Source organism: Scyliorhinus torazame, chromosome 2 (genome assembly GCF_047496885.1).
Source record: "Scyliorhinus torazame isolate Kashiwa2021f chromosome 2, sScyTor2.1, whole genome shotgun sequence".
Classification (NCBI taxonomy): domain Eukaryota; kingdom Metazoa; phylum Chordata; class Chondrichthyes; order Carcharhiniformes; family Scyliorhinidae; genus Scyliorhinus; species Scyliorhinus torazame.
Window position 1 is genome coordinate 374,099,379 of NC_092708.1, and position 117,791 is coordinate 374,217,169.

Here is a 117,791-nt window from a genome sequence, read left to right on the forward strand (position 1 = left end):
GAATTAATTTTCAGTACCACATGATATATTTCATTTTTTTTTTACGGGATGTTGGTTTCACCAGCTGGGTCAGCATTTGTTGTCCATCCCTAAAATCCCTCAAGAAGGTGGTGGCGGGCTGCCTCCCGCTTCAGCCCATGTGGTGTAGGTACACCCACTGTGCTATTAGGGAGGGAGTTCCAGGGTTTTGACCCAGCGACAATGAAGGAACAACGATAAATTTCCAAGTCAGGATGATGAGCGACTTGGAGGGGAACTTGCAGGAGTTGGCGTTCCCATTTATCTGCTGCCCTTATCCTTCTAGATGGTCATGGGTTTCGAAGGTGCTGCCTAAGAGGCCTTGGTGAGTTCTTGCAGTGCATCTTGTAGATGGTACACACTGCGCGTCGGTGGTGGAGAGAGTGGATGTTTGTGGATGGGGTGCTAATCAAGCGAGTTGCTTTGTCCTGGATGGTATAGAGCTTCTCGAGAGTTGTTGGAGCTGCACTCATCCAGGCAAGTGGGGTGCATTCCATCACACTCCTAACTTGTGCCTTGTACAAAGAACAAAGAAAAGTACAGCACAGGAACAGGACCTTCGGCCCGTGCCGACTGTGCTGCCCGACTAAACTACAATCTTCTACACTTCCTGGGTCCGTATCCCTCTATTCTCATCCCATTCATGTATTTGTCAAGATGCCCCTTAAATGTCACGATTGTCCCTGCTTCCACCTCCTCCGGCAGCGAGTTCCAGGCACCCACTACCCTCTGTGTAAAAAAACGTGCCTCGTACATCTACTCTAAACCTTGCCCCGCGCACCTTAAACCTATGCCCCCTAGTAATTGACCCCTCTACCCTGGGGAAAAGCCTCTGTCTATCCACTGTCTATGCCCCTCATAATTTTGTAGACCTCTATCAGGTCGCCCCTCAAACTCCATCGTTCCAGTGAGAACAAACCGAGTTTATTCAACCGCACCTCATAGCTAATGCCCTCCATACCAGGCAGCATTCTGGTAAATCTCTTCTGCACCCTCGCTAAAGCCTCCACATCCTTCTGGTAGTGTGGCGACCAGAATTGAACACTATACTCCAAGTGTGGCCTAACTAAGGTTCTATACAGCTGCAACACGACTTGCCAATTCTTATACTCAATGCCCCGGCCAATGAAGGCAAGCATGCCGTATGCCTTCTGGACTACATTCTCCACCTGTGTTGCCCTTTTCAGTGACCTGTGGACCAGTACACCTAGATCTCTCTGACTTTCAATACTCTTGAGGGTTCTACCATTCACTGTATATTCCCGACCTGCATTAGACCTTCCAAAATGCATTACCTCACATTTGTCCGGATTAAACTCCATCTGCCATCTCTCCGCCCAAGTCTCCAGACAATCTAAATCCTGCTGTATCCTCAGACAGCCCTCATCGCTATCCGCAATTCCACCAACCTTTGTGTCGTCTGCAAACTTACGAATCAGACCAGTTACATTTTCCTCCAAATCATTTATATATATACTACAAACAGCAAAGGTCCTGACAAATCCCTAATTTCTTTACCCGTCAGTCTGGCCTCAATAAAAGTCGAGATGGATTTGCAGGTACAGCATTAGTTATTTTATTTGGCTTGCAAGCCTGACTCAGTTCACAGCGGTACAAAACACATCTTGCTTCGTACACCTCTGGAATCAAGTGAGTCTGTAGGACAAAGGGATCTCTACTACTCACACAACTGGCATCAAGTTTCACATACACGATTCCCATAGGTCATCCCATACCCCTCCTGACCTATCCATACACTCTAATTGGCTCACTTCCAATCCCTTCCTCTGTCCCCTATTACCCAGCATCCTTTTCTCCTCCTTTGGTGGACACACCTCCTCCTTGCTTTGCCATGCGGTCTGAAATCCTTTGTCTGTGAACTCACCAGAATGAGACTGGCCTATCTCTACATTACAGTAACTAATATCTCTAAAGTAACTATTTTATATCACATTCGTCATTCCCTCCTTTTATCATTCTATGATAACCGAACTATCCAATCCATAGCTACGGTCCCTCATCTAAAAAGATCCGTCACTGCATTTCCAATTCCTGGCGTAGCCCCCCTTCATCTGCTGCACCCTCATGGATTTTGACAGCTAAGATTTTAGGGGCGTTGATCTGTTCCAGTGCACCCCGCATTCTACCCATCACACATTTAAGGATGGCTGGGCCCACAAAGATGCAGCCAATAGCCACTGCTAAATACATGGCCATATTTATCAACCAGTCCTTTCAACCTCCGAATCCCCAGTTACCCCAAGAGCCAGGATCCTGCATTCCGTCCAGGTGATCCCGTATGTGATCCATAAATTTAGTGATGTTAGCGGTTAAGTCTTGAACTCCCATGATACACTTGCCCTGTACTATGGCGCATACCCCACCCTCACGGGCCAGAAGATAGTCAAGAGCATACCGGTTCTGCATTGCAAACAACCGTAGCTGAGACAATTCCTTGGTTATTGCCCCGAGGGCTCCCAAGGTTTCATTTCCCAAGATGGTAAGGCCACAAATAAAATAATTCCTATCACTGACAGCCAAGGAACCCCCACACCTCCCAGTGTCAAGACGCTCCGAATTCCCCACCGGGCTGAGGGGCCACGGTTGGGTGCGAGAACCTGAGGTTTTTTCCAGTTCTCGCAGAATTCAGCTGAGACTGCCCGGCATGCTAACTGATTATGCAGCATCCACGCCGAAGGGCAGGGGACTGTGGTAGGGGTTAGAGTCCCAATAGCAATTTGGCGGGGAAATGGGGGTGACAAAACATTGGTCGCTGTGCCATTAAATAAAAAGTAGTATCCTTGCTCTGTGTACAGGTGAGCATCACAATCAGTATATCGGTTGCGTAAGGATCCCCCAGTAGCCCAGTTTATCCAGCTTTGGAACGCCCATTCGGGCCACCTAGCAATGCGGAAAGCCCTAGTCCCAACAGTGATATGAGAAACATTCGCCCAGCCACAAAGGAGCTGGAGGCCGGCGTTCAATGGAACGCAAGTGGTGTTGTAACAAACGCATTGGCCAGACGCCTGGGTGATATGACACCTCCTGTCCATACAGGTGGGGAACAGACATGTTATATTCGTTTCCACCTCTACCAGCAAACAGCCGTATCCTTCACTGCTGAAACAATTCTCGTACGACCGGGAATCCCTATTGGGAGTGAAGTGGCTCGGTATATACGCCCTCCACCATTGCAGCCTATCATACTGTGAGTGGGAATTATCCCGAGGAAGGGGAAGGCAAATAACCGGTGGTGCTGAACCCGGATCGTAAGGAAGAGTGACTTGCTCGGGCGGTGGCTCGGAACGCTGACAATGAACCACCGTTTGGGGAGTGCCCCAAAGCGGTGAAACAGAAAATAACCTAGACACCGCTGCGGGGTTCGGGTAGCAGACAACCCGTCCGTGGCCATACAAGCGGTGGTAAATCTGGTAGAAGTGTTTCATACTACCCAGGTTTTCCTCAGTTTGGCCTTTAACTAAATTAAGTGTATCTCCTATTAACCTACGTTCCAGCTGTACTTCCCTTCTCACACACCCCGTCCTCTCTCTAGTCCCTCTCTCTCTCTCACAGCCTCTTCCTACGCTCTCCTGATGGTCTGATGTTACCTTTATCGCACCAATCTTAACACATCCAAAATCAAATTTACATGTACTCCAAAAACAAGGCAATGTCCATATAATGTTCCCTTCCCATCGCCGGGACCGGAGCAATTGCTTCATGACTCCTGCATTCTCCTTAACTTTGACGACCTTCCATGAGTCGATACCATGTCCTCGTATATGGGGGCAGCGAAGAACATGTCACCTTTGCATAACTGAAATGTCCTTGTAGCTTGGTTGGGGTTACAAATGTAGATAATATTTCCCTTTTCCATGTCCGTCGCCAATAACACTCCAAGCGAGGTGAGGCCGAATATCACACAGACGGTGCGTAGCCACCCCATCATGCTCCACACCTGTAAAATAGCACTGGGGAAGGGAGGCAGGTTAATCTGTCCAAGAAAATGAGGCCCGTTATCAGAACTCAACTGAGCTGGTATACTGTACCGGGGAATGATTTCCCGCATCAGAACTTTAACCACAGTAGCAGCTTTATTAACGGTAGTCGGATACGCCTCAACCCATCTGCTGAACCCATCCACAATGACCAAAACATATTTATAACATTGACACCTTTCCAACTCAATGTAATCCATTTGTAGCGTCTCAAAGGGACCACTGGACAACGGGGTTTGCCCCATCCCACAAGGGATATCTTTTCTGGTGTTATATTGCTGACAAATCAAACACCGATTACTGATACTCTGGGCCAACCCCTGCATTTTAGGGTGCCACCAAGTGTCCAGCAACAAATCACTAGTCCCCCGAGCCCCACAATGAATTGCAAAGTGTACACATTCAGTGACCCAGAAAGCCAGTACATCAGACATACAAGTCTGATGTGCTGGCGTGGTCCATAAAGAGGAAACAGAATCATATGTACAACCTAACCGTTTCCACATTTGTTTATCACTCTCAGGAGCGTCCTCCTGTAACCTTATGACGTCTTGGATGGTTGGCATTGACTTGTCAGAAGCAGACATATTTATAGTAGATCGTTTAGTCTGACTTAACATTTTAGGCACCATCTCTTGCTGAATTTGCACGGCTGTCCACGCTGCACAATCTGCTTGTTCATTACCAACGTCAACTGGGGTCTTACCATTTGCGTGGGCAGCGCATTTAATGACGAAAATCTGCGCGGGCATAAGGAGGGCCTGCAGTAAGTCATTAACTAAACCCCGGTGGGATATTTGACCACACATAATCATGTCAGGTTGTTCTGACTAAATATCACTCAAATCGTCCCTTATTGTGGTAGTTTCCTGAATCAAGGCTAAACAGTCGTGGCCAGGTGCGTCTTCATGGACAGGGGGACCACTAAGAAAACAGGCTGGATTGATAGTGGTACAGTTTTTAAATGTCAGACGTGGATTGTTCAAAAGGTATATCTCATACCTATTCTGACGAGCTGCGGTAAGATGCTGAGTCTGCAATTGCCTCAGTAGTGCGATGACCGAGTGGGAGCTCTACACCGTAATATCCTGTTGGAGAGTGAGAGCATGTAACGGCTATGCGATGGCATTGATTGAACGCAAATCCTGTACTAATCAGTACTGGTCTAGCTTGGCTGGTTTAGGCACAGCAAGTATGGGGGTGTTACATTCTGATTGGCAAGGGACCAAAATACCCTGTTGCAACAGCTCTCGATTAATTTGTCCATAGACAGGGCTGCAGTCGAGTGTTAATCGTTTCAGGGACCTCAAAATATTTTATGGCAGTGCCGTCTGGCGTGACTTGAAGTGCGTACTCTGTTGGATCTGAATGATCCACTGCCCTCCTTACCATAGGCCCCAAATCCCTGGCATGGTACTGGTCGTGGACCTGACGTGTAATATGAGGGCTTACCGAAGCTGACTGTGGCCATAAATGTGGTGGTATTGTAACAAAATCGGCTGTACCTTCTTTTCCCGTGACTGTGGCTGTAACTTTGACTGGCCATTCGGTCCCAATTAATGGCCGGCATTTGTCCTCCAACTCCCTGTTTTGTCCGGTTCTGTCATAGGCCAGGGTAACGTGATGCGGTGAATGTTCAATGTCTAACGTCCACCACTAGGGGTGATAGAAATATAGCACTGTTGTCTCATCCTCCATGATTGGACCGTTACCCCTTCGTCTCCGTACTCTAGCTGTAGCTGGAAGATACACAGTAAATCTCGGGCCAACAAGTTACAATCCAATCCAGTAGTCACTACAAACTGATGATCTGCAGACTTATTCTCGTAAGTGACTGTCACAGGTTCAGAAATAGGATACTCACACACCTGTCCTTGGAACCCCGACAAATGCTGGGTGTGGTCCGATAGTGGTCGGCGAAGTTCTGATTGCAGAGAAGACATGGCTGCTCCAGTGTCGATTACAAATGAGTGATGTTGATCTCCTATCTGCAGAGAGATAATAGGTTCCCTGTCCGATTGGAGAGTCCTTATGACTAAATTAGCTAGTCAATCCTGTGTTGGGAAAGGGTTTGCCTAGGAGAAGTCAGTGTATCTCGTCTGTCCTCCCCTTGGTGGGTACCCCCTCCTTCTGCTGCCTGTCTTTTAAAGGGGCATTCCTGTTGCCAGTGATCTGCACGGCCGCAGTTAAAACATGCATTGCTCCCTCTCTATCTGCCCCGTCCTCTTCTCCCAGTCAGAGGGGGCGGCGGCTGTAAAGCTGTTGGTGCATACGGTGGGCCATAAAAAGGAGCTAAGGGTCCCTTTGGGTGGGTTTGATATCCTCCCCTTCGCTGATCCACCCACCCAAAGTCACAATATTGGGGCTCCAGCTGGTAAGCTACCATTTCTGCCGCTTGTTGGGGTCGCAGATCATCCTTTTTTATTACATACTCAGTCTTAACCTTTGTAACTGAGCCTCCTTCCTGGCCTACACCCTCCTTCCAATAAAATCTGACTGCCCTTGCCATCTGGGAAGGGTCGTTCTCTGTCCAATTCATGTTATTACATTTCACAGCAGTAGCCACGGAAGGTGGTAGGCAATGCATTAACATAGCACAATATTGAGGGGAATTCTGACCATGTTGATATGGCAAGTCGCCTGACTGCCCACGGTAGATTTCATTAAAACGTTCCAGAAATTCCTCTGGCTCTTCAATCTTCTTAGGTTTTAGGTCTAAGATAACAGAAATATTTATGGGCTTTTGAAATGTGCTATTCAACACATTCAGGATTTGTGTCCCTCTATCGTAGTCTAACGCATGGGCTTGCTGAAGTGCGGCGTGGCTAGCATAATTCAGGTGATTGGTATCTTCCTAATCGGCAACTGTCTCCGAGTCTCACCAGGGGGCACTCTAGCTATTTCCTCTGGTTCTTCCAAGACTTCGACGTCCCTCCCTGTCACTAGAGGGAGTTCTTTCTCTTTCAATCCTGGCATCTCCCTTTGTTCTCGAAATTTGCGGTTTCCCCTTGGTCTGAAGGGATTTAGGTGGTATGCTTAATTGTTTCTGGTTAGGATCAAGCCCTTCTCTCGCTGTCCGAGCTCGGGTCCTAGAGCTAACTGGACTTGCGGAACAGAGCTCCTCTTCCCCTACTGATCGTGAAGATGGTAAATCGGGACCCACGCTATCAACCAAAAGGGCTGGAGTTACTGGCATGATTGGAATCTGGGTAGCAGTGACTGGATATAAATTATTATACTCTGGTGGTTCTGGAATTAGTGCAGACAATGCTACAGGTGCAGTCGGAACTTTTACTAACATTTTTAAATCATCGAATTGATCATTTCCTGTCAATTCAAGGCCAGCCATTGAACTACGTAGCCCATCTTTTGTTTGACCCGAGTCTTTCCTGTCTTTACTTGCGCTTTTTTTTGAATGCATTCCTTTTTCAAGACCTGTAATGTTTTTTGGTTACCCTGTTCACTAATTGGATTTCCCATTTTAAGGGCATTGTCCTGCCAACTGGATAACATGATCTTATCTCTTTCCTCTTGACAATATTGTCTCCATAATCCAATTAATTCTTTTGCTTTCATACTTTGGCTCTTTCTTTTTTTTATTATATATATTTTTTTTTATTTGCTTATTTATAACCAATGGCAATTTAAAAAAATTTATTTTTTTTTGCTCCTTGGCAAAACGATTGAAAAGGTTCTAACAGTGTTCTTTTAAAACTTAAAAGGTTTGAAAATTCAAATTGAATTACTGCAACTTGCAAGCTTAGCTCTGATCTCAACTCAGAACTAAATTTACGATTTGCTTAACACAAACTTGTATAACATTTACAACTTAATTAATTCTTTATCTTAACAATTTTTCTTTTAACAAGTTTTTCTTACATTCTCAAAAATGTTGGCTGCTATCAATGAGGGAGGTGACGTATACCGGAGCAAAGTCAACTGTCATCTCCAGATTTACACTTTTTAAAATGGTGTCTTCTTTAAGTTTCTATTAATTCACAAATAAAATGAGATAAACATTATTTCAAGTAAGTAAAACTTAAGATTCTGGCAATTTCAATCAATTGCTTTCGAAAATAATAACTTTTATCAAAGAGGTGGAGAAACCCACTGGTTTCCTTTAATTAATTCAAAACGTAACTTTGCTGGAGTTCACTGACTCAAAGGAAAGGTATCCGATTACACTACAGGCTGCTGCTGTTATCTCAAGGCCTGAGTGAGAAGCACTGTCTGTCGTCTTTAACTTTGGCTGCTGCTGTTAACCCTTTGAGAGACTTCTGCTTCAACCAACATGCAGCATCCAGCTCTATGGATGTTCTTGTCTTGAAATTTATCCAAGCAATTCCCCACAATCTCAACTAGTCCTCAGAACTGTGCCCATCGCCACCACAGTCCAAGGGTACAATTTTAGCTTAATCAACTATAGATTTAAAACACTCACACATGGAATTGAATCATCTGTTTTAGATGTCACATCAACTCATAACCTAACCCAAGCCGAATCAGAACTCACACATGGAGTTGAACCATCTTCAAATTTAGATGTCACATCAACCCATAACCTAACCCAAGCCGAATCAGAACTCACACATGGAATTGAACTATCTTCAGATTTAAAAACACTTATTTAACTGAACCCTCATCTGCTGAAGTCACATCAGTCATCAACAACACAATTAACCCAAAACTGAACTATCAATTATGATATCCCATCAGTTTAATTTGCATATCCCCAGACTGACCTTTGATTTCGTCGAGACGATCTTTCCGTACCAACCGCGAGTGACCAGACTAATCAGACGATAAGAAGAGGGGAAAAAGCAATGCGCGGTGATTTTCCAACTATACATTGTGGGCCCCTTCTTCCCACTCTCCCTGTTCATAATCAGTTTAATTCTGATTTCGCGGTTGGTCAGAACCGTCTTGAGAAATCCCGGGTTTTCGGCACCAAATGACAAATCCCAAATTTCTTTACCCGTCAGTCTGGCCTCAATAAAAGTCGAGATGGATTTGCAGGTACAGCATTAGTTATTTTATTTGGCTTGCAAGCCTGACTCAGTTCACAGCGGTACAAAACACATCTTGCTTCGTACACCTCTGGAATCAAGTGAGCCTGTAGGACAAAGGGATCTCTACTACTCACACAACTGGCATCAAGTTTCACATACACGATTCCCATAGGGCATCCTATACCCCTCCTGACCTATCCATACACTCTAATTGGATCACTTCCAATCCCTTCCTCTGGCCTCTATTACCCAGCATCCTTTTCTCCTCCTTTGGTGGACACACCTCCTCCTTGCTTTGCCATGCGGTCTGAAATCCTTTGTCTGTGAACTCACCAGAATGAGACTGGCCTATCTCTACATTACAGTAACTAATATCTCTAAAGTAACTATTTTATATCACATCCGTCAGTCCCAGCACTGATCCCTGCGGAACACCACTAGTCACAGCCCTCCAATTAGAAAAGCATCCTTCCATTGCTACTCTCTGCCTTCTATGACCTAGCCAGTTCTGTATCCACCTTACCAGCTCACCCCTGATGCCGTGTGACTTCACCTTTTGTACTAGTCTACCATGAGGGACCTTGTCAAAGGCCTTACTGAAGTCCATATAGACAACATCCACTGCCCTACCTGCATCAATCATCTTTGTGACCTCTTCGAAAAACTCTATCAAGTTAGTGAGACACGACCTCCCCTTCACAAAACCATGCTGCCTCTCACTAATACGTCCATTTACTTCCAAATGGGAGTAGATCCTGTCGCGAAGAATTCTCTCCAGTAATTTCCCTACCACTGACGTAAGGCTCACCGGCCTGTAGTTCCCTGGATTATCCTTGCTACCCTTCTTAAACAGAGGAACAACATTGGCTATTCTCCAGTCCTCCGGGACATCACCTGAAGATAGTGAGGATCCAAAGATTTCTGTCAAGGCCTCAGCAATTTCCTCTCTAGCCTCCTTCAGTATTCTGGGGTAGATCCAATCAGGCTCTGGGGACTGATCTACCTTAATATTTTTCAAAACTCCCAACACCTCGTCTTTTTGGATCTCAATGTGACCCTGGCTATCTACACACCCTTCTCCACACTCAACATACACCAATTCCTTCTCTTTGGTGAATACTGATGCAAAGTATTCATTTAGTACCTCGCCCATTTCCTCTGGATCCACACATAGATTCCCTTGCCTATCCTTCAGTCGGCCAACCCTTTCCCTGGCTACCCTCTTGCTTTTTATGTACGTGTAAAAAACCTTGGGATTTTCCTTAACCCTATTTGCCAATGACTTTATGTGACCCTTTCTAGCCCTCCTGACTCCTTGCTTAAATTCCTTCCTACTTTCCTTATATTCCACACAGGCTTCGTCTGTTCCCAGCCTTTTAGCCCTGACAAATGCCTCCTTTTTCTTTTTGACGAGGCCTACAATATCTCTCGTTACCCAAGGTTCCCGAAAATTGCCGTATTTATCCTTCTTCCTCACAGGAACATGCCGGTCCTGAATTCCTTTCAACTGACACTTGAATGCCTCCCACAAGTCAGATGTTGATTTACCCTCAAACATCCGCCCCCAATCTAGGTTCTTCAGTTCCCGCGTAATATTGTTATAATTAGCCTTCCCCCAATATAGCACATTCACCCTTGGACCACTCTTATCCTTGTCCACCAGCACTTTAAAACTTACTGAATTGTGGTCACTGTTCCCGAAATGCTCCCCTACTGAAACTTCTACCACCTGGCCGGGCTCATTCACCAATAGCAGGTCCAGTACAGCCCCTTCCCTAGTTGAACTGTCTACATATTGTTTTAAGAAGCTCTCCTGGATGCTCCTTACAAACTCTGCCCCGTCTAAGCCCCTGGCACTAAGTGAGTCCCAGTCAATATTGGGGAAGTTGAAGTCTCCCATCACAACAACCCTGTTGTTTTTACTCTTGTCCAAAATCTGTTTACCTATCTGCTCCTCTATCTCCCGCTGGCTGTTGGGAGGTCTGTAGTAAACCCCCAACATTGTGACTGCACCCTTCTTATTCCTGATCTCTACCCATATAGCCTCACTGCCCTCTGAGGTGTCCTTCCGTAGTACAGCTGTGATATTCTCCCTAACCAGTAGCACAATTCCGCCACCCCTTTTACATCCCCCTCTATCTCGCCTGAAACATCTAAATCCTGGAACTTTTAGCTGCCAATCTTGCCCTTCCCTCGACCAGGTCTCTGTAATGGAAACAACATCATAGTTCCAAGTACTAATCCAAGCTCTAAGTTCATCTGCCTTACCCATAATACTTCTTGCATTAAAACATATGCACTTCAGGCCACCAGACCCGCTGTGTTCAGCAACTTCTCCGTCTGCTCTGCCTCAGAGCCATACTGGCCCTATTCCCTAGTTCTCCCTCAATGCTCTCACCTTTTGACCTATTGCTCCCGTGCCCAGCCCCCTGCCATACTAGTTTAAACTCTCCCGTGACACTAGCAAACCTAGCGGCCAGGATATTTATGCCTCTCCAGTTTAGATGCAACCCGCCCTTCTTATATAGGTCACACCTGCCCCAGAAGAGCTCCCAGTGGTCCAGATAACGGAAACCCTCCCTCCTACACCAGCTGTTTAGCCACGTGTTTAGCTGCTCTATCTTCCTTTTTCTAGCCTCACTGGCATGTGGCACAGGGAGTAATCCCGAGATTACAACCCTAGAGGTCCTGTCTTTTAACTTTCTGCCTAGCTCCCTGAACTCCTGCTGCAGGACCTCATGCCCCTTCCTGCCTATGTCGTTAGTACCAATATGTACCAACAACCACTGCCTGTTTGCCCTTCCCCTTCAGGATGCCCTCTACACGTTCGGAGACATCCTGGGCCCTGGCACCAGGGAGGCAACATACCATCCTGGAGTCTCTTTCACGTCCACAGAAGCGCCTATCTGTGCCCCTGACTATAGAGTCCCCTATGACTATTGCTCTTCTGCGCTTTGACCCTCCCTTCTGAACATCAGAGGCAGCCGTGGTGCCACTGCTCTGGATGCTGCTGTTTTCCCCTGATAGGCTATACCCACGACAGTATCCAAAGGGGTATACCTGTTCGAGAGGGGGACAACCACAGGGGATTCCTGCACTGACTGCCTGCCCTTTCTGGTGGTCACCCATTTCTCTGCCTGCACCTTGGGTGTGGCCGCATTTATATAACTGCTATCTATGACGCTTTCCGCCACCTGCATGCTCCTAAGTGCATCCAACTGCTGCTCCAACCAAACCATGTGGTCTGTGAGGAGCTCCAGTTGGGTGCACTTTCTGCAGATGAAGCCATCCGGGACGCTAGAAGCCTCCCGGACCTGCCACATCTCACAGTCAGAGCACTGCACCCCTCTAATTGACATTGCATCAATTAATTAGTAAATTAAATTTAAAAGTTATATAAAAAAGTTACTGTTAACTATATGTTACCTAGCACTAGATTTCTACTATAAATGTGAAACCTAAATACAGTACTCTCCGATCTCTGGTTTAGATACCCCTCTAAATTCTAATTAAGTAATTATGTTTAATTAGTTTACCAATGCTTAATTTTTTAAATTTAGTGTAGATTCCCAACCAGCCAATCAGGTAACAGCTTTTCTGTGATATCACTTCAGTTCCTTCCCCCCCCCCCCCCCCCCCACACACACACACACACAATTTGAAATGGTAATAAAAATAAAAATCACTTACTTACCTTCCGAGGGTCTCAGATGCTCTCTGGTTCTCTCCCTGCTGATTAAAAGTTACAGGCCAGAAGAAAGAGAGAGAACAAAACAGTAGGGAAAAATCACCTTCTCCTACTCTGCACCGAATTACCTCACTGCACCAAACTACCAAGTTCCAAATTCCCACTCTGGATGTGTCTCACTCAGGCTGTGTCTTTTTGACTTGGAGGTGATGGACAGACTTTGCGAAGTCAGGAGGTGAGTTACTCACCGCAGGATTTGTAGCCACTGACCTGCTCTTGTAGCCACGGTATTTATATGGCTAGTCCAATTCAGTTTCTAATCAATGCCAACCCCCAGGATGTTGATAGTTTGGGATTCAGTGATGGCAATGCCATTGAATTTCAAGTGGCTCATGGTTTGATTCTTATTGGAGATGGTCAGTGTCGGACATTGGTGTGACACAAATGTACTGGACACTTGTCAGCCCAAGCTTACATATTGTCCAGGCCTTGCTGCATTTGCCCATGTACTGTTTCAGTGTCTGAGGGCTCTCAAATGGTGAACATTGAAATCATCAGCAAACATCCCCACATCTAACCTTATGTTAGAAGAAGGAACTTGAAAAACAGCTGAAGATGGTTGGGCTTAGGACACTACCATCTAGGACACCTGCAGTGATGTTGCAGAACGGAGATGACCGACTATCAACAACCACAACTTTGTGCAGGTATGACTCCAACCAGTGGAGAGTCCCACCCCCCGTTTCCCATTGACTAATATTTCTAGGATTCCTTGATGCCATACTCGGTCAAATGCTGTCTTGATGATAAGGGCAGTGACTCGCACCTCACCTCTGGAGTTTGCACTTTTTTTCGTGTTTGAATTAAGGCGATAATGAGGTCAGGAGCCGAGTGTCCCTGGCGGAATCCAAACTGAGCGTCAGGTAGGTGCCGTTTGATAGCACTGTGGATGGCCTCTTCCATTACTTTACTGATGACTGAGAGTAAACGGATAGGCCGGTAATTGGCCGGGTTGGATTTGTGCTGCGTTTTATGTACAGGGCATAGCAGCACAATTTCCCACAGTAGATGCCAGGGTTGCAGCTGTATTGAAACAGCTTGGCTAGGGGCACAGCAAGCTCTGGAGCACATGTTTTCAGTACTATTACGACATACTTTTAGGGCCAATAGCCTTTACTGTATACAGTGCCTTCAGTCATTTTCACACGAGGTGAATCGAATTAGCTGAAGACTGGCGTCTGTGATGCCGGGTACTTCTGGAGATCTAGATGGATTGGCATCTCTGGCTGAAGATTGTTCCAAATGCTTCAGCCTTGCCTTTTGCACTAATGTGCTGGGCTCCTCCATCATTGTGGATATTTGTGGAGCCTCCTCCTCCAGTGAGTTGTTTTAATGGTCCACCACCATTCATGGCTGGATGTGGCAGGACTTCAGAGCTTAGATTTGATGCATTGGTTGTGGGATCGTTTCACTCCGTCTATCACTTGCTGCTCATGTTGTTTGGCATGCAAGTAGTCCTGTGTTGTCGCTTCAGCAGGTTGACACCTGATTTTTTTTAGTATGGCTGGTGGTGCTCCCAGTATGCCCTCCTACACACTTCATTGAAGTAGGTTGATCCCCTGGCTTGGTGGTAATGGTAGAGTGGAGGATATGCCATGGGGTTGCAGATTGCGGTTGAGTACAATTCTGATGGCCCACAGCGCCTCATGGATGTCCAGTCTGAAGTTGCTAAATCTGTTTCTGAATCTATCCCATTGGTGGTAGCGCCACACAATACATTGGAATGTATCCTCAAGGTGATTAGGGGACTTTGGCTCTACAAGGACTATGCTGTCGTCACTCCTATTGATACTGTCATGGGCAGATGCATCTGTGGCAGGCAGGTTGGTGAGGATGAGGTCAAGTATGTTTTTCCTTCTTGTTGGTTCCCTCATCTCCTGTCGCAGACCCAGTCTAGCAGTTGTATCCGTTAGGGCTCAGTCAGTAGAGGTGCCACTGAGCCACTCTTGGTGATGGACATTGAAGTTCCCCCACCCAGAGTACATTCTGTGCCCTTGCCACCCTCAAGTGCTTCCTCCAAGTGGTGTTCACCATGGAGTCCTGATTCATCAGCTAATGGTGGACGGCCCATGGTAATCAGCAGGTTGTTTTGCCCATAAGACATAAGAACTAGGAGCAGGAGTAGGCCATCTGGCCCCTCGAGCCATCTCCACCATTCAATGAGATCATGGCTGATCTTTTGTGGACTCAGCTCCACTTTCCGGCCCGAACACCATAACCCTTAATCCCTTTATTCTTCAAAAAACTATCTATCTTTATCTTAAAAACATTTAATGAAGGAGCCTCGACTACTTCACTGGGCAAGGAATTCCATAGATACACAACCCTTTGGGTGAAGAAGTTCCTCCTAAACTCAGTCCTAAATCTACTTCCCCTTATTTTGCTTTCCCCTAGTTCTGCTTTCACCCGCCAGTGGAAACAACCTGCCCGCATCTATCCTATCTATTCCCTTCATAATCTTATATGTTTCTACAAGATCCCCCCTCATCCTTCTAAATTCCAACCCCTTTAGCTCTGGGATTAACCTAGTGAATCTCCTCTGCACACCCTCCAGTGCCAGTACATCCTTTCTCAAGTAAGGAGATCAAAACTGAACATAATACTCCAGGTGTGGCCTCACTAACACCTTATACAATTGCAGCATAACCTCCCTAGTCTTAGACTCCACCCCTCTAGCAATGAAGGACAAAATTCCATTTGCCTTCTTAATCACCTGTTGCACCTGTAAACCAACTTTTTGCGACTCATGCACTCGCACACCCAGGTCTCTCTGCCCAGCAGCATGTTTTAATATTTTATCATTTAAATAATAATCCCTTCTGCTGTTATTCCTACCAAAATGGATAACCTCACATTTGTCAACATTGTATTCCATCTTCCAGACCCTAGCCCATTCACTTAGCCGATCCAAATCCCTCTGCAGACTTCCAGTATCCTCTGCACTTTTTGCTTTACCACTTATCTTTTTAAAAAATATATATTTTATTCAAATTTTTCGGCCAAACAAAACAATACAAAGGTTTTCCTTTTTACAACAATAAAACAATATATATATATATAACAGTGACCGTTTTAACAAATAATATATAAACTAAATGGCAACTGCCATAACAAAAATAATAACTCTCCAGAGATAAAATCAAACAATCCAATATACATAACCAAGTACAAATATCTATACAAAAATACCCCCGAGGACCCGCCCGAGCCCTCCCTCCCCCCTGGGTTGCTGCTGTTGCCTTCCCATTTCCTTTATCGTTCTGCGAGGTAGTCAATGAACGGTTGCCACCGCCTGGTGAACCCTTGAGCCGAACCCCTTAGTGCGAACTTTATCCGTTCTAGTTTTATAAACCATGCCATGTCATTTATCCAGGTCTCCACGCCCGGGGGATTGGCTTCCTTCCACATAAGCAATATCCTTCGCCGGGCTACTAGGGACGCAAAGGCCAAGACATCAGCCTCTTTCGCCTCCTGCACTCCCGGCTCTTCTGCAACCCCGAATATAGCCAACCCCCAACCTGGCTCGACCCAGACCCCCACCACCTTCGAAAGCACCTTTGCCACCCCCACCCAGAACCCCTGCAGTGCCGGGCATGACCAAAACATGTGGGTGTGGTTTGCTGGGCTTCTCTAGCATCTCCCACACCTATCCTCTACCCCAAAAAATTTACTGAGCCTTGCTCCGGTCATATGCGCCCTGTGCAAAACCTTGAATTGTATCAGGCTTAGCCTGGCGCACGAGGACGACGAGTTTACCCTACGTAGGGCATCAGCCCACAGCCCCGCCTCAATCTCTTCCCCCAGCTCTTCTTCCCATTTCCCCTTCAGCTCATCCACCATGATCTCCCCCTCGTCCCTCATTTCCCTGTATATATCCGACACCCTACCATCCCCCACCCATGTCCCTGAGATCACTCTATCTTGAATCTCCTGCGTCGGGAGCTGCAGGAATTCCCTCACCTGTTGCCTCGCAAATGCCCTCAGTTGCATGTACCAAAATGCATTCCCTTGGGGCAACCCATATTTTTCCGTCAGCGCTCCCAGACTCGCAAACGTCCCGTCTACGAACAGATCTCTCAGTTGCACAATCCCAGCTCTCTGCCATGCTCCAAATCCCCCATCTATTCTCCCCGGGACAAACCTATGATTATTTCTTATCGGGGACCGCACCAAGGCTCCCGTCCTTCCCCTATGTCGTCTCCACTGCCCCCAAATTTTTAGCGTTGCCACCACCACTGGACTGGTGGTGTATTTCTTCGGGGAGAACGGCAACGGCGCCGTCACCAGTGCTTGTAGGCTGGTTCCTTTGCAGGACGCCATCTCCAATCTCTTCCACGCCGCTCCCTCCCCTTCTCCCATCCACTTACACACCATTGAGATATTGGCGGCCCAGTAGTATTCACTTAGGCTCGGTAGTGCCAGCCCCCCCCCCTATCCCTGCTACGCTGCAAGAACCCCCTCCTCACTCTCGGGGTCTTCCCGGCCCACACAAAACTCATGACACTTTTCTCAATTTTCTTGAAAAAAGCCTTCGTGACCATCACCAGAAGGCACTGAAACACAAAGAGGAATCTCGGGAGGACTACCATTTTGACCGCCTGCACCCTACCCACCAGTGACAGGGGCACCATGTCCCATCTCTTAAAATCCTCCTCCATCTGTTCCACCAATCTTGTTAAATTAAGCCTATGTAAGGTTCCCCAACTCCTGGCTATCTGAATCCCTAAGTACCGGAAATCTCTTGTTACCTTCCTCAGCGGGAAATCATCTATTCCCCTGCTCTGCTCCCCCGGATGCACCACAAACAACTCACTCTTCCCCATATTCAATTTGTACCCCGAAAATTCCCCAAACTCCCTGAGTGTCTGCAGTATCTCAGGCATCCCCTCCACTGGGTCCGCAACATACAGCAATAAATCATCTGCATACAAAGATACCCGGTGTTCTTCTCCTCCCCTGAGTACTCCCCTCCACTTCCTGGAGCCCCTCAGTGCTATGGCCAGGGGCTCAATCACCAATGCAAACAGTAACGGAGACAGGGGACACCCCTGCCTCGTCCCTCTATGAAGACAGAAGTAGTCAGACTGTTCGTGACCACACTCGCCACCGGGGCCCTATACAGCAGCTGTACCCATCCAATAAACCCTTCTCCAAAACCAAATCTCCTCAGCACCTCTCACAGATAATCCCACTCCACTCTGTCGAATGCTTTCTCGGCGTCCATCGCCACCACTATCTCCGCCTCCCCCTCTGGTGGGGGCATCATCATTAGCCCTAACTACCTCCGTATGTTCGTGTTCAGCTGTCTCCCCTTAACGAACCCAGTTTGATCCTCGTGGACCACCCCCTGGCCAAGGTGATGGCGACGAGGATACAGGAGCTTAGCATCTACATTTAAAAGGGAAATGGGCCTGTAGGACCCACACTGCAGCGGGTCTTTTTCCTTCTTCAAAAGGAGCGATATCGTCGCCTCCGACATAGTCGGGGGCAACTGCCCCCTTTCCCTGGCCTCATTAAAGGTTCTAGTCAAAAGCGGGGCCAGTAGGTCCATATATTTCCTATAAAATTCCACCGGGAATCCGTCCGGTCCCGGGGCCTTCCCCGCTTGCATGCTCCCAATCCCTTTTACCACCTCCTCCATCTCAATCTGTGCTCCCAGTCCCGCCCTCTCCCGCTTCTCCACCTTCGGGAATTCCAGCTAATCCAGAAAACACCTCATTCCCTCCCAGGGGCTGAGCCTTATATAACCTCTCATAGAATGCCTTGAACACCCCATTCACTCTCTCCGCTCCCCGTTCCATCTCTCCCTCCTCATCTCTCACCCCACCTATCTCCCTCGCTGCTCCCCTCTTCCTCAATTGGTGGGCCAGTAGCCGACTCGCCTTCTCTCCATACTCATACTGTACACCCTGTGCCCTCCTCCACTGTGCCTCTGCCTTACCCGTGGTCAGCAGGTCAAATTCCACATGTAACCTTTGTCTTTCCCTGTACAGTCCCTCCTCCGGTGCCTCTGCATATTGCCTGTCCACCCTCAAAAGTTCTTTCAACAATCGCTCCCTTTCTTTACCCTCTTGCTTCCCTTTATGTGCCCTTATGGATATCAGTTCCCCTCTGACCACCGCCTTCAACGCCTCCCAGACCACCCCACCTGAACCTCCCCATTGTCATTAAGCTCCAAGTACCTTTCAATACACCCCCTCACCCTTAAACATACCCCCTCATCCGCCAATAAGCCCATATCCATTCTCCAGAGTGGGTGCTGTTCTTTTTCCTCTCCTACCTCCAGGTCTACCCAATGTGGAGCGTGGTCCGAAATGGCTATGGCCGTATATTCCGTCCCTGTCACCTTCGGAATCAGTGCCCTTCCCAAGACAAAAAAGTCTATCCGTGAGTATACTTTGTGAACATGGGAGAAAAATGAGAACTCCTTACTCCTAGGCCAACTAAATATCCAGGGGTCTACCCCTCCCATCTGCTCCATGAAGTCCTTGAGCACCCTGGCCACTGCCGGCCTCCTCCCGGTCCTGGACCTGGACCGGTCCAGCCCTGGATCAAGCACCGTATTGAAGTCTCCCCCCATTACCAACTTTCCCGCCTCCAGGTCCGGGATACGTCCCAACATACACCTTATAAAATTTGCATCATCCCAGTTCGGGGCGTAGACGTTCACCAAAACCACCGCCTCCCCTTGCAATCTGCCACTCACCATCACATATCTACCCCCACTATGGTCTTTGCCTCAAACAGTACCCGTTTCCCCACTAAGATAGCCACCCCCCCTATTCTTCGCATCTAAACCCGAATGAAACACCTGTCCCACCCATCCTTTACGTAGTCTGACCTGGTCTATCAGTTTCAGATGCGTCTCCTGCAACATAACCACATCTGCCTTTAATTTCTTTAGGTGTGCGAGTACCCGTGCCCTTTTAATCGGCCCGTTCAGCCCTCTCACGTTGCACGTGATCAGCCGGGTTGGGGGGCTCTTTACCCCATCCCCCCCTTGTCGACTAGCCATCCCCTTTTTTAACCCAGCTCCTCACCCGGTTCCCACGTACCCGTATATCCCCCCGATGGTGCCCTCCCGCCTCGACCACCCCATCCCATGACAGCTCCCCCTTCTCCTTAGTAGCAGCAACCCAGTTAACCCCCCCTCCCCCCTCCGCTAGATCCCCCTCTAGCGTAGTTGCACCCCCCATGTTGCTCCCAGAAGTCAGCAAACTCTGGCTGACCTCGGCTTCCCCCCTTATCCTCGGCTCCCACTGTGCGAGGCCCCCTCCTTCCTGCGTCCCTGTTCCCGCCATAATTACCATAGCGCGGGAACAAAGCCCGCGTTTCCCACTCGGCCCCGCCCCTAATGGCCGGTGCCCACAGTTCCTCATGGTCTCCACCCCCCCCCCCCCCCCAACATGGGGAAGAGAGAAAAGTTACAGGATCACAAAATTAACAAATTGAAAAATCATTCCCCCCCCCCCCCCCCCCGTCCCCTATAATCACCCCACCACTTTGTCCCAAAAGCTCTTTCTCTCGCCAGACTATTCCAGCTTCTCGTCCACAATGAATGTCCACGCCTCTTCTGCCGTCTCAAAGTAGTAGTGCTTCCCTTGGTGTGTGACCCACAATCCCGCCGGTTGCAACATTCCAAACTGGACCTTCTTTTTGTGAAGCACCGCCTTAGCCCGATTGAAACTTGCCCTCCTTCTCGCCACCTCCGCACTCCAATCCTGGTATACGCGGATCACCGCGTTCTCCCACCTACAGCTCCGAGTTTTCTTCGCCCATCTGAGAACCGTCTCTCTGTCATTGTAGCGGAGAAACCTCACCACTATAGCTCGAGGTATTTCTCCAGCCTTTGGTCTTCGCGCCAGAACTCGATAAGCTCCCTCCACCTCCAAAGGGCCCGTCGGGGCCTCCGATTCCATTAGCGAGTGAAGCATCGTGCTCACATATGTCCCGACGTCCGCCCCTTCTGGAAGACCCAGGACTCTTAAATTCTTCCTCGAGTTATTCTCCAGCGCTTCCAACCTCTCCACACACCTTTTATGCTGTGCCTCGTGCGTTTCTGCCTTCACCACCAGGTTCTGTATTTCATCTTCGTTTTCAGCAATCTTTGCCTTCACGACCCGAAGCTCCAGCTCTTGGGTCCTCTGCTCCTCCTTTAGTCCTTCAATCGCCTGCAATATCGGGGCCAACAGCTCCTTCTTCAACTCCTTCTTCGGCTCTTACACACAGTGCCGCAGGAACTCTTGTTGCTCCGGGCCCCATAACAAACGGCCACCTTCCGACGCCATCTTGCTTTGAGCTTCCCTTCCTTGCCGCTGCTCCAGAGGATCCTCCGCAATCCGGCCGCTATCCTCTCCCTTTTCCATGCGTGTCCGGGGGGATTCCCTTCTGGTTTATAGCAGTGTTTTTGCTGTTTAAATTGCCGTTGGGGCTCCTATTAAGAGCTCAAAAGTCCGTTCCAACGGGAGCTGCCGAAACGTGCGTCTCAGCTGGCCATTGCCGCACCCAGAAGTCCACCACTTATCTTAATGTCATCTGCAAACTTGGAAACATTGCCCTTGGTCCCCAACTCCAAATCATCTATGTAAATCGTGAACAGTTGTGGGCCCAACACTGATCCCCGAGGGACACCACTAGCTACTGATTGCCAACCAGAGAAACACCCATTAATCCCCACTCTTTGCTTTCTATTAATTAACCAATCCTCTATCCATGATACTTTCCCCTTAATGCCATGCATCTTTATCTTATGCAGCAACCTTTTGTGTGGCACCTTGTCAAAGGCTTTCTGGAAATCCAGATATACCACATCCATTGGCTCCCTGTTATCTACCGCACTGTTAATGTCCTCAAATAATTCCACTAAATTAGTTAGGCACGACCTGCCCTTTATGAACCCATGCTGCGTCTGCCCAATGGGACAATTTCCATCCAGATGCCTCGCTATTTCTTCCTTGATGAGAGATTCCAGCATCTTCCCTACTACCGAAGTTAAGCTCACTGGCCTATAATTACCCGCTTTCTGCCTACCTCCTTTTTTAAACAGTGGTGTCACGTTTGCTAATTTCCAATCCGCCGGGACCACCCAGAATCTAGTGAATTTTGGTAAATTATCACTCGTGCATTTGCAATTTCCCTAGCCATCTCTTTTAGCACTCTGGGATGCATTCCATCAGGTCCAGGAGACTTGTCTACCTTTAGCCCCATTAGCTTGCCCATCATTACCTCCTTGGTGATAACAATCCTCTCAAGGTCCTCACCTGACATAGCCTCATTTCCATCAGTCACTGGCATGTTATTTGTGTCTTCCACAAAAAAACGACCGACCCAAAAAACCTGTTCAGTTCCTCAGCCATTTCCTCATCTCCCATTATTAAATCTCCCTTCTCATCCTCTAAAGGATGTTTGACCTGAAGCCATGAAACTTCATGGGGTCCTGAAGCCATGTGACCTTGGGGTCCATAATTGATATTGAGGACTCCCAGGGTATTTTCCTCCTGACTGCATACCACTGTTCCCGCCATCTTTGCTGGGTCTGACTTGCCGGTGGGACAGGACCTACCCAGGGTTGGTGATAGTGGTGTCCAGGATGTTATTCCATGAGTGTGAGTATGTCAGGCTTGAGTATGACTAGTCTGTCTGACAGCTCTCCCAATTTTGGCACAAGTCCGCAGATGTTAGCAAGGGGGACTTTGCAAGGTCGACGGGGCTGGGTTTGCCGTTGTCGCTTCTTGTGCCTAGGTCTGTGCCAGGTGGTCTGTCCAGTTTCTTTAATTTTTGACTTTAGAGCCGTTTGAACAAATGGCCAGGCCATTTTAGAGGGCATTTAAGAGTTAACCACATTGCTGTGGATCCTAAGTCACATGTAGGCCATACCAGCTGACTGAATTGGATTTGTGGTACAGTGAAAAGTATTTTTCTGCATGCGGCTCAAACAGATCATTTGTACATGAAAAGAAAATACGTAATAGGGCAGCACAAGGTACACAATGTAAATACGTAGACACCGACATCAGGTGAAGCATATAGGAGTGTTTCCTTCCCTAAAGGACATTAGTGAACCATCATACCTTTGTGTTTTAGTATTTGAGGATTTATTCAGACGAGTTTTAATGTGTACAACAATGGCTTATATCAGAATAGCAGCAGGATCGACCATTCTAATTTAACTGAGTAACTATATTTTTGGGCAGCACAGCAGCACAAGTGGATAGCACTGTGGCTTCACAGTGCCAGGGTCCCAGGTTTGATTCCCCGCTGGGTCACTGTCTGTGCAGAGTCTGCGTGGGTTTCCTCCGGGTGCTCCGGTTTCCTCCCACAGTCCAAAGATGTGCAGGTTAGATGGATTGGCCATGTGTTAAATTGCTCTTAGTGTCCAAAAAGGTTAGGAGGGGTTATTGGGTTACGGGGATAGGGTGGAAGTGAGGGTTTAAGTGAATCAGTACATACTCGATGGGTTGGAATGGCCTTCTTTTGCACTGTATGTTCTATATCATAATTCCCTCGGGTGAGGGCAGAGGAGGAGTGAAGAGGGACGTGAGGTGGGTAAATAAACTTTTAAACTTGACGAACATTTAACTTACCCTACCAAGGTATGAACTGTAAAATCAGCTAACTGAATGGTAAATAAACAAAGTTGAAATGAATGCTGGAAATCTGAAATCCAGAAAACACTGCACCATACAGGCATGTGAGAGAAAGGCAGATTCACATTGCATGCATCAGTATCCATTTGTAGATTGGATGAATCAGGCTCAAGCACCATGGTATAAGAACACATTGTCCTTAAGAACTTGCGCACAAATCTAGTGTACTAGACCAAATATGTGCAAAATGCCAGGCATTCACATATGAAGATTGTGGAGAGAAGGAAAGTTACTTTGTTTTCGCTCTATAATGGCCTGTTTTCTGTCTGTATTTCTAAAATACTATATAGATCAAGAGAACTTTGAACTGGCCTTTTTTTCCCACTCCCTGGCTCTCCGCATTGATGCCATATGTAGCACTCCAACTGCATGGCACAGTTGTTAACACTGATGCCTCACGGTGCCAGGGACCCGCATTCAATTCTGACCTTGGGTGACTGTCAGTGGAGTTTGCACATTCTCCACGTGTGTGCGTGGGTTTCCCCCGGGTGCTCCATTTTCCTCCCACAATTCAAAGATGTGCAGATTAGGTGGATTGGCTATGCTAAAATTGACCCTTAAGTGTCCAGGTTAGGTTATGGGAATGGGGCAGGGTGAACAGGAGAGTGGACATGGGTAGAGTGCTCATGCAAAGGGTCGGTGAACACTCAATGGGTTCCTTCTGCACTGTAGGGATTCTATGAGCTGCTACCCAGTTGAGATTAAATAACTTAAGGTTGACCAGGGAACACCTGGGAAGGCAACACAATGGGTCAGTACACAATCCCCTTCCCATCAATGCTTGTCTCAAAAACTGTGTTTCTTTCATTAAAGCTTCCGGTGCCCCACTGCTCACCTAGACACATCCACTTAAAAGGCCCATGTGTACCGATCTGTGGCCATTAAGTCTCTTCTCAGTTGGTCTCCTGACCTACAGCGATACATCAAATCAACAAACTCCCATGAAGAAGTCCCGATGGTCTTACAAGGGATGAAAGATTCTTCCCCTTACCAGGCTGATCCAGAAACCCTTCAACTGGCAGTAATCCATTGTAAACAGGCCCCAGCTGTTTTCTAGAAGGTTCAAGTAGACATCTAGCAGAACTATGGCATATGGAACACTTTCACCCCACTGCCCCTGACCGCCCCCCCACCAACAACTCCCCTCTTCCCCCCCACCAACAATCACCCTCCTCTTCCCCCCCACCCTCCTCTACTGCTCCCCCACTAACAACCAACAACCACTGCAAAGAAAATTAAGGACTGCGTTTAATATAGGAGAAGCACAGAATTCAAACTCATGCAAACACCACACAGGACTTCTATATAACAGAAAGAATGGCGGGTGAAAGGCAAAGTAGAAGGGAGCCTGTCCCACTCCTATTCTTGTTCCCAAGTTCCTAAAGCAGCTACAAGAAGATTTGAACAGATACATACATTTATTTTTATTTTCAATATTACCAATACATAGCAATTTCTCCTTTGCATCATTCCAACTTACTGTCTCATTACTGCTCATCAATTTAGATCTCTTTGGAATTTTAGTAACTGACTGAGTGGTACAAGCCAACACTAAGCATCCTAACTGTCATGAAAGTCACATCAGGAAAAGCACCAACTAGGAGAGGATCAAATGGTACAATGAAATATAAACCAGCATATTGGTGCATCCAGCTGGCACATAAGCGTTTGAGTTTACATGGCAGCAAGTCGACAATAACCCACATGTAGTTTGTTCTTTACACTTTTTGGTTAACAGTTTCTCACCCACAGGTTGACTTCCTTCATCCCAATGACCGCACTGCGGTGCAGGTAATTAAAAAATAAAAAATACGCAAACATGCAACCATCTCCCATGGCCAGGACTGCAACAGAGTAGATTGTCTCACAAGTGAAAATATGGCCCAAACCATGTATCAAATATTTAAAAGTGGTGTAGTTTGAGGGAAGTAATATTGATTATGTGTAAGTCTGTGTGAATTTGTGGGAGCAGCATTTCTGTGATTGTGTATATTTGTGAGAAAAGAATAACAGCTGGGGATATGGCTAATTTTTCAGAAAACACCCAGTAATGACAAAGAGGACATGCCTACCTTGTCAACTAAAATTTAATGCTAACTTTCTCCTCATTCTCCTTCCACCAGCATCCCCACCATCAAACAACATAACTTCAAGTGTCAACTCCTTCCACCCAGCCTGTCATTTTCAATCTTTGTGCACCATAGTCCAAGACTGACAAATTCTTGCTGACTGACTAGTATCTTCTCCATTGGAATAGAAGATTGTTGCCTATATTTACATTTCAGAACTGACTTCCACTACTTTATCAATTTGTACAATTATAATCCATCTACGCGAGAAGAACAGTGCATGTCAGGTAGTAGTTTACAGCTAATGATCACTTAAAAAACAAACTCAATTCAACAAGGGCTGTAGGAATATTTCTGTATGTCAAAAAAATTCAGAAAGATCCACAGATCTGTTTGTTCAAGTAATACCGGACTTGGTGAATAAGTTGCCCAACCTTATTATCGCACGAATCTTAATACTGTCTGTAGACCTCGATACTCCACAGGATGAAAGGTTGTGCGTATTTATTCATCTGTGAAGCCAGTTTAACTCTGAAGGCAGTAAGTAATTTCAATGTGGAGGAAGCAATATTTGGTTAGAAAGATACGGTTTTGTTTTCACCCAACTAAGCAGTGGCCTGGTCCCAAGGTGCAATGTTTGGAGGATTGGACTAATGGCATGCTGCACAGCAGGGTGGCGCGTAGGGACTCACGTTCCTGATGCAAAGGTGGTTTTAAGTCCCTAGTTTTAGTTGAGCTGTTTGGAAAGAGGTGGTGAAGGAAGGAGAGAATGAAAAAGCAGTGAATCTGGTACAGGGATGTAGCCACAGGAAAAACCTAAATAGGCTTAGTGCAAGTGTAAACACAACATTTTCATATAGTACATTTATGCCTCAGACTTGGGGCAACTTTGCTGCAGAAACTGCAACACCTTTGCAACAAAAGGTCCCAGAAAAATTAAAGAAAAACAATGCATTGACTTTCTACCTGTACTTTTGAGTGGTTGGGGAATTACATTGCTGAAGTATTTTCTGTTGGGACAGTGCATTTTTGTGATCAGCGTAAAAATTGTAAATGGCATGCAATTAAATATTTCAGCCCTGCTCCACAGTTACGTAACACTCCCCAATTAAGAACAGCATTGGTTAGAGGTTTCTCTACTTGCCTCAGCAGCAATCACAGACGAGCAATCTTAACACATCAGTCTGACATTTCCAGCTCCTGCACCAGTCAATCTTTGGGATTTCTTTCAGCCTAACTCCCAGTTCTATGCTTGTTTAAATCAAAATTATGAAGCTGCTTCCCTCAACAAAAACATGTCCAGCGACAAGTTAGCAATGTTAGTATGATCACTCAAAATATGAATTAGCTGTAAAGTCTCTGACATGCAATATCGTTCCATCATAAATCATTCCTACTATTCCTACACAATTGCAATCTGTCCATAAGACATTAATTTATCATTTTAAACATCCAAAAAGGTTGAACAAACATTTAATATGTGGAAAATGTATACAGTGTGTTGAGTATTTTTAAAAATAACTATTAGAGTTTAAATGTCAAGGAGCAGCACACGGGGGTCTTCAACTGCAGCTTTAATTTTTCGGAGGAAAAGTACAGCTTCTCTGCCATCGATCAAGCGGTGGTCGTAGGTTAGGGCCACATACATCATGGGACGGATCACAACCTGCAATAAGAGGGAAACATGCATGACATGCTGACAGCGGATACAAGCTGTCCCTTTAAATGGGAACTTTGTGCCACCAGTTCATAAGACCACCTTCAAAAACAAAGGCAATGCACTCACCCAGCCAAAGGTGCATCACCAATACAAGATAACATCCTGACCGAGTTGATACAAGCCTATCACCATCACAGGACAACTTGTTCACTGGTCATCAGAAGGTTCACAGTGTGAGACAATGCTTCTGCAGTTACCACCAGTACCAACATAAGACAACTCATTACACCAGGGTAAGGAAATCTTTACAAGATCTAGCACTGGCCTGTCAGCTGTACCAATGCAATGCAACCTCGTCAAATTGCTACTAATGTGGATATAAATTTCAAAAATTAATTCACCCTTCACTCCAGCAAAACTGGAACAACAAAATGAGGTCGGCTTGAGGAAATGCAGCTCATTGACAGTCATATCTAAACATGAAGCCATTTTTAACAGATAACTTCATGTGAATTCTTATCATTAACTTGATTAACAGATGGGCCACAAATACAACACATTACTCATGCGTTTATTAGCTTGAGTTATAGCTTCAATGTCAAAAACGGGCTAAAGTGAAAATCCTGATTCCAACATCACTAAATGTGCCACGGGAGAATATTTTTTCCCTAAATATTATAAATGTGTCAAGTATAGTGATGAAGGTGGAAGGAAGATCTATCAGTTCCCTAAACAAAACTAATGGCCAAAGAGAATTTGTGCTCGTGGAGCTGATTTTCCAACAGATTTACACAACATGTGGTTCTCTGTACAAATGGTTATGCTTTTCACTTTGTGCTCTACTTGTACATAGATGCAGTCCCCTGTAAATAGATGCAGTCAGTCAAGTGGGACTCTGAGCCTAGCTTGAAAGTAATGTGTTTATTAATTCTCTTCACATCATGATAGCAAATATAAAGTTTAAAAGATCTCCGCAGAGACAGAAAATTACAGCATTGCTACTTGAAGTTGTGAGGAAATTAGACAAATCTATTGCAAGAAGTATTAAAATATCCTAAATGTACTTCACACTGCTGACATCAAGTTGCAATCTGTTCGGTCACAAAGAAAAGGCGCAATACTTACAACAGGGATAATAAACCGGAAAAACAAGACAGGATTTCACTCACCTGCCCCTTGACTGCAACTGGCCTATCAAAGATACCGTGCATGCCTAGGATGGAAGACTGAGGAGGGTTGATAATCGGTGTCCCAAACATTGAGCCAAACACTCCTCCATTACTGATAGTGAAAGTACCTCCATCCATGTCTTCTATAGCTAATTCATTTTTACGGGCCTACAGAAAGACAATTCAACAAAAATGTGTTAGGTCCTTCAAGTGTCAGAGCTTCTTCCATCATACTAATACAGTTGCATCCTGGGGCCAGTTTAGCTCAGTTGGCTGGACAGCTGGTGTATGATGCAGAGCAAGGTAAGCAGCGCGGGAGCAATTCCCGTACCGGCTAAGATTATTCACGAAGGCCCCGCCTTCTGAAATTTTCCCCTCGCCTGAGGTGTGGTGATCCTCAGATTAAATCACTGCCCATCAGCTCTCCCCCCTCAAAGGAGAAAGGAGCCTAAGTTCTGGGACTATGGCGACTTTACAGCTACATCTTAGATTTTTGCACCCTACACCCCTTCACACAATGTGAAATTATGCACTTGGGTGGAAGGAATAGGGAGTGACAATACAGACCAAATTATCATAATCCTACAAATATGTACAGGATCAGAGGGACCTGGGAACTCATGTATATAGATCTCTGTAGGTAGTGGCATGTTGAGACAACTGTTGGCAAAGCATATGGGCTTCATAAATAAAGTGGAGTACAAAGGCAGAGAAGTTATGCTGACCCTATATTAGTTGTGGCCTAACCAGAACTTAAATATTGCTTCCACACTTTAGAAAGGATGTGACGGTCCTTGAAGGAATGCAGAAGAGATTTACCAGAATGGTTCCAAGGATGAGGCATTTTAGCTACAAGGTTAGGTTGGAGAAGCTGGGCTTGTTCTCCTTGGAGCAAAGGAGATTAAGGGCTGATTTGATTGTGGTGTACATTATTATGATAGATTTTAGAGAAGATAAACAAAGAAAGGCTGTGCCCATTAACTGATTTTACAAGGTTCAGGGGACAACAACTTACGGTTTTGGGCAAGTGGTGCAGGGGGAAATGTGAACAACGTTTTTAAGCAGCAAATAGTAATAACCTAGAACTCTCTGCCCAGGAAAATAAATTGGATAAGCATTTGGATGAGCAAAATAAACTTTTATTAAAATATAAATTTAGAGTACCCAATTCATTTTTTCCAATTAAGGGGCAATTTAGCATGGCCAATCCACCTAGTCTGCAAATCTTTGGGTTGTGGGGGCGAAACCCACGCAAACACGGGGAGAATGTGCCAACTCCACGCGGACAGTGACCCAGAGCTGGGATCGAACCTGGGACCTCGGCGCCATGAGGCAGCAGCTCTAACCACTGATCAAAATAAACTTAACAGGGTTATGGGGCTAGAACAGGGGCACATGACTGATGGTTTGCTGTAAAAAGAGTGAGCATGGACTTAATGGGCCAAATGGCCACCTTCTGTGTTCTAATGACTCTTCTCCGATGGGCAATACAAAGATTAGTCCTTATTTTCTGTTCCTGTATTTACTTTGCATACACTACTTTTCCATTCAAGTCTCATTTCCCATTGTATAAAAAGTAGTTTGCTCCTACAGAATTACATTAATTCTGTGATAATTAAACTTTTTGCCTTGCCACAAGGCTTTGATTTGTCTGTTCTAATCCACAAACATGAACACCCCGCGCCCAAAATATTAACACAACAAAATTTGTACTGAAACAATTTGGGCACTGTTGTAAGAGCTTGAAAAAGCAGCAATACAGACAGTCACAGCTCAAACCAGCAAGTAATTAACACTAATAGGAGCCAAAACCTTAAACAGTCATAACTAACACGAAGAACAATTACCTTCTCTCCTAGCTCATTAATCGCTTTCTCAATGTCAGCGTAGTTCATTGTTTCAACATTTCGGATTACGGGAACTACCAAGCCCTGTGGAAGAACATAAAATTGTCACCTTGCTTTTATGTAATGGCTTCAATGTACTAAAATGTTCCAAAGCTGCTTCAGAGAGGAGACATAGGGAATGCATAGTAATCAGAGAAAATATATTTTTTAACCTGACAAGAAAGGTTCCACCACCAATTTACACACTATCCCGACTTGGAAATATATCACTGTTCCTTCATCATTGCCTGGTCAAAACTCTCGACCTAACAGCACCATAGAAAGTTCTTCATCACAAATACTGCAGTTCAAGAGGGCAGGTCACCATCACTTTCTTAGCAATACATACAGCCAGTGAAGTTAACATTCCATGAAGGATGAAAGAAATTAAGATGCCAGTTACCATCAGTGAATATTGCACAATACTGACCTTTGGTGTTGCAACAGCCACGCTGATGTCTATATAATCTCGGTAGACCATTTCTTTGGTTGTATCATCAATAACTGTGCGGAAAAACAAATTAAACCACTGAAAGGCTGCACTAGTGATTGAATTCAAAAATAATGTCCTGACATTGCAGTGGAATCAAGCGCTATGGACAAGACATCTTACTGCACAATGCATCTAAATATTTCACGTCCAAATTGCACTAACTACTAATGTCCTTTTCCAAATGCATTCTCTTTATGGAAGTTTGTTGCTTTCTTGGTCTTTTGTTTTTTAAATTAAGTTCCTTTGTGTCACTTCCCAGCTGAGGGAGCAACATGTCCTGAAACAACAGCCCATTTTTCACCCTCCAATTTCTTGGTTAAGAGAAGGCCTCGTAACATACCACTCTTAACTTATGAACATGACGTAATTTAATTTAACAATTTCTGGAGGGATTCAAGCAAATTATTTTATACTCAAAGTAGCAACATCCCCTCAAGTTAATTTTGCTTGGGAAAACAAAAGGCCTTTGAGATTATTTTACTTTATGTTAATGAATATGAAGAGAAATGACAAAAATAACTCTGCTACAAAGTACTGGTTTGAATCAGGTTAGATTTTAATTTTCTTCAATAAATAAAGCTATTTTATGGTGATTTTCCCACCATACTGGGATAAATCACGAGTATTCACATTCATTAAAGGATTTCCCACTGTTGAATCCTGGCAGCTTTTCTTATACCAGAAGGCCCATTTATTAAATATTTACGAGACTAATATTTTTAAAATTGGGTCATTTAATCTTGCAACACAGATACAAAGCAAAAAATCAAATCCAAGTAAATATTGCAAAATGATTAGCTAATAATCTGTTGGGTAAATATGGAAACAAAAATGATTAATTATCAATTCTTTGTTAAAACTCCACTCACTAAGGGTCACTGAAATACTCATTTCAATTTATTCTTGAAATCGCAACCACATTTGTCTCAAAGTAGATCCTTGATTTTACCATCACTGTATTATTCTTGAAATATGAAGAATGTTAACAATCAGAAGAGGAGGCACCTCAAGCTTGCTCTGCTATTCAATGAGATCATAGGTTATTTGTGGCCTTAACTTCATTTTCTACCTGTCCCCCCCGTAACCCTCAACTCCCTTGTCGATCAAAAATCGAACTCAGCCGTGAACATATTCAATGACCTAGCCTTCACTGCTCTCTGTGGTAGAGAAGTAAACTTGGAATACTGTTCTCCACTCAAGTTGCTATTGGCAGGACTTAGTCTTATCCTTGGATGTTACATACCAGCATTTACCACTGGCTGGTTCTGCAGTGCAGAACTGGATGCTTTGACAAATGCAGACATGAAACCGAGCTTCATGTTGTGCTTCTTCAGGAAGGTTTCTTTGTGCAGAGTTCTCATTTCCTGGATGTTGCTGTGAGGGAAATGAAAAAAAAATCATCAACAGCCTTTGCAGAGCACAGGTATTTCCCCAGAAAAGCTGTACATTTTCACAGTATGTCAGCACATCAATGCTGTAAAACAGCGGGAGGTGGATTTGAATACACAATTTGTGACACGGTATGCACGATTCAATCGTCAAGCACAAGTTCAAACTTCCTTTTGTTCATGTTTTCCTAAACAACAAACCAATTGCTGGGTCCTCCTATATCGCCCATGCACATATATGAAATAGACAATTAGAAGGTTTTATTTAGAAAAGGAGGCAGGTACTTCTTTAAAAAAAATTAAAACTATGAGACCAATTGATAAGCGAGATTGATAGCTGGGAGGAATGATCAGGTTGATTTCAGCAGAACATACTCTGAGAATTGAACAAATGCAAAACATTGTCATTGCGAGTACCAAGCAGTTTTAAAAAAAACTTGCATTTACATTGCACCTTTAATGTAGAAAACAGGCAGTCAGAAATTGAGAAGAAAGCAGTTACACGTCAACGTTTCAGGTGTTTACATCCCAAATTATCAATGGTTTATTTGAAGGGTGTCCAATGCTTGCACATTAGAATAACTTGTTTTTGACATTTTAGTCAAATGCCCTTGAGATACATCCCAGTACTAGTTAGCCTTGTAATTATGCTCGTTTCATATTAAGTGGATTATTTCAACAGTCAGACCTAAATATTAGCGCCCAAAACATTTCCTTATCTGTTCCCTCCGTATATGCTGTTTGCTGAGTATTTCTTGCATTATGTTCTTTCACAATCGCACTTGTTTTCATTAAAGAAACGACAATGGAGAAAGATTCTATGTATGTTTTAAGACAAGGTTCAGACAACATTGCAATAAGTTTATTTTATTTAATTTAGCCTGCAGAAAAGTAATGACTCAGTAAGATTTAAGATTCAAAGGCATTTCCTTTTGTCTCCAATCCCACGGAAATTATAGATTTAATAGAACTAGCTCCCATAACAATTACCAGCATTAAAGAGTCGATACACATGGCTGCTTAGGAACAGGATTGAGTGTTACGTGGATTATGTACAGGTAGAGGTAACTAAATGTTGAGAATATACAGAGGCCTCTGACATTGAAAAGCATCAGATTAAAAGTATTTTCTGCTTTCAAGTTTTACTTCCTACTTGAACCTCTCCAGTTCTTTTCATGACGCTAAATTTTTCCTGGTTTAAGTACTGCATAATTATTTTATTTTTACTCGTGCCATTTATTATAGTATTAAATTGAAGTAAGCGACTATCAGTGAAAATCGTGCATTCATCTTGGGCTTTCAAGTTACGGAAGGCTTCTCAATACAAAGCACAATGACATCTCCTTTCATTCTCTTCTTCAGTTACGTTAATAAACAGTTATTATTAGCTCTTATTTTACATTAATGACTTTCAATTTCACTCTACAAACATTCACTTAGAGGCAACTCAACCCTTACACTAAGACTACTTACCTTATATCTCCCATCACTAAATATCATGTTAAGCTTTTGTGAAGAGGAAGCTGAATAGCATTTTCTATGCAAAATACTGATAGCTCAGTACAAATCTGTGCATTTGATAGCATTGTGCTCCGTTGATTATCATCTGAATGGCTTCTGTAATTGTTTGAACTACCTTACTTTTCATGTCATAGTACTGAAATCAGCTTAAGGCTTTCGATTCATAGACGGCCACTCCAGTGCGATAACTTCCATCTGTTTGACCTAAGCGGAATGTGTATTACTGCACAGCTGCAATGAATTGCACTGTACTTCAGCTTTTCCAGCTGCTCAAGACAAATATTTATGACCTTGTCACCTATGTACATTACTCTGGCGACAGCTGTTAACCGTAAACGGTATGTCTTTATAGGTCCACTTATGATTGATTTTATTTCTCACCAAAGCTTTTCCTCTCATGTCTCACTAGCATAGTTTCGATCATCAAATTGCCTAATGCTGTTATTACTGTTCTGTTGTAAATGAGCAACAGGCAAATTACAAATCAAGAGGAAAGGGGACAGGGGAGTGCTGCTCACAATATTCTTCAACTAAATATTTGAACTTGACAGAACTTTACATCCAGCAACAATATGCAATATAAAACTTGCTGCACCACAGCTTAACCTGTAAAACTATCATATTATATTTTAGTATGTCTCAGGAAAATTAATCCTGTATAAATTGCAAATCATTGAATTACAGAACAGTGGACGCTGATGAATCAACTATAAAATCACAAACTAAACTTTCCTTTATAACTGAACTAGCTGAGAAAACCGTTCAAAGATCATCCGTGTAATGTAGATGCTCCGGTTAAAATGTGAGCCTGAGAACAAGAACACTAAGAAAAACCCAAAGCATACAAAGTGAGAACAATGTTGAGATCTGGTCAACTTTAACTGGCAGGTTTCATTTCCCCAAGACTGGCAAGCTGGCCAGCTTATCATGTTCTGGCTACCCATATAAAACACAATTTTAAATCCAGCTCGTCCCATATTTAGAGAAACCGGAATATTGGAACACCTTAAAATGAAAAAAAAAAATCAGGGTATCTTATTGCATAGCGGGTAGTTTTGCATGAACCTCTTGATCATATACAAGATATAAATTTATCAATGAAATCCCTGACCACTGATAAATGCCCCTGGCTGGTCATGAGATACCCTGGTACTACAAGCAATCATGTCCTACACTCACAGAAATTCAGACATAGGAGCAAAGCCCATGGTCCACTAATGTTGATAGTTTACATCTCTCCCAAGTGATGCATCCTCTGACTTCAGCAAGTACATCGGTGACCTGTCTGTTTCAATTCTAGGTGATGGACAGAAAGACCACTGAGATGTTACCCCAAGCAGACTGTAAAGATCCAGAAGCATAATAGGTCAGGCTGATGGGCACTCGTGTGAAATGGTTCCCCAGTCTAGGTCTTTGGGGCAGCACAGTAGCACAGTGGTTAGCACCGTTTCTTCACAGCTCCAGGGTTTCAGGTTCAATTCCCGGCTTGGGTCACTGTCTGTGCGGAGTCTGCATGTTCGCCCCGTGGGTGTCCTCCGGATGCTCTGGTTTCATCCCACAGTCCAAAAATGTGCAGGTTAGGTGGATTGGCCGGGATAAATTACCCTTAGTGTCCAAACAAAAGGTTGGGTGGGGTTACGGGGATAGGGTGGAAACGTGGGGTGCTCTTTCCAGGGCCGGTGCAGACTCGATGGGCCAAATACACCAGCATGTCCAATCTCCTGCTCTTCTGGCAGGTCCAGGAAGGTGACATGTGTATCCACCTGTGAGGTTGACAAGGTCTTTTGTGAGCAGACACTGACCTGCAAACTTCAGACCTGCCTGCAGCTCCTGCTGCTTTGAGCCCTCTGCTGTTGTTACTTACTGACTTTCTAAACAGTGCAGTTAAAGGAGCATACATGCTTAGAACTTGTGTATGCATTTGGATAGGGATGCTGGAAAGTGCAGAAATCCAACAAAATATACAAGCTCACAGTCCAACATGATCAATTACAATACCTGTAACTAAACTGTGTTGGTGCAAGTCATGGTCCCTTTAACTCCCAATGGCTTAAGTAGACTACCAATCCTATTTTCCTCTTATTTTTTAAATTTAGAGTACCCAATTTTATTTTCCAATTAAGGGGCAATTTAGCATGGCCAATCCACCTACACTGCACATCTCTGGGCTGTGGGGGTGAGACCCATGCAGACACGGGGAGAATGCGCAAACTCCACATGGACAGTGAGCCGGGGCTGGGATCGAACCCAGGTCCTAGGCACCGTGAGGCAGCAGTGCTAACCACTGCACCATCGTGCCGCCCCAGTGGACTGGAATCCTACCATCATTTGCAACTTCAACAGTTTACTCATCTCTTTTGAGATCATCATAGAATCATACAGCAAAGAAGACTGCCATCTAGCCATTTGCACCTCTGTCAGTTCTTTGAAAGAGCTAATCAATTAGTTCCACTCTAGTGCTCTTTTCACAGTCCTGGAAAGTTCTCTTCAGATCCAACTCCCTTTTGAAAGCTGCCACCATCTTTCCAGGCAGTGCATTTCAGATCACAACTCACGGTAAAAAATTCTCATTTCCCTCCTGGTCCTTCTATGCTCACTAGTTACCAATCCTCCTGCCAATGGAAACTGTTTCTCCTCATTTACTCCAACAAACAGATTCATGACTTGAGGCACCTATTATATCTCCCTTTATCACTCTTTGCTCTCGGGCAAACCATCTCAGGTTCTCTGTTCCCTCCACATTACTGAAGCCCTTCATCCCTGGTATAATTATGATAATTATTTTCACCCGCTTCAAGGCGTTGACATCCGTCCTGAAGTGTCGTGCCCAGAATTATACACAATACATTTGAGCTGGAACCAGTAATTTATGAAGGTTTAACATAACTAGGTATCGTACTCTACACCACTATTTATAAAGCCAAGAATCCGTTTTAAAAAAAATAACCATTCCACCTTGTCTTGCCACTAAAGATTTGTCTACATGAATCTTCAGGTCAAGTTCTTGAAACCCCTTCAAATTGTTCCATTTAGTTTTTACAGCCATTTTTCCTTCTTCTTTCCAAAGTGCATCACCTCAATTTTCCTGCATTAAACTTCATCGGTCACGTGTGTCTTCTCATTTCTTTAATCTATGTTATATTTCTCTGAATTACGTTACTGTCCTCCACAACGTTTACTACATTCCCAAATGTTGTACTATCTGCAAACGTAGAAATTAGGCCCATGTGCCCAAGTCCAGGTAACTGATATAAATCAAAATGATCAGCAGTCCTAACACTTTCCTTCCAGTCTGATGGACAACCATTAACATCTGTTTCTTAACCAATTTCTAACTCAAACTATAACTGCTCCTTTAACCTCATGGACTTCAATTTTGTGAACAAATCTATTATATGGTAGTAGGGGAGAGATTTCAGAGTTTAGCCTTCGTTTTACTCTTTCATGGAATGTGGATATCATTAGCACGACCAGCATTTGTTTCTCATTCCTAATTCCCCCTGAACTGTGTAGTTTGTGAGGCCATTTCAATGGGCAGTTAAGAATCAACTGCATTGCTGTGGGCTTGGAGTCACATGTCGGCCAGTGCAGATAAGGATGGCAGATTTCCTTCCCTAAACGACATTAGAAAACCAGATGGGTTTATGACAATCAATCATAGTTTCATGGTTACTGTTACTGAGACTAGCTGAGAGCAAACGAGATATTGAAAGCCACATTCTCATACATCAGTCCATCGCTGGAAGCACTTCTAGCCTACAGTACAATTACATTGAAAAAATGGGCAAGTACACAAATGAATGGAGATTTGGCAGAACATGGGCGGCACGGTGGCACAGTGGTTAGCATTGCTGCCTCAAGGCATCAGGGACCTGGGTTCGATTCCGATCTCAAGTGACTGTGTGGAGTCTGCCAGTGTCTGCGTAGGTTTCCTCCAACAGTCACGAAGATGTGCAGGTTAGGTGGATTGGCCATGCAAAATTTCCCCTTAGTGTCCAACGGTTAAGTGGGGCTATGGGGATAAGGAGGGGGAGCGGAACTGGGTGGTTCTCTATGATTCTAACACCCACCACAGACCAACAGTGGAGTGATCAAAATCATGGATGCTCAAGGGGCGAGTGTGGATATTGAAGGGCTGTGGTGTTGCTTGACTGAGAGCCAATGCAGGTCAGTGAGCACATGGGGTGATAGGAGAATGGAACATTGTGCACATTAAAACACACGTAGCAGAGTTTTGGATGATGTCAGGTGTACTGAAGATAGAATGTGGGCAACAAGCCAAGAGTGCAGCTGGACAAGTTGAGTCTACAGGAACAGATGCAATGAGGGATTCAGCAGATGAGCTGAGATGGGAATGAAGTCAGGCGATATTGTGGGAGGTGAAGAGAGACCACCTCCATGATTGTGCGACTGTGTCATAAATAATCTCAGGAGTCAAATATGATCTGATAAGACACTATCCTCACATTTACCCACCTCCCTCACTAATCATTCAAATTCAAATTGCATGCATTGCAGAATTTTTCCAGAGAAGTAAAAAGAAGCAAAACAGGTTCTTGATTAGGCTTTGCCATCTTCCAAGGTTCCACCTTTAAAAATAATTTAAAGACAGTGCAAATAGGGTAGGACAATGTGCAACATACATTTAGATACATATAGATTATTTACAATATAGATATACACACACCTCACAGGGGGAAAAACTGAATTGCATAAGTGTTTATTTACGAATGCAGTGCACACTTGATGAGTTCTTGCTATGAGCCAGAAAGATTTGTTTTCAGTCTTCCTTTACTAACGTTGCTAACGAGATTAGACATGTTACAACTGGGGATATAATCTTATTTAATGCACAATGTTGGGAGCATCCCTCTGTATCTAACCCATAGTTTTAACTGGGTCAAATCCTGGAACTCCCTTTCTAACAGCCATGTGGGTCCTCCTAGAACACATGGACTGCAGTGGCTCAAGAAGGCAGCACACCACCAACTTTTAAAGGGCAATTAGGGATGGGCAATAAATGCCAGCCTTGCCAGAGACCCACATCCCATATACGAATAAAAACTGATCTTGAAGCACTTATATTATTGATGTTAACATATTTAGTATCAAAATTGGAAAAAGGTGTTTCAACTCACAGCACGGAATGGAAATCTTAAATTTCCCTGTGAATGCAGAATTCTCTGGAGAGGTGGGTAGTGTGACCGTTAAAAGTGGGAATCTGTGTCTCAAATGAAACTAGCAATCAAACAGTTAAAGGCCAGTGAAAGTGGATAGTGTGCTCACTGACCCGATAAAAGGTGTCTATGTCTGTGTTTTCCCCTTAACCCTGTTTGTTTTCCTGCACTTAAGCTCATTAACTCTAGGATTACTTCCCTAACACCATTAGGCATCCCCAAGATGCAAGAACACCAGAAAAGGAGCCAGGAATGATAAAATCTTCTAGTCTAACTATATCAAAATTTCATTGCCTCATCATTAAACTGCTTTCATTCAAAGACCAGGCTTCTCCCTCGAGGATTTATCTCTCTGCCCCATCTCTTCCCTCCTTCTCTTCAGTCTCCAGGCATATGTCAGTCTTGTAAAGTGCATTCTTAGCTAATCTGTTTAAATAGGTATTATTACAGCACACAACATCCTGACGAGATGTAAACCAAAACTGGCATATTAGCCCCTTAAACAAAATGTTAAAAGCATCATTTCCAGCACAAGAGTCAAATATTTTCCCTTAAATTAATATTGTTCAGTCTGCCCATCTTACAACAAAAGCACATTAGGAACAAATATTTACAGTAGTCTGTCTTTAAGTGGAGATGATGTTTCAGTTTACCAAAGGGCTCAAATGGCATTTGGAAAGAAATTTCCTGCTGATAATTCAAGATGTAGCCATAGTTACTTCCAATTTAAAAACCTTGCATGCCTTCTCTTTGCTTAGCTTTGAAGGTTTTCATTATCATAGAATTTACAGTGCAGAAGGAGGCCATTCGGCCCATCAAGTCTGCACCGGCTCTTGGAAAGAGCACCCTAACAAAGGTCAACACCTCCACCCTATCCTCATAACCCAGTAACCCCACCCAACACTCAGGGCACTAGAGTTTTGCAATCAATTCAATATTCAGTAAATGTTGGGTGTGGTGAGAGTGGGAAAGAAAAGGAGCAAGTAGGAGAGAAAGCAGCAAGATTGGGAAATAGGACAAATCATGAGGAAGGGCCACAATGATGAAGCATGGGTTTGTGGCAGTAATTACCCATACACTCAAGTTGTCAATCTCATTGTACCCCAGCATAGGGAAGGAACAATTGGAGGAAGGGTCTTCTGACAGCTGGCTTGTCCCAGACATGCATTGGAGGAGGCTATTTGAATCTTTGCTACAAATAATTGTGACTTGGGAGACCCAGGGAAGGATGAAGGGAGGAAAAAACAAACCATAAGTATGTCACTCACTCCCACTCCCTAACAGAATGCAACAAGTTTTCAACATGTTCTTTCAAAGCAAGAAATTAACAATTTTAGTAGTTCTGACTGATGCCTGCAGGTAAGTCACTATGTCGACTCCCACTGCCTCAATGGGAACAGGATGGAAATATTTCATTTCACTACTGCTCTTATTGCAGGTTTTGAGCCCAACTAAACGCAAGGTAGAATATATTCATAAGAATGGGTTTATATCACATTTTCCCCAATAACCAAATGAGACACATAAAATCATGGCTAGTCTTGATAGATCTGTGAATATCTCACATGATGCTGACTGCAGCTGTTGAATCCACCTTACCTCATGTCAATTTCGTTGAAGGTAGTCAGCATGGCACAAGTATTCTGAGCCTCCTTTAGCCGTTGTGCAATCCGAAGTCGCATTCTGTTCATTTTAACCTAAACATTCAGAAGCCAATTACAGAATTAGTCTGTCTTACACAAGCTTAAACTTCAAGGTTAATTAAGAGGTTACTAGATTACATGCAGAATATTTGATACCTGCAAACGACTACCATCAATATTTTAGCAAATCATATCATCCCTTACTCCTCATATGCAAAGGATGATATCCTCTCGACATTACAGAACGCACCAGGATACCTGAATGTTTACATGCAAAATGGTCAGGTTCATGTTTCTGGTGATAGTGATAGAGAATCTAAATTATTCCACAGGTACTGATGCAGAATTATTAACTCTTGTGGTCAGAGCAAGCAAGCATAGGAATAAACTAGCCAACACTCAAAAATGTTGCATTGCTGTGTCTTATTTGACCATTAACATTGATGCTGGACTATTAGATTCCTGCGAATAATAGGGCGCAACGTACCCCTTCTTTATTATTATTGTCACAAGTAGGTTTACATTAACACTGCAATGAAGTTACTGTGAAAATCCTCCAGTCGCCACACAACAGCACCTGCTGGGGTACACCGAGGGAAAATTCAGAATGTCCAAATCACCTAACAAGCATGTCTTTCGGGACTTGTGGGAGGAAACCGGAGCACCCGGGGGAAAGCCAAGCAGACAGGGGGAGAACGTGCCGACTACGGTCAGTCAGTGACCCAGGCCGGGAATTGAACCCGGGTCCCTGGTGCTGTGAAGCAACAGTGCTAACCACTGTGCTACCGTGCAGCCCAGTTTCTACCAGTGCCTGCAGTTAAATAATGTTTAATATGATTAATCACCAATCTTGACATCCAGAGGATGTCACGGTGGCACAGTGGATAGCACGGCTGCAACATGGCACCAAGGACCCGGGTTCAATCACGGCCCCGGGTCACTGTCCATGTGGAGTTTGCACATTCTCCCCATGGGTCTCACCCCCACAACCCAAAAAGATGTGCAGGGTAAGTGGATTGGCCATGCTAAATTGCCCCTTAATAGGAAAAATAAATAATTGGGTTCTCTAAATTTTTTTAAAAAAAGTCTTGATATCCAAAATGTTAACACTTCTGTATAATAACTGGGTAAAGATAAAGAATTTGTCAATTTTACATGATTCTGCAGTGGGAAACTACAATGGTTGTTTACAGTTTACCAGATTTTACATTTCTAGCCCCTTCCCTAGAAAGCTAAAAATTGTATTAAATCTGATCTCTGGTATTTACATATTAGTCCAGAGTAAAATCTCTGTCAGCAAAATATACACAATATTAATTCTATACAATAAATTCACACATAGCAGGCTGTTAACTGATGCATTTACTGCTTCATATTTACCCTATGCTCCGATCTGACACCCTTCACTCCCACATCTGAAGCTGGGGTCAAGTGTCCAACAGTAGGTTTCACTGCTGATACTGGAATAAAAGCAGAACACAAGGCAATGTTAGGAATTGGATACGCAAAATCTACATTTTTATCCTATTCATATCATCTCCTATTCTGTAGATGCCTCTGGCAAATCTCCATTTTAAACAAGATAAGAGGATTACCTACCAACAATGTAACCATTGAAGCTATTATGCGCTCACAATGGAGGACGAGTATAGCAAGTGCACTGGTTAGAAGTCACAGACCCATGACTGTAAAGAATGTTAAAAACAGTCGTGTACAGCAAAAGGATTGCTGAACCATCCAAGATTAATAATAATCTACTGTTTCCACTATTTTCTTTGTTTGTGTCAGTTTAGCTTACTTGATAACACTCTTGCCTTGGAGTCAAAAATGTTGTGGGTTTAAGCCTTATGACAGTTGAGTTGGGATGCATGTCTAGGTTGCTAATCTGTGCAGTACAGCGGTTGGGGGTGGGGGTGGGGGGGGCGCAGAGAAGAGAGAGAGAGAGATAGGAGGAGTGCAGCTTTGTTGGAGGTGCTTCAGGTACAGCAACACCCCACTTATCTATTAAAGACATCACTATCTCAAGGGCAGGAATCATCGTGCCATATCTAACATTCATCCTTTGATCAATGCCAGCAATAAAGTATTTCATTGCTGCCTGTGGGATTCTACGGTGCACAACATGGCATGCATAAACAAGTTGCTACAGTTCAACCCAAACGTTTTGAGAAATTTTATAAAGCACTATGTTGGCAGAAGCTTTTTGAAATGGAAGTCATTTATTTTACTCACCAGGTTTACTTTCGATGGCCTGAATATTTACCGGTGGCACAGGTGGCATTGTGGTAGGAATTGCCCCTGCTGTGCCTGCAGGTGGTGATGGTGATGCTGCTTCTGGTTTGGGGGTGGGAGGGGCTTGTGGTTTTGGCTTAGCAGCACCGGCTGGAAAAGCAAAAAGTATAAACACATAGGCTTGAGATGTGACTTCTCCAAAACATAGAAAACTGGAGCAGGAGTAGGTCATTCAGCCCTTTGAGCTTGCTCCACCATTCATTATGATCATGGCTGATCATCGAACTCAACCTGTCCCCGCTTCTTCCCATATCCTTTGATCCCTTTCGTCCCAACATACAATGTTTTGGCCTCAACTGCTTTCTGTGGTTGCAAATTCCAGGTGTGGATATGGCCCTGTATAATTGCAGCAAGACAACCCTGTTCCTGTGCTTCAGGCCACTGTCTTCCATATGCTCAGCTATTAAATCTTTTATAATGGACTCTAGCATTTTCTCCACTCCCGGTATCAGGCTGACTGGTCTATAATTCCCTGTTCTCTCTCTACCTCCCTTTTTAAATAGTGGGGTTACATTAGCTACCCTCCAATCTGTAGGAACTGTTCCAGAATCTATAGAATCTTGGAAGATGACCATCAACACATCCACTATTTCTCGGGCCACTTCCTTAAGTACTCTGATGTAGATTATCAGGCTCTGGGGATTTATCGGCCTCCATTACCATCAATTTCCCCAACATCATTTCTCTACCAATACGGATTTCCTTCAGTTCCTCCCTCTCACTAAACCTCGTGTTCCCCAACATATCTGGTATGTTATTTGAGTCCTCCTTTGTGAATGCAGAACCAAAGTATGTACTTAGTTGGTCAGCCATTTCTTTGTCCTCCATTATAAATTCCCCTGTTTCTGAGGGGCTTGAAAACAAAGATGAGAACTTTAAGATCATAGCTTCACTTAATTAAGAGCCAATGTAGATCAGCAAGCACAGGGGAACCCACCTTCTGTCTTCCTGAGTTTGAAGAGAGGGGTCCCTCCTTCTACCTTACCGCCATCAGGGACCAGGAGCTCCTCAATGACACCAGCATGTGGAGCAGGAACCTGTACTGACGTCTGGAATCAAGAAGAATTAATTTTAGGAATTATAGCCCAGCAGCATGTATTCCACAGTGGGAAAATAACTCCTGTTTGCTATACAACGCTGGTTGTCAATGGGGAGTTAGCAGCAATTTTAAGGTTCACATCACAGAATGAGAGATAATGGCTGGTTCAACAACTGGATTCAAGGTCAATGGAAATGAACGACCCATGGCACAATGTTAGTACTATTTGCAGATACAGAAGATGGATCAATTAAGTTTGTCACATTGCAATGAAACATTGAAAGGAAGATTAAATGCTAATCACAAAATCATCAATCCGACAAGGATTTTGGTACCAATATGGAAATAAGACATATTTTCTTACATATTCTGAAAATAATTTATGAAGTTGAAGGCAGTGATTCATAGACATTTAATATCACTAATCTTGTAATAGGAAGTGGAATAGTTAAGCATTTTGTTCATATCACAGCATTTTTAGATATGAAAATGGAACCCTGAATGCGAAGTAATGTAGTGACTGAAGTAACTGCATTATCACATTATAGATAATGCCAATAATTAACTGGACCAGAATGATGACTGATGAGAGATCTCGAATTAGTGCAAGAAAAAGGAGAACTGATTAGGCCAAGTAAGAAAATTATGCATTAATGCTAATTTTACAAAATCGCACTCCCAGCAGCAACCTTTAAAAAATGGTCATCAGACCATATGATATAGGAGCAGAATTAGGCCACTCGGCCCATCAAATCTGCTCCGCCATTCAATCATGGCTGATATTTATCTCATCCCCATTCTCTTCCCTTCTCCCCATAAGCCCCTGATCCCCTTATTAATCAAGAACCTATCTATCTCTCTCTTAAAGAAACTCAGTGATTTGGCATCCACAGCCTTTTGCAGCAAAGAATTCCACAGATTCACCACCCTCTGGCTGAAGAAATTCCTCCTCATCTTTGTTTTAAAGGATCGTCCCTTTAGTCTGAGAGTGTGCCCTCTGGTTCTAGCTTTTCCTACTAGTGGATACAACCTCTCCACATCCACACTGTCATGCATCGGAAACCCTAGCACTTGTTACATACAAGCGAGGCCCACTGCTGGGATTAATTTCTTAAATTAACCCAAGAGTCAACATTGTGTGTGTCTGGGCAATCAGATGGTTGCTATTGCCTAATAGGGTAGAAATAATTTCAGGAGGCAAAGAGAAAAATTGGTAGATTGGTGAGTATAGTTCTGCTGGTCTAGGGGCAGAACACCTCAGTCCCACGGAGTGCACATCCTGTTACCTGTGGGAACGTCAGGATGCTTCTTGTCCTGGGCAACATGTGCAAGAAGTATCAGCTGAAGCACCTCATAAGTTACAGATGTTGTAGCTTGAGCAGCACTTCAACACAAGATGGAACACGGGGTTTCAACATAAGAGAAACAAGGTGCTGCAAGGAAGGGTTATATTATGCGGCTGCAACATCCTGGTGATCACTTATTATTTAACTGCCAGGAGTTATACAGAAGCCATACCAGAGACTCAATTGCCCTTTCAGCCATATTTAGTACAGAGACCAAAGAAAAAAGTAGCTGGTCAGAAACAATCAAAAATGTTACTAACCTTATCAGTTTCAATTTCACACACCACCTCATCTTCACTTACTGTATCACCAACAGCTGTAATAAAACACGGAATGGATTGGAGTATTTTGCATGAAAATACCAAATGCAAAATCAAAACTCATTTTGGGACTAGATATTCTTAAAAAAGTATACGGTTATATAAATTCACAAGCAACTGAATCCCAAAATTAGATTTATGCCTTGTAATCACTTGGGTTTATTGCTCTTTTTAGTTGTATTCTAGTTCTGGGCACCATACCTTAGGAAGGATGTACTGGCCAGGAAGTGCAGTGTTGTTTTTACCAAAATAATACCTGGAATTTTTTTATTGATTCATGGGATGCGGGCATCGCTCGCTCGGTCAGCATTTGTCTCTAATTGGCCTCGAGAAGGAACAGCATAATATTTCCAAGTCAGGACAGTGAGTGGGGTGGTAATGTTCCCAGGTATCTGTTGCCCTTATCCTTATAGATGGTAGATTGGAAGGTGCTGTCTGAGGAGCCTTTGTGAGTTTCTGCAGTGCATCCTGGAGATGTGAGACACTGCTGCCAATGTGCGTTGGTGGTGGAGGGAGCTGGCTCCTTTGTCCTGGATGGTGTTGAGCTCCTTGAGCGTTGTTGGAGCTGCACTCACCGAGGCAATGGGAATATATTCCATCACACCCCTGACTTGTAACTGGTGGACAGGTTTTGGGAGTCAGGAGCCGAGTTACTTGCTGCAAGATTCCTAGCCTCTGGCCTGCTCTTGGAGACACAGTAATTATATGACTAGTGAGGTTCAGTTTCTAATCAATGGTAACCCCCAGGATTTTGATAGTGGGGGATTTAGTGATGGTAATGCCATTGAAAGGCAAAGGGCAATGGTAAGATTCTCTCTTGTTGGAAATGGTCATTGTATGGATCTGTGTGGTGTGAATGTTACTTGCCTCCCAAGCCTACATTTTGGCTGGATCTTGTTGCATTTGGACTTGAACTGCTTCAGTATCCGAGGAGTCACGAATGGTGCTGAACGTTGCGCAACCTTCAGCAAACATTCCAACTTCTAACCTTATAGAGTCAAAGAGGTTTACAGCATGAAAACAGGCCCTTCGGCCCAACTTGTCCATGCTGCCCAGTTTTTACCACTAAGTTAGTCCCAATTTCCTGCATTTGGCCCATATCCCTCTTTTCCCAGCTTTCCTACATAACTGTTTAAATGCTTTTTAAAAGACAAGATTGTACCCACCTCTACTACTGTCTCTGGCAGGACATTCCAGACACTCACCACTCTGTGTGTGAAAAAATTACCTCTCGGGACCCTTTTGTATCTTTCTCCTCTCACCTTAAACCTATGCCCTCTAGTTTTAGACTCCCCGACCTTTGGGAAAAGATGTTGACCATCTACCTTATCTATGGCCCTCATTATTTTATAGACCTCTATAAGATCATCCCCAAGCCTCCTACGCTCCAGGAAAAAAAGCTACAGTCTATCCAGCTCTCCTTATAACTCAAACCATCAAGTCCCGGTAGCATCCTGTTACAGAACCCAAAGTGTTTCATAGAGTTCAACCGACCCACAACTTTTAATAGATTGTTATCCCAAAGGCTTTTTTCAGGCGGGTTAACAGGAGTATAATGGGGTTTGTGTGGGCGCGAGGGACTCCGAGGGTGAGAAGGGTGTTCCTGGAGCGGAGTAGAGATGGGGGGGGGGCTGGCGCTGCCCAACCTCTGTGGGTACTACTGGGCCGCCAATGCGACGATGGTGCGCAAGTGGGTGATGGAGGGGGAGGGGGCTGCATGGAAGAGGCTGGAGATGGCGTCCTGTCTGGGGGCGCTGGCAACGGCGCCGCTGCCGCTCCCTCCAAGGAGGTATACCACGAGTCCGGTGGTGGTGGCGGCCCTCAAAATTTGGGGGCAGTGGAGGCGGCATGGGGGGGAAGTTGGGGCCTCCGCGTGGACCCCATTACGGGGGAACCACCGGTTCGCCCCAGGAAGAACAGGTGGAGGGTTTTCGGGGTGGCACAGGGCAGGGATACGAAAGTTGGGGGACCTGTTTGTGGACGGGAAGTTCGCGCGCTTGGGTGAGCTGGAGGAGAAGTACGGGCTCCCCCCCGGTGAACACCTTCAGGTACTTACAGGTAAGGGTGTTTGCCAGACGGCAGGTGGTGGAATTCCCGCAGCTACTGCCACACACAGTACAGGACAGGGTGCTCTTGGGGGGGGGGGGGGGGGGGGGGGGGGGGGGAGTGGGGAAGATCTCGGAAACTTACCAGGTGATGCAGGAGGAGGAGGAGGCCTCGGTGGTGGAGTTGAAAGGTAAGTGGGAGGAGGAGTTGGGAGAGGAGATCGAAGAGGGGACATGGGCAGATGCCCTAGGGAGGGTGAATTCTTCCTCTTCGTGCGCGAGGCTCAGCCTCATACAGTTTAAGGTGCTGCACAGGGCACACATGACCGGGACAAGGATGAGCCGGTTCTTTGGGGGTGAGGACAGGTGTGTTAGGTGCTCCTAGGGCAGGCCCAAGAATGCAGAACTAGGGGGCATAGCCTCAAAATAAGGGGAAGTAGATTTAGGACTGAGTTTAGGAGGAACTTCTTCACCTAGGTGCTCAGGGAGCCCAGCAAATCACACCCATATGTTCTGGGCATGCCCAGCGCTGGAGGAATTTTGGAAGGGCGTAGCGAGGACGGTGTCGAGGGTGGTAGGATCCAGGGTCAGACCGGGCTGGGGGCTCGCAATATTTGGGGTGGCAGAGGAGCCAGGAGTGCAGGAGGCGAAAGAGGCCGGAATTCTGGCCTTTGCGTCCCTGGTAGCCCGGCGAAGGATTCTCCTTCAGTGGAAAGATGCGAGGCCCCCAGGCGTGGAATCCTGGATCAGCGATATGGCAGGGTTCATTAAATTGGAGAGGGTGAACTTTGCCTTGAGAGGGTCGATACAAGGGTTCTTCAGGCGGTGGCAACCGTTCTTAGACTTTCTGGCAGAACGATAGACATTGGTCAATGCAGCAGCAGCTCGGTGGGGGTGGGTTACTTTATTTTTGTTTAGGGTATTTACACTGGAGGGTTTGAGGGAGTGTATACACCTGTTGTGTTAAGTCGGGGTGTTCATGTTAATTTATTATTTATGTACAGGGGGGGGGGGTTGCTTTCTTAGATTGTGTTTTGTACTTAACCCTGTTGGGTCCTTTTTTCTTTCTCATTTTGTTATTGAAATTTTATGAAAACCTTTAATAAAAATTATTTTTTTTAATCGATTGTGGTGTGGGAAGCACACGGCGTACTCCCCAGGTGTGATACAGCAGAAATGGACAAATGGTTTTTAAAACAAAACAATGTTTATTCTATGAACTTAAGTTAACCTTGTAAAAACAAACATTGAATATCTTAACACCCATTACTTCAAAGATAATGCCAAAAGACTACAACACCAAATAATCCTTCAAACTGTTCCTTTAAACATCCAAACGACTTCAAACACAGACATTAGGTTACATTCAATATATTTATAGTCTTTGGATTATGTAAATCAACACACCAGCTGTGTTTCTTCCTGCAGCTCACAGCAAAACACACAGACACTCCCAGCTGCCTTTTCAAACTGAAACTCAAGAAAGCAGAAGTGAGCTCAGCTCCTCCCACCCTCTGACATGACTTCAGTAATATGATCAGCTCCAGTTCTTAAAGGTACATTGCTTAACCATCCATTTCTTAAAGGTACTCTCACATGACACCTGCCCCCAAGAAAAAATAAATAAACCATCAACTTCAAGATGGTTTCATTTTTCACCTTTGCACCATCAATTAAGAAATGCACACAGTAAAAACACTTTACTGGTTAAAAAAAAACAACACCCGCAAACGGGTATAATAAAATAGTCCATTTTTTTTCTCTCGTTCTTCTTCCTCCAACCGAAATCCTTTGCGATTGACAGTCTCTTTGAACAAGAAAGTCTCTGCACGATCCATCCATTCCTCTATGCCTCGGCATTTCTCTTTAAAGTTACATACTTCAGTTCAATCTGATCACAGAGTCCCTTGCAATTCTCCAATACAGGAGCATCGGTTACCACAGCTTTCAGGCCTGTTGAAAGTCCGCTGTCCATTGAAATTTTTGACGTTTCATCAGCAAGTCCATCAGTGGAGCAACCACGCAACATATCTTTTGCACAAAGGTTCGGTCAAATCCACTCATGCCAAGAAATCGCATTATTTCCCTTCGGCTTGAGGGTATTGGAAACTCAAGGAAAGTGATTTGGGCTTTTCCAAATTCACTTTTGGCTAGGTTTATCACCAAACCCGCCTCCTGAAGTCGATCGAATAACTGCATAAGATGTTTTAAATGTTCTTTCCATGTCTGGCTGAAAACTACCAGATCGTCGATATATATTGCACAATATATACCGCACTAGTGCAAATGCACGAGTGATAATTTACCAAAATTCACTAGACTCTGGGGTGATCCCGACGGATTGGAAATTAGCAAACGTGACACCACTGTTTAAAAAAGGAGGTAGGCAGAAAGCGGGTAATTATAGGCCAGTGAGCTTAACTTCAGTAGTTGGGAAGATGCTGGAATCTATCATCAAGGAAGAAATAGCGAGGCATGTGGATGGAAATTGTCCCATTGGGCAGACACAGCATGGGTTCATAAAGGGCAGGTCATGCCTAACTAATTTAGTGGAATTTTTTGAGGACATTACCAGTGCGGTAGATAATGGGGAGCCAATGGATGTGGTATATCTGGATTTCCAGAAAGCCTTTGACAAGATGCCACACAAAAGGTTGCTGCATAAGATAAAGATGCATGGCATTAAGGGGAAAGTAGTAGCAGGGATAGAGGATTGATTAATTAATAGAAAGTAAAGAGTGGGGATTAATGGGTGTTTCTCTGGTTGGCAATCAGTTTTCTAGTGGTGTCCCTCAGGGATCAGTGTTGGGCCCACAATTGTTCACAATTTACATAGATGATTTGGAGTTGGGGACCAAGGGCAATGTGTCCAAGTTTGCAGGCGACACTAAGATGAGTGGTAAAGCAAAAAGTGCAGAGGATACTGGAAGTCTACAGAGGGATTTGGATAGGCTAAGTGAATGGGCTAGGGGCTGGCAGATGGAATACAATGTTGACAAATGTGAGGTTACCCATTTTGGCAGGAATAACAGCAAAAGGGATTATTATTTAAATGATAAAATATTAAAACATGCTGCTGTGCAGAGAGACCTGGGTGTGCTAGTGCATGAGTCACAAAAAGTTGGTTTACAGGTGCAACAGGTGATTAAGAAGGCAAATGGAATTGTGTCCTTCATTGCTCGAGGGATCGAGTTTAAGACTAGGGAGGTTATGCTGCAATTGTATAAGATGTTAGTGAGACCAAACCAGTTTTGGTCTCCTTACTTGTACTTGAGAAAGGACGTACTGGCACTGGATGGTATGCAGAGGAGATTCACTAGGTTAATCCCAGAGCTGAAGGGGTTGGATTACAAGGAGAGGTTGAGTAGACTGGGACTGTACTCGTTGGAATTTAGAAGGATGAGGGGGGACCTTATAGAAACACATAAAATTATGAAGGGAATAGATAGGATAGATGCGGGCAGGTTGTTTCCACTGGCGGTGAAAGCAGAACTAGGGGGCATAGCCTCTAAATAAGGGGAAGTAGATTTAGGACTGAGTTTAGGAGGAACTTCTTCACCCAAAGGGTTGTGAATCTATGGAATTCCTTGCCCAGTGAAGCAGCTGAGGCTCCTTCATTAAATGTTTTTAAGATAAAGATAGATAGTTTTTTGAAGAATAAAGGGATTAAGGGTTATGGTGTTCGAACCGGAAAGTGGAGTTGAGTCCACAAAAGATCAGCCATGATCTCATTGAATAGCGGAGCAGGCTCAAGGGGCCATATGGCCTACTCCTGCTCCGAGTTCTTATGTCTTATGTCCTTAATTGGGTAATCCTGAAACGACTATTAGCTAACCGTTGAAATGTGGGCTGGGGCGCTTTTCATGCCAAATGGCATAACTTTGAATTGGTATATACCATTTGGAGTCACAAAAGCTGAAATCTTCTTCGCCCTTTCGGATAAAGGTACCCGCCAGTAACCTTTAAGTAAATCCAATTTGGAAATAAAAGCGGATTGTCCCACTTTCTCAATGCAATCCTCCAAACGTGGGATAGGATAAGAGTCCGTTCTTGTAACTGCATTCACCTTTTTATAGTCCACAAACAACTGTTGGATACCGTCTGGTTTAGGTACCATCACTATGAGTGAGTCCCATTGGCTGCAACCCACTTCAATTATGGCATTTTTAAGCATATTCTCAATCTCTTTGTTAACCTGTGCCCATTTTAAAGGATTAGGTCTATATGGATGTTGTTTGATAGAAACAGCATTTCCCACATCTACATCATGTATAGCCATTTTAGTACTTCCCAATTCATCTCTACAAATTTGCCCATGTGATATCAATAACTCTTTCAGGTCAGTTCGTTTTTCCTCTAGAAAATAACTTAACAATTCATCCCAATTTTTAAGAACATCCTCATTTTCCAATTTAATTTGAGGTATGTCAAATTCACAGTCATCTGGATTTGGTTCGTCACAGAGTTAGAATCATTAAAACCTCCTTTTTCTCTCCTTCCCTTTCAAAGTACCTTTTAAAGCATATTCACATGACACACTCGGTGAGTCTTCCTTCTCTCTGGTGTTTTTACCACATAATTCACCTCACTTAATTTCCTTTCAATCTGATAAGGTCCACAAAACCTAGCTTTTAAAGGCTCACCTAAACACTAACAACACTAAAACTTTTATCTCCACTGGCAAAACTCCGAACTTTGGATTTCTTGTCCGCTACCCGTTTCATCACATTTTGTGCAACTTTCAAATGTTGTCCAGCCAATTCACCTACTCTATTTAATCGTTCCTTAAAATTTGACACGTAATCCAATAATGTAATTTCCGATTTCTCACCAATTTTTCTTTAATCAATTTAAGTGGTCCTCTTACCTCATGACCAAAAATTAGTTCAAGGGGACTAAATTTGGTTGACTCATTAGGTGCATCCCTAATTGCAAACAGCACGAATGGAATTCCTTTGTCTCAATCCTCTGGATAATCTTGACAATAAGCCCTCAACATAGTCTTTAATGTCTGATGCACCTTGCTCCCTGCGATTCTGGATGGTACACAGTTGATTGAAATTGTTTTATTCCTAAGCTATCCATAACTTCGAGGTAAAACTTGATCCTTGATCCGATTGAATTTTTGTGGGTAGTCCATATCTTGTAAAGAATATAAGTAACTCCTCCACAATCTTTTTAGCTGTAATATTACGTACTGGAATGGCCTCTGGAAACACATATATAGCCAGATATATAGCCAGATATAGCCAGGCTTGACACAATTCACACCTCTTTAACCTGGGGTTACCCCATCTCTGGATCGGTAAAGATTTAATCACCTGCTAATGGTCGCATGCCAAGCATTGTTTGGCATCTTTGAATCTGACTATATATGTGTTTCTGGAACATACCTCTTCATTCACCTGAGGAAGGAGCAGCGCTCCGAAAGCTAGTAACATCGAAACAAACCTGTTGGACTTTAACCTGGTGTTGTAAGACTTCGTACTGTAAGCTTTAGGAACTAGCTCATATGCACCTAAGATGGATTTTTTTCACCTCCTCATACGTTCCAGATACCTACTCCGGTAGTGATAGAAACACTTCACTAGCTCTACCTATCAGCTTTGTTTGAATCAGTAATACCCACATGTCCTGTGGCCATTTCATTTGTTTAGCTACCTTCTCAAATGAAATGAAAAAGGCTTCTACCCACTTCTTGTCAAACCTTGGCAATGCTTGGACATATTTAAATAGATCCCCACCAGGTCTTTGACTATGATGCTCTGTCTCACTATCCACATCAATCTCATCCAACTGTATGTTTCCCTTTGCGTCTGCCAATTTTAACTGATTTTCATGTTTCATAGCCATTTTATGAAGTTCAAACTCTCTCTCTTTTTCCCTTTCCCTTCCATTTCTTTCTTTGTTTCTTTCTTCTCTCTCATTTCCTTTTTCTCTCATTGCATATTCAAGCTGCTTTAATTCTTTTTAATGTTCAAATTGCTTAATCTGCAACTGGAGCTTTGCCATTTCTCATGAGTCAGAATGTATCTCAGCCAAATTTAAATGCTCAGCTACCGCGGTAAATACCTCATCTTTTCGCATTTTGCCAGGCAATGTTAACTGCAATGCTTTTGACAAATCTAACAGTCTGCTTTTAGTCTCTGTCTGTAAGGTATTGCGTGTTACCGTGTCCACCCCCAAAAACGCCTGCGCCTCTAAAAGAGCCATTGTCCACAACACACTCCCCACTTAAACTAAAATACCACACCTGAAAAGCAACCACAATATGCTCACCCCTCACTGTCTTTAAGTTCACTGAGCCAATCCAATAGATAGGCTTTTATCCCCCTCGAGCCCTCAATTGTTATGGGTCCGGGTTTACAGAAGCCCAAAGTGTTTCATGGAGATCAACCAACCCACAACTTTTAATAGATTGTGGTGTGGGAAGCACATGGCGTACTCTCCAGGTGTGATACAGCAGAAATGGACAAATGGTTTTTAAAACAAAACAATGTTTATTCTATGAACTTAAGTTAACCTTTTAAAAACAAACATTGAATATCTTAACACCCATTACTTCAAAGATAACCCCAAATGACTACAACACTAAATAATCCTTCAAACTGTTCCTTTAAACATCCTAAAGACTTCAAACCTTCAAAAACAGACATTAGGTTACATTCAATAGATTTATAGTCTTTGGATTGTGTAAATCAACAGACCAGCTCTGTGTTTCTTCCTGCAGCTCACAGCAAAACACACAGACAATCCCAGCTGCCTTCTCAAACTGAAACTCAAAAAAGCAGAAGTGAGCTCAGCTCCTCCCACCCTCTGACATGACTTCAGTAATCTGATCAGCTCCATTTCTTAAAGGTACATTGCTTAAACATCCATTTCTTAAAGGTACTCTCACATGACAACTCTTTCTAGTTTAATAATATCCTTTCTACATTAGGATGACCAGAACTGTACACAGTATTACAAGTCTGGCCTTCCTAATGTCTTATATAACTTCAGCAAGATGTCCCAACTCCTGTAGTCAATGTTCTGGAACCAATGAAACCAAGCATACCGAAAGCCTTCTTCACCAACCTGTTCACCGGTGATGCCATTTTCAAGAAGCTATGAATCTCTACTCCTAGATCTCTTTGTTCTATAACTCTCCCAATACCCTACCATTAACTGAGTAGGTTCTGCCCTGATTCGATCTAACAAAATGCATCATCTCACATTTATCTAAACTAAACTCCATCTGCCATTCATCGGTCCACTGGTCCAATTGATCAAGGTCCCATTGCAATCCTGGATAACCTTCTTCACTGTCCACTATGCAGCCAGTCTTTGTGTCATCTGCAAACTTACTAACCATGCCTCCTAAATTCTCATCCAAATCATTAATATAAATAACAAATAGCAGTGGACCCACCACTGATCCCTGAGGAACACTGCTGGTCACAGGCCTCCAGTTTGAAAAACAACCCTCTACAACCACCCTTTGGCTTCTGTCATCACGCCAATTTTGTACCTTGGATCAACCTTATGCAACAACCTACCATGCTGTATCTTGTCAAAGGCCTTGCTAAAGTCCATGTAGACAACGTCGACTGCATTGCCCTCATCTGCCTTCTTGGCTACCCCTTCAAAAAACTCAAATCAAATTCGTGAGACATGATTTTCCACTCACAAAGCCATGCTGACTGTCCCTAATCAGTCCTTGCCTCTCTAAATGCCTGTAGATCCTGTCTCTCAGAATACCTTCTAACAACTTACCCACCACAGATGTTAGGCTCACCGGTCTGTAGTTCCCAGGCTTTTCCCTGTGGCCCTTCCTAAACAAAGACACAACACCTGCTACCCTCCAATCTTCAGGCACCTCACCTGTAACTGTCACCGATTCAAATATCTCTGCTAGGGGACCTGCAATTTCGTCCCCAACGTCACCCTGGGATACATTTCATCAGGTCCCGGAGATTTATCAACCTTGATGCACTTTAAGACTTCCAGCACCTCCTTCTCTGTGATATGTACACGCAAGACATCACTATTTATTTCCCCAACATCCATGCCTTTCTCAACAGTAAATACCAATGAGAAATATTCATTTAGGATCTCACCCATCTCTTGTGGATTCGCACATAGATAATCTTGTAGATCCTTAAGAGGCCCTGCTCTCTCCCTCGTTACTCTTTTCCCATTTATGTAGCTGTAGCTCTTTGGATTCTCCTTTGTCTCATCTGCCAAAGCAATCGCATGTCCCCTTTTTGCCCTCCTGATTTCTCGCTCAACTCTATTCAACCTCTATACTCTTCATGGGATCCACTTGATCCCAGCTGCCTATGCATGTCATGTGCCTCCTTCTACTTTTTGACCAGGGCCTCAATATCCCGAGTCATCCAGAGTTCCCTACTTCTACCAGCCTTGCCCTTCACTCTAAAAGGAATGTGCTTAGCCTGAACCATGGTTAATTTTTGAAAGCCTCCCACTTAGCAGCCATCCCCATGCCTGCCAACAGACTCCCAAATCAACTTTCGAAAGTTCCTGCCTAATACCATCAACATTGGCCTTGCCCCAATTTAGAATTTTAACGTTTGGGCGAGGCCTATCATTCTGCATAGCTATCTTAAAACTAATGGAATTATGGTCACTGGTCCCAAAGTGATACCTCAGTAACACTTCTGTCACCTGCCCTTCCTTATTTCCCAAGAGTTGGTCAAGTTTTGCCCCCTCTCCAGTCGGGCCATCCACATACTGGATGAGACCCACAGTAAGGGTTGGCAAGGAATTTAAAAAACAGGGATTAAAGAAGTAGGTCTGCGATAGGCCTTCACTACTGTGGTTGCAACCTCAAGGAAATAGATTTACTCGAGAGGTTCAGATTGGCACAATTCCGTCCTTTGACCACCTAAGAATTCCAGGTCGGTACAATTCCGCTTTTCGGCCACCAGTTAGAGCTAGGTCCGGGGTGTTCAGATCAGTGCAGTTCTTGTCGCCAGCCACCAGATGGTGCTGTATTCAGGATCCTCAGTGCACTTCTGCTTTTCTACCACCACAGTAAGAAGTCTTACAACACGACTTCCGGTGGCGCCCTCGAGGAAGCAGGTCGTAGGTCGGATCGCTCCCGCCCATGATGGGCAAACGGACCTTTTCGGGACCTGGCGACCTGAATCGGTGGAGGGAATGATAGGGAAGAGGCTTTCCCCCGGGGTATGGACAGCTGGACCAGAAGTGGTCGAGTGGAGCAGCAAGGATTGAAGCGGGAGCAGCAGGGACCCCAGACCGGGCGGCGAAGCATGGCGGACAGCAGGGACCAGGGAGCGGAGGCTCACTGGCCAAGGGAGCAACAGATGGAATTCTTCAGGAATTGCTCCGCCGAACTGAAGAGGGACACGTTGGACCCGATGAGAGCGGTAATGGACCAAATGGTCGAGACACAGGCGGTCCAAGAGAAGGTGCTCAGGGAGGTCGAGGTGAAGCTCTCCAGCCAGGCGGACATGGTAACGGAGCTGGAGCACGAGGTGGAGGAGCTGAACGTCTGCCAGAGGAGGATGCAGGAGCAGCTTGAAGAGCTAGGGAACAGAGCCAGGAGGCAGAATTTGAGGATCGTTGGCCTCCCCAAGGGCTGCGAGGGATCGGATGTGGGTGCATATGTGACGGGTATGCTCGAGGCGCTGATGGGACCGGAGGCCTTCCCTCGACCCCTGAAGTTGGATGGGGCGCATAGAGCCCCCGCAAGGAAGCCCAGGACGGGCGACCGACCGAGGGCCTTGGTGGTCCGCTTTCACCGGCTTGCTGACAGGGAACGTGTGCTGCGATGGCCAAGGCGGAGAGGAGCAGCAGATGGGAGAACTGCGAGATGCGCATTTACCAGGACTTGGGAACGGAGCTGGACAAGAGGCGTGCAGGATTTATCAAGGTAAAGGCAGCCTTCTACAAAAAGGTGAGGTTTGGAATGCTGTATCCTGCGAAGCTTTGGGTTACGTTTGAGGAACTCCACTACTACTTTGAGACACCAGAACAGGTTTGGGCTTTCATTAAAGATAAGAAGCTGGACTTGAACTAACGGGCACTTAGTTTTTTCAGTGCTGTACAGTGGCGGCGGTCTGTTAACCTAACTTGCTCTGACTAGGAGTGGACTTTTATTAAAAGAAGCTGGACTTGAACTAAAGGACTCTGGACTCTCAGAGCTTTTGTGTGGCGACGGTTTGATAAATTATCCTGTACTGTAATATTTTATCCAAGATTGTTTTCAGCCTGGACAGAGAGCGGGAGCTGGAGGGCGCACTGCTTAGGGTGTTTTTAGGGGAACAGGGCAGGAAACCAACAACAGAAGCACCTGAAGGGAGGGGGTTAGAGCCACGTTAGTTTAGTTGAACATGTGTGGCATGGGCAAACAGAGTTGATAGGGGAAGTGCCTTATTAACATGTTTATTCTTTCCCACTGTTCGTTTTCACTATGTTAAGGCTCTTTGCATAGGGCCTTTTTTTTCTCTGTAAATGTTACAAATTTGTTTTAAATAAAAAATTTCAAAACAAACAAAAAAAATAGAAGTCTTTCAACTCCAGGTTAAAGTCCAACAGGTTTGTTTCAAACACTAGCTTTCGGAGCACTGCTCGTGTTTGAAACAAACCTGTTGGGACTTTAACCTGGTGCTCACCCCAGTCCAATGCTGGCATCTCCACATCATTTCTACCACCAGAGGGAGCTTTTGCCTCCATGAAAAGAATACAGCTCCGATCCAGGGATTAGCAGTTTTTATTTGCCCGTTTCCTGTACAAGACTCTGGCAGTTTTATCACAGATGCTGCCCCTTAAGCTTCAATTCTTCAGCTCTTCCCATCCCCCGACACACACAGTTCTAAGGTTACTGATCTTTGGGAACAACAATTTGTACTTTCACACATGATCTTTTTCCCAGTTCTGATGGCTGTCTGTGCTCCTTTAAAGATGAAAGTCGACACAGATTTGGCTACAATGCCTCTTAAAATCCTCCGGTAAAGAAAGAGGGAGTCTTCAGGGTCCTTACTTGCTGGCTGCTTAACAAAACTGAAAATATGTCTTCTTCCCTGAAAGTTGCTGACTGGCTTGCTTCACCAACCACAGGCAACAATAGGAGCTGGCTGAAAATCCTATATACACTGATTGGCTACTTGCCAAGTCTATCAAACGACATCACGGTTTGGATTCTGCCACGGAACCTAAAGGGGATGGTTTTGGACCAGCCCATCAGAACTGGGTGGGGGGGGGGGGCTTCCAGTATCTAAGGCTACAATTTAAACAGAAATCCCAAAGGGTGCAGTAACATGGTAGCAGTTACCCCGAAGAATGTCGATCAGAACAGGAAGCGGGACGGGAATTAAATAGGAACACAGGACAGACAGACAATATCCTAACAAATGATTTGGCGGAACCTAAACAGAGGATAGTGAGCAGATTACTGCTATTGTTACTGAGTGGTATTATGTCGATAAGGGGTAGGAAGGGTGCAAGTATAGATGCTTAGGATACTCCAGCGGTGTTGATGCAGGAGTAGTAAGAAATTACACTGAAAGTGATAGCTGGAGAGATAAGATTGGAAGCAGGTGAGTGTAGTGCCACCTTGATTGATAACCTAGGAAAGGCATAGGAGGAGTGTGGGATGGTGCACTATGTCAAATGCTCCAGACAGGTTGAGAAGGATGGGAGAGATAGTTTACAATAGTCAAGGTCACATCTGTTTTTTGATAGGAATTAATTTCATTATTTTCATTTGTTCATCTACCATTTACTTAAAATAGTCTCAAGCACCCAAATACACTAGCAATTTTCCACAAAAATTTCTGCTAATGTTTTTAAGAAATAAATTAACAGTTACCAATGACAATGTGATTGGAGAAAAAGTGGATGTCAAATAGATCCTCTCGAACACAATCACTGGATCCCACCAATTTTCAAATATTTAGTCCTTCTAACAATTAATTCATAGTCCTCCAAAATGCTTTGTACCTTTTTCCCACCTGACATCTCCCTCTGTGACAGACTCTGCAAACGCTGGCGTATTCACTATTAGCACTTCATCATCTGTGAAAACAAGACAGAGAAAGTTAAAAACGAGCATGAAGAAGGCATTCAGTGCCAATTGGGCAGCTTAAAATCTTCTTAAGCTTAAGAAAGAATGCTTTATACATAGATGTCGAATTTGGCAGAGAAGTTTGATAGATGTAGCACCAAAGCTGAATACTGGTAATCTATATTAAAGTTTACAAACTACATTTGACTTTTCTAATTGCAAGTCAAACCACAAAGCAGCCAAAATAATATGGCCGTGCTCATATATAATCACAAAAGGGACAACAAACATTTTAGCTCCTTTTCCACGTCCAATTTTAAATTTGGATGTGCTTAACTTTTTTCTGTGACGGGGTTTGATGGTTATGCACTGAACAAAACAAAGCAAATATACAAAAAATATTCTAATATGTATATTAAGTGTTGATCAAAGTGACGTTTTTTGCTGCTGAACTTAACAACTTTGTTGTGAAATGTCCAATATGTTAATGCACGGAGGGCTTACCCGTCACATACAACACAAGTCAAAGCTTCCTGCACTCTGCTACAACAATGTTAATGGCAGCACTATTGTCAGAAGCAGGATTCAAGAGAGTTGAAGGATAGAATATACTTAATAGGAAATGGAATATACTTAATAGAGAATGGTAAATAAGTATTTATGCTGTACAGTAACCTGGGGTGTCATACAAACACCCCAAAAAGTGTTGTCCTTTTTGTCAATTTATTGTTTATTTCAAACAAAAAAAATGTGCACTGGAGCTGTATTCAGCCCAGAACCCATTTTAAAAAGCTTTAAAAACAAGTTTGTTTCTTGGTATGAAATAAAAACGTGAAATAATTTATCTACTTTGCAGTCTTAAATGCAGTTTATTTTCAACATTTATGATACTGTGTCTCTTGGTGCAATATGTTATTTCATAATTTTATTTGGTTGCAGTTAAAAAAAATACCTTGCCAATAATACAATTGTACCACAGCTAATGGGTCAAGTGAATATCTGGTCAGAATGAGAAGTGCTAATGGCTCAAACAGACTGTAAAATGGTCCGACAATAGCACTTCACATAAAACGATCCAATACTTACGAAAGACCGCTGATGTCCTAAAATGTCGGATGCGAAAGATGCTGAATTTAGAGACATTTTCTCTGCAAATAAACAATCATAATTAGAACCATACATTACACAGAGGGGACAGATCATCTAACAAACTCAAGCTTTCTCAACTACAGCCTACATAAATGCAAATTGCTTTACAATCCTCTGAAGTAATTATTGATCCGCACACCTTAGCATGTACTACCTCCAGGGTTAAATATTCAGAGATGGATAGGAAAGGTCAATGACAGAGAGATATCTGTTTACATATAGTCCTGTTTTTGAATTTGTTAGGACCCCGAATGAGAACCCAACTATTTTCAATTTGTAAAACTGTGAGGAAATGTTACCACATACCACTGACCAATAGGTATCTTTTATGTTAAAACAAACTTTAATTTAATCACAGAATGAACCACATTAACAACAAAGAAATAAATAGAGTTAACATTTGCAATAGTTCTTTTTTTAAAAAATTTCCATTTAAGGGGCAATTTAATGTGGCCAATCCACCTACCCTGCACATCTTTTGGGTTGTGGGGGTGAAACAATGGTTTACCATCAACTGGAGGTTTAAAAATACATTTGTTCTCCCTTACATACTAGATACATAGATCTGAGCATGTACCTCTATACCCTTGGACAGAGTATTTTTTTAAAAAAGTATTTCTATTCCAATTTAACATTTTACAAAATAAACGCATCCGACATATAAAACCCAACAACCCAATAAGAACCCCCACCCTTTCCTCCCCCCTTAACAGTCGACGGTAACCAACTCGCCAAAATGCAGAATGAACAACCCTAACTCTTGTGGAACCCTTCACTTGCCCCCGAGGGCACATTTCACCTTCTCCAGAGCTAAAAACCCCAATAGGTCCGCCTGCCACGCCACAGGCTAGAGGAGCTGACCTGCGCACCAACAGGACCCGCCTGCGAGCATTCATCAAGGTGATCTGCCTCCGCACCGTCTGCAACCTCAGCCAGTCTGACACTCTGAATATGGCCTTCAGGGGACCGGCCTCGACATCACCGTTGAGATGGTGCTAAAGATTGAACTCCAGAACCTTTTCAACTTCGGGCAGGACCAGAACATAATGCACATGATTAGCAGGACCCCTCCCACAGCACTCACAGATGTCCTCCACCCCCTCAAACAGCTGGCTCATCCTTGACTTCATCAGATGTGCTCTGTACACCACCTTCAGCTGTATCAGTCCCAGCCTACCACACGAGGTTGAGGCATTCACCCTATGTAGCACCAAGCCACATTCCCTCCTCCAATGCCGCCCCCAACTCCTCCTCCCACTTAGCCTTAATTACACCCCCCCCATGGACTTCTTATCCTCCTCCAAAATACTTCCATAAATCACAGAGTCAACCCCTCTTCTCCAACCCCCCTGCTGGCAGCACTTCCTCCAACGAAGAGGTAAGCACTATCGGGAAGGATGGAAAGTCCCGCACCTGCATGTACCGGAAACTCTCCTCCCGCGCCAGCCCAAACTTCTCATTCTACTCCTCCAAGTTTGCAAACCACCCTCCCAGAAACAAATCCGTCATCTCCCTAATCCCCCTCTCCTCCCTTACCGTGAACCTTGCATCCATCCTCCCCGGCTCAAACCCGTGATTCCCCCTGATCGGCAGCACTCTCGACGCCGCTCCCAACCTAAAGTGCTGCTGGAACTGCCTCCAAATCTTCAGCGTGGCCACCACCATCGGACTTCCTGACAACATCCCTGGAGCCAATGGGAGTGGCGCTGTTGCCAACACCCGCAACCACCTACATGATCCAGCCTCCATCCTTATCCACAATGTCTCCGTCTCCTTAATCGAACCCCATACCTTCTCTGCATTCACCACCCAGTAATAATGTATCAAATGCGGGAGGCCTAACCCCCCTGGACTGCCTGCAGTACCACCTTCCTTATCCTGGCCACCTTCCCTGCCCAGACAAACAAAGAAATCAGCCTATTCACCCCCTTGAAAAATGCCTTAAACAAAAAGACCGGCAGGCACTGAAATAAAAACAAACCGCCGTAAAATGTTCATCTTCACCGCCTGTATCCGGCCCGCCAACGACAGAGAAAGATCATACCCCCTCAACAAATCTACCTTCTCCCTCCCCACCAAACTTTAAAAATTCAACTTCCGAAGACCTGCCCAGTCCTGAGCAACCTGCACCTCCAGACACCCAAAATGAGATGTTGCCAAAATGGCAACCCCCGCAGCCTACTGGAGCGGAAACCACAAAATACTCACTTTTCCCCAAGTTCAGCTTGTACCCCGAAAATGCCCCAAATCTTTAAAGCAAACCCTTTATGACCCCCGAGGAGCGTGGCTCCGAAATGTATAACAAATCATCCGCGTACAAGGACATCCTTTGTTACACCACACACCCCTCACTACCTGCTTCCATGATTCCAAGCTCCTCAGCTCAATAGCCAAGGGCTCTATTGCTAATGCAAACAGAAGGTGGGATATGGGCATCCCTCCTCATTGCCCGGTACAACACAAAATACCCTGAATTCATATCATTCGTCCGTGCGCTCGCTATCGGCAGCACGGTAACACAGTTGGTAGCACTGTTGCTTCACAGCTCCAAGGTGCCAGGTTCAATTCCCGGCTTGGGTCACTGTCTGTGTGGAGTCTGCACGTTCTCTCTGTGTCTGAGTGCGTTTCCTCCGGGTGCTCCGGTTTCATCCCACAAGTCCCAAAAGATGTGCTGTTGGTTAATTTGGACATTCTGAATTCTCCCTCTGTGTACCCGAACAGGCGCCGGAATGTGGTGACTATGTGCTTTTCACAGTAACTTCATTGCAGTGTTAATGTAAGCCTACCTGTGACAAAGATTATTATTATATAGCAACTTCACCCACATCACAAATTTAGGCCCAATCCCAAACTTCTCCAACACTGCAATCAGATAACTACACTCCATCTGATCAAATGCCTTCTCCACATCCAATGCCACCACCTTCTCCAACTCCCTTCTCTCTGCCGGGGAAAGCATCACATACAGCAGCCACCGCATATTCGATGACAATTGTCTGCCCTTAACGAATCCAATCTGATTCTCCCCAATTACCCTCAGAAGGCACACCTCCAACCTTAACATTTGCCAATATCTTGGCATCCACATTTAGCAGAGGTGTGGGCCTGTACGACCCACACTCCACCTGGTCCTTATCCTTCTTTAGCAGCGAGATGGAGGCCTGTCCCATCCTTTTGAGCAAAATTTCCCTGACAATCGCGTCCTCGAACATTTCCACCAGTAACGGCGCCAGCTTATCGTTCAACTTCTTGTAAAATTCCACTGAGAACCCATCCGGCCCCGCCGCCTTCCCTGTCTGCATCTTCCCAAATGCCGACTTCATCTCCTCTCCCCCCACCAACTCCTCCAGCCCTCCATTTCACCCACCTTCGGCACTATAACATCCCCCAAAACGCCCTCATCTGCCGTTTATGCTCATATGGTTCCAACTTGTACAAATCCCTCTAAAACACCAGTCCAGTCCGAGGCCACCACCAGCTCGCCCGCCCTATCCTGAACCATCGTGTAGAGAAGTGCCTTGAGGTATATGGGGCAAAGATACGAGAGGTGGAGACGGTGGTGTCCGGCCAGAGCGATCAGACCGTGTCCTTTGAAGCGGAAGTTCTGGGGGACCTGTGCAAGTCGTTGAGGTGAAGGTGGAGGAGCAGGAAAACAGGTCCAGGTGACAGAACCTGTGGATTGTGGGGCTGCCAGAGAATGTGGAGGGAACAAGTGCTGCAAAATATGTATCAAGGATGTTGGGCTGGTGTAGGGGATGCTGGAGATGGCCCAAAGGTGGACAGGGCCCACCTTAAAGGCAGAGGCCGAGAGCGGAGGAGGCGCCACGGGTGGTGATTATGCGGTGCACAGATTTGTTGAGAAAGAAAAGATTCTACAGTGGGTCAGGGAGAAGTAGAACTGTGAATGGGAGGGCAATCATGTCCGAATATACCAGAACATTGGTGTGGATCTGGCAAAGAGGCGTGCTGGATTTAACAGGGCCAAGGCGGTGTTATACCGAAGGAAGATTCGGTTTGGGGTGCTGTACCCGGCAAAACTGTGGGTCACATTTGAAGGCCAGGAGTACTATTCTGAAATGCCAGAAGAGGCCAATGACTTCGTAAGGGACCATAAACTGGAGAGAACTGAGAGTTGGTGTGAGATGGAGGAGCTGCATGTAAAGGTTGGAGGTTGCGGTTATTGTACGCTGCCGGAGGGTGGGAGGTTTTGTCCTGTTCTTTTTTGTTTTGGGGAGTTGTAAGTTTGTACTGGGGTAACCATCCACCCACCTCCTGCCATCTGTGGTGTTTTCTTTTTGGAGGGGGCGATTTGCTTCTTTGCGTGTTTTTTCTTCAAGGATAGGAGGTGGGTGTGTGGTGGGGCCCGATGGGTGGGGTTGCTGGTTATGGGGTATTCAGATGGGTGGAGGGGGGCCCGCTTGCACAGGTGAAGAAGGGACCAATGGAGGTTTGGGGGGGGGGGGGGGGGTGCGCAGGGGGGCCTTCGAGCAGGAGCTGCCACGCTGGCAGGTAATGCTGGCGAATGAGGTGAGGTGGGGGAGGAGGCCGCAAGAGGTGGTCAGGTGGGGGAGGGGGGATTGTGACGTGGCAGAGTTGGAGACTGAGCGTGGTGATGGACAGAGAGGGGAGCCATCTTGGGTGGACCTGATTTAGGGTGGTATTAGAGGAGGCAGAGCCGGAGGGGGATGATGGCGGACGGTAGAGGGGAGTGGAGGCCAAGCCTCCGGTAAGAATTGTAACGTGGAACGCCCGTGGATTAAATGGGCCGATTATGAGGCCCTGGGTTTTTGCGCATCTGAGGAGGAGTTTGAAGGCGGGGGGGTTGATCCTTTTGTGAGATGAGGTTAAGTTGAGGACGGGATTGGTGGGACAAGTATTTCACTCGGTGTTTGACTCGAAGTCGCGGGGAGTGGCCATTTTGTTGAACAAAAGAACAGGGTGTGTGGGGGCTAATGAAGTGCAGGTCTCTGGGGAAGATATGTGACAGTGAGTGGAATCCTGGAGGGGATGCCAGAGATACTAGTCAACATATATGTGCCGAATTAGGATGATGTGGCATTTGAGAGGTTTGCTGGGAGTGATCCCTGATCTGGAAACACACCAATTGATTATGGGTGAAAATTTTAACTGCGTGATGGAACCAAGGGTGGACAGGTCCAGCCCCAAGTCGATGAGAAGGGTGAGTGTGGCGAAGGAGCTGGGAGGGTTTATGGAATGAATAGGAATGGTTTACCCATGCAGGTTTAAGAACCTGGGGGGGTTCACACATGTATAAGCTGTACTCGAGAATTGATTAATTTGTGGTGAGCCAGGCGGTGTTGTTGTGGGCGATGAAGGCAGAGTATACAGGAATTGAGATATCCAATCATGCGCCACATTGGCTGGAGATGAGGCTTAGTGTGGGGCAGGTGTCGAGGGTGGGATGGAGGCTAGATTTGGGTTTGTTCGTGGATAAGGATTCTGCAAAAAGGTGAGGTCGACGATCGGGAAGTATGTGGAGATTAATCAGAATGGGGAGGTGTCGGCAGCCACGTTAGGGAGGCGTTGATGATGGTGGTCCAAGCTGAGATTATCTCGTTTAAGGCACACATGGACAGGAGGAGGAGGGAGGAGCATGGACGGTGATTGGATGACATAGTCGAGGTTGACACAAGATACATATGGGCCCCCATTAAAGAGTTCTTGGCAGAGAGGAAGAGGTTGCAGAGGCAGTTCGATAGGTTGACGATGGGAAGAAGAATGGGGCAGCTTCAAAGGGAGAGGGGTGCAATAAGAATATGGTGAGAAAGCGAGTTGTATGCTGGCCCACAGCTGAGGAGGCAGGCTGCGTCCAGGGAAATCTTAAATAATAATAATAATAATAATAATAATAATAATAATAATAATAATAATCGCTTATTGTCACAAGTAGGCTTCAAAACCATTACAGTTCCAATAAAGTGACTCTGCTCTCATTCCACAGACCCTTTATATCTCTGGACATTGGGGGAGATATGGCCGGGACGGCATGGGGATTGGCAGTGGAAATAGGAGGGAAGGCTTACAAATAGCAAGTCCTGCAATTATTTGTAAATGGTGCTTTCAATCAGAACGGTAACCACGAAACATGATGCAGCCTCCGATTCTTACACAGTTTAAGTTTAAGAGCAAGCTATCTTTCTTATCCCCACCTCACCCTCTTTTCGAACACATTTACTCTTTTGCTAATGCAGTGGCGTAGTGATATTGTCACTGGACTAGTATTCCCAAGACCCAGAGTCATGCTCTGGGGACCTGGGTTTAAATCACACAATGGCAGATGGTGAAATTTGAATTCAATGAATGAAATCAGGAATTAAAAGTCTTAACGGTGACCATTAAACCATTGTCGATTGTTGTAAAAACCCACCTGGTTCACAAATGTCCTTTAGGAAAGGAAATTTGTCATCCTTACCTGATCTGGCCTACATGTGGCTCAGACCCATAGATTATCATAGAATTTACAGTGCAGAAGGAGGCCATTCGGCCCATCGAGTCTGCACCGGCTCTTGGAAAGAGCACCCTACCCAAGGTCAACACCTCCACCCTATCCCCACAACCCAGTAACCCCACCCAACACCAAGGGCACTCCTGGACACTAAGGGCAATTTATCATGGCCAATCCACCTAACCTGCACATCTTTGGACTGTGGGAGGAAACCGGAGCACCCGGAGGAAACCCACGCACACACGGGGAGGATGTGCAGACTCCGCACAGACAGTGACCCAAGCCGGAATCGAACCTGGGACCGTGGAGCTGTGAAGCAATTGTGCTATCCACAATGCTACCGTGCTGCCCTAGCAATGTGGTTGACTCTTAAATATCCTCAGGAATGGGCAATATATGCTGGCCCAGGCAACAATACCCACATCCCATGAACGAATTAAAAATGAACGAATAAAAAAAATCATGGCAATGAACTACCGGTGACAGTGAACATGTGGATTACAGTGCATAACTATCTGCTTTATTTTACTATACTCTTCTGGGAATCATGCTTCTTTGCTATATTATTGAGGAATGGCATCCTAAAGCATCCACGTTATAGGGACAAAGCATCCCTGTATTTCTATTCTTTTATTCAGAAACCTAAGCAAAGGCTAAAAGGCTTTTGGGAAGGACATATTATAAAAGGTACAAGACATGAATTAAGGAAATGGGTGAAAGTATTTGGGTCTTAAACGCCTTTAGCTTTTTCTTCCTACCTTGTACAATCTTAAGGTTAGGTAAGAGGTCCTGGTATAAATTGTTCCAAGAAATTTTAAAAATCACTGCGCTCTGGAATTTACTGCTTATATTTTCGATTTATAAACTCCATAAATCTCAGTACTTACGGAAGCTGCCTGCTTCTATCATAGATTGACCTATAGCACACCAAAAGACCTAGAAAAGACATATTTGGTTACTGTCATATTTCACATGTAATAAAACACAAAACAAAATGGAGGTGGCACTGTTAAAAAGCCACTAATTTCATCAAGTTAAACATTCAGGCAGTAATTATTACAAGCATTACTTCATTTTAGAATAATGTGGAATGCCATGTAGATTTTTCGACTTGCTACAAGACATGCTTTACAATACATCGAAATGTGAATACAACCTGATAATCGGAACAGATAATGTAAGGGATCTGAAAATAAATAATGCTGCTAAGATGCTGCCACATTTTCATTGAATTTACAGCCCAGAGCTGGCCCTGGACCTCAATGGTCTTTGGCATTGTTTATGCTTTGCAAGAGGGTACTCTTACGCTATTTCATTCAATCCTATCTGCATTTTCTTCTATTCCTTTCTTCCTCACATACTTATCTAGCTTGCCCTGAAAAGGTATCCATAGGGCAGCACGGTGGTACAGTGGTTAGCACTGCTGTCTCACGCGCCGAGGTCCCAGATTCGATCCCGACTCTGGGTCACTGTCCGTGTGGAGTTTGCACATTCACCTCGTGTTTGCGTGAGTTTTGCTCCCACTATCCAAAGATGTGCGGGGTAGGTGGATTGGCCACGCCAAATTGCATATTTGGAAAAATGAATTGGGTACTCTAAAATTAAAAAAAAAGAAACGGCATCCTATTCTGCTCAACTAATCCATGTGACCACAAGTTTCTATTCCAAGAACTCCATTAAGATGTTTCTTGAGTTTTTCATCAGATTTATGAGAGACTATCTTCTATTTATGGCTCCTAGTTTTGGATTATCCCACAAGTGGAAACATCGCAACAACGTTATTACATGAAATCAAAATGGTTATGGTGTAGCAAGATGCAATAAAATCTTTATGCATGAATCAAAAACAAAACAATGTGCAAACTCTAAGTACTCAGTTCCGGTTGCGGCTACGCGGAGCTAAGCCGCACGATTCGGCAGCTCCCGCTACCACGGACTTTCGGGCTCGTTAGAGGAGCCCCAACGGAATTTCTTTTTGACGCAACCCGTGGGGAAGGGAAGAGAGAGGTCCCCCTCCAACTTCTATGAAACGGACCAGAAGCGTAACGGCCAAAGGAGCGGCAATGGAGCAACGGGAGAAGCGAGGGAAAGAAAACAGGTGGGCGGGAAGACTCGAAGACCTGGAGAACAGGTCGAGGAGAAAGAATCTGCAAATCCTGGGTCTCCCTGAGGGAGTGGAGGGGGCCGATGCCGGGGCATATGCGAGCACGATGCTCGAGGCGATGATGGGCACGAAGGCCCCTTCGAGGCCGCTGGAGTTGGATGGGCACATCGGGTGCTGGCGAAGAAGCCCCAGGCAAATGAGCCGCCAAGGGCAATGGTGGTGAGGTTCCACCGGTTCACGGACAGAGAGTGGGTCCTGAGATGGGCCAAGAAGGAGCGGAGCAGTAAGTGGGACAATGCAGAGATCCGAATATACCCGGACTGGAGCACGGAGGTTGCAAAACGGAGAGCGGGTTTCAACCGGGCCAAAGCGGCGTTGTACCGGAAAGAAGCGAAATTCGGAATGCTGCAGCCAGCGCGACTATGGGTCACATACAAGGACCAACACTATTACTTTGAAACGCCTGAAGAGGCGTGGACCTTTGTACAAGCCGAAAAGCTGGACTCTAACTGAGGGTTTGTGAGGGTGGGGGGGGGTTTGTTTGATGTGTGATGGTTGTTGTATATAGGGGGTCAATCACGCGCAGGAAATGTTACGTGGGCTGGGGGAGAGAGACAAGGCTGCGACAGGAGCTGCGCCAGAGGGGGCGGAGCGGGCTTTGGAAAGCGCAGGTTTTTTTCCCGCGCACGGGAAGAAAGGCGGGAAGGGGAATGAAGGAATGCATATTGATTGGGAGACTCCCACACGGGGAGGTCAAAGGGACGGCGGGGAAGCCGGCGTCAGCTGACTTACGGGAGCGACATGGGGGGAACAAAAAAGCTAGACAGGGGTCTAGCGGGGGGGGAGGGGGGGGGGGGTGCTGCTGCACTAGCTGAAAGGGAATGGGACACAGAAGAGGTGGTCGGGACGGGGGTCCCCCGTCTGGGGGACTGGAGGGTGAGGGAGGTGTGGACACGGGACTGGCCCAGAAAAGGAGATGGCTAGTCGGCGGGGCGGGGTCGGGGCAGGTGAGAGCCCCTCCAATCCGGCTGATAACGTGGAATGTGAGGGGCCTGAATGGGCCGGTGAAGAGGGCTCGAGTGTTCGCGCACTTAAAGGGACTGAAGGCGGACGTGGCCATGCTCCAAGAGACACATCTGAAGGTGGCGGACCAGGTCAGGTTAAGAAAGGAATGCGTAGGACAGGTATTCCACTCGGGACTGGACGTGAAGAATAGAGGGGTGGCAATATTGGTGGGAAAGCGGGTGTCATTTGAGGCCAAGACTATTGTAGCGGACAATGGAGGGCGATATGTAATGGTGAGCGGTAGGCTGCAAGGGATGTGGGTGGTGTTGGTAAACGTATACGCCCCGAACTGGGATGATGCAGGATTCATGAAGCGCATGTTGGGGCGCATTCCGGACCTGGAGATAGGAGGCCTGATAATGGGAGGGGACTTTAATACAGTGTTGGATCCAGCACTGGACCGCTCCAAATCAAGGACTGGAAAGAGGCCGGCGGCGGCCAAGGTACTTAGGGGGTTTATGGATCAGATGGGGGGAGTGGATGTGGGGAGTGGACCCTTGGCGGTTTGCAAGGCCGCAGGCCAGGGAATTTTCTTTCTTCTCCCATGTACACAAAGCCTACTCCCAGATAGATTTCTTTCTTCTGGGTAGGGCGCTCATCCCGAGGGTGGAGGGGACGGAGTATTCGGCCATAGTCATTTCGGACCATTCCCCGCACTGGGTGGAACTGGAGCTGGGAGAGGAGAGGGACCAATGCCCGTTGTGGCGGCTGGATGTGGGACTGTTGGCGGACGAGGTGGTGTGTGGGAAGGTGAGGGGGTGTATCGAAAGGTACTTGGAGGCCAACGACAACGGGGAGGTGCGGGTGGAGGTGGTATGGGAGGCGCTGAAGGTGGTGATCAGGGGAGAGCTAATCTCCATTAGGGCTCATAGGGAGAAGACAGAGGGTATGGAAAGGGAGAGGTTAGTGGGGGAGATTTTGAGAGTGGACAGGCGATACGCAGAGGCCCCGGAGGAAAGATTACTTGGGGAAAGACGACGGCTCCAGACGGAGTTTGACCTGTTGACCACAGGGAAGGCGGAGGCACAGTGGAGGAAAGCGCAGGGGGCGACCTACGAGTACGGGGAAAAGGCTAGTCGGATGCTGGCAGCGAGAGAAATGGGAGGAGTCAAAGATGGATGGGGAGCCACGGTTCGGAGTGCGACGAAAATAAACGAGGTATTTAAGGCCTTTTATGAAGAGCTGTACAGATCCCAGCCCCCAGCGGGGGAAGAGGGGATGAGCCGATTCCTAGATCAACTGAGATTCCCGAGGGTGGAGGAGCAAGAGGTGGCTGGTTTGGGGGCACCAATTAGGTTGGAGGAGCTGAGCAAGGGTTTGGGGAGCATGCAGGCGGGGATGGCCCCGGGACCGGATGGATTCCCGGTGGAGTTCTACAGGAAGTACGTAGACCTGTTGGCCCCGCTACTGGTGGGGACATTTAATGAGGCAAGAGAGGAGGGGACCCTGCCCCCGACAATGTCGGAAGCGACAATTTCTTTGATCCTAAAGCGGGACAAGGACCCACTGCAATGTGGTTTGTACAAGCCGATCTCGCTCCTCAATGTGGATGCAAAGTTGCTGGCAAAAGTGCTGGCCACGAGGATCGAGGACTGTGTCCCGAGGGTAATCCACGAGGATCAGACGGGATTTGTAAAGGGCAGGCAACTAAACACCAATGTGCGGCGGCTCTTAAACGTGATAATGATGCCATCGGAGGAGGGAGAGGCGGAGATAGTGGCAGCTATGGACGCGGAGAAGATCTTTGACCGAGTAGAGTGGGAGTACCTCTGGGAGGTGCTGCGTAGGTTTGGGTTCGGGGGAGGGTTTATCAGTTGGGTTAAGCTCCTTTACAGAGCCCCGATGGCGAGTGTAGTGACGAACCGGCGGAGGTCGGAGTACTTTCAACTGTACCGAGGGACGAGGCAGGGGTGCCCCCTGTCCCCCCTGTTGTTCGCATTGGCGATCGAACTATTGGCCATGTCATTGAGGGAGTCTAATAAATGGAGGGTGGTGGTCCGAAGGGGAGAAGAGCATCGGGTGTCGCTATATGCAGATGACCTGTTGCTGTACGTGGCGGATCCAATGGAGGGGATGGTAGAGGTCATGCAGACTCTAAGGGAGTTTGGGGAGTTTTCGGGCTATAAGCTCAATGTAGGGAAGAGTGAGCTCTTTGTATTACAGGCAGGGGACCAAGAAAGGGGGATAGGGGATCTACCGCTGAGGAGGGCGGAGGGGAGCTTTCGGTATCTGGGGATCCAGATAGCCAGGAGTTGGGGGACCCTACATAAACTGAATCTGACGAGGTTGATGGGACATGCTACTGCTCTCGCTGGCGGGTAGAGTGCAGTCGGTCAAAATGGTGGTCCTTCCGAGTTTTCTGTTTGTGTTTCAGTGCCTTCCCATCGTGATCACGAAGGCCTTTTTTAAGAGAGTAGGTAGGAGTATTATGGGGTTTGTGTGGGCGAATAAGACCCCGAGAGTAAGGAGAGGGTTCGTGGAACACAGTAGGGACCGAGGAGGGTTGGCGCTGTCAAACCTGGGGAGCTACTACTGGGCAGCAAATGTGGCGATGATCCGCAAGTGGGTTATGGAGGGTGAGGGGGCGGCATGGAAGAGGATGGAGATGGCGTCCTGTAAAGGAACGAACCTGGGGGCGTTGGTGACGGCACCGCTGCCGCTCTCGCCGACAAAGTATACCATGAGCCCGGTGGTGGCGGCAACGCTAAGGATCTAGGGCCAGTGGAGACGGCACCGGGGTGCAATGGGAGCCTCGGTGTGGTCCCCGATCAGGGGTAACCACCGGTTTGTCCCGGGGAAGATGGACGGGGGGTTCCAGAGCTGGCATCGGGCGGGGATCAGAAGAATGGGGGACCTGTTTATCGACGGGACGTTTGCGAGCCTAGGGGCACTGGAAGAGAAGTTCGGGTTACCCCCGGGAAATGCCTTTAGATATGACGTGGCAGAGTTGGAGACTGAGCGTGGTGATGGACAGAGAGGGGGGCCATCTTGGGTGGACCTGATTTAGGGTGGTATTAGAGGAGGCAGAGCCGGAGGGGGATGATGGCGGACGGTAGAGGGGAGTGGAGGCCAAGATATGCAGGTGAGGGTTTTTGTGAGGTAACAGGTGAGGGAATTCCCGTTGCTCCCGGCACAAGAAGTTCAAGATAGGGTGATCGTGGGTGTATGGGTCGGGGAGGGCAAGGTGTCGGAAATACACCAGGAGTTGAAAGAAGAGGGGGAAGCGCTGGTAGAAGAGTTGAAGGGTAAATGGGAGGAGGAGCTGGGGGAGGAGATCGAGGAAGGTCTGTGGGCTGATGCCCTAGGTAGGGTTAATTCCTCCTCGTGTGCCAGGCTCAGCCTGATACAATTTAAGGTGGGCCTGGATAAATGATATGGCTGGGTTCATAAAGTTGGAGAGAATTAAGTTTGCCTTGAGAGGGTCTGCACAGGGGTTCTATAGGCGGTGGCAACCGTTCCTAGACTATCTCGCGGAGCGTTAGAGGAAGGTCGGTCAGCAGCAGCAGCAACCTTGGGGGGGGGGGCGGACGTCCTGGGAAAGGGGGGGGACTGCCGGGGAGGGTAGGTGAGCAAGAGATAACATGAAGAGTTGGGGAAACTGGCACGTATGAGAGGGCCAGTGTACAAAGCTGTGTAAACATATCATTTTGCCATGTATATACCTTGCTCTGCACGATTTCTGGCTTTTTATTTTGTTACGAGGGGGGGGGGTGTTATTGTTTGTAAGGGAGAAAAATTGTGTTAAAAAACTTTAATAAATTTTTTTTTTTTTAAACTCTAAGTACTCATTGCGGATGGGGAACATTTCAGAATCATGGAGTCAATGCACTATATGCTAATATGGCAAGTGCTGTGTCCTCATGGCTTCTAGTCACTTCCACTGAACTGGAAAGGTTACCCCAGCACAGAGTACAGATGAATCTCTCAGTGAGCATGAACCTGCATCTTCTTAGTACCAAAGTAAGTTGAAGCTGCAATTCATTATGTTACCCAATAAACAGTGCTAGGAATACAACTATTTTAAATAAATATTGCATCACAAATCATACATTTATCCTGAAAACAGGGAGGAATTTCATACTCAAGATAATTCAATCACCTCTTTGATCAATGTGAATCTATTTCAGAGCTAGTTACATGGAGTATAGACAATATCAAAGATGTTAGACATGATTACATGCTCAAAGATTCATCTTGGATCTTCTCAGACAACCAAGTAATGAACAAGTAGTACCAAACCAACCAGTTCAACCTTCCAGATTTGCCCACTATCTGCCATGTTTCAACCTCCACCACCTATTTCAGTTTGATATGTTTACCTCTCCACATAAGGAATTCAATTCAATGTCTAATTCTTGGTGTCAATAAAACTCCTTAGCCATTTCAGAGTTTTGTTTTAAATAGAACCTGTTTCCAAGAAAGGTTTTCTGATCAGCTCTATTAGACCACACGGTGAGGTTGATGGCGCACATCCCAGATGACCTCTATTAAGTGCAGTGAAAAGTACAATTTTGAGTTCACCTAAAAGCCACATTGAGCTACACAAACTGGAGAAATCATTCTGCCAGTTGTCTACTCAGCATCTTCATAACAGGCTGTTCGAACGTACCTTAAAACCCCTCCCCAAAACAGTACTACAAAGGAGAAGAAGCACTCGCCTGGCCCTCCTGAACTTGCAATACTACCACTGAGCATCCACAGTTGAAAGAGCGAGGGGATGGGTGAAGGAACCAAACACAGAATGGGTGAGGATGGAGGAAACCTCCTGTACAGGAATGACTCTCCGGGCCCTCGCCACAGCAGCATTTACAATCCCACCAACAAACCCAGTGATGGTAGCAACCCAGAGAACCTGGAACCAGATGATGCAGCACTTCGATCTAACCGAGATATCCACCATGGCCCCCCATCTGCAGCAACCACAAGGTCCCACCGGCCATGCACAACCCCACCTTTAAGAGGCGGAGACAGGATGGGGGGGGAGGGGACGGACTCTGACGATTAGGGACTTTTACACAGGGGACAGACAGACTAACGACCTTAGTAAAGCTGACGGAGAGACTGGAACTACTGAACGGGAACGCACTCAGACATTTGCAGGTCAAAAACTTTCTCCACAAGGCGACGACAACGTACCCAAGGGCCCCGAGAGAGACAATGCTGGAGGGGTTACTGGACGCGGAGGACCTGTATGGTTGACTCTTAGAAAGGACACGCTCCCCATTGGACAAAACAAAGGAAAAATTGGAAAAAGAGCTAGGGACAGAAATAGAGTGGGGACTCCGGAGCGAAGCACTGAACAGGGCCAACTCCACCTTCTCCTGCACAAGGCTAAGCCTCATGCAGCTAAAAGTGGTGCACAGAACACTTGACAAGAGCGCGAATGAGCAAGTTCTTCCTGGAGGTGGAAGATAAATGAGAGAGACAAGAGGAATCAATAAGGGAGAGGCCAGAAAGCGGCCGACACAAAGACCAGAGGGCCCAATACAAGGTCACGCGAAAGAGAACCCTCAAAAGCAGGCCAACAACAGGAAGGGATTGGGGGGGGGGGGGCATTGTCCACATATAAACACCAACCAACTAGCCACTGTGAAGTAAAGGGCCCTGAAACAGCAAAAGGAGGTGGAGTGCAACACCAAAAAATAACTTCTAAATTGTAACTGTCGCATCTATGCTTAACGAGTGTACAGTGTGTAAAATGTAAAAAGTAGAATAAAAATATATATATTTAAAAATCTTTTCCCTTTAACTTGCACCTTTTCCAGAAATGCAAAATATTTTTCATTTAAAAATAATCTTTCTGCCTTTAAGACCTCAGCTGATTATAAACACTGGTGCAGGATACTCAACAGCAAGCAGAGTGAAATTCATTTAGGAGAGTATAAAAACAGGAGAAGACGGTAAAGCTTTATAGTTGAAAAACATAAACTCACCAGAGATACCTCTGCATCCTTGTGAGCCATTATTCTGCAGTGAGGGAAAAATGGAAAGAGAAAACATTTTATTCTCAGATCAGATTCTTTTCACATCAGGTCATCCCCAATTGCTAAACCAACAACTAAATGCCAATACATGATTTATAACTGAAATTTTCAAATTAATTTTTATTAGACCTCTGTGCATCATTTCTATCAATCTTGAAGTAAACAATTGTGCAAAGTGTAATCTACACTGCATGGCAAGAATGATTACCTTTCCATACTACTGTTATGTCTGAGGGTCTCAGAGTTAACTCGGTCTTGAAATTTCCAACCCTCTATAGAGAAATTACTTCCCAATTTTGTAGAACCTTAGAAGTTTGCAATTATTGTGCTCCTCCATCCATAGTTTCCATGTCCCTTGACCAGTCCCTCTTTTGAAATGGGTGCAACTGACAGAATCAATTGATATAGAAAACGAGGCAGACTATGCCATCGCCACATCAAATTCAGCCATTCCTTTTGATTCCTTCATATCTTTTCTCGAATATGTATTTAATTCTTAAAGTCACGGCTGATTCAGCTTCAGCAATCTATTGTGGTAATCAACGACATACCCTAGTATGTTTTATTACTAAAGCAAAAGCAGCGAAAATTTCAAATGTACTTCTGATGAAAGGACACCGGCCTGAAACACTAACTGTTTTTCTTTCCCTAAATGCTGCCAGATTTGAATATGTCCAGCCTTTTTTTGTTTTTATTTCAGATTTCCAGCCATTTTCAGTAATTTGCTTTGTTTCAAAGTGCTTCATTGGATGTAACGTGCTTTGGCACATCCTGAGACCGTGAAAGATGCCATGTTTTTTTCCCCTCAATCTCAACTGTCAGCCTGGCTCAGTTGGCAGAACTTACACTTGAGTCAGAAGGTTTCAGGTTCAAGTCCCATCCCAGGGCTTGAGCACAAAAATCAAAGCTGATGCTGTAGTACTGTGCTGAGAGAGTGCTGCACTGTCAGAGCTCATGGTTCTCAGATGAGGCGTTAAGCTGGGCCCGACCTGCTGTCAAAAGGGCGGCACGGTGGCACAATGGTTAGCACTGCTGCCTCACAGCAGCAGAGGCCCAGGTTCAATTCCAGCATGGGGTGACTGTCTGTGTGGAGTATGTACGTCCTCCGCCTGTCTGCGTGGGTTTCCTCCGGGTGCTCCAGTTTCCACTCTCATTCCAAAGATGCGCAGGTTAGGTGGATTGCCGATGACAAATTGCCCCTTAGTGTCCAAAAGGCAAGGTGGGGATAGGGTAGGAGTGTGTGTCTAGGTAGGGTGCTTTGACAGAGGGTCGGTTCAGACTCGATGGGTCGAATGGCCTACTTCTGCACTGTAGGAATTCAATGAAAACGGATGCAAATGATCCCATGGCACTATTTTGAAGAGGAGCATGGGTGATACAAATAGGATTGAGCATCCATTGAGTAGATCATCTGGTCCTGCTGTTTGTGGGAGCTTGCTATGTGCAAATTGGCAGCTATGTTTTCTACATTATAACAGCACATACACTTCAAAAGTACTTAATTAGCTGTGCTTTGTGATATGGTGGTTGTGAAAAGCACTGAAGTAAAATATTTTTCTTCCTTTTTTCTTGTATTGTTAATCTTGAACTTGTGTTCATTAATTTATGATTAATGGAAATCATCTTTTGCAGTTAAGTCCTTAACCCTATTTGTAATTTTGAAACTAATTAGTTCATAGAATCCCTACTGTGCAGAAGGAGGCCATTCGGCCCATCGAGTCTGCACCGGCACTTGGAATGAGCACCCTACTTAAGCCCACACCTCCACCTTATCCCCATAACCCAGTAACTATACCTAACCTTTTGGACTCTAAGAGGCAATTTATCATAGCCAATCCACCTGACCTGCACATCTTTGGACTGTGGGAGGAAACCGGAACACCTGGAGGAAACCCACGCAGACACGGGGAGAAAGTACAAACTCCACACACAGTCACTCGAGGCCAGAATTGAACCTGAATCCCTGGAGCTGTGAGGCAGCAGAGCTAAACACTGTGCCACCGTGCTGCCTTTGCCTTAATCGTCTCTAAATACAACCCTATTTTGTTTTACATACAAAATATCATGATAACGTCAGCCTCTTATCCGTTGTCTTAACCTAGCAATGATACTTTCATGGATTTAATATCCTCTTAATAATGGGGTCCCCAGAACAGCACACAATACAGGAAGTGTGCCCTTAACATTGCCCTGTATGTCAACATTTCCTTGTATTTGTGTTCAATAGAAAATGATCTATATTAAATTGCATTTGTCACATATCTAGGTAAAGTTGCCATAGTGCCAGATGACCATAGGCTGCTTTCCCTTTTTGAGGGGGAGAGCTGACTGGTGGTGATTAAAGCCAAAGATCACCACACCTCAAGCAAGAGGCAAGGTTGAGAAGGCAGGACAGATATCTACACATAGCCTTAAAAACTATCCATGTCCTCTACAGTGTAAACAAAGCCATGTTGGAGTGGGGCTTCTGAATCACACTGGGCAATGCTTAAGACAGAGTTGACCACCATTGCACTAACCATCATCTTATGAGGCAGAAGGTAACAACAGATCCTTCGTACCAACTCTAACGTTCTGTGCATCTTCCTCACTCGGCTGAACCACTAGTTAGAACTCTTTGACTTCCTCCACAAATATTCCACTACTTCTTTCTCCACCTTTAAAAGCCTTTAATAAAAACTAAAATCCATCTTTGCAACTAAATTCTCAATCATCTGTCTCTGAACTCTCCCACTACAACTTAGTGATTATTCCATTTTTCTTCTGTAAAGTACATCCCATTGATGGAACTATATAAAATCAAATTATTACTGGTGTTGCTCAACGCTGACCAAAATATCCAAAGTACCAGTTTCAGCCATAACTCCAAACATAGCAAGTCTCCATTCTTAATTTAGGCATCTGGAGGCTAAACCAAGAAGCAAATCTGTACTTATATCCTATAAAAAAGAAAGATTTGGATGGCATATCTTCCCCAAGTCGCTTCCACACAATTGGATTGGATTTGTTTTATTGTCACATGTACCAAGGTACAGTGAAAAGTATTCTGCGTACAGTCCAGACAGATCATTCCATACATAAAAAAAACATAGGGCATACATAAATATAAAATGTAAATACAGAGGCACAGGCAACGGGTGAGCATTACTCAGTAAAGAAAATGTGTGAAGAGATCAGTTCAGTCCATGAGAGTCATTCAGGAGTCTGGTAAAAGCGGGGAAGCTGTTTTTGAACCTGCTAGAGCATGTTCTCAGACTTTTGTATCTCCTGCCCGATGGAAGAAGTTGGAAGAGTGAGTAAGTCGGATGAGGTGGGAGGGGTCTTTGATTATGCTGCCTGCTTTCCCATGGCACTGGGAGGTGTAGACTGAGTCAATGGATGGGAGGCAGGTTTGTGTGATTTTCACAGTAACTTCATTGCAGTGTTAATGGAAGCCTATTTGTGACACTAAAAAAGATTATTAATATTACATGATGTCTTCAAGCAGTTTCAAATTAATAATGGCCCCGTGGATGATGGGTCTGTTCCAGCCAACTTCGAACAAAGGTAATCTTTTGCAGGTCTTAATCTCCCATAATGGTGCCAATTGCCTAAATATTAACTGTTCTGATGCAATGATTTCACCAAAAGGGTTTCATTTAGTTAACCTGAAACCAGTGTCTCCAAGAACAAAATAAATTCTGACTCCAATTAAACACCTCAAGATTCCATTCATGGTGGTACAGTGGTGCAGTGGTTAGCATTGCTGCCTCACTGTGCGGAGTCTGCACAGGTTTCCTCCGAGTGCTCCAGTTTCCTCCCACAGTCCAAAGACATGCAGGTTAAGTGGATTAGCCATGCTAAATTGCCCTTCGTGTCCAAAAAGGTTAGGAGGGGTTATTGGGTTGGGGATAGGGTGGAAGTGAGGGCTTGTGGATAGGTGCAAACTCGATGGGCCCAATGGCCTCCTTTTGCACTGTATGTTCTATGTTTTCACAGCGCCAAGGACACGGGTTCGATCCCAACCCCGGGTCATTGCCCGTGTGGAGTTTGTGCATTCTCCCCATGTCTGCGTGGTCTCACCCCCACAACCTAAAGACTTGCAGAGTAGGTGGATTGGCCATGCTAAATTGCCCCTTAATTGGAATGTTTTTTTAAATGAAAAAAGATTCCAGCCATCCTTTGTCGAACATAGAGATATGTCACATGACCTCCCCCAAGCTGCACGGTGATATTGCACGGTGGAACTGAACTCCGGCAATTACTGTTTGACCTCCAGGCAACAGCCTATGCTATCTACCATCAAGCTAGTGGCAGCAGACAGAACTCCTCAAACCTGACAACTTCTGCAACTTTGGAACTTGTGCCTCCAGACTAACTCACTCTACGTGCCTTCTTACATCATGGAAGGCTCACTCTGGAAAAACGGATCACTCTACAATGAGTCAACCACCCTTCGGAAGGAAGATTCCAGTTAACTGCGGATTCTGGACACATGTAAAACCCCAACTTGTGTTTTATTGTGGGTATGCCCTGAACCCTCTTCCTTTTTCCCTATACCCCATTATTGAGAGTGCAAAAGAGGTAAATATTTCAAAACTCCTCTTGCATGTGTGCGTAAAAATAAACCAACATTTTTTATTCAGTCTTACCTTGAGTTTGCTGGACACGTTATTAATAGAGGATTGGGACATTCCACATTTAAGTGTTGGGGAAAATACACCACCATGTATGTATAAAGGGAGAAATCAGAATAATAAAAACACCTTCCCGTTTACTGTCGGGTGGAATGGGGGAAATCAGTGCAGTTTAAATTGGCCTCCCCTCCTATGTGTAACGTAACTCATTGAAAACCTCATCCCATGAATAACTAATTCATTATTTTTGAAGTTAACTTTATTGCGTTTAATTATTTCATACACTGTCTGAGCCAATGGAAATTGGTGTAATCAGTAGCATAACATGTGCATTCTCAGCACCACAATCATACGAGACAGGCACAATTCTACTTGGGAAACATGCTCCAGGAGTTTCTGAACCTAGCCGGACCTGGTTTCTGCTATCATGGTACATTCAGTCACATGCTTTCAATACCATAAGGAAATACTGCCTCGATTACAATTCTATAGTATTGCTCTACATATTTTCTACGGTGCGCCAGTGGCAGTCGAAAATGTAAGCAGTGAGGATCTTGACTTGTGGGATGAGACTGAATGGCCGAGTATGTAGTTATACAATAGTTTAATCTGGGGTGTAATGGTCATACCCGATTGTGATCTCAACTGAACCCTCATCTGATTTAAGAATCTCCATTTAACGGATTCCTGAATGGAGGCCAGGAACTGTAAGTCCCAGCACTGCTTCTGGAGTTTCCACATGAGCATGTCGGAATCAGGCTGCACATGCGCAATCCACGGTTTCAGTGATCTTCGCATCAGGGACAAGTACCGAGCGTGCCCGTGTAGGGGGAAAAAGGCACAAAAGCCCGATCATTGGACCCAGGAGTTGGGCACCATAACCAGGGCAATCCTGGGACAAGGAGAGGTCCCAGAGAAAGAGTCGGAATCTGGGGAAACCCTGGGAAGTGAGCAGTTGTTGATGCAGTCCACGTCAGAGCAGCTTTGAGGGGATTCAGAGACTTGTTGTCAAACATGAAAAATTTGGAATCCCTTGTGAAGGTGATAAGAGCTTTAATGAGTTTGTGTAACTCGCAGTGGGTGCTGACATTTGGGTGAGTTGCTGAGAAATCCGTGGGATCTGTCTTGGTCGCATCTGCTATTTATTGTGCAGTGAGGTGCGTTCAACCACAATTTGCCTGTTAATTCACAAGCTGGATTTTGTAAATTGTTTTACTTTCTGACTTTGTATAGTGGTTTATTCTGTTTGTTCAAACATTATGCAATCTTGTGGCTTAATTCTCTTAGCAAATACCTTGGATCTCAAACTTTACCTACTTTAAACAAAAGGCTACTGGTCCCACCTCGATCATACCAAAAGCTCAGGAGTCTGGTCCAGAATCATAACAAATGGGGACTCTTGCAGAATTTTGAATCCACAGATAAATGAGTGCTGGGTGTTGCTAAGGTTCAGGTTGGTAAGATTTACACAATGAATTTTACAATACTTATTGAAGAGCAGAACCGCTTTGTCTGTCATTACAGAGGGACGATTTCTCCCTGTGTGATTTGCAACAATTAACCAAGATTAGGTTAATCACATTAGCAGAAGAGTTAGCAAGATACTGTTGCTTCACAGCATCAAGGTCCCAGGTTCGATTCTCAGCTTGGGTCACTGTCTGTGTGGAATCTGCATGTTCTCCATGTGTCTGCGTGGGATTCCTCCGGGTGCTCCGGTTTCCTCCCACAAGTCCTGAAAAGATGTGCTTGTTAGGTAATTTGGACATTCGGAATTCACCCTCCGTGTACCCGAAAAGGCGCCGAAGTGTGGCGACTAGGGGCATTTCACAGTAACTTCCTTGCAGTGTCAATGTAAGCCTCCTTGTGACAATAAAGACTATTATTTATTAGATTGCGTAACTCACAGTGGGTGTTGATATTGGGGTGAGTTGCTGAGAATTTATCCTGGTCTCATCTGTCTTTTAACAATAATAATCTTTATTATTGTCACCAGTAGGCTTCTATTAACACTGCAATGAAGTTACTGTCAAAATTCCCTAGTTGCCACACTCCGGCACCTGTTTGGGTACACTGAGGGAGAATTCAGAATGTCCAATTCACCTAACAAGCACATCTTTCGGGACTTGCGGGAGGAAACCCAAGGAGACACGGGGAGAACGTGCAGACAGTGACCCAAGCTGGGAATCAAACCTGGGACACTGGCGCCGTGAAGCAACAGTGCTAACCACTGTGATACTCTGCCGCCCCTTATGCTACCGTGCCGCCCCAATTTTCATAGAATTTACAGTGCCGAAGGAGGCCATTCGGCCCATCACGTCTGCACCGGCTCTTGGAAAGAGCACCCTATCCAAGGTCAACACCTCCACCCTATCCCCATAACCCAGTAACCCCACCCAACACTAAGGGCAATTTTGGACACTAAGGGCAATTTATCATGGCCAATCCACCTAACCCGCACATCTTTGGACTGTGGGAGGAAACTGGAGCACCCGGAGGAAACCCACGCACACACTGGGAGGATGTGCAGACTCCGCACAGACAGTGACCCAAGCCGGAATCAAACCTGGGACCCTGGAGCTGTGAAGCAATTGTGCTATCCACAATGCTACCGTGCTGCCGCAGTAAGGTATGTTTCATCACAGTTTGCCTGTTAATTCACATGTACCTTGTGTTAATTCTGAATGTTAGATTGATGTATAAGACAGATATTGTGAATTGATTTACTTTTCGGATTTTGTTTTGTAAAGTTTAGTGCATTTGTTCAAAAATCGTGCAATCTGTGGCTTTATTCTCTGAGCAAATATCTTCGATCTCAAGCTTTTGTTTACCTGAAAATGTTGAAGTCTCTTTTAAATTGAATTTTTTAAAATTGAAAATGTTGAAGTCTCTCAGGGTCTTGCCTGCCGCATCTCTATAATCTCCTCCAGACCCACAACATTCCCTCAACTCTGCATTTGGCCAATTCTGGCCCTCTTGTGCAGCCCACCTCACACTTTTGCCCCGCAATCGGTGATAATTTCTTCAGATGCCTATTAGACCAATCAGAACTAGCAGCCAACAAATAGGAGAGCTAAAATATTTGGTGACAATATAAATATACCTCATTACCTTTACAGGACTTTTCATGCTTTTGAGTCAGTTAAACATTTCAACTAACCATTGCTATAAGCTCTGCTTACCATAACCTTGAAAGTAGGATGTCATATCTGCTAACCAAAACTGGTAATATAGATGTGCTGATACCCACTTCCTTAGAGTAATATATGGGGATCTTTATCCAGCATTCAGAATGAGAGGGTTAAAGATCCAGTACTCCTTTCCTTGGTTCCCTGAAATTAGATTAGTACAGCATCACAGGGGATTCCCTGTCAATCAAGTCTGACCCTAAACTTGACCACAAGTAACTTCTGAATGCAGAAGAAAACTTGAGTCTTGGTTTACTCTGTTTAACTTGATTGGCATGTTTACCAGACTAAGTGGGAGTGCTATAAATCAACACATTTAATGCATGCTCACTGCATTCTGCTCACACAAGCTTCACACGCAGACTTGATTAAAAAATGGCTCCAGAAAATACCTGGCCACCTCGGATGTATTTATTTTATGCTCAGATACTACTGTTAGGAAGTTCATCATCAATAGCCACTACCCTAAACTATGGTCATTTACCAAGAATTTAGTTCCCTTCCCTAGTCACAATAAAAAGGCCATTTGCAGGCAGCACAGTGGCGCAGTGGGTTAGCCCTATTGCCTCATGGCGCCGAGGTCCCAGGTTCGATCCCCGCTCTGAGTCACTGTCTGTGTGGAGTTTGCACATTCTCCCCCTTTGCATGGGTTTCACCCCCACAGCCTAAAAATGTGCAGGTAGGTGGATTGGCCACACTAAATTGCCCTCAATTGGATAAAAATGAATTGGGCACTCTAAATGTATTTATTAAAAAGGCCATTTGCCATTTTAACAACTTTTTTGACCTTGAGCTCATCATTCACCAAAGCTCTTTACTTTCAACTTCATGACACTTACTGCTTAGCTTAGCCTCTGATGAGGACCACGTTTTGGTGCTGCATCTGACCAGTCTGAACAAAACAACCATAGCATTAAAAGACAAAGACACATCCCTAGACATTGAAAGGAACAGTGAGCCTTGGATGGTCACCTGCAGGAATCAATGGAGGTGTCAAACAGGTGCCAAGTAATGACCATCGCGCACACCCATCAGAAATCAAGAGATATGGGGAAAAGGAGGGAAAGTGGATTTGAAGCTAAGAATCAGCCATGATCGTATTGAATGGAGAAGCAGGCTCAGGGCTGAATGATCTACTCCTGCTGCGTTATGTTTTCCAGACTATTATTGTTAGCTTTCTCCTTACTGCCCTCCCATAATTCACCCTTCATAAACTGCAACTTGTCCAAAACACTGCTACACCCACTCTGCTGAAACCAAGTCCCTCAGCCTCTCTGACTCACTAATTACAGATAATAGGGAATTCCTTAATCAATGATGCCATAGGGTTTCTCTGTGATCTTTCGCTGCTCTATGAGTGCATTCTGCCATCATGCTCCTTCCCTCACTTGCTGTTAGAACTTTCAGCAGCCCTGTCACTCTAGGGGAATTCCTTTACCACCTTTAAAATTTTCCGAGTCTCATCTCTGAAGAACCGTCCAGTACCATCCTAACCTCTCCCTTCTGAGTTTGGTATTCATTTTCCTTATCCCCATTTGTGAACTCCATTCTGACTTTTATGTTAAAGGTCGGCTCTTAGTCAGGTCAGCGATTGAGGATGACTTGCTGACACCTTGGTTTGAGTGACCAAGTCCAATGTGTGATCTGCAGACTCGATAAAGGTACCATATAAACAAAAGTTGTTTTTCCACTTTCCACAAACACCAGGAAAGTTTCAGCACCACACCCTATTTACTTGTAACTTTAACAAGCACATGCACACTCAAGCTTATTCATTCAGGGAAGGTTCACAGCCAATTCACTCTTGTTCACATTTAAGGTTCACAATCCTACTTGAATCCTGACTGATTTATCTGCTACTCAGCGATGGAGCACTGAGGCCAGACAACCATATTGTAAAGGCTTCCCTCTCTAAAGGTAGGTTCCTCAGCAGAGGCTGGAGATTGAACCCAACACGTTTCTAGTCTGTATAGCTGAACTATTCACTGAATTAACTCAATGAGGGATCCTCAAAACAGCAGAATTTCAATTAACAAAAATTTTTCTTCCTGAGCAGCTGCTGACTGATTCAGATCACATGGACTACGGTCTGTCAGCTGTGGCTTAGTGGTAGCACTGTTGCATCTAGGTCAGAAGTTTCAAGTCGCACTCCCAAGACTTTGTCCAAGTACTGGGGCTCAAACACCAGCATAGTAATGAAGGAATGCTTCGCTGTTCACTGTCTTTCGAATGAGACATTATAAATTGAGGCCCCATCTGCAGAAAATCCCATGGCACTCTTTTGAAGAAGGGCAGAGGAGTTCTTCCCAATTCTGCTGGCAATTTTTATCCCGTAACTAAAATCACTAAGCAGATTATCTGGTCAAATGAACACTTCAAAAATACATTAGCTGCAAAAGTGCTGAGGCATATGGTAATCATAAAAGCACTAAAAGCAAGTTCTTTCTGATGAAGGTTGCAAGTGGAAATATTTTTGGTGAGGTGAATATTTGATCAAGCTGATCAAACCACATTGCCCAACCACAAATAAAGCAAAAGTAATGGTATCTTGAGATATGGAGAAAAGCCTCCTTTAATCAGTACCTTTCAGATGAGGCATTAAACCAACGCAGAAGATTTTTGAAGCAGAGGGGAGTACTCCCCACTGTCCTCGCGAACACTTACCCCTCCAATATCACAAAACAAATATGATAATTTCGCTCACTGCTATCTGTTGGACATCACTGTGCCCAGATTTCAATAGTGACTCCATTTCTATAAATACTTTATTGGCTGCGAAGCCCTTGGAACATCCTATAGTTGTGGAATAAGTGATACAAATGAAATTCCTCCGATTTTATTTCTATTGAGCTTAGCCGGTAGTGATCATTTCTGATTTCTTGCTTGGTATAGCTGAAAATGTGTTTCCTCAGAAGTATGACTACCTTCAAACAAATGGCACAAATCTGAACAAAGAAACCACTTGTATTTTCCACTCTCCTACCATCACCTATGTCATGTTTACCATCGGCAGCCTCTTCAGCCCCAGCCTACCCCATTGAAGTGAGTAAAAAGACTTCAAAACTGACCGATTTTCCAACAGTGCATAGCACAAGACCCTTCCACTTCTAAACTTCCAGTGCATTTTATAAAGCCTGCATGTCTAAACAACCTTCAACCTACTAGCACATGTTACACTACTGCGTATGTTATACTGCTTAAAGATCTAACCAAGCTATGAAGGTTGATATTCACCACCTACAATCATCCACTCCCATTGTGAATTAATACAAAAAAAACAACGTAAAGGCATTCTTCACTGTTGGAAAATAACATGCGATGATCCAGCAAGTTGTGCTCACTATCTGAGCCACAGAAAATAGAAACCAAGCAGTTTAAAAATTATTCCACTAATGTCAGCAATAACCCTTAGAAGCATCAGAATCAAAATTAAGTGCCTTGAAGAGTTAACAAAAGCACACTCCCTGCAATGTCAGCTGTTGGAGATAGTGGCCCATAGTGTTATTTACCTATACAATAATGCTAACAAAATGTGCAGTGGCATTGATTACATCAATTAGTGACAGAGAAGCAGTGGCTTACTCTACACCTAATCAATTCAAAAAAGAAAGGGCACAGAAAGAGTATAACCAGCCCTAGTGCTTTATCTATTGCCCAAATATTACCACTTAATATATTACAGCCAATAGCTCTTACTCGATCCTCCAGACATCGTTCATTCTCTCAGCTGTGCTTCTAGACAAATTGCCAGAGGGTAGACTATCGGGGCTGGTTTAGCACAGTGGTCTAAACAGCTGGCTTGTAATGCAGAACAATGCCAGCAGCACAGGTTCAATTCCCGCTCCGGCCTCCCCGAACAGCCGCCGGAATGTGGCGACTAGGGGGTTTTCACAGTAACTTCATGGAAGCCTACTTGTGACAATAAGTGATTATCACACCTTATGCAAAACTAATTTGGAGATTATATCCCAGAGAAGATTTCATAGCAGCATCTGTAATAGCCTCACAGCAGACCACTCATTCTCAACATACACAGCATGCAGCACTGAAATCAAAATGGCACTATCAAAACAAAATCTACAATTAAAACTTACTAGCCAACTAACACTTGGCTAATTTGAACCGATATACTTTCCAACCTGTATTTTGGGAATTGAATTTTGAGATTATGTCTGCCCCTGATATATTACAATCACACAAACTATTTTGCAATGCAAGAAAGCAGCATCCATCATAATTAACACATACGTACATAGTAGCTGATATCCTTTAACCACTTCTAAAATCAATGATTTTTAACAGAAGGCTACAAAGGCCAACCACACTTAAAATCCTGTGTTCATTCAAGTACTTTATTTCAACAAATAAGTCAAATTGAAAATGAAAAGGTGTCCAACAAAAGGCTAAATAAAACGCGATCAGTGGCTGCTCCAGCTTTCAATTTTACTAAAATACAGAATGATTGCACAGAAAGACATTGTGGGCTGACAGGTCTTTGATAACGAGTTTCAGGAGCAATGCAAAAATAAATCCAACTAACCTCCTCCCCCTCGTTATCTGACTGTTCAAGTATTTATCCTCGAGAGCTACAAAAACATGGCTTGCAACTGCAAATACAAACATCCTCATTTTACAATGGGGGAGGGACAAGTGGGATTAGGAACATAACCTTGATGAAAAGCGAGTGGAATCAGGCTTGACACCATTTGTTGGGAGTATTCAACAGCTTTTGTCCAATATGCAACGCACTTTTCACACACCCAGGGGATGAGAGCACTTTATACACACCCAAGGAATGACAGGAGCACTTCACACACACCAAGGGATGACAGGAGCACTTTGCACACACTAAGGGATATTGGGTGACCGCCCACTGCCAAAGGATCTGTGTGTACAGGCACCCCACACCCCGGTGTGGACACTCTCCTCATCTCCCAACCCCCCCAAACCCGGTCTGTGTGTACTCTCCCCTTCATTCCACGCTCTCCTCCGCCAGTCTGCGTACTCTCTCCCCATCCAACCCCCTACCCCCAAAGGTCAGTGTGTACTCTCCCCATTTCCGCTCCCAGATCAGTGTGTGTACTTTTCCCCCCCCCCCCCAGGGTGTGTGTGTGCTGGCCCCCCCTCACATCATGTACAATTTGTTTCATATAATAACGATTTGGACGTTAACGTGGGGGGTACAATTTGGAAATTTATAGATGACACAAAGATTGGCCGAGTAGCGGACAGTGTAGAGGATAGCTATAATCTCAAAAATGATATGTGTTGCTGGGGTGGGTGATAAAGTGGCAGATGGAATTTAGTACAGAAAAGGGTGAGGTCATGCATTTAAAGAGGTCAAAGAGTTATACGGATTACACAATAAATGGGAAGATACTAAGACGAGTAGAGGAAGTGAGATATCTTGGCATACAAGTATACGGGTCCCTCAAGGCAGCTGTTCAAGTAGACAAGGTTGTAAAGAAAGCATATGGAATACTCTCCATCACTGGCAGGGGATATAGAATATAAAAGTAAGGATATAATGTTGGAATTGTATAACGCACTGGTCAGGCCACAACTGGAGTATTGTGTGCAGTTCTGATCACTACATTATAGGAAGGATAAAACTGGTCTGGAGAGAGTGCAGGGGAGGTTTAGAAGAAACCTCCAGGGATAGAAAAGTGTAACTATGAGGAGAGATTGGATAGGTTAGGGTTATTTTCCTTGGAACAAAGGCTGAGGGGGTGACTTAATTAAGGTGTACAAAATTATGAGGTGAGGGTAAAATTGTTCCGAGGCAGCAGTGGTTACCACTGCTGCCTCATGGCGCCGAGTTCCCTGATTCGATCCTGGCTCTGGGTCACTGTCCGTGTGAAATTTGCATATTCTTCCCGTGTTTGGGTGGGTTTCGCACGCACAACCCAAAGATGTGCAGGGTAGGCGGATTGGCTATGCTAAATTGCCCCTTAATTGGAAAAATAAATAAATTGGGTAATGTAAATTGATTTTTTTTTTTTATTTAGAAAAGGATAAAATTGTTTCTCTTGGTGGTGAATTCCAGAACATGGGGACATAGATTCAAGAAAAGTGGCAGAAGTGTAGAGGGGGCATGAGGAAGAACTTTCATTTCACACAGAGGGTAACATGAGTCTGGAATTCGCTGTCCGAGTTGGTGGTGGACCCTAAACTCTTCTTTAAAAAGTTCCTAAACCATAAGTGCTGCAAGATGTAGGGCTATGGGTGGGGTGCAGGAAGGTGAGATTAGAAAGGGCACCTGGGTGTCCTCGGGCTGACATGGACAAGATGGACTGAATGGCCTCTTTCTGTGCTGTAACTTTTCTATGGGGAGGTTGTGGTGAATGAGAGCACGGGGGCAGTGCACACACACCCGGGGCTCCGAGCTTTTGCGGCCTCCCTCCCCTGTTGCTCGGGGTGACAACTTGTCCTTGGCCAAGGCTTCGGGCCTCCTGCGGACTTTCTGCCTGCCCTCTCCCCCAAGGAGGCGCTCCAGTCACCCCCGGGTAGGGATTCTCTCTCTCTCCGGCTCCCTTACCTGCCGGCCCCCGGGGTTGCAGCTGACGGTGAAGCGCCGCAGGCTCCGGGCCAGGCACTGGGAACGGGAAAACATGGCAGCAGCGGCGGCTCGAGCGGCGAGTGAAGCCCAGAGCGGAAACCAGCTGGGGCACACCAACCGGGTGGGGGGGGAGAGAGGAGGGAGCGCTTCAGCCCTGCATGTCACATCACACTCGAAAGGAAGCATCGCCGTCATGTTTGAGTTGAACTGTCATGTTTCACCTATTTTGCAAGAATGGTTTGGTCCATTGTACCGCTGGACTGTGCGAATGTTCACATTTAGAGGGGTGGGCTTAAACTAAATAACAATTTCTAAATCCTATCTGTAACGATGGCTTGGGAACAATTTTAAATGAAATAAAAATATGTAATAATTACATTAACAATTACATGTTCATTTGTAATAGTTCTGCGGCATCCTTTACATTTTGGCGATTTGAAAATTTGTCCCCCCCCCGCTCACCTGAGTGGTTTGCACCAGTTCAATCATTTGCATATATGTTAATCACGGCGGGTTAGCTGTTTGGGATTGGCTGGGGCAGCCCCGCCCTTTTCTCCTTTTAAGGTATGGGGCTGACTGAGGACAGGTGGAGGAAGAGCTGGCAGGTGCTGAGCTACAGTGTGTAGCTAACAAGACAGCAGCAGCAGCGTGAGTGTGGCAGTGTGAACGTCTTCAGTATCAATATCTCATGTTAATTATTACTGAAATATTTCTAATTCTGGGAAATAGCGCGCGTTTGTACGCCTGAGGGGTGGAATCTCCACCTCATATATCTGGCAGGTTTGTGTATGTTTGTGTGAATCAGGATGACCGTGAAATTTTCGCCTTATTTCTAATATCTTTCAAAGGAAATTGAAATGCGCTTTATTGACCGACTTTGTGTTCGCGATTATGAAGGTATCTTGACGTGCTTTTTCTCCTTCATAATTTCACAGGTATCGTCCTGCTTTTGTTTTTAGGCAAGGGTTAGGGTGGGCTCAGCTGGTGGGCTATCTCGTTTTGAAGCGGTGTTAAAAGTCAGATTGTTCCTGGGATTGTTGAGTTTTCTCAATTGCGGTTGTGAGGAAAAAGTTCTTCTTTGGCGTAGATATCATCATACCAGATGTGTGCGAGTGTGTCAATGGCAAATAAGGAATGACCAGAAAGTTGTTTCCTTTTATACAGCAATGAAATGATTTTATGCGATGGTATTTAACTCAATATTTGATGTTCTTAAAAGTAAACCTCGGATGCTTAAAATTTCGTCTATTGGCAATAGAGAAAATGCAAATCAACATTCCTGGCCAGGAATGGTATTTTTTTTTGTTAGCACATTTTTCATAGTCTTACAGCACAGAAAGAGGCCCATCGTGTATGTACTGGACATCCAACACCTACCTATTCTAATCCCATTTTCCAGCACTTGGATTTTACCTGTTTCGAAATATGCACCTTTGGTACCTTCTATTGAACGAAGTCGTTTCTAATTGTCATCCAGTTGATTTTTTTTAAACGGGAATAATTATTTTTTTATGGGATCAATATAACTAACTGACCAATGTGGGAAGGCAACTTTTTCAACTGGTTCGAAATCTCGTTTGGCTGTTGCAGGTTTTAAATTGCTAATGTGATGGTGCCACACACTTTGTTACTTGCTTTCACGTCTGGAGATGTTTCTTGCATTTAGCAAAGACTTCAAGAGTAGGTTTTTGATAACAATCGATGTGGGTTTTTTAAAAATACAGAACTCTGATGTTATCCCGCAAGTCGGGTACAGTGACAGTGTAGTCAGACACTAAGAATTCCGAGTAAAAGAGTCAGAAATGAAGCCAAACCCTTTAATGTAAAGACAGTCCGCGTGGAGAGGCCTGCAAATATATCATTTCCTTATTTTAAATAATTTATCTAATCTAGTAAACGTTTGCATAACTATATATTACATTCCCTTATAAAGAACGCAATTACATATTATATTCCTGTTTTAAAGTATTGTATTTTCGCCGATAAACGCATGGGATGTGTTGCGATCTTAATGTAATTTGAAATTAACATTTGGATGAAGTTTAAACCTGCACTGCAAAATGTGGTTCGAAATGCGGGATTAACTTTTTATACCAGTGTAATAATCAATTAAAATATATAAGATTATATTACGTTATTCAGGTTTTAGTTCATTATTTGGAAATATTTCTTCATTAAATTATCTGTTCAAATAGGGATTGCGGCTGGGCTCGCGAGTTCGAAATAGGATGCAGGACAAGCCTCCAGTCTAGATTTTTTTTTTCCACCAACCTTTTGCCCTCTTCTTCTCCCCTCATCTCTACCACTGAGTCGCCTCCTGCAGTATGGGTTTTCGGGTGTATTACCGAAAAGTTTCTTCATGTGTGTCAGCTTTTGGTAATGGATGTCCGCAGACGACTTCAGCCTGGGCACTGGAGGAGCGCCATTGCAAAGCTGGCAACTGGACAGAGGAGCACTTTGCAGCGAGGTCCAATATAGGGGTCAGTCTGTGCCTTCAAACCTAACAATGCGGAAGATCAATTGTAATGTTCCCAACTCAGATCATAGAAAGATATAATAGAATCATAGAATTTAAAGTGCAGAAGGAGGCCATTCAGCCCATCGAGCACCCTATCCCCGTAACCCCACATAACCTTTCTGGGCACTAAAGGCAATTTAGCATGGCCAATCCTCCTAACCTGCACATCTTTGGACTGTGGGAGGAAACCAGAGCACCCGGAGGAAACCCACGCAGACGCAGGGAGAACGTGCAGGCTCCGTACAGAGTGACCCAAGCCGGGAATCGAACCTGGGACCCTGGAGCGGCGAGGCAACTGTGCTAACCACTGTGCTACCGTGCTGCGCAACGTAGTGGCAAAAAAAAGCCAAAGGATCAAACCTGAAAAGTCCTATGGGACTCGAAGTTAACCCTGTTTCTTTCTCCACAGGAGCTGCCAGACCTGCTGAGTTTATCCAGCATTTTCTGTATTCATTTCAGATTTCCAGCATCTGCAGTATTTTGCTTTCCTGTGACTGAAACCTTCCTACTTTGCATTGCTCAACACCTGGCCCGGATAAACTCCGTCAGCCAACGGGGTGCTCTCTTGTATTGGCTTTCCAATCTAATTACTTTTTTTTAGGTGGAGGCAATTGCTTCTAAAGCTTTCCGATTATTTTATCTGGTGCCCCATTTTACATTGGACTTTGAAGTTGAGAGAATGGTCCCATCACCCACTTTGTTAAAAGTGTCATTTTTTTCCCCTTTACACTATATCTTAGACTTTTCCTATATCCTATTTCTAACATGCGAGCCCAGCCACAGTCCCTACAGACGATTATTTCAGAAAGAAATATTTCCAAATAATGAGCTAAAACCTGAACAAAATAACAAAACCTTATGTTTTAATTGACTATAACGCTGGTATAATAGTTCAGTATCTGTTTCACAACGCAACTCGAAGATCAAGCCCAAGATTAATTGCTTTTTCTTATCAGCTTGCATCTTGCATATGTCTCTTGTGGAGACCATGAATTGAATTCAATTTTTATTGCTTTTTGGAGAAAGCAATGAGATTGATTAAGGGTTTGCCCTGTTCACTTTGCACATTGACTTAGTAACTTTAAGGATAGGATCAAAAAAAATTAAAACCTGAGCAACTTTCAGTCTCCTGTTTGGAAGGAAGATTGCAACAAAAAAGAACAAAGGTGTTTTACCAGCGTCTTTCACTGGGTGCCCCAAAGTCCTGAACAACAACTTTTGGGTAGAGGGTAGACTCAGAGAACTGGGATTACAAGTTTCAAACCCTTGTTTAAAGGAGGTGTAAGGATAAATCAGCAGCTACAGGCCAGTCAGAAGTAGGAAAGGGCCTTTACAGTAATACAGAGCCATAGTGAGACCACGCCTGGAATATTGTGTGCAGTTTTGGTCTCCTTATCTGATGAAAAATGTTCTTGCTATAGAGGGAGTGCGCGCAGTGAAGGTTTACCAGACTGATTCCTGGGATGGTGAGACTGACGTGTGAGGAGAGATTGGTTAGGATTATATTCACTGGCGTTTGGAAGAATGAGGGGGGAATCTCATAGAATATTCGAACAGGACTAGACAGAGTAGATGCAGGAAGTATGTTCCCAATGGTGTGGAAATCCAGAACCAGAGGTCACAGTCTAAGGATATGGGTAAACCACTTAGGATTGAGATGAGGAGAAATTTCTTCACCCAGAGAGCAGTGAGCCAGTGGAATTCACTGCCACAAAGTAGTTGAGACCAAAACATTGTATGTTTTCAAGGAGGAGATAGATATAGCTCTTGGGGCTAAAGGGATCAAATTATATGAGGAGGAGGGGGGGGGGGGGGGGGGGAGACAAGTTATTGAGTTGAATGATCAGCCATGATGATGATGGCAGAACAGGCTCGAAGAGCCGAGATGGCCTACTGCTCCTGTTTTCTGTTTCTATGAAATCTTTTAGCAATGATAATCCGAGACAAAATGAATGGTCACTTGGACCGGTGTGGACTTATTTAAGGAAATCTAGCATGGATTTATTAAGGGCATTTGTTAAAATAATTCAATGAGTTGATGAGGGTATGGTTGTCTATGTTCTGACATGGACTGCCAAAAGATGTTTGATAAAGTGCCACATTGCAGCTGGTCAGCAAGCATAAGGTCCATCGAATAGAAGAGACCAAGATGGCATGGATACAAAGCTGATTGAGTGATAGGAAATAGCCAGTCCCGGTGAATGGTTGCTTTTTAGACTGGAGGAAAATATATAGTGGTATTCCCCATGGGTAGGTATTATGACCACTACTCTTTTGATCTATGTTAATGCCTAGACTTGAGTGTACAGCCCCAATTTCAAAATTTGCAGATGACGTGAACTTGAAAGTGCTGTGAACTGGGGGGGGGGGGATAAATAATTGCAAAAACAAAGGAAGTTATGGCGAACCTTGAATGGTAGCATAGTGGTTAGCACTATGGCTTCACAGCTCCAGGGTCCCAGGTTCGATTCCCGGCTGGATCACTGTCTGTGCGGAGTCTGCACTTTCACCCCATGTCTGCGTGGGTTTCCTCCGGGTGCTCTGGTTTCCTCCCACAGTCCAAAGATGTGTGGGTAAGGTAGATTGGCCATGCTAAATTTGCCCTTAGTGTCCAAAAAATGTTAAGTGGGGGTTGCTCGGTTACGGGGTAGGGTAGATACGTGGGCTTCGGTAGGGTGCCTTTTCTAAGGGCCAGTGCAGACTCGATGGGCCGAATTGCCTCCTTCTGCACTGTAAATTCTATAAAGACAGCCTCAATTGGAGCATTGCATTCAAATTACAGGTACCACACTTTAAGAAGGATGTGTAGGCTTTAGAGAAGGTGCAGAAATGATTTATGAGAATAAACCCATTGTGTGGGTATATTGGGTTGTAATGTCGGAAATGTGGCAGCAAATTTACCCACAGTAATCTCCCAAAATCAGCAAATGATGATGACCAGATGATCTGTATTTGTGATGTTGATTGAGAGATAAATATTGGCCAAGACATCCAGAATAACTCCCGATCCTTTTCAATATAGTGCCATGAAATCTTTGACATCCAGCTGAGAGAGTAGATAGAGCCTTGCCTTAATGTTTCATCGAACACCATTCCAGCAGTGCAACACTCCCTCAGTACTGCACTTTGAGTGAGCAAAAGAGGCAACAGCCATTCGATTGGAAAAACCTCCTGAGTTATATGAGCAGTATTCAAATTATGTTCAAAGATGAGCCAGCTGGATATTGAGGGAAATTGATTCATATAAAATGGAGTCATCAGCAACAGACTGCGTTAGATGATGGTCTGAGGAGATCATTGATATTAAGCATGAACAGAATGGGAACAGTTCAGGGCCTGGTGTAACCACTAAGGTAATAATAAAGTGTCAGAGGATGAGCCATTAACTGTGGAGTGATTTGAGAGGGAATGAGACAGACATAAACATTACTTTGTTGGGAGTCTGCATGTTAGGATCCTGAAAAAGACCAGGGAAATCTACAGCAAGAAGTCATATGCCAAATATATTGTTAACAACATATCACACCTTTAACAAAGTAAAATATCCCTAGATGCGACACTGGAGCATTATCAAATAAAATTTGACTGAGCCACAAAAGGGGATATTAAGGCAAAGGACTAAGTTGTGATCAAAGAGGTAGGTTCTAAGGAGTGTCTTAGAATACAACCTGCATAGTTTAAAAGAGAATAAAGTCTTCTGGAGCAATAATATAAAAGGGTTTATTTAACATTGGTCCCTTTATCAGAATCATTTTCCTGCCCCATCAATAAGCTCACCAGAATACTCATACAAGTGCAAAGTTATTCCTAAATGCGTTTCCATCAAATTTAGCTTGCTACAGTATGAATGGCATGGTAGCACGGTGGTTTGCACTGTTGCTTCACAGAGTCAGGGACCCAGGTTCGATTTCAGGCTTGGGTCACTGTCTGTGCGGAGTCTGCACGTTATCCCCGTCCCTGCGTGGGTTCCATCCGGGTGCTCCGGTTTCCTCCCACAAATCCCGAAAGATTTGGTGATTTGGATATTCTGTATTCTCCCTCCGTGTACCCAAACAGGTGACAGTGTTGTGACTAGGGATTTTCATTGTAGTGTTAACGTAAACCTACTTGTGACGCTAATAAAGATTTTTATTAGTAGTGAGAGGAAATTAATTTAAAATTCTCATTGTTGTGTTCAAATCTCAGCATGGCCTCACCACCCCTCCCACCGTTTTCCCCTGTAACCTCACCCAAACCTGCAACCCACAGAAATCTCAGTGCCCTTCCAACTCTGACCTCTTGCACATCCCCAATTTTCATCATCCCCATTTTGACAGCTGTACCATTAATAGTCCAGTAGGAAGTCTTACAACACCAGGTCAAAGTCCAACAGGTTTGTTTCAAACACTAGCTTTCGGAGCACTGCTCTTTCCTCAGGTGAATTTCACCTGAGGAAGGAACAGTGCTCCGAAAGCTAGTGTTTGAAACAAACCTGTTGGACTTTGACCTGTGTTGTAAGACTTCTTACTGTGCTCACCCCAATCCAACACCGGCATTCCACATCATTAGTAGTCTAGGCACTGAATTCCACATCTCACTCCTTTTAAGGCATTCATAAAGCCTACCTCTTTTATCAACTTTTTGACCACTAGCCCTATTATTCCCTTATGCAGTTCAGTGTCATGTTTTAACTGTGAATCTCCTTGGGCCTCACTCACATTCAATGTGTTTAGTAGATGTGTGAATAAATAAAGTGCAATACTTACTCAGCAGCAACTACAAAACTCTTTTTTTTCTAAAACTGTGATGCACATGTCTTTTAGTTGCATATTATACTTAAATTCAATGCAGACAATGGCATTCAAAAATGTTGTCATGTTTTCCTGACACTAGTGCCACATGGAACACAATCGATTTCAATGAGAAACAGTGTGGATTCGCCGGGTCCGTGATTGTCACCTGGGAGGCTGACAAGCTGCAGCCGCACATACACATTACAATCCCCACACACACATCCCAGCCAACAAGATGGCACTGGTTGTGCTGGAGTGCACCCACCCCGCTGTTGAATCGGCTGGGGCCAGAGGGCACCTAGGGGGGTGCCCTGGGGGGACACCCATACGACTCATGGCACTAGGTTCAAAGTGGGCAGTCAGCAGCTTGCGCATGGCTGCCTTGGAGACTGTGGCAATGGTGTTCTGTCCAGCGCACCACCCCCCCCCCCCCCCCCCCCACCGGGCCCAGCCTTGCAGAAACTCCCCGGCCAGCTGCACAACTGTCAGCAAATTATGGTGATGTTGGACACTTTCCGTATCCCCTCTCTCTCCCTCCCTCATCAGCCACAATGTTGGTTTCACGATTTTTAGATGCACAAGTGAACCTCACTGTTGGGAATTCAGCCCATACGAGAATCATGGAGGCCCCGGAGAATACCGGGTCAAGTCCGCTAATGATATGCAAATGATGTTTACTGTATGTGCATTCTGGAATACATTGACACCACTGTCGAGGCTACGGAGAATTGTGACTTGCCGTCAAATCGGTGCCCCCGCGATTTTGTCGTTGGAACTGATTCTCGGCCCAAACGTGATTCCCGATTTCGCCGTCGGCTAACGGAGAATCCTGCCCATCATTTAACTCGCAATAGTGAGAAGACCACATGTTGACAAATATTTAGCACCAGGCTAGGCCTGTTCAACCCCTCTGGGTGTCAGTAGTGTATGGTCCTAAGGGTCACAAAACAGGGAGAAAGTTGACTGAGAAATGGAGGGAAAGTTACGATTGTACCAAAATGACAATGTATTGTAAGAGAAATGGGTAGGCAGTTTCATCTAACCCAGCCAGAGAACTGAAACAATGTTGTAAAAATAGAGAAGAAATAATGTTGCATGGGATAGGGCTACGCTAATTTTCATTAAATGCTTGTCATTTTCATTATTATATAAATTAACATTCAAATTGAGTGAGAGTATTTTCATTATTTTTTTGTTGAGTCTACAGACGGCAAAGAAAGCAATAGCGATCAAAAATCTAAATGTTTTCAGATAGATTTAGCTTAGCTATGCACATTGGCTGAAAAAGTATATGGAACACATCGACAATGGATGGAACAGAATTCACACAGAGAATCAATGGCCCAAAACAGAAAATTGGTTGTTTATTATTTACAGCACAGAAGAGGGGGGGGGCGGGAAGCGCGGATTCGGCCCATGTCTGCACCTGCTCCCAAAAGAGCTGCCTCTTAATCTTCTCTGCTCCAAGCAGAACAAGCCCAATTTCTCCAATCTTTCCTTGTATCTAAAATTCTTCATTCCTGGTATCATTCTAGTAAATCACCTCTGCACTCTCTCCAGGGCTTTGACATCCTTCCTTAAATAAGATGCCCAGAACTGCACACAATACTCCAATGTGGTCTGACCAATGATTTGTAGAGGTGCAGCATCACTTCCTTGCTTTTATACTCTATGCCTCTATTTATAAACCTAAGGAAGCTATAAACCGCCATAACAAACTGTTAAAACTTGCCTGGCCACCTTCTGAGAATTATGCACTTGAGCCCCGAGGTCCTTCTGCTCCTGTACCTTCCTCAAAGTTGTACCATTGAGTCTGTATTGTCTCCCCATGTTTCCTCTACCAAAATGCCTTACCTCATATTTTGCTGTATTGAAATTCATTTGCCAGGTGTCTGCCCAAACTTGTCAATGTCCCTCTGAAGTCACGCAGCATCATCCTCACAATTCACTATTCTCCCGAGCTCAGTATTACCTGAAAATTTAGAGATTTTGCCCTCAAAACCCACTTCAAAATCATTTATATAAATCAGAAAAAGCAAGGATCCCAACACTGAGCCCTGGGGAACACCACTTTCAACTCGTCTCCAGTCTGAGAAATTCCCATCTATACATACCCTGTTTCCTATCTCTTAACCAACTTCTAATCCCTGCTGCCAAGGACCCATCAATCCCAAACATTTTGAATTTGCTATCCAAATGCTTTCTGAAAATCCAAATACACAACTTCCACGGCACTACCTTCATCCACTGCCTGTCACCTCATCAAATAACTCAATTAAATTTGTCAGACGTGACCTGCCCTTGACAAAGCCATGTTGACTGTCTAGTATTAACTTACTTTTCTCAAAGTGTATATTTATATCGTCCTGTATTATGGCCTCCATCAGTTTTCCCACTATTGATGTCAAGCTGACAGTTCTATAGTTTCCTCAGTTATCCTTTGCCCCTTTCTTAAACAAAATGCTGGAAAAACTCGGCAGTTCTGGCAGCATCTGTGGAGAGTTTCGGTCCCATATGACTCGTCTTCAGAGCTAAGGAGAGAGAGAAATGTGATGGATTCTATACAAAGTAGAGGGGGTACAGCAGCAGGAGCAGGTAGAAGGTCAGTGATTGGTGGGAGCAGGAGATTGCAACAAAGACATGCTTTCACGAGACAGAACTCAAAGGAAGCTGGGTGTAATGGCAGTAACCATTAACCCAACACTTCCAATGTCGATGATGATGTTATGGAGCAATTTATTAAAAAAGGAAATAGAATTCTGGGATATATCATCAGAACAAAGTAAATGTTGACCGAGGATTATGCTAAAGAATTATTGTAATCAAATCATACTTGAAGTAGTGTGTTTAAATCTGTCACAATCACACAAAAAGGGTCTTCCTTAGATTGGGTGGGTGCAGAAAATAGAATGATCACAAGTGGAAAATGAATGAACCGGAGAAGAAAATTGGAGAGCTCGAGATCCTCAGAGAGGGAAAGATAATTTAAGGAAGAATTAGGGCAGCACGGTAGCATTGTGGATAGCACAATTGCTTCACTGCTCCAGGGTCCCAGGTTCGATTCCGGCTTGGGTCACTGTCTGTGCAGAGTCTGCACATCCTCCCCGTGTGTGCGTGGGTTTCCTCCGGGTGCTCCGGTTTCCTCCCACAGTCCAAAGATGTGCAGGTTAGGTGGATTGGCCATGATAAATTGCCCTTAGTGTTGGGTGGGGTTACTGGGTTATGGGGATAGGGTGGAGGTGTTGACCTTGGGTAGGGTGCTCTTTCCAAGAGCCGGTGCAGGCTCGAAGGGCCGAATGGCCTCCTTCTGCACTGTAAATTCTATGATAATCTAAAGAAGTGTGACAGATCTTGATCTGGTATTTTTCATTTTGCTGGAGGCCCTATTTTTGATGTTTATCTGGGGAAGCTTATAGCTGTGTTTACTTTATTTATATTTAAAATGTTAATTGATTAAGTATGGAATCATATCGGCCGGACATTTACAGACCTGTGTCTTGTAAATGTCGCCACAGTCCCAGAGGACCATAGGCTGCTCTCCCCTTTGAAGGCTGACTGGTGGTGATTTAACCTGAGGGTCACCACACCTCCGGTGAGGGGCAAGGTTGATATCTTGTGTCTATATAAGGAGTAATTTTTCAACTTTGTGCTGTCTGAGGGAGTCTTGCCCACTAAGTATATCTATTAGAAATTTGGATGTTTCTGCCCATCAATTTTCAGCCACCAGGAAACTGTATACAGAGAACCCCAGTTTCTAATGGGTATTGCTGAGTGTACATAAAAAAACATGAGATTGATATCATTAGAAAATAAGAAAACATAAGAACATTGTTATGTAAATTTGGAAAAGTTCTCCGAGGGATTCTGGGCTTTTCTTCTCTAAAATTATCAGTTATACATCAAAAATATAAACTGGACAGTTAGAATTGGATTTTTAAAAATCATTTTGTTCTTCAATATGTGCAGCATGGTAGCACAAGTGGATAGCACTGTGGCTTCACAGCGCCGGGGTGCCAGGTTCGATTCCCCTCTGGGTCACTGTCTGTGCGGAGTCTGCACGTTCTCCTCGTGTCTGCGTGGGTTTCTACCAGGTGCTCCGGTTTCCTCTCACAGTCCAAAGACGTGCAGGTTAGGTGGATTGGCCATGATAAATTGCCCTTAGTGACCCAAAAAAAGGTTAGGAGGGGTTATTGGGTTACGGGGATCGGGTGGAAGTGAGGGCTTAAGTGGGTCGGTGCAGACTCGATGGGCCGAATGGCCTCCTTCTGCATCTATGTTCCATATGAAACAGCAATTTAAATTCACACAGTTGAAACAAGTAATTTGGACCTGCATCTGGTTCTCAACCTATTTTGAGTTATTGCGTCAAGTCTGGCAAAGGTGGCTACCTCAATAGACATTCTGTTTATTAGACCCAGAACTTGTTCAGTCCTGGAAGTTAATGAAGAACTTGAGGCAGGACTAATAATAAGAAATAGGAGCTGGAGTGGACCATTTGGCCCTTTGAACCTGCTCCACCATTCAACAAGATCATGGCTGATCTTCTGCTGCTACTCTACCTTCATGCCATGCCCCAAATCCCATAAATCCCCTACTATCCAAAAGTCTATGAGCCTCTCTCTTGATTATACTCCGTGACCGAGCATCAAAATTCCTCTGGGATAGAGAATTCCAAATACACAAAACTCTTCGAGTGAAGGAATTTCTCCTTGCCTCAGTCCTAAATGGCTGACACTTTATTCTGAGACTGTGACCCCGTGTTTTAGATTCCTCGGTCAGAGGACACATTATCTACCCTGTCGAACCACTTAAAAATGCCTTATGTTTCAATTAGACCTTCTCTCATTATCTAAGCTCCAGGAAATATTGGTCTATTCTACGCAACCTCTGCTCAATGGACAATCCCCTCATCTTAAAAATATCCTAGGGAATATTCGTTGCACTCCCTCTTAAGGGAATTATGTCCTTTCTTGTGTAAGGAGACTGTGCACAGTATTCCAGGTGTGACCTCACCGATGCACTGCATAGTTATAGTGAGACTTCTTTACTTTTATACTCCAATCCCTCTGTAACAAAATCTAACATATCATTTGCCTTCTTCATTTCTTGCTGTAGCTACCTCCATGTTAACTTTGTGATTCGTATACGAGGACACGGGCAGAGGACTGTTAAAGTAGTCCTAATTGTTATGGTTCGAAAAGAGACATGGGGGATTATATGAGGTCATGTCATAGAGCAAAATCTTCCATTTTAGTTAATTCTTCTAATTAATATTTGTAATAAACATCATTTATAGGTGGCATGCTGAAATATTTGTCCATCCAAACGATTCCGAGTACAAGGCAGAACAGATTATATTCAATGCATTTATCAGCAATAAACATGCTTTATTGGTCAGCTTTGCAGCTATGTTCCACATTATTCGATTAGCAGTGTTGCTTCACAGCGCCAGGGACCCGGGTTCAATTCCCAGCTTGGGTCACTGTCTGGGCGGAGTCTGCATGTTCTCACCGTATCTGCGTGGCTTTCCTCCGGGTGCTCCGGTTTCCTCCCACTAGTCCCGAAAGACATGCTTGTTAGGTGAATTGGACATTCTGAATTCTCCCTCAGTGTACCCGAACGGGCGCCGGAGTGTGGCGACTAGGGACTTTTCACAGTAACTTCATTGCAGTGTTAATGTAAGCTTACTTGTGTCACTAAAAAGATTATTGATAAAGATGATTATTTTGTGTTTATAACTTCAATTTGATTAATAGGAAATGTGAGTTTGTGAGAGGCACATGTGGAAAACATATTTATTGAGACCAAACCATAATAAGGGAAGGATCTAATTGAGATATATAACATGGCATAGATTAAACCCTAATATTACTTGAAAGTCAGCTAGACTGGTGGGACCAAAGGCTGTAAATGTAAATCATCATAAAATAAATTTGAAATCTGTATGTATTAGGAAGAGTTTCTTTAGTCAAAATGTGATTAAATGATTGAAATAATCTGCCTGTCAAAGTAATAAAAATAAGCACATTTGGCCCTGATTAAATGTAGTTCGAGCCAGACCAGGAGAGACAGGAAAGTGAGTGTCAGTGGCACAAATGAGTTTTTTCTTTTTTTAGCCTCGACAGACAAAGTGCAATAGACGATCACATTTACAAAACAAAAGAACAGTTATGAGTAGCACAAAATAATAGTTGTAAAATGGATTCCTAATCCTTTTTAACTGATCTAAACAGGCACTCTAAAAGATAAATTAGACACTACTGATGGTTGTAACAAAGAGCTTCACAAAGTGAGATGATATTATTTAGTGTCAACAAGTTTGGTTCATTCCAAACAATCGGAACCATACTGTTGCCAGAAGACACTGAATGAAACCTTCCCCCACCATCTGAGTTGGCTCTCTCTGCTGCTCGACAGAGGGAACAATTGTCGATTTAAAAACAGTACGGGAACAGATTAACTGCACTCCCAATCAGGGATTGCTGACAGTTATAGATCCTGGTTAATATAGCAATTAGTCCCTCCCTCAGCTCATCCCATTACTCCCTCCATCTCCCCTTCTGAGCTGTCTTCGTGTTATCTGCCTGCACAGCACCATGACTTTTGTCTGATGAAAGATTATCAACCTAACTCTGGGCTCGATTCTCCAACCTCATTGTGCTCCTGCTGGAACGAAACGAGGCCGGTGAATAATGGTGAGGCCGAAAACAAGAACTGCGCCAGGTGCCACACAGTTTGCAATGCAACCGGCCCGCTCTTGTAGACGAAATCGCGATCTCGCCGTAGTGTGGGGAGAAACCAATGATCACCATTTAAGCCCTATTTCCATACCATTACCGGGAGTGGTCCCATATCCAAAGGCCTCCCGTGATCCAGCCGCCTCCCCAGCAAGTGGTCATGCTGGAGCCTGTAGTGATCTCTGTATATCAATATACATGATCAATGTATGTAAAACTAGTACAGTCAATTCAACACTAGATGTCTCACTATCAGTTGATATAAAAAGGTCTTTCCCGCTCTTTCTGGGAGTGTGTGCTTCAGGAGAATGAACAGACAAGACAATAGCTAAAGAGAGAGAAATTACAAGTTATTTCATTATTACATTGTTTAGTTAGTTGGTTATCTTTACTATATTTTATTTCTTTACTAGTTGTGTATTAAATAAAAAGGACTCAAACTAATTTGAGTAATATAAATAATATTTATCAGACTATTGTTTATTTCATCAACTCGGCTGGTTCAAAAGAGTAATATACTATATTACACAAGGTAATATAATAGCGCCGATGAGTACACCGTTTTAAAAAGGTGAAACTGGCGGAAGGGCTGCTGCAGGGAGCCGAGGCGGTGAATAGTCATCCTTGCTCACAGGCAATGAGCCGAGGGTGCTGGACCTGCCGCCCCAGTGCTCGGCAGGGGGTAGAAGACCCTCGGCTGGGACTGGGCCCTCTGCAGGGGTGAGGAAATGCTGTGGCAGGGCAACCCCTGGATCGTGTACCCATTCCGGGGATAAGCCTTGTCCCTGCCTGTCTGCCCACCAACCACCCATTTTTCTTTTTTTAAATTAGAGTACCCAATTCATTTTTTCCAATTAAGAAGGAATTTAGCGTGGCAACCCACCTACCCTGCACATCTTTGGGTTGTGGGGGTGAAACCCACGCAAACACTGGGAGAATGTGCAAACTCCACACGGACAGTGACCCAGAGCAGGGATCGAACCTGGGACCTCGGCACCATGAGGCAGCAATGTTAACCACTGCGCCACCGTGCTGCCCTCCACCAACCAACCATAACCCACACCGACTGCTGTGGCCTCTGGCCACGTGGCTGAAGGCTATTGCTTATAGAGAATTGTCAATCGTGGTTAAGTGAGCACTTCACACAACCCAAGTGGATTCCCGTGGGTCATGTAGCATGTGGGAATAATTGCCCAGCATCCCAATAAGACCGCAATGTCTGGACACTGCACCTGAACACTGCTGGAGGCAACACTACACACACACAGCAGCCAACATCTGAATACCCAGAGGGTGGGACACAGCTCCAAAAACATGTCCACGGCCAAAGAGTGTGCAAGTGCCACTGGGAGGGGACCAGCGCCCGGTATCTGGGGCCTAGGGTCTGTAGGGGGAGGGGTGTCCACTGCGGCCGGGAGTGCATGTCCAGGGCGTTCCGGGTGTGTTGTTTCAGTATTTTCAAATGTTTATGCCATTTCCTCTATCTTGCTTTATCACATTTTTTAAGAATTACCATTGCAAAATTCGTATGTCCAAATTTATAATATACTTTGCCAATGTACACTCACAACTACTATTGTACAATTTAGCGACTGCATTCCAACAAATCACTCCATGGTTTCTGAATATTTTTTTCAATTGCCATTTTTTCTCAATAACTAAAATTTTAATGACAAAATTAGGGGATCAACAAAGTTTTTTTAAAAGAAAGAAAATGACCGTTTCATGAAGATTACATGACTAGATTTAGCAACTCGAGTTCTCTTATATCTGAAAACGTCAGCCTCCACCAAAAGCCTGAGCTTGAACTTAATATTTTTTCCCAGAGCTGTGGCTCTGAGTTGTATTTGGTTTATACAATCTGACCACATATAATGGGAGGGACTCTCCGTCGGGCGACGGTGAAATCGGGAAATGCGACTGGGCGGAGAATAGCTTCCGACACCAAAATCGCGGCAGGCGCCGGTTTGATGGCAAATCGCGATTCTCTGTTGCACTGCGCGGTGTTTAAATGCGTTTGCATCTCATTAGTGGGCCCACCCATGATTCTCCGCCTCCGATGGGTCGAGTAACCGACGGCGCGGTCCACGTGTGCTCTCAAACATCGTGAACGAGGCCTGGTGGCTGCTGAGAGAGAGAGAGAGAGAGGAGGTAGGATACGGAAAGGAGCGACCGTGGGCTACCAGCCCGGACACTGGCTGGGGTGGGAGGGGGGCCCTAACAGGGGATTGGGAACAGGCCTGGCATCCGAGGTAAACCACCCCCCCCCCACCCCCACTCCCCATGGGAGTGGGGCGGTTCTCAGGCAACGGCTGCCATTATGGCACCTATCATTCTGCGCGTCCACTGACCACCCACCTTGGCTCCTGGTCCTGCATAGTGACATTGGCTGCATGGGTGTGTCTCACCCCCCACCCGGCCCAAACTCCCCACCCAACCGGCCGCCATCCACTGGCGGACCCCCAGGGCAACACCCAAGGCAGCCCTCAGCCAGGACAGTACCAGCCAACGGTACCCTGGCATCAGGGATGGATGCCAGGGCCGGAGGTCCCCTCGGTGCCGGCCACCGACGGGGGGGGGGGGGGGGGGGGGAAGAAAGGACATACGGGGCAGAGTCCGCAGTGCCAACCTAGGCCACCGTGTAGCCTGTCGAACCTGGTTGGATACGGGTGTATGCACCATGCTAACATATTGGCCTTTCACCCCCTGCAGACAATGGCTTTCAGAGTTCGATCAGCAATGGTGGCCGCCCTGGTGGTCACCGCGGCTCTGCGAGATGCCCTGCAGCTGTATGAGTGGGCGCCGCTCAAAGAGGAGGTGGAAGCTGTAGCAGCGGAGAGGGTAGCAGAGGAGCGGGCAGCAGCAGAGGGGCAGCCTTCCAGGCTGGAGACAGTTGGCAACAGGCCGAGGGGGTGGAGGTACCAAGGAGGCTCTGCATGAGGCCTTGTGTTTGCCGGTACCACCCGACATTCAAGGACCTGCTGGACCGGGCATGCCGTCGTAGACTCCAACTGAGCAGAGAGACAGTGTGACATATCTGGCACCTCAGTGGAATGGGGGAGGACACCCATTCCCACCCTCGTAGGAACGGGAGGTCGCCGAGGTGGAGTGCGATTCCCACCCTGAATGTTACGCGACGGGGTCCTTCCAGGCGTCGAATGGGGAACTGTCCGGGATCTCGCATCCCTCGGTGCACAGATGCACGTAACGGAGGCCCTATATGTCCAGGCGGATCAATACATCCATTTTGATGTGGACCGAGCCCACCAGGATGCCCGCTCAGCGGGGTTTGCCGCCATCGCCTTGGGTCCAGAGGGTGATCGACGGGTTGCAAGTCGGCTCACGGGCACCTGCGGGTAACAGGCCGCTCTACACAAACCGAAGGGGGAACCACTCAATGAACGCTCAGCTGGTCTGTGACCATCAGCTGTACATCGTACACATCTGCGCCCGATACCTGGGCAGTGTGCACGTTGCCTTCATCCTGGCACAGTCGGCGATTCCTTTTTAAAAAAATATATAAATTTAGATTACCCAATTATTTTTTCCAATTAAAGGGCAATTTAGTGTGGCCAATCCACCTAGTCTGCACATTTTTGGGTTGTGGGGGTGAAACCCAGGCAGACACAGGGAGAATGTGCAAACTGCACGCGGACAGTGACCCAGAGCCGGGATCGAACCTGGGACCTCAGCGCCATGAGGCAGCTGTGCTAACCACTAGGCCAGCGTGCTGCCCTCTCAGCGATTCCTGACATGTTCGAGAGCCCCGGGTGAGGGTTGGCTTTTGGGTGACCGGGGTTACCTGTTGCAGTCGTGCCTGATGACACCTCTCCAGCGGCCACAGACCGACGCTGGCGGGGGTTGACCAGGCGCACTGATTCCACAACCCACCCCCCCCCACCTGCACCCATTCTGTGATACATACCCTGCAGCACTACGGGGTGGGGGCCCTGGGTTGGCAGTAACAGTAGGTCTGGTCTATGGGATGGAGGGCGATGACAACCCAATCTCCGATGAGCCCTGCTGCTCCACATCGTATGACAATATCTGACTCATGCCCATGGTTGTACCATCCACCTGGGTGATCCCTGCAGGCGGGCTAGCCATTCCATCGCATGGTCGCACAGTATCCCTGGGTGGTGGGGGGGAGGAAAGAGAGAGAGCCCGGGCCACCCACAAGGCATGCACCATTCCCCCTCCACCTGGAGGCCTGCTCTGGTCTCGACCAGCAGCAGCACGCTCGCAGCTATGGAGCACGGAGTGGACCATCTCTGTTTGGGGCTGCGCCACATCACGCTGCGACTGTGCCACCACCTTCTGGGTCGGTGTCACATCAGGCAGTGACTGCGCCATCATCTCTGGGACTGGGCTACCTCCCTCAGTGTCTGCGCCAAGCTGGCCAGCGCCTGGTCAATGCCGCCGACAGTCCCAGCCATGTCCTGCTGTGACTGGGCCGCGCTGAGGAGCGCCGCTACAATGTCCAGGTGGCTTTGGACTGGGCCTCGGCCAGTGCCTGCACTGAATGCCCCAGGCCTTGGACATGCTGATCCGTAGCCGAAACCGTCGCCCCAATGCCTCCACCACAGACACCCCTGTGTGGTGTCAGTGCGCCGGCAGGTGTTGGATGCTCGCCGACATCCCCTCATGTATTCACTGCATCTGCACGGTTGTTGGGACTGGATGTTCGAGAAGCCAGGGATCCGTCTGGACGGAATCTACTTCCTGGGGTCGGCCTGCCCTCCGACCGCCCGGCTCCTCGGGTGCTCCTACCTCCACCTGCTGCACCAGATCAACTGTGTGGTGTCCTCCAGATAGTGTCCCAGGAGCCTCTTCACTAAAGTGCCTGACCAAAATGAGTTTCTCTGGGATGGTGGAGGATGTTGGAGACAGCTGTGACGGAAATTCACTGTCACTCTCTGACCCGAGCTCCGGGATGTCCTGAGTCTTTGGCGGAGGGCTGGTGTCCGAGCTGCTCTCCTCGTCACTGCTTGGCTCACCAGGGGGCACCGGCTCTGGCACTGACTGGGGCCACCAGTTGGACCTGCCCCATTTCCGGCACGTCCTGCAAGACACAAGACAGCATGCATGATTAGACCGCGGGCTGGGGTGGGGGGTTCTTGTTAGTGGAGGGTGAGGGTGGTGTGAGGGTAATGTAGGGGTTAGGGACGGGTATCGACACGCGTGTCATGGGGAACCGTAATTCAGCGGGATCTCACTTCCTCGCCAGTGGCTGCACTTCACCACGGCGACCTTCCGTTCCTACGAGCAGCCGGCCACGTCCAGGGCCCACTGCTCTGCCATGGTGAGGGACCGCAGGTCTGGTGGTCCCTCTCCAGTCTTCTCCAGCTCCTGGCGGTTGTGCGCGGCCTTCTGGGGGGGACATACAACACTGTTAGACGGTCCGACCCATGCAGCCCTGGGGTGGGTAGCTGGTAGCCTCAGTGGCCAGGGCACCCGCCCATAGCAGCTGAAATGGATGCTGGCATGTGGGGCAGGGTGGAGATTTGGCTGTCCCCCAGGGAGAGGAAGGGGCGGGTTACGGGTGTGTGTGTGGGGTTGGGGGGGTCAGTACCAGGGGCACAGTGCTGCCAACTCACCCTGACCACCCAGAGGTCGCAAAGTTTTTTGCGGCACGGTATACCGGTCCGGGTGACGTTTCCCATGGCGCTGACTGCCTCTGCCACCTACGCCCAGGCATGATTGTCGGCTACGCCTGACAGCTTCCTTCCCAGGCCGGGGTACAGGGTCATCTGCCAGCATCCAGGAGGGTCTCCAGTTCGGCGTCCATGAACCATGGCACTACTCTCCTTACAGCCATCTTGTTGGCTGGGATGGTGTGTGGGTGTGTGTGGAGGGGAAAATCGTTTGTGTGCGGCTGCGGCTTGTCAGCCTCCTGAGTGTCAATCACGGCCCAGCGAATCCGGCACCGTTTCTCATTAGAATTGATTGTGTTCCACGTGGCACTGGCGCTACCCCATTAGTGGTAATGGAATCGGTGCAGGTGTGGCACCGATGTTTCTGTCATGGAAGTCCACGGACTCTCCGTTGGCGTCAACACTTAGAAACGGAGAACCCAGCCAAACGTATCTAATTGCATGATACGCACAGGTACCAGTCAATGAGTTGTATTGATGGAATGCTTTAACTTCCCAAACTTCTATTCAGTAGCTTTGATTCTAGCTAATTTGTAAAATAAGAAGGTGCAATAACTCCTGTTTATTTATTTTTAATTTAGAGTATCCAATTCATTTTTTTTCTAATTAAAGGGCAATTTCGCGTGGCTAATTCGCCTACCCTTCAGATCTTTTGGGTTGTGGGAGTGAGACCCATGCAGACACGGGGAGAATGTGCAAACTCCACACGGGCAGTGACCCGGGGCCGGGATCGAACCTGGGTCCTGAGCGCAGTGAGCAGCAGTGCCAACCACTGCGCCACCGTGCCGCCCCTATAACTTATATTTATAAAGTGACTTTATCACAATGAAGATTCACAGGAACATTCAAATACAAAATATGAAACTGAGGCACATAAGGAGATATCAGGGCAGATGACAAAAGCTTGATTATAGAGTAGAGATGGAGTGGTGAGGTACAGTATTACAGAACTTGGAGCCAAGGGAACTGATATATTTCAAGAGGTTTACTCGGGTAAAATAAACTTTGAACATCTTTTTTTTAAAAAAAAGACACACTTGCGCATCTATGTTTGTGTGCTCGGAAACAATGACCGTGTTTTAATTATACACCTATTAATAGTTTTTAAAAATAAATTTAGATTCCCCAATTAATTTCTTCCAATTAAGCGACAATTTAGTGTGGCCAAGCCACCTAGCCTGCACACTTTTGGGTTGTGCGGGCGAAGCCCACGCAAACACGGGGAGAATGTGCAAACTCCACACGGACAGTGACCCAGAGCCAGGATTGAACCTGGGACCTCGGCGCCGTGAGGCAGCAGTGCTAACCCACTGCGCCACCGTGCTGCCCATCACCTATTATAGTTTTAATGAGTTCTGTAAACTTTAGGAAGTATATTAAATTGAGGGAGAGAAGGACGAGGATTAAAGAGAAAAGGGGAGTGAGTGTGTGTCTTCCTTCAATTAATGTTACTTCAACTTTCAACAGGAAATACCAGTTGGATCTTTAGAGTAAAATGCCTTGCAAGTTGCGTGAATTAGGGGTAAAGGTGAAATAGTAGAACCAGAGGGAGAATGGGATGCACCTGGAGACAGTCCTGTGATCTGGTAGAAACTGGGATGCTCCCATACCTTAGTAACAATTACAAGTTGCATTTATATCATGCCTCTATATCCCAAAGCCCTTCATAGGAGTGTCATCAAAGTGCCACATAAGCAGTTATTGGGGTAGGTGACCAGCAGTTTCCCCATAGATAGGTTGTAAGGAGCATCGTTGAAGAGGGGTGAGAGGGAGTTTCAGAGCTTGGGCTCTTGGCAGCTGAAGACAGAGGTGAGTAAAATCAGGATTCACAAGAGACGAGAACTGGGGAAGTGCAGATATATGGGAGGGTGCAGGGTTGGAACAGATTACATTGAAAAGGAGGGGTGAGCCCTGGAAGGATTTGATAACGAGGATGAGAATTTTAAAATCCAGTTACTGCTTAATCCCAGGAGCCAATTTTGGTTAGGAAGGGCTGGAATTATGGATGAAAAGGACAAATTAGGAAAGTGAGGCAAAGCTTTGGATGACCTCAGGTTTCTGGAGGTTGGAATGTGAGAGCCAGCAAGGGGTGCATTGAAATTGCCAAGTGTAGAGGGGAACAAAGGCACAGATAAATATTTCAGTCAGGGACAGAGTCAGCCAATGTTACGGCGGTGGAAATAGGTGGTCTCAGTGATGGTAAAAGCAAATTACCGTGGATGCTTGAATCTGAAACAAAAACATTAAATACTGAACAATCTCAGCAGGTCTGACAGCATCTGTGGAGTGAAAAGGGAGCTAACGTTTAGAGCCTGGATGACTTTGACAAAGAATCATCCAGACTTGAAACATTAGCTCCCTTTTCTCTCCATAGATGCTGTCAGACCTGCTAAGATTGCCCAGTATTTTCTGTTTTGGTCTCAGTGATGGATATATGGTCAGAATCTCATCTCCAGAGTCACCAAGGTTGCAAACACTGGTAAATTGCCATGGGAGTATGTGAGAAATGGGGGAGGGAATATCCTGGAGTTCAACAGTACTCTGGTGAGTCTGCTAGAGTTGGCAGAATGGGTGAGGAAAGGAGCTTTCGATCTACCATCACTGCAGAGGGGAACATATGAATCTAAGTGTTCACGCTCTTGCAGAAGATTCCTGCTGCCTGTTGGAGAGGGGGTGGAGGAGGGAGGGGGTAGTTGTGACTGTTCCTGGATGTATATCTCTCCACTTGTTTCCGTACATTCAGACCTCTCCTTGTTTCAGTCACCTGGTAACAAATGAAGAAAGAAGGTTAGCTTTACAAATAAAATGAGACATTAATAAATTGTAAAATGATCATATAATTGGCAAATTAATTTCTGTATGGATAAATGTGAGGCGGTCTTTTTAGTTAGAAGATTGAGGCTACATACAGCTTCAACAATAATACACTCCAATGGGATTGCGGAACAGAGGTATCTGGGTTTATAAATTAACAAATCCTTGAAACAAGTGGTGGAGGTTAATAAGGCCATAAAAAAACACCTAAAGCTACAAGGCTCATTCCTAGAGGAATTGAATAGAAAGACGCAGAAGTTATGTAAAACCTATACTGCAGACTGTAATGGGTTACTGTGGATTGTTTTGATCTCCAGAATATTAAGCAAAAAGGATTAAAGAAGGTGTAAAGGAATAGTCATAAGGATGATATCAGTACAGCAAAGATATATTTATTGGCAAAGGCTGGGGTTCTACTCGGAAAAAGAGGAGGCTGATGGGTGACCAGGTATTGTTCTTTTAAGATGATGAAAAGGTTTGATGTAGGAAAGTAGTTTACAGATGAAGGAAGAGTTCAAAACTAGAAGTCATAAATATAAGACAAGGATACAATGGAACTGCTGAGGAGATTTGGGGCATTTTCAAGCTACAAGCTGAACTTGGGTAAAAGTGAGTGTTTTGTGGTGGCTTCTCCAGGGGTGGGAGTCGGAGTTGGTATTTTGGGTGGTATCAACCCACTTCCTCAGGTACTTGGGAGTGCGCGTGGTCTGAGATTGGACCCGGCTTCGTAAATTGAATTTTGAGTCTGATAGGTAGGGTTTTAAAAAATATATATATTTTTATTCTCCTCCTTTTTCACATTTTGTCCCAAATTTACACCCAACAATAAACAATATTCAGTAACGAATGCAATGTCAATCCCCATATCAATAACACCGATCCCATCCTCCCACCAAACCCCCCAAAATTAGCCCGCATGTTAACATAAGCAAATGACCAAAAAGGAATCCGGAATCACCCATAGTCACCATTAATACACACAGACCCCCTCCCCCCAACCCTCCCAGCCACCCCCTAATGTTTGAAGTAATCCAATTCTCGAAAGTGTATAATGAATAACACCCATGAATTGTAGAACCCCTCAATCCTTCCCCTCAGTTCAAATTTGACCTTCTCAAGAGTCAAGAATTCCAGCAGGTCCCCCCGCCATGCCAGGGCACAGGGTGGAAAGGTTGATCTCCACCCTAACAGGAATCACCTTCGGGCGATCAAAGAGGCAAAGGTTACAACATCTGCCTCTGCAACCGTTTCCAACCCTGGCTGGTCCGACACCCCGAATATGGCCTCCCGAGGGCCCGGGTCCAGTTTCACCTGCACCACTTTAGATATTACCCTAAAAACCTCCTTCCAGTAATCCTCCAGCTTTGGACAGGACCAAAACATATGATTGTGGTTTGCTGGGCCGCCCCTGCAACGTTCACACACAACTTCTACCCCCTCAAAGAGCCGGCTCATCCTCGCCCTTGTAAGGTGCACTCTATACACCACCTTCAGCTGTATCAGTCCCAACCTCGCACACGAGGTGGAGGCGTTCACCCTCCGGAGCACCTCACACCAGAACCCCTCCTCCATACCCTCTCCCAACTCTTCCTCCCACTTTGCCTTCATCCCTTCCAGCGGCGCCTTCTCCTCTTCCAAAATAGCCCCGGAAACCGCTGATACTACCCTCTTCCCCAGTTCTTCTGTCGTTGGCACCTCCTCCAGCATTGTGGAAGCCGGCTCTACTGGGAAGCTCTGTTTCTCCTTTCTGGAAAAGTCTCGAACCTGAATGTATCTAAATATTTCCTCCTGCTCCAGCCCATACTTCACTCCCAGCTCCTTCAATCCTGCAAACTGACCCCCAAGAAACAAATCTTTTAGTGTCCTAATTCCTTTCTCATCTCTGAAAATTTCCATCCCAGTTCCCTAGCTCAAATCTATGGTTCCCCCAAATCGGCATTTCCCTTGAACCTGCCCCCAACCCGAAGTGCAGGCGAAACTGAAGCTATTACTACCGGATTCACTGAGCATCTCCACAGGGCCGTTGGGAGTGGCGCTCTCGCTAGCGCCTTCAATCCCGACCCCCTTGCACAAACTCTCCTCAATTCTGACCCATTGGGAGTCAACCCCTCTGACCCAGCTCCTTACCTTCTCCACATTCGCCGTCTAGTAGTAATACATCAGGTTCGGAAGACCCAAACCCCCTGCCTGCTTACCTCTCTGTAGTAGAATCTTTCTAATTCTGACCACCTTCCCTCCCCATATGAATGAGGTAATCATTGATAGGCAGGGTTACGGCAGGTCTGAGGAGGTGGGATAGTCTTCCCCTGTTGTTGGTCGATCAGGTGCAGGCGTGAAGATTAATATTTTTAAAACTTAAATCAATTTAGAGTACCCAATTCATTTTCTCCAATTAAGGGGCAATTTAGCGCGGCCAATCCACCTATCCTGCACATCTTTGAGTTGTGGGTGTGAGGCTCACGCAAACAGAGGGAGAATGTACAAACTCCAGAAGATGAATATTTTGCCGTGGTTTTTAATTTTATTTCCGTGCCTGACGATCTTTTTGCCGAAGTCGTTCTTCAAGGAGGTGGACAGGTTGATTTTGTTGTTTGTCTGGGCAGGCAAGGTGGCTAGGATTAGGAAGACGGTACTTCAGAGAGGGCAGCAGTCAGGGGTGGTTGGGCCTTCCGAACTTGTCCTATTACTGGCCGGTAAAGACTGGGAAGGTGCGGGGTTGAAGTAGGGAGACGGAAGCTTTCTGGGTGAGGATGGAGCTAGGTTCTTGTAGGGGGTCAGGGTTGCGGGCGGTGGCAACTGCGCTGCTTCCGTTTACCCCAGGAGTCCTTCAGTGGTGGCAATGCTGAAAATATGGAGGCAATTTTGGCAGCACTTTAGGTTAGGGGTGGGGTCGAGGCTGATCCGAGGGAACCATGGGTTTAACCCTGGGAGGATGGATGTGTGGTTTCGGGGATGGGAGGAAAGAGGAGTGGTGGAGATGAAGGACCTGTTTTTGGAAGGGCGGTTTGCAAGTTTGGAGAGTTGGGGGTGAAGTTTGGGTTCCTGTGTGGGAGGGTTTTAGGTGCATGCTGGTGCGGAAGTTTGCGAAAAAGACATTTCCGGTAGTACCTTCCTCTTTGCTGCTGGAGTAGGTGTCGTCGGTGATGGGGTTGGGGGGTGGGGCCGTCTCAGCAATTTATGAGAGGATTTTGGAGGAAGATAAAGGGTGTATTCTCAGTTTCTGAGCCCAAATGTTGACCCTGGAGCACAACTCGTGGTGAAACTGGATCGATTCAGCAACTGTGGAGGGGCGAGCACCGCCACTACCTGGAACACAATCGATTCCAATGAAAAACGGTGGTTGGATTCGCCAGGTCTGTGATTGACACTCAGGATGACAAGTTGCAGCTCCATATACACATTACAATCCCCAGTCACATTCATCCCAGCCAACAAGATGGCACTGGTTGTGCTGGAGCATGCCCATACAGCTGATGAGTGAGCTGGAGGCAGAGGTTACCTAGGGGGGTGGTCTAGGGGGACACCTATATGACCAGTGGCTCTAGGTTCAGTGGGCTGATAGTGGCGTGGCTGCCTTGCCGGCTGCGGCAATGGTGTTCCATGTCCGTCCACCCCAACCCCACAGCCCACCTCCTGGCCATCCCCTGCTACCCCCCGCCCCCCGGGCCCTGGCAGAAGCCCCCGGTCAGCAGCATAACTGTCAGCACACTATGGCGATGTTGGACATTTTCCATACTCCCTCTGCAGCCACAATGCCGGTTTAAAAGCACAAGCGAACCCTGCCGTTGGGAACTTGGCCAATTGGAGACAAGAGCATCACGGAGACCCTGGAGAATACCAGGACAGGCCCACTAATGATCTGCAAACGGTGTTTACTGTACGTGCGTTCCGGACCGCATTGATGCCTCTGTCAAGGTGACGGAAAATAGCGATTTGGCGTCAAATCGTTACCTGCCGCAATATTAGCGTCGGAACCTATTCTCCGCCCAATCGCGTATCGCGATTTTGGCATTAGCCAACGGAGAATCCCGGCCAACGTGTCTCTGGAGGGGGTTAAGATCAAGCGGAAGGAGGAGCTGGGGATGGCACTAGATGAGGGATTGTGGTATGAGGTGCTGCGAAGAGTGAATGCCACAACCTCTTTTGGGAGGCTGGGACTGATGCAGCTAAAGGTGGTACACAGGGCCCACCTGACAAAGCCGAGGATGAGCCGGTTGTTTGAGGGGGATAGAGGATATTTGTGAAAGGTGTGGGAGGGGCCAGCTAATCATGTACATATGTTCCGGGCCTGCCCGAAGATAAATTTTGGAGGTTTTTCAGCACCATGTCAGCAATCCTGCACATGGACTTGGAGCCTAGACCCCTAGGGGCCATATTTGAGGTGTCCGACCTGTCGGAGTTGCGGGCGGGTGCAGGGACGGATTTAGCCTTCACCTCTCTGATCACTCGCAGATCAGCTTCCCACCCTTGCCTTGGTGTGGCTCGGGGATCTAATGGAGTTCCTGCATTTAGAGAAAGTGAAATTTTCCCTCAGCGGGGTGAATGAGGGGTTCCACAAAAGATGGGGTTTGTTTATTCTGCATTTTGGAGAGCTAATTACCGGCAACTGTTGGGTGAATTGGGGGGGGGTTGTGTTGTAATGTTTTTCAAATGTTAAAAATTTGAATAAA

The 117,791-nt window shown here is 45.5% G+C and overlaps 1 protein-coding gene across 2 annotated transcripts; it reads right to left on the reverse strand.

Moving 5' to 3' along the window:
- Nucleotides 1-24,828: 24,828 nt before the first annotated feature.
- Nucleotides 24,829-90,744, reverse strand: dlst (dihydrolipoamide S-succinyltransferase). Of its 2 annotated transcripts, XM_072493176.1 has the most exons (16): nucleotides 90,606-90,716; nucleotides 84,062-84,211; nucleotides 76,216-76,249; nucleotides 68,001-68,049; nucleotides 60,585-60,646; nucleotides 59,435-59,509; nucleotides 45,363-45,418; nucleotides 43,655-43,766; nucleotides 42,658-42,807; nucleotides 41,806-41,885; nucleotides 40,382-40,479; nucleotides 31,940-32,070; nucleotides 30,634-30,707; nucleotides 30,165-30,248; nucleotides 28,318-28,485; nucleotides 24,829-27,154 (listed from the first exon to the last, which is right to left on the reverse strand). In XM_072493176.1, exons 2-16 carry the CDS (start codon nucleotides 84,062-84,064, stop codon nucleotides 27,020-27,022), a joined length of 1,311 nt encoding a protein of 436 aa, XP_072349277.1. In that variant the 5' UTR covers nucleotides 84,065-84,211; nucleotides 90,606-90,716; the 3' UTR covers nucleotides 24,829-27,019. The 2 variants fall into 2 exon arrangements, with proteins under 2 accessions (XP_072349277.1, XP_072349270.1); XM_072493169.1 differs by lacking the exon at nucleotides 84,062-84,211 and having other exon boundaries at nucleotides 90,606-90,744.
- Between the last annotated feature and the right edge of the window lie 27,047 nt (nucleotides 90,745-117,791).

Excerpts from the sequence above, each read along its gene's own strand:
- dlst (XM_072493169.1), bottom strand. The coding sequence starts at position 90,680 with ATGTTTTCCCGTTCCCAGTGCCTGGCCCGGAGCCTGCGGCGCTTCACC. Across the intron at positions 76,250-90,605 it reads GCAACCCCGGGGGCCGGCAG|AATAATGGCTCACAAGGATG; the intron begins GTAAGGGAGCCG and ends CCCTCACTGCAG. Across the intron at positions 30,249-30,633 it reads TGGCTGTTGCAACACCAAAG|GGCTTGGTAGTTCCCGTAAT; the intron begins GTCAGTATTGTG and ends GTTCTTCCACAG.